The following is a 121,896-nucleotide window of genomic DNA, read 5'->3' on the forward strand; positions in this document are numbered from 1 at the left end:
TCGCCCTTCACGCCGGCATCGGAATCATGGCTTCACTTGTGCCTCTACCGCCGTTTGTGCCAGCCTCTGAATCATGGGACTCCTACCTCGCTCGGTTCGACTGCTACCTCCAAGCCAACGAGCTGACAGCAGTATCAAAGGATCGGAAGCGGGGCCTATTCCTCAGCCTCTGTGGGCCTGAGGTGTTTGAGACGGCCCGAGCGTTGGTTGCGCCTGAAGCAGTCCAGGCAACACCATGGGACACGATCCAAGAGAAGCTCCGCAACCACTACGCACCAAAGCCGTCCAAGATTGCTGCCCGCCATGCGTTCTACCACCGGAACCAGGCAGAGGGGGAGTCAATCAACAACTACACCACCGCCCTGCGACAGGCTGCAATGCACTGTGAGTTCCGAGACTTAGACGATGCCCTGATGGATCGAATCGTCTGCGGGGTCCGGGACATCCATCTGCAACGGCGCCTCCTAGCCAAGCCAGACCTCACGCTACAGAAAGCCATTGAGGAGGCTGTGGCCTCAGAAGCTGCTGAACGCTCCGCCCAGGAGATCCGCAAGTCCAGCAGCCCGCGTCTTGCTAGGGAGCCAGTTCCGGTGCATCATGAAGAGGCCAGCAGTGAGGAGGCATCCTCCAGTGAAGACGATGACGTGCACCAGACAAAGCGGGAGCGCAGGAAGTTCCAACAGAAGTCCAAGGGCCAACCGGAATGTGCTGGCTGCGGAGGCAACCATTCCCGTGCCAAGTGTCGATTCAGAGACGCCATCTGTAGGAAGTGTTCCAGAAGGGGCCACATCGCTAAGGTCTGCTGATCGGCTCCGTCTGACACCCCCCCTTCATCGACTCGCAAGTCCAAGTCTTCACTCCAGTCTGCCAAGGAAAGTTGTTTCGCTCTCACCAACTGCCGCTGCCCGTCTGGAACCACGATTGGCCAAACCGACTCGCCTACGCGACGCAAGCTGAACATCACGGTGCTCATTGAAGGAGCTCCATGTGACATGGAGATCGACACCGGGTCTGCCCTGTCCATCGTGTCATGGAGCACCATCAAAAGACTGGTACCCAGAGTGTCCAAAAGGCAACTCGACTCTCACCGCGTACACCTGAGAGACTACCAGGGAAACGACATTCCCGTGGTAGGCGTTGGCCGGTTCCGGATCGCCTTCAAGGATTTTTCGGGCCTGCTCCGGTTGGTGGTGGTCGAAGGTCAGCGGCCAAGCCTCCTAGGGCTAGACTGGTTTGATGCCCTCGGCCTGGAAGTCACCGGCATCAACTGCATCTCTAACGCTCTAACGCAGAGACTGAGGGTCTGGTCAAAGACTTTGCCGAGGTTTTTGACGGCACCTTGGGCCAATATACAGGTACGCCCATCTCCTTTAGCCTTGATCCACAAGTCGCCCCCATCAAGCTAAAGCCACGCCGGGTTCCCTTTGCTCTCAAGGCTAAGGTGGACGAACAACTGGACAAACTGATCGCCCAAGGAGTTTTGGAGCCGGTTGACCACGCAAAGTGGGAAACCCCCATCGTCACGCCTGTCAAGCCAGATGGGTCGGTGAGAATCTGCGCTGACTACAAGTGCACGATCAACAAGGCACTTCAGCAGCACGCTTATCCGGTTCCTGTTGTCCAACACCTGCTGCATTCCCTGGGTGAGGGTAAGGTCTTCGCTAAGCTGGACCTTGCCCAAGCCTATCAACAACTGCCAGTCGATGATGCCACTGCTGAAGCCCAGACGATCGTCACCCACCGGGGGGCATTCCGTTGCCGCCGGTTGCAGTTCGGGGTGAGTGTGGCTCCTGGCATCTTCCAAAGCCTTATGGAGCGTCTCCTGCAAGGGCTTCCGGGCGTGGTACCATATTTTGATGACGTCTTGGTGTCTGCAGACTCACACCAGCAGCTGTTCGAGCGCCTCCGTGCCGTGCTGACCAGGTTCCAGGAGGCCGGGCTCAAGGTAAAGAGGGAGAAGTGCCAGATCGCCGTTCCACAGGTAGAGTTCCTGGGCTATCTTATCGATGCCTCCGGTCTTCATCCAACCACATCCAAGATCCGCGCTATCCAGCAGGCCCCCACCCCAAAGAACAAAACGGAGTTGCAGGCATTCCTGGGGCTGCTGAACTTTTATAACATGTTCCTGCCCCACAAAGCCACAGTGGCTGAGCCTCTTCACCGACTCCTTAGCACTAAGACGCCTTGGGCCTGGGGTCATCGGGAGACGGCGGCCTTCAACGCGGTCAAGGCTCTCCTTTCTTCAGACAGTGTGCTGGTACAGTACAGTGAATCCAGGCCGCTGGTCCTTGCCTGTGACGCCTCACCTTTTGGCATCGGTGCTGTCCTTAGTCACCGTTTTCCAGATGGAAGAGAAGCACCGCTCGCCTACTTTTCCAGGACACTATCTCCGACGGAACGGAATTACAGCCAGCTCGACAAGGAGGCATTGGCACTTGTGGCTGGAGTGAAGAGGTTCCATGAATACCTCTATGGCAGGACTTTTGACCTCATCACTGACCACAAGCCACTCCAGGGCCTCCTCGCCGGTGATCGTCCAACTCCACCGGTCCTCTCACCACGCATGCTGCGATGGACTGTTTTCCTGGCTGCCTACCACTACCGGCTCATCCATCGCCCGGGGAAATCGATGGGCCATGCCGACGCCCTCAGCCGTTGCCCTCTTCCAGCATTTGTGGAAGACCCGGCTCCAGCTTCATCGCTCCTTCTGATTGAGGATCTTCCGGCAGCGCCTGTATCGGCTGCCACTGTGGCCTCCGCATCTGCCCAGGATCGCACCATCAGCCGGGTGCTCAACTGGGTGTGGAGGGGGTGGCCACAAGGGCCTTTTGCATCGGAGTTCCAGCCCTTCGCAACCAGACAACATGAACTCTCAGCTCATCGCGGCTGCCTGCTATGGGGAGACCGTGTCGTGATTCCCCAGGGACTCCGTCAGCGCGTCCTGGAGGCTCTGCACGTTGGCCACCCGGGAATTGTCAAAATGAAGGCGTTGGCTCGGTGTTACGTCTGGTGGCCTAATATGGACGATGCCATCACTGCCTGGGTGTCCGCCTGTCAAGCGTGCCAGGAGTCGAGGCCTGCACCACCGGCAGCTAAGGGACACACCTGGGAGACGCCAAAGACACCCTGGTCGAGGGTGCACATCGATCTGGCTGGCCCCTTTCACGGCCGGACCTTTATGGTAGTGCTGGACGCCTATTCCAAATGGCTGGAGGTCGCCCTGATGCCCTCCACCACTACCGAAGCTGTCATCTGGGTGCTGCGAGGCCTGTTTGCAACGCATGGGTGTCCTGATGTCCTTGTCTCTGACAACGGACCGCAGTTCACGTCAGGCACGTTTGAGCGGTATCTTTTGGGACTGGGCATCCGCCATGCCCTAACGGCACCCTTTCATCCATCCAGCAACGGGCAGGCGGAAAGAATGGTGCGCTCGACAAAAGAGGCACTGGCGCGCCTGGACCGGGGAGACTGGCATGAGCGGGTCGCCGAATACTTGTTCGTGCAACACATCACCCCTCATGCGGCCACAGGGAGGAGTCCGGCTGAGCTGCTTATGGGCCGCCGCCTCAGGTCACCGCTCGACCGGCTACACCCAGACTTTGCCGTGGCTGAACCCCCAGGCTGTGCCAACGCACCACGGTCATTTGTCCCAGGAAACCAGGTCTTTGCCCGGAACTATGTGGGGGACATCCCTTGGGTGCCAGCCACAGTAGTGGGAGTCACTGGACCTCGCTCGTACCAGGTGGCACTCGAAGACGGACGCTTGTGGTGACGGCACATAGACCAGCTTAGGCGCAGGGTTGGGGACTTGGACACTACCGAGGTGCCCCCAACTGCGCTTGCGGCTCCAGAAGAGACACGTACAGATGGCGAGGCCCCACCTACACCTCCCTCGCAAACTGCCAGCGTGGAGCCGAACCAAGCCGTTTCAGAACAGACTCAGACCACTCCACTTGCGGAGGCTCCACCCACAGCAGCGGATCCAGGGGAGTTGGTTCCAACGCCACCTAGGGTCGCACCACAGCCTCAGCGAGAACTGTGTGGCCCTCCGGACTTGGCTACCAGTCCCCGGCGGTCTGGCAGAGTTTCCAAGCGCCCAACTTATTTAAAGGACTATGTTGTTGGACAGGTATCACTGTTGGTCTAAGTATGGGAAATGTAACCGATATGCTTTTGTGCCTAATTGAACCATTACGCGTAGTGCTGTATATAAGGAAACCATTACGATTGTAACTAACGCCTTATCTCGGTGGGGAGGGGTGTTCTGTAGTGTAGTTTCACCCTGGGCCAACAGGGGGATACTGTATATAGTTTTCACTCAGGTCTGTAGATAGTTTTCACTCAGGTCCGCGGCAGTTATTTTAGGCGGGAACTCTGGGCTGTTGTGGTTACAATGTTGACAGCCGGCTGCCTATAAATACAGGCCGGCTGAGCTGTTCGCAGGCAGTTCTATTCCTGCTTACCATAATAAAGAGCTACTTGAAGAAATCGCTGTGCCGGCTGCTATGTCAACCCACGACTTAACAATCAGGGTCCTCTCTGCTGGTGTGGAGACCAACTGCCATTCGACTCCTTCCTGCCACAACTGTCTCCTTCTGAAGGACTAGCCTCCTGGGAACAAGAGGGTGCAATTTGCTATGGAAACGTTATGGGCAGAAGAAGTGGGCTTAGCTCCTCCCCTTCCTTCTAGTTTACCCTTGCAACTCTTCCTAGGGAAGCTGCTTTCCCACCCTATTCAGCTTCCAGGCCCATGTTTGTGATGAAAACACAATCCTGGAAGTTCAATAGGGAGTAAAAAGCAAGTAGCAGTTGGGGGAAACCCACTGGGCAAGGAAGGGTTAAGCACTCTCCTCCCACCCAAAGCTTCTGTGCTGCAAATTCCACCTTTCCAGACTTCAATTTGTAAAGGAAATGGAGCACCTGGACGTCACACACAATTCCATCCCTGCAGAGAAATTCATTTTCTGGCCACAGCTGTGCCATGTCTGCATTGGACTTCCATGACTGCAGGATGAGTGGAATTAGCAGTGGTCAATGCTCAAGCCCTGTTCTGAAATACTCTCAGGCTGCACGTCATTCATTTGCTGTGGTCATCTGCAATCATGGTGATTGGCTCTGTAGTGGTACAGCTTATAATTTTGGAGTCAGTTCCAGGGAACATTTGGCATTTTGAGAAAGCCCTGATAGGTAGCAGTTGCAAAATGGCTGCTGTGAGGGTGTGGCAAAACATTAAACTGCTGACACATCTGAAAGAGTAGGGAAAGAGACTGGACCACAAAAATGGCATAAGCACGGCCCCTCCACCAATGCGGAAGAACAACCCACCTTCATCAACTACTGCTGGACCTGCTCAGAGAAAACTTTGCTCCTCTCTTCTCCTCTGGATAGGAGGAAAGGCAGCTGTTTAGTCCTGGAATCCAAAGAAACGTGGGCATTTTTAATGTGGCACGTTCAAAGCAGGAGAGGCTGAGCCGGGGCAAATGGGATCAGGAAGAGCAAACAGTCTTGAACATGCTGTTGATTTTTAAGGATAATAATAATAATAAATAATAAATTTTATTTATATCCCGCCCTCCCCAGCCGAAGCCGGGCTCAGGGCGGCTAACAACAATAAAACAGTACAAAAGTACAACATAAACAACATTCTAAAATCATTCATTATAAAAATTAATTAATTCAAGCCACTAGCAACCATTGGGCCAGAGCTCTGCGAAGATTGCCGAGGGAGGGAGTCAGGCTGTGCCCTGGCCAAAGGCCTGGTGGAACAGCTCTGTCTTGCAGGCCCTGCGGAAGGATGTCAAGTCCCGCAGGGCCCTGGTCTCTTGTGACAGAGTGTTCCACCAGATCGGAGCCACAGCCGAAAAAGCCCTGGCTCTAGTTGAGGCCAGCCTAACTTCTCTGTGGCCTGGGACCTTCAAGAGGTTTTTATTTGAAGACCGTAGGTTTCTCTGTGGGGCATACCAGGAGAGGCGGTCCCGTAGGTACGAGGGTCCTAGGCCATAAAGGGCTTTAAAGGAGGTACTTACTGGATTTTTTTCCCAGGGATGTCATAAGAAGGTATTGGTGGTGCCCACAGCTGCAACCCTTCCTCTAAGCTGCTCCTCATATTTTGCTAGACTGCTTCCCTCCTGACTTTCTGCACCTTTGCTGTGCCTTGACCTGCTCCATCCTGCCTTGGCCTCTTACTTATGATCTCCACTTTGGACCTCCGGTCTTCCCTTTGGCACAGGCTTGCCAGCATCACACCAGAACCTGCAAAATGTCCTTCAACACTGAGAGCCAAGAACGTTCACCCGAGGCATGAAGACTCTCAGCATGCATATGACAATCCCCATGGGAAGCAGGCTCAGTTATAGCCAGGAGGATCGTGGGAGGTTGTTTTAAAATATTTACTGAAAAGAACAGAAGAAGAGACTGGCTGGATGAGACCAAAGGCCCACGTAGTCCTGGCACCATGTTCTCCACATCTGCTGGCCTCCTCCAGTTAAAGAGTTCCTTTAACCATTGAACTTTCATTCACCTTAGGAGCTTCCTCCCCTCCTGCATGGTGGCCATGTGTCCCACTTTACAGAGGACAGTCCTCTATTTGAAGACACTCTCTTTTTCAAAGGGCTGCCCAGCCCAAGTCTGGTTTAAGGATAAAGAGTCATCAGAAGGAAGAGCAGGAAGGACCTTGAAGATGCCCATCAACAGTGAGCAGATGGACAGCACACTGAGCAGCCACACAGCTCACCTGGCCGCAGCCTTCTCTACAGTAATAGACTCACAGAACTGTAGAGACAGAAGGGACCCAAAGAGTCATATTGTCCAGCCCCTTGCAGAACATTCTTTCTAAAAGTAAATCTGTGCACACAGGAAGCTGTTGTTGTACCATGTTGCACCACTGGTCCATCGAATTCAGCATTGTCTAAAACGGGATGGAGAACCTCAGGCTGGGGGTGCGGGAACAGCAAATGTGATCATCCAGTCCTCTCTGTGGGACTCTCCCTATCCCACACTACCTCCCCAGTGACACCCCCTCTCCCCAGACCACAGCCCTGCTTTGCACCCTCCACAACTGCTTTTGCCTGCCTGGAATGTGTCCTTGAACTATGATAATGCCTCTTGCTTGCCTGGATAGAAGATGGATATATATTTGTTTCTGCGTGTAACCTCTGATTTTTTCCATGGCTGGCATATTCCCACTGTATTATTGACTCCGACCTTTCATACACCCATTAATTGCAGTGGGCCCTAAGTGGCAAAGATAAAAATCAATTAAAACTATAAAATGAGAATACAGTTCAAATGCCTGCTGGAATACTAATACAGTCATACCTCGGGTTACAGATGGTTCAGGCTGTGCGTTTTCGGGTTGCACACTGCGCCGAACCCGGAAGTACCGGAATGGGTTACCTCCGGGTTTTGGTGCTCACACATGCACAGAAACACTAAATTGCACTTTGTGCATGCACAGAAATGCCAAATCACGACCCGCACGTGCGCAAGACGTGGCGCTGCTGGTTGCGAACGTGCCTCCTGCACGGATCACATTCACAACCCGAGCATCCACTGTGCTAATACTAATACTAATACTAATACTAATACTAATACTAATAGTCTTCAATGGGAACTGGAAGTTCAACAGGTAGAAGGCCTTTTTGTCCTTACCTGGAATGGAGTTTCATAATAGTGGGCTCACAATACTGAACACATGGTTTCTGGTGGCAGGAATACGCAGCTATCCCATATGGGGATAGAACCTGTGACACTGGCATTATCAGCACCAGGCTCTAACCAATTGAGCTATCCAGTCTGAAGTACCTTAGAAAGGGCCTTGGAAATTAATACAAGAACCTTGAACCTGACCTGCTAGTCTACGGGCAACCAGTTCAGGCTTTTGAGTACTGGAGTTTTGTGCTGGCACTTGTTTGTCCCCATCAACAACTTAGCCATGGTGTTTTGTAGTAGCTGGAGCCACTAATCAGGCCCAAAGGTGGCCCCACATCCAGCACATTGCGAGAATCAAGTCCGAAGCTTACCAGTTGCATGAATCAGCATGGCCAGACCATCCCTGTCCAAGAATGCCTCTAGCTGGTGGACCAGCTGTTAAGACACAGGTAGCTCCTGAAGCTCCAGCAACAAAGATGGATCCAGGAGACCCAAACCTGTTATTTTAGAGGGAATGCAACGCATCCAAAGCAGGCAACAGGCCAGTCTCCCAGACACAGGAGCCACCAACCAACAATGCCACCATTTCCCCATGGGTCAAGCTTGGTCTACAACCCTTATCCATGAAGCAATGTGGTCCTCAGGCTGAGAAAGTTCCCCCATGCCTGGTCTACACTGACAGGCAGAAGCTCTCCAGAATTTCAGACAAGAGATATTCCCATCCCTACCTGGACATGCTAGAGATTGAACTTGAGACCTTCTGAATGCAAAGCAGCTGCTCTCCCACTGAACTCTGGCCCTCCCATCTGTTCTCTTTTTGAGGATGCGTAAGTGATCACTCTCTGTTCCTGGCCTACTATCTGCCTGCTACATCTGTGCTGCTGGAGCTTCTGCCCAAGAGAGCTGAGTTCCCTCTATTTCTCTCAAGTTCCAAAGCATATCTCTCAGATTTGGATGGTTAAAAAAGAAGGAACAGGATGTATTGAAGCACTCGCTGTACCTCAGCAGTCCTGGGGATAACCCTTAGCCAGCTCAAAGTAAACGACTGCAAGCGTAAAAGCTATCCTTTGCTTTATTGAATGGGATTTTTTCCCCTCCAGCATCTGTCTGCTGATCATGATTTTGAAATGCAGCTAGGGAAGAAATTCAAATGGCATAGGCAGAACATGTCTCGCTTAATCATGCCTACGTTTGGGTTTGCATTGCACAATGCGCATTAGAGTTCTGCCTTCTGCTTGTTCCTGACCCCATATGCAAAGCAGATTTGCTCAGCTAGTTCACATGAGGCCAGCAAGACACTTTGGGGAGTTAGAGTGAAGCACAGGCCTTTTCCTGGGAAAGAGCTGCTGCGATGGGAAGCAAGGGAGAAGACTGATACAGAGGAGGAGGAGGAGGCTATTGTACTATTAAGAGTTTGGTAGAATATGGAGTTCTAACAAGGGTTAGAAATTACATCTCTCGGATGGGGAAGACCCCTTTTCTGCACAACTGTTAGACTAAATACTTGTTTTGTACAGCATGTTCAAAGTGATTCATAAACATGGTCTTGCAATTCTTACAAATCCTTTAGCTATTCCAGCCCACCAGCTCTGTATAGGAGCATGGAAAGTCTCTTCTCCTTCCCTGCAGCTGATCTCTATAACGGGCACAGAGGAGAATATTTTATACCAGACCAGGCTACCACTGTAGTACTGAAGTACTTCTCTGTGGCCCAGACAAATAGGGATAGGGGATAAATTTTAATTATTTCACATTTATGGGTGAAACTACCTCATTCATACTTTCCAAAACAAAGGCCTGGAAACGATGCCTTATGAGGAACGGCTAAGGGAGCTGGGCATGTTTAGCCTGGAGAAGAGGAGGTTAAGGGGTGATAGCCATGTTCAAATATATAAAAGGATGTCATATAGAGGAGGGAGAAAGGTTGTTTTCTGCTGCTCCAGAGAAGCGGACACAGAGCAATGGATCCAAACTACAAGAAAGAAGATTCCACCTAAACATTAGGAAGAACTTCCTGACAGTAAGAGCTGTTCGACAGTGGAATTTGCTGCCAAGGAGTGTGGTGGAGTCTCCTTCTTTGGAGGTCTTTAAGCAGAGGCTTGACAACCATATGTCAGGAGTGCTCTGATGGTGTTTCCTTCTTGGCAGGGGGTTGGACTCGATGGCCCTTGTGGTCTATTCCAACTCTATGATTCTATGATTCTTTGTGACCCTAATCACATCTCTGAATTTTGCAATGCACTTCTCCGGCCAAATAATACGTACAAAAATGCATCTCTCAAATAAAGTGCAGATAAAAATGTGCACATTTGTGAAAATAGCATGCAAAAATGCATTGTGAAAGGGGAAATTGCTTTTCAAAAATGTGCATATTAGGTGAAAGTGGGTATAGCAACCTATTTGTTAGAAGAAATATGCACTGAAATGCTGGTGAATTTCCATGAGGGTTTGTTTGTTTGTTTATTATTATTATTTTTGCAGAATGATTTGGAAATGTGGAGAACTGAACTTAAGCATGGAAAGATGAGGAAAAGAGAAAGACTGATAATGACAGATTTGCCCATCCCTTTTAAAACTCTGTTTCTCTCAGATCACCAAGCATGGCAAATTCTGGCTAAAATCAATGTCTATCATTTCTCAGAGTTAACCACATCAATGCTATTACCACTAATTTAACTTCCAACATCCTACCAAATATTACAGGCCTCCCTATCTGAAAAAGATTACTGTGTGCTACTCTGAGTTTGGTGTAAAGCGGGTGCTTTTATGAAGATGCACCATAGTACTATGAGCAGGGCAGGTGTTCCGTAGCAAAGGATGAGTTGCCAGCTGCCTCTGTTGCATGGAAGGATTGAGCATTTTGTGATTTTGTTTGTGCCTTAATGAGAAACTACCCGATTTGCACTTCCTGACTCAATCAGTACATGAACCAAAGCACAACTCTTCTTTGAATTTTGCAGTTCTCTGAATTTTGCAGTGCAGTTGTACAACCAAACTGTCTGTACAAAAATGCATATATTAGGGGAGAGTATGCATTAAATGCATGTGTTAGTGAAAAGATCGTACATGCATCATAAAATGCATTATATATATTTTTTTAAAAGTAATATTTATTGAACAATTAATAACTTCAAAAATTTAAACATAAAATAGAAAAACCAAAAAGAACTACAAAAATAGGAAAATACAAAGCAAAACACATAAAAGTACACAATAAAAAAGAACAGTTGACAAAATAGAAGAAAAAAAGTAAAAAACACCAAAAAGCAAAACAGAAAAAAGATTAGTATTTTCATATCCTAAACTTCATTCTCTAGTTTCTTGATCTCCTCACACCTCCCTTTTTGTATTCCAGTTCAGATATTTAGTTCAGCAAATCCTTACCCTCAATCTCTTAACCTTACTCAACATCTTAACCTATATTAAAAATACATTTTCCCTCATTATCAATCTATATTTACATATTCTTATTAATCTTTTTACCAACACCACTTATTTTCCATCCAACGCATAAAATGCATTGTAATTGGGGAGAAATTGCTTGCAAAAATGTGTACAGTATATTATTCAAGGCTGCGAATATGTAGCTTCATTGGATACATTCCAGGGGTCAGTAGCCTTTTCCAGCCGTGGGCCGGTCCACCGTCCCTCAGACCATGTGGTGGGCTGGACTATATTTTTTTTTTGGGGGGGGGGGAATGAACGAATTCCTATGCCCCACAGATAACCCAGAAATGCATTTTAAATAAAAGCGCACATTCTATTCATGTAAAAATATCAGGCAGGCCCCACAAATAACCCAGAGATGCATTTTAAATAAAAGGACACATTCTACTCATGTAAAAACACGCTGATTCCCGGGCCGTCCGCGGGCCGGACTGAGAAGGTGATTGGGCCGCATCTGACCCATGGACCTTAGGTTGCCTACCACTGATTCACCCTAAGATGCTGGTGGATTTTCATGTCAACCTTTTTAAAATCACATACAGTGGTACCTCTGGTTACAAACTTAATTCATTCTGGAGGTCCGTTCTTTCCCTGAAACTGTTCTTAACCTGAGGTACCACTTTAGCTAATGGGGCCTCCCACTGCCGCCGTGCCGCTGCCGCACGATTTCTGTTCTCATCCTGAAGCAAAGTTATTAACCCGAGATACTGCTTCCGGGTTAGTGGAGTCTGTAACCCGAAGTGTTTGTAACCCGAGGTGTTTGTATTACACCCAGCAAGCTAGCAGAGTCCAGGTCCTGATCTCTCATGCTGCAACAGATCTCTACGCTCTCAGGAATTACGGTTCACTCCCTTATCTCTTCCATCTTGGCACCCATAAAAATAGGCAAAAACTAATAGAAGAATTCGTGTTTTGAGATTAAAGGTCACGGTATCCAATTCAGACACAGCTTTTCCTCGCTCATTTTGTAAATCTGAAGGGCACTGACTGTTTCTTTTGAAAGCAGAGAGTGAGAGAGAAATACAATCCGGGCAATTATTAAAGGGGGAACAATAAGATGATGATCTATGGATGGGACATGGGCATGATGGAAGATTGGGGGAAGCAGATCTATTGCCCATATTAGTTTGCTATAAATTATGTCTGAAGGGGGATCTGTGCCAAACATCCAACGGGAAGATATCTAGTCATTACTCACAGGGTGAAAAATTAATTTTTCAGTTCAGATGCTGTAATCTAATGTTCTGCACCCTGGCAATTGCTTTCTCCCTTTCTTCTTTAAAGTCTGCCATAATGAAAATGTTTCAATAAATAATGAGGCATAAAAGAAAGTGAAATGGATTTGTGTTCCAGTCTCTCAAAAACTGCTTATTCAGAGGAGGGGAGGGGGAAATAATTTAAAAACATCACGCTTTGAAAGGAAGCATGTGCTGAACCCCCAAGTCTGTTGTGCATCTATTGAATCCAAGTAGCAGAAATCCAAGAATTCGGACTGAATGTTGATTTTAGCGATTTGTTTTTAAGAGGGAACATAGGTTTCCTGTTTGGGTCTTACAAGTTTGTCTGTGGGGGCTGCCCTGTAGGACAGGGACTTGATGTTGAAGGTTTTAAAGCAGTGTAGGCATGATATGAGCCTCTACAAAAGGATGGGCGTGAAGTGTGATTATTCTGTTGCCAGCAGGTGATGGTCAAAGTGCCTTTCCTTGGCCTCGCTGAACCAATTAAATCCCGAGAAGAAAAAGAAAACCTCATTGCAAAGCACCAGGGAGTGGGGCTGATTTGGGTCAGGACTGTGGTCTTGGAGGAGAGGGATTAACAGTTTACTCCATGCTGTTTTCCTGGTGGAAATTCACCCCCCCCCCAAGTCAATAAGGGACAAACAGCAGTATTAGAGACATCTATATTGGCAAAATGATTTGCGGGGAGGGCTAACTCCCTCTCCCCCAGGGCTGTGGTCCAGAACCCCTCATTCTCTAGCTGTTTAACTATTAAAAAGACAGGATCTACATCGTCTCATTTAGCCTGGCTTCTATTCACCACATGTATTCAGAAACCTCAGCTACAGGGAATCAAGGACTGTAATGAAGCAGGGGGAAAAAAAATCTAATATGAGAAAGGATGGGGTGCGGGGTTGATTGGTTCTGACCTTTTGCAAAATACTGATCCAATTCCTCCCAGGAGTTGTTTGCTACTAATATCTCAGAGGAGCGGTAAATAGAATTTGCCGTGAAGGCCAGAGTAAATAATGCTGGGATGCAGTTATTATTGATTCAGTATAATTTGCCACATATGCAACTGGCTCCTTGCAAAACAAATTTACAAAAGGAGCTCCCACCCAGCAGAATTTGCCTGCTGATGCTCGGCTGTTTAAACCCATGGGACGAGTGTCACAAACCTGACGAAGGTCAGGGATGGCTGAGGAATTCCATCTGTCCAAATTCCGATATCAATCAACCTGACCTCACATTCCTCAGAGGTTCGTTATCCACAAGCTTTTGCATTTCCTGAATGTTCTGATGCAATTCTCAAATTTTATTTATCTTTTGCCTGCCTATATTCATTTTTTAAATGCATACCTCCTTGCGTGTTCAAACCCAGAAACCTCCCCCCTAAATAAATTCACACTTGACAAAAATTTTGGTTTTGGTTTTTGGCAGAATTTAGGCCACAACTTTACTGATTACAGAAAGTGACTGGTTGCATAGGCTCTGGTTCGACTAGCTCCCTGCCACACAGGTAGCGCTGACCTAGGGCACCAGCATAGGTCAGCCTAGGGTGAACACCTGGATAAGCAGAAAGCTGGGAACGAGCTAACTCCACCACCCAAATGTCCCCCTGGGACTCAGGCATGGGCACCCCCTCTCAGGGGTTGACCAAACCATCCAGTCCCTGGATTCCTTTAATGGAATACCCTTCACATAGGGATGGCGAGAGCCTTCTCCCATCCCTATCACCTGAACCAGAGCCTATCCGCAGCCTTACAAGTTGTGACAATTTGCTACGCGGCAGGCGAAACCCAAATGGCAACAGCCAATCAGCCAAGTGGGGGAAATTCCTGCCGTGCTCCTGTCCCAATGACATACGACACACGACGGCATAGCAAGGTAAAGCGGAAAGCCCGAAAAGTAGGGAGAGGTGGGCAGGTGTTCCGAATGCACGCACCGAAAGAGGAAGCTCTGGGTCATGTGCATGGGCATAAATAGGTCCCTCAAACAATTTGGACTGCGTCCCATTGGCCAGATTGCACCCAGCTTCGAGGCACCTACCAATCGGGTGTTGTGGTGACCAATCGTACCCACCCACAACACAGGGTGTCGGTTTTCCAGGTCTCACCGCAATATGTGCCCCCTTTAAGGGAGGACCCGATTTCTCCCTTTATTTATTTTTTAGAAATTTATTTCCTGCTGCATTGGCTGCATGGGAACTTTTTTTGATCTGGTTGGCAGTCTGATCATGCATGTGCCATCGGGGTGAATCTCACAGGTGGCTCTCCCAGTGGTGCAGTTGCATGGCTTCTGTATGGGTAAGCAGCGACGATGTAGCAGCTAGACCTCACCTGCTTCCGCTGGCTGGAAGAGTGCTGCTGCTCTCACATCTTGCTTGCTGACTTCCTACAGGCATCTGGTTGGCGGGGCCGGCCCACCCATTAGCCTTGGTGAGGCAGTTGCCTCAGGTGGCAGGCAGGCTGGGGCAGCATAGGTGGCATCTGACATCTGAAGGCAGCCCTGTTTAGGGAAGCTTTTAATGTTTGATGTATTACAATATTTTAATATTTTGTTGGAAGCCACCCAGAGTGGCTGGGGAAGCCCAGCCAGATGGGCAGGGTATAAATAAATTATTATTATTATTATTATTATTATTATTATTATTATTATTATTATCCCAGTTCCCTGTGTAGGGGAAGGCCTCTCCATCACCACTGCTGCCTTGGAACCAGAGCTGCTTCCTGTGTGATCCCACCACTGAAGAACCTCAACAGCCATCTGTCCACCAAGACTCGCCTCCTCCTCATTCTCCATGACCCTGAAGGCTCCTGAGTGCATAGCTGTCAGCTTACAGATTTAAAATAAGGGACCAGCAGCCTCGAAAATAAGGGATCAGCAGTCAAAATAAGGGATTTTCCAAGCACAGGTATGTTCAACTTCTGAGCCCCTCCGAGCCAAAGGCAGAAAGCCCAGCCAGCAGCCAAATGAAGCCTCAAGGAAAGGAAAACCACTGTTACCTCTCCGCTGGGAAGCGCTGAGCAAAGGCAAGTCCCTAGGCAACGCAGCCAATTTGATCAGCACAAGGCATGCAAGCTCCACCCCCCAGTCGTTCTTAGACTCCTTATTGGGTGAGCAACGCAGCCAAGCAACACAGTTGGAGCCTCCCTCCTCCCTGGCCGGCAGGGAGGGACGGAAAGGAGCTGCTTCCTTTGAAACCCAGGAAATTTAAGGGACATCATCAATAAGGGACAGCAGCAGGACATGGTGCTAGGATAAGGGACTGTCCCGCCAAATAAGGGACGCTTGACAGCTATGCCTGAGTGGCGCTGGTCACCAGCACCCAGCACCTATTCCTCGCTGGACTCCTTTTCCCCCCCTCCGCCTTCAGTGCTCCGGGGCTTCCTCAAGCCACCTCCAGTTGCCTCAGGTGGCGGAACAGGAGGTGCCATTTTCTGTTTTGCCTCAGGCAGCAAAATGTCTTGGGCTGATCACTGTGAGAATGGGATGTTGGACTGGATGGCCCATTGACCTGGTTCAGTGGCCTCTACTTGTGATCTCATGAACCTACTGCAGCTGCACTGACCAGCTTTAATGGCACGGGGCTCCTGTGTGTCACACAGAGCCAGGATTTACTGGGGCCCCAGTTACGCACCTCCACTAGCCCCAGAGAGTAGCTTTCCTTAGCACAGTGCCGTGATGCATGCCTTGAACCTCAAACCTCTGCAGGGTCAGAAATTGTATTAAATATATCTCCTTTGGCTTTTAAACAAAGACTCTGGTTTACTCAGCTCCCCCGAAGAAATCAATAGATGTTTATAACTGGGTGGTGAGGATGTGTTTCAGGTTAATAATGTTTTGATGAGCCTGGAAAGACCTTGGAACATCAAACAGACAGTCTTGCCTTGGCAAATCCGTGGGTGGCCGGATCAGAGCGTTGCACCAATAAGGAGCCAGAGACTGTGCAAAATATTGTGTCCTCCTTTAGCTTTTCAAGATCCTTGGCTGAGTCAACCCTTGACCTTCACACTTAGCAATGTGATTAATCTTTACCGGGAGCTAACCACTGCTGATTTACTGGGCTTCTCATTGATTCTCCAGGACGCGTTGGGGGTCATTGGAAACTGCCATTTCTCACACGAAAATATATCGGCGATGTTACTTGTGTGGCCAGTTTTGCTTAGAGGAATGCAGGATTTCTCCTGCACATTTGATAATTGATCAGCTATAATTAGTCTAGTGGTTTTCTCCTCCTCCTCCTGCCAGATATGTGCACTGCATACATTAAAGCATGCTTAGAGAAAGAAAAATACCTTAGATTCCGGCATATAAGATGACTTTTTAACCCCGGAAAAGAGGTTAAAAAGTCGGGGGTCGTCTTATATGCCAGGTATGGGCGGTGTGGAGCAGAGTCTGTCCACTGCTGCTTTGGAAGCAGCAGCGGCCGGCGGCGGGCTCTGCTCCGTGCCACAAGAACGTCGCCCAGCACGGAGCCCGCCCACTGCTGCTTCAGAAGCAGCAACAGCGGGCAGCGGGCTCCGCTCCGCGCCGGGTGGCTTTCCTCCAAGCTTGGAAATTTTTGCTGGAAAGTAAGATGATATTTGGTTTGTACTCACACATGCACTCTTGCTTAGTCTTCTGGCTGAACAAATAAATATGAGAATACACTGAAAGCTGTTCTTCACCAAATGCAGGAGATATAGATAGTTAGATGATAGATGATAGATAGATAGATAGATAGATAGATAGATAGATAGATAGATAGATAGAGATAGATAGATGATAGATAGATAGATGATAGATAGATAGATAGATAGATAGATAGATAGATGATAGATAGATAGATAGATAGATAGATAGATAGATAGATAGATGCATTGTACTGCTACATTACATTACATTACATTACATTACATTACAGTGGTACCTCGGGTTACAGATGCTTCAGGTTACATACGCTTCAGGTTACAGACTCTGCTAACCCAGAACTATTACCTTGAGTTAAGAACTTTGCTTCAGGATGAGAACAGAAATCGTGCTCTGGCGGCACGGCAGCAGCGGGCGGCCCCATTAGCTAAAGTGGTGCTTCAGGTTAAGAACAGTTTCAGGTTAAGAACAGACCTCCAGAAAGAATTAAGTACTTAACCCAAGGTAAAGGTAAAGGGACCATTAGGTCCAGTTGTGACTGACTCTGGGGTTGCGGCACTCATCTCGCTTTACTGGCCGAGGGAGCCGGCGTACAGCTTCCGGGTCATTTGGCCAGCATGACTAAGCCGCTTCTGGTGAACCAGAGCAGCGCACGGAAATGCTGTTTACCTTCCCACTGGAGTGGTACCTATTTATCTACTTGCACTTTGATGTGCTTTCGAACTGCTAGGTGGGCAGGAGCAGGGACCGAGCAACGGGAGCTCACCCCGTCACGGGGATTTGAGCCGCCAACCTTCTGATCGGCAAGTCCTAGGCTCTGTGGTTTAACCCACAGCGCCACCCGCGCACATTACATTATATATTTCATCTGGCCAATCTACTCGCCCTCCCCAATATCTGAAGAAACCTAAATGCTTGTGAAAAGCAAAACTTCTGTTCAAAGGAGGTGAAGCAAGGAAGATGGGTTAAGTTTTAAAGAGGTGAGCCATGGGTCCTGACCCCCAAGGAAACCTTGAACTACAGCTGGCGTTCAATGCATAGATGGGAAGTGATGGGAAATTCTCTTCCAGGAGCAGTGATGCGGGAAAAGAGCCGGCAGTGAGATTTAGCAAGGTCAGTTCAAGGTAGAACCAGCCATTGTAAAACGCATTCCTTCACCTCCCCCCAGCGCTATCTTCTGGAGTCGGTGGGGGTGGGGATCGGTGGGAGAGATTAAACCTTTTCTCTTCCATGGAATGACAACCCCATGATGAATATCTCCCAGAGGGGATTCCATTTTTTAATCAAAATTATTTATAGGATTAACCCCAAGCCAACCCTTGCACGCCAGATTTATTGAGAACCAGTGCGGCCGTTTAGTGTGGGCTGCAAGGAGATGGAGCTTGACAGCACCAGTGGTATTTTGCAAAGAGAAAGTGTAGTTTTTCAGAGCTTGAGCTTGAATTCCCATCTTAGCTCTGTCGTAGACCAAGCAGCTCGCTTAGGCTAGCTGCCATATCGTCTCAGGCCTAATTCATTAGTATCAACTGTTTTTGTTTTAGATGTGTTTTCTTGGCTTTGTTTCATTCGATGGATGTTGGTTGTATGTTTTGTTGCTTTGTTTTTAAATTACATAACCTGCTGAGGGGCTGCTGCGCAGGAAATAATAATAATAATAATAATAATAATAATAATAATAATAATAATATTTATACCCCGCTCTCCCCAGCCAGAGCCTGGCTCAGGGCAGCTAACAACAGTAAAATTACAGTAAAAACATAATATGGGGGGAAACCAATTTAAAATACAGGTTAAAATGCAATTTAAAATGCAGCCTCATTTTAAAAGCAGCCCATAGATCAAGGTCATAAGGGGAGGGAAACATAAGGGTCAGACTGAGTCCAAACCAAAGGCCAGGCAGAACAGCTCTGTCTTGCAGGCCCTGCGGAAACATGTCAAGTCCCTCAAGGCCCTGGTCTCTTGTGACAGAGCGTTCCACCAAGTCGGGGCAGTACTGAAAAGGCCCTGGCCCTAGTTGTGACCAATCTAACCACCTTGCGAGCTGGGACCTCCAAAATGTTGTCATTTGTGGACCTTAAGGTCCTCCGCGGGGCATACCAGGAGAGGCGGTACTGTAGATACGTAGGATGACAAATTGAACAAATAAACAGACAACAAATAAATAAATATAATAATAACATAGCGCTTCCATAGGCACTTCCAGTCCACTTACTCATTGAGTATTCATCCTGGTTTGTTTGCAGGGAAGTTAGATGGTGTTACATTGAAGGAAGTATTATCCCACACTTTCCAGGGCATTCTCGCTGTTCACTTTCCTTATTAACACTCTGGATAGCTCAGTTGGTTAGAGCGTGGTGCTGATAATGCCAAGGTTATGGGTTCGATCCCTTTTTGGGACAGCTGCATATTCCTGCATTGCAGGGGCTGGAATAGATAGTCCTCAGGGTCCCTTCTAACTCTACAATTCTAGGATCTACAATTCTAGGATCGTGAAAAGCCCAATCTGTTGGGGAAAGCGGTTTTTTTGCGCAGGACCTCCCAATGAATTGCAACGGAGCAACCTGAATTTGCAGGCATGGGATTGAATCCTGTGGGGATGTTCAGGGAGACAGAACAAATCCATGGAATAATAGAATCATAGAGTTGTAGAGTTGGAAGATTGTGTTGTAGAGTTGTAGAGTTGTAGATTCTGCTCTGGTCAGACCTCACCTGGAGTACTGTGTCCAGTTCTGGGCACCACAATTCAAGAAGGACACTGACAAACTGGAACGTGTCCAGAGGAGGGCAACCAAAATGGTCAAAGGCCTGGAAACGATGCCTTATGAGGAACGGCTAAGGGAGCTGGGCATGTTTAGCCTGGAGAAGAGGAGGTTAAGGGGTGATATGATAGCCATGTTCAAATATATAAAAGGATGTCACATAGAGGAGGGAGAAAGGTTGTTTTCTGCTGCTCCAGAGAAGCGGACATGGAGCAATGGAGCCAAACTACAAGAAAGAAGATTCCACCTAAACATTAGGAAGAACTTCCTGACAGTAATAGCTGTTCCGACAGTGGAATTTGCTGCCAAGGAGTGTGGTGGAGTCTCCTACTTTGGAGGTCTTTAAGCAGAGGCTTGACAACCATATGTCAGGAGTGCTCTGATGGTGTTTCCTGCTTGGCAGGGGGTTGGACTCGATGGCCCTTGTGGTCTCTTCCGATTCTATGATTCTATGATTCTATGATTCTATGATTCTATGATTCTATGATTCTATGATTCTATGATTCTATGATTCTATGATTCTATGATTCTATGATTCTATGGAAGGGAATCCGAAAGACCAATTGGATGGATTCATGGAGGATAAGCCTATCAGTAGCTGCTAGCCGCGGGATGCGGGTGGCACTGTGGGTTAAACCACTGAGCCTAGGGCTTGCTGATCAGAAGGTCGGTGGTTCGAATCTCCATGACGGGGTGAGCTCCTGTTGCTCGGTCCCTGCTCCTGCTAACCTAGCAGTTCAAAAGCATGTCAAAGTGCAAGTAGATAAATAGGTACTGCTCCGGCGGGAAGGTAAACGGTGTTTGCGTGCGCTGATCCAGTCGGCTGTTCTTATGTTTGTGCATTTCTATGACTGAGCAATATCAGTGTTGGAGACAACCCATTCTTTGGATGATGTGAAGCTGTCGGATGGGCCTTTCCACTTCCTCAAGCCAAATCTAACTCCCTATGTATATAATCCCTTTCTTAAAAGAAGCAGAATAAATAAATAAACCATTGTTAATCTCCCTATGGCCTGAATTAATATGTGTTTTCTCTGAAGGATGCCAAATGCCAACATCTGCCATCAGCGGCACTCTTGATAGCCCTGTTGGGGGCTACAGTTGCATCCACTACCTGTTCCCTAGGTAACCAGCTGAGGAAGCACTGAACCTGACTTCATTGAGGTGGAGGGAGTTAAAAGCCTGCCTGCCTGCCTGCCTTCTAGCCCCAGCCTATTAGAGACCCTGACTATCCATAGAACACACTTTGCAAAATCTCACATATTAGTGCAAACAATACAATGTGCATAATGAGAAGACCTTCAGATGTTATTTCTCACGTCTCTGGAACGAGCAGAAAAAAAACCCAACCTATGTTACTCGTGAAGGGAATCATTCTTCTCCCTCACCTCCAGAACATTTCACTTAGCTAGAGACGGCGTGAAAGTCAGCTGTGATCTGTACATATCAAACAGGAGCACTCCTCAACTGAGTCTTATTAAAATGTTTCTTCCCCCGTTGCAGAAGTGTGGCAAAGGGGGCAGAGGTCTGGCCAGGTCTGGCCTGCCTGCATTCATTCTACAATTGGCCCCAGAAATTCTCCTTCGCGTCAGGATTCAAAAGGAGTTTCCGCATCGGCCCCCAAGCTCAAAGGTGGCATCCGGATAGCTGAGCTCACTGCCAGGCTCATTATGCACATTTTGGGGGTGTTACTAAATTGAATTAAAAGAGCAGCTGTGATTTTGGCTGATGGGCACAATATAGGAGCCCATGGCCACTGCCACCTGTGCAATGGTGTTTTGGTCTACAGGGCTCGTGGAATTATGTCCCAATGTTCAGGGCTAATGGGAGCACTGAGAATTTTGTGTTAATTTTTAGATATCTATTTCATTTATATCCCGCCTTTCCTCCAAGGATCTCAAGGTGGTGTACATAGATCTCCTCCCCACCCCCCAATTTTATCCTCTCAACAACCCTGTGAGGTAGGTTAGGCTGAGAGAAAGTGACTAGATGCCAGGGACTGGGCAGAGGAGGAATGGTGGAGACCGCTTCCCCAGCCTGACCCTTCCAGAGAAGAAGAAGACAGTTCAGAATTACAGCAGGGGGTTGAGGGAGGTCATAGCTCAGAGGCAGATGAGGGGGAAAGTTGGGAAATAATGGGAGAGGAGGAGGAGGTAGAGATGGAGCAGCTGGCTGACAGGTTATCACTAGAAAGCATTCCAGACCCTCCATCTCCCAGAACCCGGCGAGCCTTAAAAGTAGGAGAGCAAAGGGCTCAGAGACAGATGGCCCTAAACGACAACTGTAGGGGTGGTGATGCTGTTGATGAATGAAGAAGTGGAAGAGAAGGGGGTGGAGATTTGCTCGGGACAACACCATTATTCCAAGAAGCTGCATTCCCAAGCCTCTCTCTGTAAATATTGAATAAAAACAGATACAGTGGTGCCCCGCAAGACGAAATTAATTCGTTCCGCAAGTTTTGTCGTCTAGCGAATTTTTTGTCTTGCGAATCACGAAATCCCATAGGAATGCATTGAAAATCAATTAATGCGTTCCTATGGTCAAAAAAAGTCCAAACAAAGCCAAATTTGGTACAACAACAGTTTATTAACTGCTCTTTAAAGTCACACATACTGTAAAGAGCAGTTCAAAAATTGAAGGGAAAATAAATTAACTTTATAAACAAAACATGTCTTTGTTTTTAGACAAAGGAAACAAAGTCGCGATACGTTTTCGTCTTGCGAAGCAAGCCCATAGGGAAATTCGTCTTGCGAGGCAAATCGAAAACGGAAAAACCTTTCGTCTAGCGAGTTTTTTGTCTTGCGAGGCATTCGTCTTGCAAGGTACCACTGTAGTAAGGACTTTATCTGTTCCTGGCAACCTGGGGGTTGGTTCCTCTGTTGCCTGACACTAGCCCAAGGTCCACCCAGTGAGCTTCAGGGCCGAAGGGAGAATCAGTGGCGTAGCGTGGGGGGTGCCAGGGGTGCCAGCCGCACCGGGCGCAACTTCTGGGGGGGGCGCGCTCGCTGCCTCCGGAATCGCCAAAGAGCCTCGGGCGCAGGCTGTAGCTGGCAGCGGCTCTCAGCGCTCGCCGCGGTCCCCGCCGTCAGGGCCACGGAGGGCGCGCCAGGCAGCCCCTCCTCACCGACAGGCAGCGTTCGCCTGCGGGGCTCGGCCAGCGCGCTGGGCTGGCCGCGTGGAGTCGCCAAGGAGCCGCCGCCGCCTGCCATGCCGCCCTGGCTGCTTCAACCGCGTCCGACAGCCGGCTCGAGGCTGGGTCTCCCGACGGGGCGCTGCGGGCGGAGGCTCCGGCACCAAGCGCCACGCCGCCCAGACTCGGGTCGCTGTCTGGATGCGCGCAGCCCGCCAAACGCGCCATTGGCGGCGCTCTAGTGCCTGCGCGCCAAGACCGCCCACCCGCCCCGACGGGGCCCCCCCACCCGCGCCGGAGGCCGGCCTCCTCCCAGTCGCGAGGCTTTCCTGCGCTTCTCCTCTGGCAGGATCCGGATTACTGTCTGGGGTATGGGCTGCCTCCTGGGGCGAAGCTGGATTCCCCCTAAGGGCAAAGGACCTTTTGCTTGAGGGAGGGGGGAGGGAGGGGAGCCCTGGATCGCCCTCTGTTTCTGTCTTGCAAGAAACAAGGAAACAGGAGGATGCATTGTATCCGCTGTTGCTACATTTTGCAGCGCGCTTCTTCCCCTCTTTCTGCTCTCGGTTTCTTGCGCTCTCCTGGCGGATCGCGCGCTCCAGACACGGGGCTGCTGCTTCCTGACTTCGGATTGGCTGCCTCTCACCTTGGACGATGCCCATTGGTCAGCGATGGTTCTTTGAGAAATCCTGATGTTTCATTGAGGGGTTTCGGGACTCCATTGAAGGGTTTACAAGCCTCTTCGCTGCAGATCACTAGGAGGGGAGTTTATAGGTGGAGGGGCCCACTCTGGCTCGTCGTCCTGCGTGGGTGAATGGGATTTGGGGTGTTTGGATGGCCTCTTAGTCCCGGCTCTACCAACAGCTCGAGGGGTGAAAGCAGTGGCGTAGCGTGGGGGGTGCAGGGGGGGCCGGCCACACCGGGCGCAACATCTGGGGGTTAGGGTTAGGGGCGCAAATCCACTGGTTAGGGGGCGCAAATTACTTACCTTGCCCCGGGTGCTGACAACCCACGCTACGCCACTGGGGAGAATTGAGCCCTGGTCTCCCAGCTCCTAGTCCAACACTCTAACCACTACACCATGGTGGCTTTCAGTACTATGTGCATTGCTGTCTAGTCTTATTAGATAGTTAGAGCATGGTGCTGATAAGGCCAAAATTGTGGGTTCAGTCCCTGAATGGAAACTCAAAACGAAGTGGCTGTACAGTGTAGGAGTTGTTCCTTCCACAAATTTGCCCATGTCCTGCTGCTAGGAGGTCATGCAACAACATCAGGGCCCTCTTCCTGATGGGTTGTAGTCCAAAACATAGGGAGGGCACCAGGTTGGGGAAGGCTGTGTCAGAACTTCTTATATTGGTAGTGCCGTCTATCTTGGTGCACCTTCACCTTCGACCCAGTAGTACTGCTCTCACTTTCTTGCACCATCTGGATATGAAAAGCCCTGAAACACATTCCTTGCCTTGCAGACATCTTTGACCTTGGTGCACCTTGGCTTCTGCAGAAGTCGCATGGAAACTCACAAGCTACATCCTTTGATCTTGCTTCACAAGAGCATCCTAAACTGCTTACCTAGCAGAAGAAAGAGAAACAGGGGAGAAGGGGCTGCATGGTCTCCTTGCAGTGTGTCACAGAGGAGAAGCCAATAGACTTCACCCAACTGCCACCACCCTGCCCATGCACAATAAGTTGGTGTATTCTTTCGGGTGCATCCATTCCTTGAAACTTTTCCATCCATCTGTATAGGGAAGTTTTTAATGTTTGATGTCTTAAAGCTAAAGGTAAAGGGACCCCTGACCATTAGGTCCAGTCGTGACCGACTCTGGGGCTGTGGCGCTCATCTCACTTTATTGGCCGAGGGAGCCGGCTTCCAGCTTCCAGGTCATGTAGCCATGACTAAGCCGCTTGTGGCAAACCAGAGCAACACACAGAAACGCCGTTTACCTTCCCACCGGAGCGGTACCTATTTATCTACTTGCACTGGTGTGCTTTTGAACTGCTAGGTTGGCAGGAGCATGGACTGAGCAACAGGAGCTCACCCCATAGCGGGGATTTGAACCGCCGACCTTCTGATCGGCAAGTCCTAGGCTCTGTGGTTTAACCCACAGCGCCACCCGCGTCCCTGGTTTGATGTCTTACTGTGTTTTAAATTTGTTGGAAGCCGCCCAGAGTGGCTAGAGTAACCAAGTCAGATGGGCAATATCATCATCCTCATCCTCATCCTCATCCTCATCATCCCAGCTGGTTATCTGAGCATGCAACTAAGACCTTGAACCTGGGCTTACTTATTTCCTCCTCCCCCTCCCCAACTGATGTTCCATTTGTTTTCTCATGTCTTCTTTAGATTGTAAGCCTAAAGGCAGGAGCTGTCTTTTTCTCTCTTTTTTCCAAGTGATTGTTTTTTGTTTTTTTTTAAGCTGCTCGGGGAGCCTTCTTTTGGCTGGGATAAAACCAAAACCCCAGACACCTTTAAATAAATAAATGTGAAGCCAAAAAGAAAACCATGAAGAATTTAACAGGCCCTTAAGCGTGTGGCAGGGCATTCACACATCGTTCTGGGTTTTCTCTCTTTCCGTAGTCACTCCATATTTATTCCACAAAGCGAAGGCGTTCATTCATTTATTTAATTCTAATCCATAGGCTCTCGCCCCTAGAGGCTTGAGGTAATTAAAAATGCAATCCTAAAAACATAACGGAGATGGGCATGGCAGATAAAAACACGTTATTCAATAAAATCACTTCGACGTGGCAAATTAAAAGCTGGCCGTGTTATTTGTTTAAAAGAAGTTTTCACAAGCAGACAGAAGGCTCTACCTGACCCTCAGGCCGTGCAAACCTCATTGATCATGCTTCTCCACAATACTGATGCAGACACCGGGCCTGTCTGCATTTCTGCTTGTCCTGCAGTTTCCCCCTGGGAAAACCCTCTGAATCAGAGCAAATGTCGATCGGGTTTTCTCCAGAGTGACGTTGGCTCTGATGCAGCAGTAAACAGTGGGTTTCGGGGTGGGGAGCGGTGGAACAATCATGTTTCCAGTATGGATGCGGCACAGAGAATGACCATCCTTCATGATCCAGATGAAAGTGAATGTCTGTTATTGAAGAAGGCAGACAACTCGGGTATCATCGACTCCAGCCATCTATATCTTAAAAGGTAATCCCTACTCATTTGGGTTCTGCCAGGTTGGCAACCAGTGCAGGCATTGCATTGCAGGATAGGTGCAAAATGGCCCCATGGGGGAGCAACCAGCACCAACATTCTTCCTGCTGCGTTCTGGGCCAGCTGGAGTTTCAAATTCTCTTCCAGAGGGAGTTCCACAAAGAGTCCATCGCAAGAATCCAGACAGCCAATGGGGTGTAGTGGTTAGAGTGTCAGACTCAGTGCTGGAAGACTAGGGTTCAAATTCCCACTCGGCCATGAAGGTCATTTGTTGACCTCAGGCCAGTCATTGCTTCTCAGCCAAACCTACTCCACAGAGTTGTTGTGGGGGCGGGGAGAGAAATGTATGCACCACTTTGAGCTCCTCGGAGAAACCAGGGAGAAATATGCAATAACTAAATAATGGGGACGCGGGTGGTGCTGTGGGTTAAACCACAGAGCCTAGGGCTTGCCAATCAGAAGATCGGTGGTTCGAATCCCCATGACGGGGTGAGCTCCTGTTGCTCGGTCCTTGCTCCTGCCAATCTAGCAGTTCGAAAGCACATCAAAGTGCAAGTAGATAAATAGGTACCACTCCGGTGGGAAGGTAAATGAATTGAGTCTACTTTGGATAACGACGATTTGGAATTTTCAGTATTTATTTATTTTATTTAAATTTTATTAACATATAAAACACATACATATACATTTACACAACACACATACACAACACAACACACTACCTTATTTTCATAACATAAAACATGCCTACATTACTCTATATAATACCTACCTATACTGTACATATCAACATACCTACACACCTACCCCACACGGACACCCACCAAGTGACTTGACTTCTAGCCACAAACTACTTTTTCCCAACTAGCTTAAACACATTTCATTATTTATTTAATCTCTTCTTCTGTCTTGACTTTACTCTCCTTTCTCTCTAATCATTTTCTGGATTCACGCAATATCTGTCAGAAATTCTACTTTTTCCACGTAAATTTTGATGTATTCTTTAAAGATAGCCCACTCCTTATTCACTTTTTGTACCATATCTCCTCTTTGGGCCAAAACAAACAAGATGAACTTTAACAGAAAGAAATGTAAAGTATTGCACTTGGGTAAAAAAAATGAGAGGCACAAATACAAGATGGGTGACACCTGGCTTGAGAGCAGTACATGTGAAAAGGATCTAGGAGTCTTGGTTGACCACAAACTTGACATGAGCCAACAGTGTGATGCGGCAGCTAAAAAAGCCAATGCAATTCTGGGCTGCGTCAATAGGAGTATAGCATCTAGATCAAGGGAAGTAATAGTGCCACTGTATTCTGCTCTGGTCAGACCTCACCTGGAGTACTGTGTCCAGTTCTGGGCACCACAGTTCAAGAAGGACACTGACAAACTGGAACGTGTCCAGAGGAGGGCAACCAAAATGGTCAAAGGCCTGGAAACGATGCCTTATGAGGAACGGCTAAGGGAGCTGGGCATGTTTAGCCTGGAGAAGAGGAGGTTAAGGGGTGATATGATAGCCATGTTCAAATATATAAAAGGATGTCATATAGAGGAGGGAAAAGGTTGTTTTCTGCTGCTCCAGAGAAGCGGACACGGAGCAATGGATCCAAACGACAAGAAAGAGGATTCCACCTAAACATTAGGAAGAACTTCCTGACAGTAAGAGCTGTTTGACAGTGGAATTTGCTGCCAAGGAGTGTGGTGGAGTCTCCTCCTTTGGAGGTCTTTAAGCAGAGGCTTGACAACCATATGTCAGGAGTGCTCTGATGGTGTTTCCTGCTTGGCAGGGGGTTGGACTCGATGGCCCTTGTGGTCTCTTCCAACTCTATGATTCTATGATTCTATGATTCTATGATTCTATGATTCTATGATTCTATGATTCTTATCCTCCCTGTTAGTTTGGCAATATGGAAGTATTCCATCATTTTAGATAACCAGTCTGTTTTAGTTGGGACACTGCTGCTTTCCAATTTTGGGCAATCAGTAACCTTGTCGCGGTAGCTGCATACATAAATATTGGAATTTTCAGTATTTAATCAAGCCTGCTCTGTTATTTATTAAAGGAATATTGGCATTTCAGCTTTGAGCGATGTTTGTCGAGCAGCTTATTTTGGATAAGTTGCGAATATTTGCTGGTTATGGCTCTGTGTTGGGCAACGAGTGAGCTCTGGCAGTCACTGTTGATGAGGCCTTGGTCTTTTATAAGGCAGGATCAGGAAGCTGTTCACAGGGTTGTGCCAAAATCAAGCATTTTCTTCCTCTGAGCAAAAGGCCCCCATTTTACTGCCCAATTATCAGGGTGCTTTAGGATTTCTTGAGAATTCTAGTGTGTGTGCAGGGTTTTGAGCTCATTTTATCCTTGCAAGGTGGTTGTCAGTGGTGTGTATTGTCTTTCTTTTTATACATTAATCCTCCAGTGTCCTGCAGCCTCCCTGGCTGCCTATGCTTCCTGGTTTCATTCACATCTTCCCCTGGGCTTCAGCTGAAAAGCAAGCACCCAGGAAGGCTGCAAAGCACAGGGCACTTTGCAGAACAAAGGAAAGGACGTTCAGAAACACAACTCTGCCACCTCAAAGGTGAGGCAAGTGCGTCAAAAGGCCCTGTACCCCCACCCTGAGAATTTCACCTACATTTTCTGCCCCCTTTGATAATTTTGAAGGCATTTCCCCCCTTAATAATTCATGGATAATGGTGCCCCCCAAAAAGTGGAAGTCATGTTTGGCTCAGCACTAGTTGCTAATGAAGATGCTGAGCTATTCCAATGGGACTTTAAAGCATGCAAACCCTACACAATTGTTGTTGTTGTTGATGTTGTTTAGTTGTTTAGTCATGTCCGACTCTTCATGACCCCATAGACCAGAGCATGCCAGGCACTCCTGTCTTCCACTGCCTCCCACACTATGGTCAAACTCATGCTGCTAGCTTCGAGAACACTGTCCCACCATCTCGTTCTCTGTCGTCCCCTTCTCCTTGTGCCCTCCATCTTTCCCAACATCAAGGTCTTTTCCAGGGAGTCTTCTCTTCTCATGAGGTGGCCAAAGTATTGGAGCCTCAGCTTCAGGATCTGGCCTCTCAGTGAGCACTCAGGGCTGATTTCCTTCAGAATGGAGAGGTTTGATCTTCTTGCAGTCCATGGGACTCTCAAGAGTCTCCTCCAGCACCATAATTCAAAAGCATCAATTCTTCGGCGATCAGCCTTCTTTATGGTCCAGCTCTCACTTCCATACATGTCAAAATCTCTGTCCCCCTGCTCTGCTTTCTCTCAAGGTGTAAGGGATTCTTAAGCTATCCCAAGGCCTGCTCTGGGTCTGCATCTACACAGCTATTAAAAAACACTCGGAAAATGCTGCGGGGGAAAACCGTTTTAAAGCTCACAATGGAAAATGTAATAGAGTTCCGATTTCAGCTCTACAACACCATTGAGTGTCATGGTGTTATAACACATTTATAATGTATTTTTACTAATGTATTTTTTAAAAAATAATGATAGGTCCAAGATTAAATTGCAGGGTGTGGGGAGGAATGGAAAAGAAAGGAAAGGAAAAGTGTCGTGTATATAAAAGACCACTCCGCTGTGTTTACTTTTATATCTTGCACGGTGCTGTGACCAAGACCTGACAAAGAGCTGCCTCTACCATTTTGTTAAGTAAATAGAAGTGTCCCTTTGTCATGCATTCTCAGTACCCAACCCCATTTCATTGTTGGCAATCACTTAGCCTGGATTTCAGGCAATCGTTTTAGAGGAATCTGGAGATAATATAGCAGAGGTCCATGGGGAATACTCTAACACATTTAACTTAAGAGCACAAGAGGATGGGGGTCTGCAGCAGGAAAGGGGGAGGGGAGCTCTGGTGTTGGCATAGTTCTTTGAAACCAAACCTATGCAGCTGTTTTAACCTGTCTGTCTGTCTGTCTGTCTGTCTGTTTGTTTATTTATTTTATAAATGTTTTATTGATTTTCACAAAATTATAAACAAAGCAAACAAACATGGATCATAACCTTATTAAAACTACACTTATTAACATTGTTAAGTGACTTCCTCGCTTCCCCTTGGTTGAATATCCATGCACTTCCCTTTAACGGTTTTCCAAATCAAAGTTCTTACGAAATTTAACCAAAACATTAACATCCTTATATCTTTTAATTTTAAAATTAAACATATTGATTCATCACTTAACTTATATGAAATCCTTAGCCAATTAAATATCTGCTAGCTATTTCCTATTAATTTACATATTAAAATGGTGTAGGCATAGTTCTTTGAAACCAAACCTATGCAGCTGTTTTCACCTGTCTGTTGTTGTTTTTTTAAAAAATAAGCTTCCCATCTCTGCTTGTGGAGAACTAGAATCTTTCAGTGGCTTGAAATCTCAAGAGTTCAATCTGAATCAGGAAATACAGCACTCAACAATTCACCAGCATTTTACTGTCAGTTTATCTTAGTATACACAATTTTTCCCACTCTACACATTTTTTTTGCAAAGCATTTTCCCCTAATAGAATGCATTTTTTTGTAAATTATTTCCACCAATGTATGCATTTATAGGCATATGTTCATACAGATTACTTGGCTGGAGAACTTCATGGCAAAATTCAGACAATTGCAAATTTTGGTGGCCTGCTGCTGTTTTGGTTCGTCACGTAATGTTCTGGAAAGCGTAAATTCGGCAAGTTTGTGTTTGCACACTGGATGATAATGTACATTCCAGTGCTCGATGCAGGCATCTTTTGGGGGATGCTGTAAACATGACATCATTCCTGCGTCATACACTTATTTGTCAGTCTAGAGCACATTCTGCTGGAACTGTTACAATCTGCTTTGTGCTGAGCAGCTGCTTCTCAAACGCTTGTTACCTCCATGTGCACACACAGAGAGCTTTCTCAGCTCACCTCCTATTGGGGCAGAGCTACTGACATTACAGTGCTCTTCCACTCCTCTGCATCATATTTAACTTGCCTACAGATGAAAGAGGCAAAACATGAAGCAGTACTGTAACTCTTAACACCAATATACCGTATGCCCTCTGTATATCAGCAGACCAGCACTCTCATTTCCAGCTGAAGACTGAGAGAGAGAGAGAGAGAGAGAGAGAGAGAGGGAGAGGGAAAAAGAGGATTTTTTTAAGTCTGTGGAAATGCTAATGGAGCAAGGGGGAGGGGGAAAATAGGGAACATCAATAGAATTGTAGAGTTCAAAGGGACCCGGAGGGTCATCTATTCCAACCCCCTTCAATGCAGGAATCTCAGTTAAAGCATCCATGATAGGTGGCCATCCAAACTCTGCTTAAAAACCTCCAATAATTGAGAGTTCCACTGTCTAACAGCTCTTACTGTCAGAAAGTTCTTCCTGATGTTTAGTTGGAATCTCCTTTCTTGTAACTTGAAGCCATGGTCCTGCTCCCCCCCCCCCACATACCCCGAGCAAGAGAAAACAAGCTTGTTCCCTGTAACAGCCCTTCAAATATTTGAAGATGGCTATCATATCTCCTCTCAGTCTCTTCTTTTCCAGGCTACACATACCCAGCTCCCTCAACTTTTCCTCATAAGGCTTGGTTTCCAGACCCAGCAAACTTTTTCAGCAGGGGGCTGGTCCACTGTCCCTCAGACCTTGTGGTGGGCTGGACTATATATATATATATTTGGGGGGATGAACAAATTCCTATGCCCCACAAATAACCCACAGATGCATTTTAAATAAAAGGGACACATTCTACTCATGTAAAAACATGCTGATCCCGGACTGTCCTTGGGCCAGATTTAGAAGGCAGTTGGGCCAGATCCGGCCCCTGGGCCTTAGTTTGCCTACCCATGCCCTTGATCATCTTGGTCACCCTCCTCTGCACATGTTCCAGCTTGCCAACATCCTTCTTATATTGTGGAGCCCAGAATTGGACACAGCATTCCAGGTGGGGTCTGACCAAGTCAGAACAGAATGGGACTATTACTTCTCTTGACCTGGACACTGGACTTCTGTTGATGCAGCCCAGAATAGCACTGTTGGACACTTGTTTGAAACGTGTGTGCAGGTGACATGGTCAGTAGCTGCCACTTTAGATGAGGTTATCGTACAAAGGTGGACACAGCTGTAAACCACTATGTACGAAAGCACACAGTGGGGGTATGTTTCCAAAGTCTATGTCTGCACACAGCCTTAGAAGAGGCGTTAGTAATCCCTCCTTGACCACAAACTTGACATGAGCCAACAGTGTGACGCGGCAGCTAAAAAAGCCAATGCAATTCTGGGCTGCATCAATAGGAGTATAGCATCTAGATCAAGGGAAGTAATAGTGCCACTGTATTCTGCTCTGGTCAGACCTCACCTGGAGTACTGTGTCCAGTTCTGGGCACCACAATTCAAGAAGGACACTGACAAACTGGAACGTGTCCAGAGGAGGGCAACCAAAATGGTCAAAGGCCTGGAAACGATGCCTTATGAGGAACGGCTAAGGGAGCTGAGCATGTTTAGCCTGGAGAAGAGGAGGTTAAGGGGTGATATGATAGCCATGTTCAAATATATAAAAGGATGTCACATAGAGGAGGGAGAAAGGTTGTTTTCTGCTGCTCCAGAGAAGCGGACACGGAGCAATGGATCCAAACTACAAGAAAGAAGATTCCACCTAAACATTAGGAAGAACTTCCTGACAGTAAGAGCTGTTCGACAGTGGAATTTGCTGCCAAGGAATGTGGTGGAGTCTCCTACTTTGGAGGTCTTTAAGCAGAGGCTTGACAACCATATGTCAGGAGTGCTCTGATGGTGTTTCCTGCTTGGCAGGGGGTTGGACTCGATGGCCCTTGTGGTCTCTTCCAACTCTATGATTCTATGATTCTATGATTCTCCTTCTCTTATAGGAGGGAATGCATCTTAAAGGCCTAAGAAGAGCTTTGCAGGATCAGACCCAAGGCTCATCTAGTTCAGCATCCCATTCTCACAGCAGCCAATGAGGCGTCTGTGCGAAATCCTCAAGCAGGACCAGAGTACGACAGCAACTCTCCACACTTGTGACTCCCAGCACCTGGAATTCAGGTGCACACCACCTTCAGTATTGGAGATAGTATGCAGCCATCATCAAAGAGGGATATTGTATCCTGCAAGCACAGCAGCTACAGCAGCCAATCAGGTGCTTGCAGGAAACCTACCAGTATGCCCTAAACGGCCTCGGTCCAGTATACCTGAAGGAGCGTCTCCACCCCCATCGTTCAGCCCGGACACTGAGGTCCAGCACCAAGGGCCTTCTGGCTGTTCCCTCGCTACAAGATGCCAAGTTACAGGGAACCAGGCAGAGGGCCTTGTCGGTAGTGGCGCCCTCCCTGTGGAATGCCCTCCCACCAGATGTCAGAGAGAACAACAACTACCAAACTTTTAGAAAACATCTGAAGGCAGCCCTGTTTAGGGAAGCTTTTAATGTTTGATGTATCATAGTGTTGTAAATAGTATTTTAATATTCTTTTGGAAGCCGCCCAGAGTGGCTGGGGAAACCCAGCCAGATGGGCGGGGTATAAATAATAAATTATTATTATTATTATTATTATTATTATTATTATTCACTATGTTTCCAACCCAGCAATTGGGATCCATACAGGTTCCATGCAGCCGCCAGTGACTAAGGCTGTGTACACAATGCCAGCTTAAAAGGCAGCTAGGCCATTTATCCAGCTGTGTACACACTCCTGTTTACTCTGCATCCAGTCTGATCCCACCACTGGTTTGGAAAGCAGTGTACACACGGTGTGAGCCACAATCTATCTATCTTTCACCTAGACTGTTTTTTTGTTTGTTATCTAGAGCGTTTTGATGAGTCTCATCCCGACCCCGCCAAGCCAGGTTCGATCCGAATTGAGAAACAGAACGACCCGGCTGAGCTTTAAAAGCTGGTAACGAGTGCACCGCCTCCATTCATAAACGCATCAAAGCGGACTGTTTCATCCGGAACGGCAGGTTAGAATGGAAATGTGGCTAACGCCGTGCGGACACACGGGTCCCCAACCCGGCAGCAGGAGCGCACTGGATGCGGAGTAAACGGACGTGTGCGCGCGCCAACAGCCAGCGACAAGCGGATCACCCACAAAAGTTGTCTTAAAACGGTGTCTGCTTCGACCAGGAACTCAAATCCTATGCTTCCCCCCCGCCCCATGGGATTGCTATAAACAAATATTCAGAGTTAAAAGATGAATCCGGGAAGGCTGCAATCCTGTACACGCTTACCGGGGAGTAAGTCCCATCGGAGTCAACACTCGGGATTTACTTCTGAGTAAACGTGCATAGGATCGCATCTCATCCAGTGCAAAACAATCAAAACCTGAGACTGCAAAATTTCTCTCTTTTTTAAAAATCGGTGGAACGGCGCAGGAAGTATAGTGGTACCTCGGGTTAAGAACTTAATTCGTTCCGGAGGTCCGTTCTTAACCTGAATATTCTTAACCAGCTAATGGGGCCTCCTGCCACCACCGCCGCCGTGTGATATCTGTTCTCATCCTGAAGCAAAGTTCTTAACCCGAAGTACTATTTCTGGGTTAGTGGAGTCTGTAACCTGAAGCGTATGTAACCCGAGGTACCACTGTAGCTTTAAAGAAGATGCGGGGAGCGTGAAATTATGTATGTGAGGTGTAAATCTGGACAGGAATAATATATATCTTTCCATCCCCAGTTCTGGGAGCGCCCCGCTCCCCGCCCAGTTCTTTAACACAATCCCTGGTCTTCTCTCCTGGGTTATTGCGCGTGGCTTGTGGTGGGAATCGTGGGATCTCCTCCTTCCTTCCCTCCCATCCCTCCCCTCCCCAGCCTCTTCAGAAGAGGATGGGGGTCGGTCCCGCCTGGTGAAGCCCACAACGGTCCGGAGAGGGGAGAGATGCCACTGGCTCCCCCCCCCCCCCGCCTTCGCCGCCCAATCTGAGCGCAGAGAAGTCAAAAGGGAGAGGCAATCTCGATGTGGCGAGAGAGAGAAGCGCATCAGTCGGCTGCCTAAAACTCAGCCCAGCCCATCAGAGGCAGGACAGCGAAGGCAGCAAAGCAGCCTTGAGTAGATCGAGGATCCCGCGGAAGGGACCAACAGTTGCCGACCGACCTCGCCGAGCTCGGGGGCTGCTGCTGCGCAGCGCAGAGCCGAGAATCCGGGCGGAGAGGGACCACCCGGAGGATCAAGAGGGCTAGCAGTTTTTTTGTTTGCCGGGAGGGGTTCTGTTTATGTTGGGAGAGGGCGTACTGTGAAGCAGGCGGGGGATCCGGACCCAGACACCGGTTCTTGCTCAGGGCAGAGCAGTCGGGCGAGCGAGCGGGGGAGCCATGGATCAGGACCAGGCGAGGATGGCGAGGGGGCCGAAGTTGACGCGAAAGGAATGGGTGCGTTGACCAGAAGCGGAGCGAGGGGGATGGCTTTGCGTCGGCGAGGGCTCTCCAGAATGGGATTTCTCGCGTTTCAAGAGCATCTCCTCTTACTGCTCTGCGCAAACTTCTTCCCTGGTAAGTTTCACGCTTTTTTGTGTGTGCCGGTTTTTCTCTCTCCCACACCCCGGCCAGAAGCCCCGTGCGCCTGTCGCTCTGCAGCAAGAGAAATTCTCCTAAAATTCTCCCTTCCGTCTCCTCCTCCCTGCTTTCTTTTAAACGCCTTGGGATAACTGCTCGAAGAGTATTGTTTGCCTCTTGCTGGAGGCATATAAATGTGCTTTTGGGGGGCGTGTATTCAGTGCTATCCCTACTCAGAGTAGACCCATTGAAATTAATGGGCTTCGGTTGGTTAATTCTCATGGGTCTACTCTGAGTAGATACAACCCTTAATTATTATTATTTGCAAGGGTTGATCAGGGCTAGTCAGCAGTATGGAAAGATTGCACTTTGCACATGCTTGGTGGCTCTCATGTTGCAATAAATCCTTTCCCGTTCGTTTTAAAAACAAAACTCAGGGTAGTTTCTCCCAACAGCAGCGGCAGCAGCACCAGCCGTCTGAGGGAGGCTATGTGGCGAAACTGGCCCAAAGTCAGCAGATCAGCCTTGTGGCAGAGCCGAGATTAGAACCCAGCCCCCTCAAACACAGTGACTCTCGGAATGTAGCTTGTCTCATCTGGATGTCTTCCTTCCCATGGAGAAGCCCACAAGCAAACACACAAACCTTTCCCCATTGTATCCGTACAACAACCCTGTGAGGTAGATTAGGCTGGGACGCAGCAACAGGGGTCAAGGTCATCCTGTGAGTTTCAGCCAGAAAGAAAGCTCCATAAGAACCAGGTAAGGTGGGGCAGCAGGAGACCCTTATGAATGCTGGGCAGGGAGACCAACAGGGGAGGGAGCAGGGAGCAATCCAGGACCAGCCACAGATAAAGACAATTAATGTTAGTTTGGCCTCCCTGCAGAGTTGTACAAGGTCAGGAACACAGGAAGTTGCCTTATACTGTGTGAGACCATTAGTCCATCCATCCAGTCCAGTCCAGACTTTGATGCTGTTCTGTAGCTCTCCAAGGTTTCAGGCAAGGAATAGTGCCTTGCCCTACCAGGAGATGTTGGGGATTGAATCTGGGAGCTTCTGCATAAAGAAGGCAGGACAGCTCAGTCGGCAGAAGCATGAGACTCTTAATGGCAGGGTTGTGGGTTTGACTCCCACATTGGGCAAAAAGATTCCTGCATTGCAGGAGATCAGACTAGATGACTGCTGTGGTCCCTTTCCAACTCTAAAACCCCATAATTCTCACACTGAGACTGAGGAGGACCCTGGCAGCCAGTGTCACCCTCTCGACCGGTTGTAAGGAAAAAAGCAGGCAGGCTGAAGTTGTGGCATGGAGAGATTCATTCCCCCTTATGGATAAGCCTCTACTGTCTGATCTCAGCTCAAGAGGTTTGGCCATCAACCCAATATAGGGCGGAATGGCACCATCTCTCCAGGATGGAGGCAGAGAGGAGCGTCTCCCATCACATCCTACCTGCTCCCTTCAACTGCAGGTGTCAGGGACTGAACATAGGACCTTCAGTGTACAGAGGACACCTGCACCTTTCCCTGGACTTAAACCCCCACCAGCCCAGCAATGGTGGGATTTGTAGTCCAAAAAACTGGGGGAGTATCAGGCTAGGCAAGGCTGGCGTAGACAAGCCCTTTGCCTGCTACACCTCACCAGCACTCCCTTGAGGTTTACACCACACGTTGAAACAGAGATCTAGGATGCTTGGGCTTCAGTCAAGCTCTAGGTGAAGAGAGACACAGGCAAAGGAAGATTTGGAAGCATTTGATATTGTCTTTTTTCAGGTCCCTCTGAATTTGCAGGGGGGTAGACGAGAACTAACTTGCCCCTCTGTCTGGGGAGCATTACAGATTGTTCAGCCTTTTTAACCGCCACTGCTTTGGAATGTGTTTGTTTATTTATTTACTGGGTACCTGATGAATGGCTAGAGAATGGGCTCCCTGGAGCATGTGCAGAGTGCATTGGCTTGCTGCTAAACAACCACAGCCAGCCACTGTGACTTTGGGAGTAGGTATTGGGGTTTAGATGTCGGAGAGGATGTAATGAAGGCAGGACCCTGCCTGTGTGAGCAGGGTCCTCAAACCCCACCTTAGCGTATAAACTGAGAAGTTTTAACCTCAGCAAGAAACTTACTAGGAACAATAAACAACAACAAATGCCTCTATCAGCCTCAACCTTCCCTCCAGTCTGCAATATGTTTGTGGTGAGGATACAGTCCTACTTTTGCACGACCGTTGAAAAGATTGTTTGCACCATAATAGCAATCTCAATACATTCAGAAAAGCACTAGAAGGAGTAGCAAGTTCGTTAGCCACCTTGGGGTTGGGGAGGTATCCCCAAAAGGCAGGTTGCAATACGTTAAATAAACAAAATAAAAGAAAAAACGTACCACCTAGCATCTAAATAGTAAACACGTTGCTTGCTAAATGCATCATTTGATTTACACTCCAAGTTGCAAAGTCTGGTTTTTGTGAAAAGTCATTCCCTTTTTTAATTGCCTGGTTTCTGTCCCCCCCCCCTTCCCTTCCTGCTCTCAGCACCTGTTTTCTCTCCCTCTCTCCTTCTAGGGTATCTTATTATCCCCCAGATATAGCCTTCCCATTCCACTTCAAAAAGAAAGAAAGAAAATATAATATAATCCAGGACAGGCTAAAGCATGAAAAGCTTTGCTGAGCACTAGTGGAAACGGTGGCTGTGCAATCCGCTGCCTGCTTACTCTGGAGCAGTTTTATTGGCATTAAGGAGTTCACTTTCCCCATGTAAATGGAAGTGGTTTAGTGGCTCTCTGTGCCAAACATCTTGGCTTTCCCCCTCCACTGCATCCTTGCCTTGGGAAGGTGGCTGCAAAGATTGCAAAAGCCTTTTTTCTTGGCAGTTTCTGAGCCAAGCTGGACTCTATTCATTTGTTTGCTTGCTTCCAAAAACAAACCAAGATGCACTTCGGAGAGTTCCCTTTATGGTTCTGTAGCAGCCTTAAACTTTTCAAGCCAGTGAGGGCCCCGGCCATAACTTAAATCTCACCCTAGAGAGATGATTATCTGATTCAGATATAAATGCTTGGGGAGAAGAACTGGGGGAGGGTGGCCAAATCAAATGAATTATTGGAAACCTTGTTCCTGCCCCCTATCCTAATTTGGTTAATTTTCCTATGAATATTTATCATTTATGAGGCATGTTTACATTTGCAAAATGCTCGCTTGCGTGTATTTGTCCCCACCAAAGCAAACAAAGAAAAACAACCTTGTGAGGTAAGCTAGCAAGACTATTTTATGAATGGGGAACTGAAAATGGGAGAAAAGGGATTTCCTATGGTCATGAAGAAAATCCGTGTCAAACCTGGAGCTTTTTTACAGCCCACTCTTAAACATGCTTGTTGTTGTTGTTTAGTTGTTTAGTCGTTTCTGACTCTTTGTGACCCCATGGACCAGAGCACGCCAGGCACTCCTGTCTTCCACCGCCTCCCGCAGCTCGGTCAAACTCATGCTGGTAGCTTCGAGAACACTGTCCAACCATCTCATCCTCCGTCGTCCCCTTCTCCTTGTGCCCTCCATCTTTCCCAACATCAGGGTCTTTTCCAGGGAGTCTTCTCTTCTCATGAGGTGGCCAAAGTCTTGGAGCCTCAGCTTCAGGATCTGTCCTTCCAGTGAGCACTCAGGGCTGATTTCCTTCAGAATGGATAGGTTTGATCTTCTTGCACAACATCTACTTTTCCACCTGATAGGCTAAGGGAAGCTTTCCTGGATACGTAGCAAAATGGACACACTGGAACAAAAGGCAACCCACACAGCCTGCTGGTCTCTGTCCCTGCCTTTCCTCCGCTTCTCTTCCCACTATTTCTTAGCTGTTTGTAGCAGCCAGAACAATAAAAATAGCAAATGTTCCAGAGAGTTCAATGGGGATTGCTTCCTAGTAATTCTTTTCAAGATCAGGAAATCCGGCACATACAGTACCTGGATCACAACTTACCACTTCCTTGAAAGACTTTAGTAGTCAAGGATGTTAAGATTCACAACTGGCTTTCAGCTAAAATTTATCCCATTTGTTAAAAAATAGTTATAACTCACCCTGCATCGAGACAGATACCAGGAAAGGGTAAAAGGTAAAGGGACCCCTGACAATTAGGTCCAGTCCTGACAACTTTGGGGTTGTGGCGCTCATCTCGCTTTACTGGCCGAGGGAGCCGGCGTACAGCTTCCGGGTCATGTGGCTAGCATGACTAAGCCACTTCTGACGAACCAGAGCAGTGCACAGAAACACCGTTTACCTTCCTGCCCAAGTGGTACCTATTTATCTACTTGCACTTTGACGTGCTTTCAAACTGCTAGGTTGGCAGGAGCAGGGACCGAGCAACGGGAGCTCACGGGGATTCAAACTGCTGACATTCTGATCGGCAAGTCCTAGGCTCTGTGGTTTAACCCACAGCACCACCCGCGTCCCTCCAGGAAAGGGTACAGAACATAAAACATGAACCAACCACTGTATGTGTGTATTCGTAGAAGGGAGGTGAATCTAGACATGTTTGTCTTCAGTACTTATAACTCAACAGGTGAAAGCATGGTGCTGATGATGCCAAGGTTGCAGGTTCGATCCCCGTATGGGACAGCTGCATACTCCTGCATTGGACTAGATGATCCTCTGATTCTGTGACTACTCACAAGTTGTGTGAACTAGTCACCAGTTCTCAAGCTCACTTTTGGCATGTGTGGCATCTATTAGTCCCTGGATCTGTCCAGAGTGCTGTAGGTGGCTGTTTGCCTCCCAGTGTTGGCCATGTGATGGCACCTGGCAGTGAAGATGATTTTGTTTCTGGTGTTGGATCGTAGCCCTTTCTGATTGCTGGCTCAGATGTGGGATCCCACCTTTGAAGCTTCCGTACAGGGAAACATTCCCTGCCTGTGGAAAGCAAGCAGGTCAGGAAGAAGGGTTTCAGCATAGCTCCTCCACCATGCCGACTTCCTAGCTTTCCTCATGCAGGAAATGCTTTTGTAGTGGCAGAGCATTCCAACATTCCTCCACTCTGGAGCTCGAGGTGGTACAGTCCTTCACTGGAAGAGCTGTACCACGTACTATTTGTGAACGCTTGAACTGTCGTTTACTGTATAACCAGAAACACTCGGATAAACATGTCGTCTTTGGGGAGGTATCTGACTGGGGGTTCATCCACTCCACCCCATATCCAGCCCTAGAGCAATTTGGAGGTGGAACTAATATTAAACATAACGAGTAGAGGGGAGGAGGGAGGAGGCACTGCTGCACCTCCTTCCCCCCTCCAGACCAAGAACAGGAGGGTTCAGTTCTGTGGGGTGCTGATCATTCGTAACTGCATTCCCTGCAGGGAGGCCCCTCATGAAGGAGCAGCAGCCTGCTACCCACATGATGGAACCCTCTGCTTACCAGCTGGTGGGTGGAGCAGTCCCTTTTTGTGTGGTGCTGATCCTTTGTTAGCACTTCCCCTGCAGGAGAGGTGCCTTGAGAAGAAGCACCACCCAGCACTCCACAAAGTAAAGGTAAAGGGACCCCTGACCCTTAGGTCCAGTCGTGGCTGACTCTGGGGTTGCGGCGCTCATCTCGCTTTATTGGCCGAGGGAGCCAGCGTACAGCTTCTGGGTCATGTGGCCAGCATGACTAAGCCACTTCTGGCGAACCAGAGCAGCGCACGGAAAAGCCGTTTACCTTCCCACTGGAGTGGTACCTATTTATCTACTTGCACTTTGATGTGCTTTCAAACTGCTAGGTTGGCAGGAGCAGGGACCGAGCAACAGGAGCTCACCCCGTCGTGAGGATTCGAACCGCCGACCTTCTGATTGGCAAGTGCTAGGCTCTGTGGTTTAACCCACAGTGCCACCCACGTCCCTATACCCCACAAGGTAGAATCCTCCAATTATCAGCTGCTATGGGGAGGATGCTATCCCATGTGGTGCTGCTTCTGGGGGCAGGGCATTGGGAGGACAGGTCAGGCCAGAAAGTCCACACCCCACATCCAAGCCTGAAAGACCGCACCCTGCACCCAAAGTCTTCCACCTCCCCACTCCAATGTTTTCCCAATAAGACATACCTGGTGTGGTAGGTCCATTCTACTCTCAGCCCTTCCACCATTTTCCTCTTGCCTGTCTCGTCTCCCACCCCCCGACAGACCCATATCACTCTGGGTCATGAGACCCAACCTGTAGTAACCTGGGGCTGTCATAATAATAATAATAATAATAATAATAATAATAATAATAATAATAATAATTTATTATTTGTACCCCGCCCATCTGGCTGGGTTTCCCTAGCCACTCTGGGAGGCTTCCAACAAAGATTAAAAGTACATTAAAATGTCACACATTAAAAACTTCGCTAAACAGAGCTGCCTTCAGATGTCTTCTAAATGTTGGGTAGTTGTTTATTTCTTTGACATCTGGTGGGAGGGCGTTCCACAGGGCGGGCGCCACTACCGAAAAGGCCCTCTGCCTGGTTCCCTGCAGCTTTGCTTCTCTCAATGAGGGAACCGCCAGAAGGCCCTCAGCGCTGGACCTCTATCTGACTCGAATGATGCCCAGATCCCCAAAATCGACCCAATTCAGGCCTTGGCATAATTTGGTGCACAGCCCTCTGGTGGCCTCCAATGAAGGGCAGGTTCACACATGCAAGTCAATACCTGGTGATACAGTCAATGAGTGGTGAGAATATATGATCAAGCATTGGTTTGCCTGTGCGAATGAACTCTCCTAGAGACATCCTCAGATAAATAACTTCTGCGTAGGGATGGATGGATCAGCCTTTTCCCAATCTACATCAATTTCACACGCATTCATGTGGTGATTTTTAAAAAGAAACACACACAAATTCATATTCATGTGGTATTTCTGATTACATTTTCCTCACAAAATATGCATTTCTAAATGTATTTGCTCTCAAACCTTGCATTTTATTATAAAACATGCATTTTAAAAAGCATTTTGCAGTATTCTATTGAGCTGAGAAATGCAGGGCAAAATCCAGAGATGTGAAATTCGAAGGATCCACATGTGCTGCGGATCAGGTCCATTGGTATTGACATTTGTGAAGAAGGCATTCCCCAACACATCCCTAACTCTGTACCACATCCATTCATCCCATGGCATCTGCAGCATCAAGATGTTTGAGTGAATGGAGCTGCCACAATACAGAGAGAATTCCCATGGGGTGCTTTTTCAGTGGAGCCCGTTCACACATTCAGCCAGTGGCGTAGCGTGGGCTGTCAGCACCCGGGGCAAGGCAGGTAATTTGCGCCCCCTAACCCGTGGATTTGCGCCCCCTTACCCATGGATTTGCGCCCCCTAACCCAAACCCCCAAATGTTGCGCCCAGTGCGGCCGGCCCCCCCTGCACCCCCCACGCTACGCCACTGCATTCAGCTACACCCATGAGCCAGCCAAGAGCTCATGGCAGAGTTGAGTTTCACAGCCCTGCATAAAAGACCAGCAGACAGTAGCAGACAAAAAGGTTGGGCAGCTGCTATTCTCACCTTGCCCCTCCCAGGGTTGTTGTCAGCCTAATAAGGTCTGTATATCGCACTGAGCTCCAGGGCAGAAGAGCAAGCACAAAGCAGTTTAGAGAAACCTATGCTTTCCCTTATTCATTTTATAACTTTAGGTACACATGTTTGTTTTGTTTTGTTTTGTTTTGTTTTGTTTTGTTTTGTTTTGTTTTGTGTGCCCCCCCCCATTTTAAATACTTTATTGGAATTCATAGGTAACATACAAAATATACCAAGATGAAAACAATTGTGTATATAAAGGTGAAGGGACCCCTAACCGTGAGGTCCAGTCGCGGACGACTCTGGGGTTGCGGTGCTCATCTTGCTTTACAGGCTGAGGGAGCCGGTGTACAACTTCTGGGTCATGTGGCCAGCATGACTAAGCCGCTTCTGGCGAACCAGAGCAGTGAATGGAAATGCCACTTACCTTCCCGCCAGAGCAGTACCTATTTATCTACTTGCACTTTGACGTGCTTTCGAACTGCTAGGTTGTCAGGCGCATGGACCGAGCAACGGGAGCTCACCCCGTCGCGGGAATTCAAACCGCCGACCTTCTGATCGGCAAGCCCTAGGCTCTGTGGTTTAACCCACAGCGCCACCCGCATCCCTATAATCTTACATATGTTTACATAAATTAAATTTAAATTAAGTTTATGCAATCTCTTTTTTCCTATCTTTTCACTAACATAGAATAGACTTCCTATCCTTTCCCGATGCATAGAACCTTTCTGGTGATGAATGTACTTATCATTATTACCTTACTCTTTCTGTATTTTCTAATACTTTCTTACAACAATTCGTGCCCTTTTGCTTGTTTTTTAACAGTTCATTTAGACATGGGTCCTTCAGATGCTGCTGTAGATATTGTACCACTGTTATTATTCTGTAAATATCTCTTATACTTATCCCGTTTTTGAATAAATGATTTAGTTACACGTGCACACACATCTTTTGCTCTCTCCGCAGCATTCAGCCACGTCGAAACCCGAGCCCACGCAGAGGAGCGCCTCCTGAAGAAACTCTTCTCTGGGTACAACAAGTGGTCCCGGCCGGTGGCCAATATTTCGGACGTGGTCATTGTGCGCTTTGGACTGTCCATTGCACAGCTTATAGATGTCGTAAGTACAAGTGGCTGTGTGTGCATGCACAATCTGGAAGCTGCTTCGGCAGTTAAGTGAGGTATTAATTAACTAATGGATTAATAATGTGCGGGTGGAGGGGGACGTGGAAGAAACGATCGCTTGGGGTCTCCCAGATGTGAATTTGCATTTGGACATTTATGCTCTGCCCTTCCAAATTTCCATGCGGCCAGTGGCGTAGCGTGGGGCGACTGGGGGGTCATGGCCCTGGGTGCAAAATTCTGAGGGGGTGCAATCAGGTGCCCCCCAGCGCCAGCTTTCACAGGGATCCATGTCCCACCCTGGCAAAGGTGGCAGAGCAGCCTGGGCATGCATGGAGGGAGGTGGGCAAGGGGCGACCCCAGCACCGCCCAGGCTGGCACTCCTCTACCTGGGTGCTGGAGGGATTCACCTGCCAAGGGCCACATTGGCTGGCTGAGCTACCCCCTGTGTGGGCAGGCAGGTGGTTCACAGGGCCCTGCTTGGTTCAGGTTGCTCCTGTGGCAACTTGCTAGCCCCGGGCATCAGCAACCCACGCTATGCCACTGCTATCGGCTCCCTGCAAATCCAGAGCATTCAAACGCAGAGTGTTAAAAAGTGAATCAGTGTGGTACAGTGGTTTGATTCGGGAGACTCGGATGCAAATCCTCCCTCATCCATGAAACTCTCTGAGTAAGTGGCTGATGATTGATGCGAGGAGAAAATTGAGTAGGTGCGGGGACATGTTGAGGACCTTGTTATCCATAACAAATGGACAGGACATACTTTGTCCTTTTTAAAGTACTGAGAAAACCTCCAGCCCCAACAGCTGCAACGCAGCAGTTTCCCACAAATTCCCTTCCTATTGTAGTAGCCTGGAGAATATGTAACTAGGCACAGCTGGTCTTCTTTTAACACAGGCTATTATCTCCTCTGCTAGTCCTTAACACATTTTCTATGTAAGGAATTAGTTTTGATTTATTATCGAGGCCTGAAATGACAGAGTCTGTGTCTGAATCCAACGTGGACGACAGATGTCGGAGTCTGAATCCCACCCCCAGTCGTGGCCTTATTGGGTGCCAATCAACCAATCTCACTATGCAACTGGGACAGTAGCTCAGTAGCAGAACATCTATTTATCCGTAATATTTCTTACCCACTTTTCACCACAAGTTTCTGGGGGGTTGGGGTTACAACATTATAATCAAATAGTTCTAAAAGCAAGTTTAAAAGTTGTGATTATGGGGGCAGGGGGAAGCCTAGTAAAACCATTGCAACCAAAACAGAACAGCATGGATTCGACCAATCTGATTTGCATGCAGAAGATTCTGGGTTCTTTCTGTGTCATCTCCAATTAGCAGATGATCTCATGAGCCCCATGGAGATGTCATGGGTGGGTATGGGATTTATGTTGGAGGGGGGCAGGACTGAGCTACCTAAAATGCGATTGGTCAGTTTGTGGAAGCTATGCCTATTGCTCAGCCGGATTGCCAGAATGCGACACAACATCATCCAAGTGACCTCAGTGAGCATTTCGATTTCAAACATTCTGATTATTTCGACTTTTAGTTGAGTAATTTGTTTATTTACTTGATTCAGGCAGAGCAGTTGCCCCCTGCCCCTCTAACTTCGCCCAGTCAGATCCCGAGGAGCAGTAGGAGGAGATCAGGGAGAAGGTCCTAGCAGGATGATAGAGGTGAAATCAGGAAATGTGTGAGCTGGAGGAGGGGGCCAGTGTTTCAGGGAGTCAGGAGGTGGATCCCAGGGAGGGTCCAAGTAGGTTGACAGAGGACAGGGGTTGCCTCTGTGTTATTGGACATCTCCTAAATTGGAGCCACCAATGTTTTCTCCTGCCAGGAAGGTGCCTCCTCCTTCTGTGGAGGTGCTGATAGTAAGCCAGATTTTGAACCAGCGCTGACTCCATCATTTCCATCTCCATCTCCATCTCCATCTCCATCTCCATCTCCATCTCCATCTCCATCTCCATCTCCATCTCCATCTCCATCTCCATCTCCAAAAACATGGAGACAGCAGAATGGAGGCGAACAAGGCCCAACAAACTTGCAGGAGTTCTAGCTTGCTTTCCCAGTCCTCGGATGCTTGTCATTGGCTGTGCTTTGTCTTATTCCCACCCTACTCTTCAGAAGGAAGCAATAGGGTGTGTGTCACTCGTCAGAGCAAGATCTCAGCTCAGACTTAGCCCCATAATTCACCTGCAGTGCCTTCAGCCCTTGCCTTGTCCAGGTGCTGCTCTGATGGATGCATCAAAGACTCTGGCAAAAACTGAAACTAGAACTCGAGTTCTTCATCTGGCAACAGGGGACAAGACAGGGGATGGGAATGACCTTTCCCTGCCTGGGATCCCAAAGAGCTGTTGATAGTCAGAGTAGAAAAATTATGGGATGGAAGGCACTGGTGGCAGCTCTGGCTTCGTCTACCATTGGGCTCCCTGCTTTCTGCCCCAGCAGTCTCAATAGGCACCACCACCATGGGCTAGAACATGGGTAGGCAAACTAAGGCCCGGGGGCCCCGGATCCGGCCCAATTGCCTTCTAAATCCAGCCTGTGGATGGTCTGGGAATCAGCATGTTTTTACATGAGTAGAATGTGTGCTTTTATTTAAAATGCATCTCTGGGTTATTTGTGGGGCATAGGAATTTGTTCATTTCCCCTCCGAAATATAGTCCGGCCCCCCACAAGGTCTGAGGGACAGTGGACCGCCCCCCTGCTGAAAAAGTTTGCTGGCCCCTGGGCTAGAAGGACAAATAGTTTGACCCGCAATAAGGTAGCTTCCTATGAACAATGATCATAGGCTTGCTGTCAACTGGTTGCAAAGGCTACGATGGGCTGTATTCCTCCTCTCCCCCGAAAAGAGTGCAGTTGAAATTATGAATGATCCAATACATTGCTTTGAGCAAACTTAGCTTTAATAAGATTTGCATAATGGATTTGATTTGAGCTATTTACTGATAGACCCCGACCAAAGCAGGCTTCCTCATGAGAGTTGCTGAGTACAGTGGTGCCTCGCAAGATGAAAATAATCCGTTCCGCGAGTCTCTTCGTCTAGCGGTTTTTTCGTCTTGCGAAGCAACCCTATTAGCGGCTTAGCAGCTTAGCGCTATTAGCGGTTTAGCGGATTAGCGGCTATTAAAGGTTTAGCGGCTAAGCAGCTAAAAGGCTATTAGCGGCCTAGCGGCTTAGAAAAAGGGGGGGGGGAGCGAAAAAAAATCGGAACACTTGCAAGACGTTTTTGTCTTGCGAAGCAAGCCCATAGGGAAATTCGTCTTGCGAAGCAGCTCAAAAACGGAAAACCCTTTCGTCTAGCGGGTTTTTCATAGAATCATAGAGTTGGAAGAGACCACAAGGGCCATCGAGTCCAACCCCCTGCCAAGCAGGAAACACCATCAGAGCACTCCTGACATATGGTTGTCAAGCCTCTGCTTAAAGACCTCCAAAGAAGGAGACTCCACCACACTCCTTGGCAGCAAATCCCACTGTCGAACAGCTCTTACTGTCAGGAAGTTCTTCCTAATGTTTAGGTGGAATCTTCTTTCTTGTTTTCCGTCTTCTTTCTTGTTTTCCGTCTTCTTTCTTGTTTTCCGTCTTCTTTCTTGTTTTCCGTCTTCTTTCTTGTTTTCCGTCTTCTTTCTTGTTTTCCGTCTTGCGAGGCATTTGTCTTGTGGGGCACCACTGTATAGGGAAGCAGGCCAAGGCGATGGCAGAGATGATTTGGTATCGCAGGAGCTGAGCTTTATTGACATTGCCTTTCTGATGGCACACAAGGGGAGATGCCTTGAGACAGTTAATGAGCTCATCGGAGAGGATTGTTCATTTGCTCTTTGCACCAAACTGCTCTGTCATATATTATGTATAGGATGTTGAGTAACTTGGGAGTTAATTGGAAATGGACTCAAAGGTGGGGTGGGTGGTGGAGGGGAAGTGACCTTGCTGTTCTCTTAAAAGCCAGAGGCAACCAGTGTCTGTAAGCTATGATCATTAGCAAATGCACAGCTAAACACCCTCAAGGATGCTGCTTTAAATGGGCTTGTATGTGAGACATCCCACACTGCTTTTTAGAACTGCACAGCAAACATCACTTCTAGTTTGGTATGGGAACTGTATTTGAGATGCATAACTCGGGGCTGGAGATGGGGTGGAACATGATGTGGCTGAATGCTCTTCCATACAAAATACCCCAAACCCCTCTGCCTAGAAACTTGACATCTTAGGGAGAAAGTTTGGCTTAATCCATACTACTGTATGGAAAGACCTTTAATAGACAGTGGTACCTTGGTTCTCAAACACCTTGGTACTCAAACAACTTGGAACACAAACACTGCAAACCCGGAAGTAAGTGTTCCGGTTTGCGAACTTTTTTAAGAAGCTGAATGTGCTCCATTTTGAGTGTTATGCTTCCGATCTGAGTGTTACACACTTCCATTTTGAGTGTTACGCTGAGGTCTGTCTGTTTTTGCTATTTTTTTGTGTTGTTGTTGCGGCTATCTTTTTTGTGACTGTGTGGAACCCAGTTCAGTTACTGATTGATTGATTGTGTGACTGCAGTACAGTGGTACCTCGGGTTAAGAACTTAATTCATTCTGGAGGTCCCTTCTTAACCCGAAACTGTTCTTAACCTGAGACACCACTTTAGCTGATGGGACCTCCCACTACCGCCCCGCCGCTGCCGCACAATTTTTGTTCTCATCCTGAAGCAAAGTTCTTAACCCGAGGTACTATTTCTGGGTTAGCAGAGTCTGTAACCTGAAGCGTCTGTAACCCGAGGTACCACTGTACATTGTTTATTGCTTTCATTTTATGGATCAATGGCCTCGTTAGATAGCAAAATTCATGTTAAATTGCTGTTTTAGGGGTTGTTTTTAAAAGTCTGGACCAGATTAATCCGTTTTGCATTACTCTGTATGGGAAAATGCATCTTGGTTTTGGAATGCTTTGGTTTTGGAACGGACTTCTGGAATGGATTAAGTTTGAGAGCCAAGGTACCACCGTATAGGTGCATTCCATCACAAGAGCCTTTACTTCCAATGTGTGGTCTAGCTTAGATCGGAGGACTAGTCTGTAGCCCTGAAAGCTGGAATACCCCCCCCCCCACTTAACCTCAGTGACTGATGGTTGCAGAAGGCTGGCTGGCATTTTAGGTTATGTTGCCTTACACCCAGATATTCCCAGGCAAAGGCGGGAATGATAAAGGCAAATTTATGTACCTTCGCGTCGATTTGTCCTATGATTATAATGACCTTTATATATGTGCAAGGGATGATTCATCGCTCGACGGGCAGACTTTTCAGATAATAGCTTCGGAACAACCTTTTTAAAGGAAGCTCACCGTGCCAACAGCCACGATTGCAGCCATGCAAAAGCTTTCCTTCCCCCTGCTGAAGCACGGCTGCTCTGTAGTAGCTCAACCCCACGCTGCGTAATTGTAGGGTGTGTCTTCTTACACGAGCTCGTTCCTTGGGAACTATACAGGAAGGAGGAGAGATGGGCGTTTCACCTCTATGCTGAAGAGTGGATTAGATAGTCCTCCTAAATATATCCTCATCAGACTTGGGGAGCAATCCAACACATAAGACACACTAGCCCAGCATTTGTGTATGCAGTGACCGGGCCATTTTCATGTTTGCAGCTCTGCCACACATGCTACAAGTGTGCAGCTCAACTACTTAGGTATACAAATTGTACCTTCGTTGAATGAAACATGTGAACACCATGGTGATCTGCCACAAAGCCACTTCCAACATCAGGAGGAAGTGGTGTTGCGGGCTTCACGCCCCCAACACGTGCGTGGAGGCTGGCTTCCAGCCCGCGCGATCAGGGGAATCCTTGGACCGCGTCATCCCCTGAGCCAGCCAATCAGCTGGCTCGGGGTGTGTGGCTTACCTCATTTAAGGCAAGCGCGGCCCTGGGATCTCCCTCTTTTTGCCTACGCAGCTGCTGTTGTTTCCCACCCGCCCGCCCTTTAAGGTTCCCCTTCGTTAAGGGGCCTGGTAGGAATTTTTTCCACTTGGCAAATTGGCACTGGCCATTTGGTGTTTCGCCTACCTCGTAGCAAATCGTCACAACTCATTTGGTCTTGGCGGTTAGGCATTGGTAGGGGTATTGTTATGCAGATGTGTTGTGGGGGGAGCGCCATCACCTCCCCCAAATATTGAAGGGTAGCCTGGTAAAGGATTCTGGGGGGCGTGGCCTCGTCCGAAGCCTATGGAGGTCAGAGCCTGAAGCACGCCCACGAGCGGTGACCCTAGGGGAGTACCTAGTTGATGTGCATCAGCAGGGCTTCCCCCGCTGGTGTTAACCCTTCCCAGTCTTCATGCAAACAGGCTGAAGGCGGATAGTCAGATAGGACCAATGCCTCTTACCTGTAACCAATAAAGTTCTGGCCAATTTTAGCCAATTTCTACTGGGGGAGGCGGGAACTCGCCATGCAATGCTATCATGTTGCATATTTGCCCTGGATCTCTAGTGGTGGCAGTGACTGAGAATGGGATAAGGAAATACCTGATGCAGCGATGTCACTAGTGAGAGTGTTGGGATTTACATATTTGGCAGTTGTTTCTGCTGATGGTGAGCCTGAATGTACTGAAATGCTGTCCAAACTAAGAACCACTTCCAAAGCAAACTAACAGCGGCAGGTAACTGCAGGCTACCTGAAAACAAATTTCATATAAATCTTCTGTTTATATTTATGACCTGGTTCCTGCTAGTGAAAAACTCCAATTGGAAGATATTTTATGTGAAAAGCTCAACTCAGTGCGGTGCACCAGGCATTAGACATGGCTAAGCAAACAAAGTAGTTGATTCAAAATAAGCAGTTGACATGCTTACTGGTTTTATTGAGAGCCAGTGTGATATAATGGTTAGAGTACTGGAATTCTTCTTCTTCTTTCTTCTTTGGTGATCACTCGTAGCCGAGTAAGATTGTCTTCCATGAGTATGGTCTTGACAGTGTGTCTGTAAATGACTGTGGAGGCCAATTATAGAATCATAGAATCATAGAGTTGGAAGAGACCACAAGGGCCATCGAGTCCAACCCCCTGCCAAGCAGGAAACACCATCAGAGCACTCCTGACATATGGTTGTCAAGCCTCTGCTTAAAGACCTCCAAAGAAGGAGACTCCACCACACTCCTGGGCAGCAAATTCCACTGTCGAACAGCTCTTACTGTCAGGAAGTTCTTCCTAATGTTTAGGTGGAATCTTCTTTCTTGTAGTTTGGATCCATTGCTCCGTGTCCGCTTCTCTGGAGCAGCAGAAAACAACCTTTCTCCCTCCTCTATGTGACATCCTTTTATATATTTGAACATGGCTATCATATCACCCCTTAACCTCCTCTTCTCCAGGCTAAACATGCCCAGCTCCCTTAGCCGTTCCTCATAAGGCATCGTTTCCAGGCCTTTGACCATGTTGGTTGCCCTCCTCTGGACACGTTCCAGTTTGTCAGTGTCCTTCTTGAACTGTGGTGCCCAGAACTGGACACAGTACTCCAGGTGAGGTCTGACCAGAGCAGAATACAGTGGCACTACACTGCAAATATATATTAGACATGCAAAGTGCTATCTTATCACCTGGAAAGTAGACTGAGCAGCAACCTTAGTCACCTGCTCACAGTCTTCCCTGCTATGGTGAGATGTGCTGTCTTTTGATGCAAATTGTACCAACCATTTCAAAATATTCTTTTAAACATGCTTTTGTTTTATTTTTTATTTCCATCCCTTTGCTGTTTTTCAGCCTGGGCTCCTTTGTGAGAAAGGGCAGGAAAGACATTTAATAAACTGTCATCATCTTACAGCCGAGTCTGAGTTTTGAGGGAAATGCCCATCTCCCATTTCCTCATGTCTGGGAAATCACAGTGGAAAGTCCAGACCCATCTGCGGTTTCCAGAGTTTAAGCTGCTGCTGAATAATTCAGCGGGTTGCATGGTGGTGGTACATTAACCAAGATAGACTTTCCTAAATTATGGAGAAGGGCCTCGATCGATACATATGCTTTGAAGTGCTGTCCCAGCTTAACCTCCCAAGAAGGGGGGGGGGGGGAATGCAAATGCAAATATATATTAGACATGCAAAGTGCATATGCGGGAGGGTTCTGCAAACTGGCTGAACCAGAGAATGATCTTGGGTGGAGATTGTGGAGGGCTGTGATCACACCTCCTTCTCCTCTCCCTGGGGATGGGGCAGAAATTCAGTTCAATTCTGCAAGTTGTTAAGAGACCCCTATTCGCCTCACAGAGCTAATTCCCAGAGTTTCCTGGGAAGCTGATTTAACTGTTAAACCACTCTGGAAATTATAGCTCTGTGGGTGGAACAGGGCTCTCCTAACAACTCTCAACCCCCTTAACAAACTACACTTGTCAAAACTCATTGGAGGAAGCCATGACTGTTTAAATATTATAGTGGAACGTGGCCTTAATTTTTGTTGTTGTTTTTCGCATAATCCTCATTGCAGCTGGGTTGGGGGACTGAGGCTGACAGACAAGAATCCTGTGCAGGTGGTCAATCAAATTTCAATGCTTGGCAGATCAGAATCCTACAAGCTAAGCCCACTTAGAAGCCCCGTTCACAAGGTTCAGCCTACATAAGTTCAGACTCCTACACAAAGACCCCTACATGACAGAACCTGCAGGAGGGGAATGGGGTAAACAAGCAAGATCGAGATTTCTCTGCTATGGGTTCCAGTCAGCTGCCTGCAGAGGGCTGGTAACTTGCATAAGGCAGAGGCAGGATTTGAACCAGGGTCTTCCAGCAGTCTCTAAGGCTCCTATTGTTCTCCTGAGATATCTTAGTTGGTAGAGCAGGAGACTCTTAATCTCAGGGTGGTGGGCTTGAGCCCCACATCAGGTGAAAGATTCCTGGTCTGCAGAAGGTTGGACTAGATGAGACTTGTGGTCCCTTCCAAGTCTACAATTCTATGATTCTATATACAATAATAATAATAAATTATTTATACCCCACCCATCTGGCTGGGTTTCCCCAGCCACTCTGGGCGGCTTCCAACTGAATATTAAAAACAATACAGTGTCAGACATTAAAAACTTCCCTAAACAGGGCCGCCTTCCGTTGTCTTTGATAAGTAAAATAGTTTGTTTATTGCCTTGACATCTGCTGGGATGGCGTTCCACAGGGCAGGTGCCACTACCAAGAAGGCCCTCTGCCTGGTTCCCTGTAACCTCACTTCTCGCAGTGAGGGAACCGCCGGAAGGCCCTCGGCGCTGGACCTCAGTGTCCGGGCTGGATGACAGGGGTGGAGACGCTCTTTCAGGTATACAGGACCGAGGCCATTTAGGGCTTTAAAGGTCAGTACCAACACTTTGAATTGTGCTCGGAAACGTACTGGGAGCCATTGATTCACCACACACATCTACACACCTACTTGGCTGTAGGTCCCATTGAACTGAGTGGGTGGAAACATGGAGGGTTATATTGCAAGCCACTGTTCTACAGCAGCTCTTAACACTGTGCTGAATTTCACAGGAAATTGAATGCACTGTGTTTCAGTCCTCCAGTACCAGCAAGTTCTAGCTAGAAAGGTTGTTCTTTTCTCTCATCTCTCCCCCCACCCTCGTCTTGCCGTGTGTTTCACATGCTAACCATGTAGAAATGTAATTTGTGAGCCATTGACATTCCAAAGAGCTCTCCGGCTCACAATAAGAAATCACTCTGGATGAACTAATTTAATTGTTTTAGTAAATTGCCTTGGACATACAGCAAATGCTGGGCTTGAAAAAAAAATAATGAATCAATAAACTGCAGAAGTGGCAATGTCTGTGATCAGAGATAATGGCCCTGATTCAGCTAAAGTTCAACGCGACTACACCCCTTAGAAAGCAAGTTAGGCCTTATCTGCATTGCCAATTTTGAAGCAGTGTCATAACCCTTGAAATAGCCATGGCTTCCCACAAAGTATCCTGGGAAGTGTCGTTTGTTAAGGGGTAACCTCTATTCTGCCCACAGAGCTACAATTTTCAGAATGGTTGAATAGTCAACACTGCTTTCCAGGGAACACTGGAAACCATAGCTCTGTGAGAAGAATAGGTTTCCTACAAACCAAGGAAACAGGCAACCCCTTGAAATGTAGGTGGGTTCCCATGAGGAAGTGTGAGAACAGTAAGAACCTTTACATAACCGGATAACAGGGGCAATGTTGTTGTTGTTTAGTCGTTTAGTTATGTCCGACTCTTCGTGACCCCATGGACCAGAGCATACCAGGCACTCCTGTCTTCCACTGCCTCCCGCAGTTTGGTTAAACTCATGCTGGTAGCTTCGAGAACACTGTCCAACCATCTCGTCCTCTGTCATCCCCTTCTCCTTGTGCCCTCAATCTTTCCCAACATCAGGGTCTTTTCCAGGGAGTTTTCTCTTCTCATGAGGTGGCCAAAGTATTGGAGCCTCAGCTTCACAATCTGAACAGGGGCAAAGCAACTGCTGTTTATATACATTTCTGAAGGCCTGGGCCATTCCCACTCCCAACGTGATTGGCTGTCTAAACTTCCAAGCTGTGAATCATGACTTAGAGTTCAAGGGCCAATGGCAAAGGCCCAAATGTTCTGTGATTGGATATCATGTATCAAATCAGAACACAGAAGCTCAGAATCCTTAGTCCAGACTCAAGCTCAGGCAAACACAGACCACTGAATACATAACGCCCCTCACACCAAAAGCAACAGTCCCTTAAGCAACAGAAAAGCCAAAAGAAACACCTTCATTTTTTAAAAAAAGAGGGAGAAAGGGATCTTAATGGACACCATGGGGGGTGTCTCATAGCATCCTGTTGCCCATGACACTACACTAGGGACCCCAGATGGAGAGTTATTCCAGGGAATTCTGAGGAAGACAAAATCTTGGCCACTAGCCCACAGAAAGTACCGATAGATTTTTGCCCCTACCTTCAAAATTCTATATTTTATTTATTTTTTATTCAAAATTAAAACAAAACATATTTTCCAGAAACATCCTTATTTCCCCTCCATTTTTCCTCCCTCCCCCCCACAGAACCCACCCACCCCCACCCCACAACTTCCCTCAGTTCCAGTCTTTGATTTCTCTAAAAATGCTGTTTTGTGCATGTTATACAGTTGTATAGTTCCTCAAACTATTTAGCTGATTATTATCAATAAAAAGTTTGTGAATGTTTATTCAAAACCAGCCAAGGAGTCCAGTTCGCTTTGTTGCGTCTTCAAATACTTTGTAAAGGGTTCCCATTCATCTTTAAAGTCACAGTTATCCTTGTCCCATAGCTTATATGTCAGTTTTGCCAGTTCTGCATAGTCCATCAATTTTTCTTGCCATGATTCTTTAGTTGGGGTTTCTTCAGTCTTCCATCCTTGTGCTATTAAAACTCTCGCAGCCATTGTCGCATACATGAAGATGTTTTTCAGCTTTTTTGGAAAATCTTTCCCTACAATCCCTAATAAAAATGCTTCAGGTTTTTTAACAAATGTTAAATGGAACATTTTCTTCAATTTGTTGTATATCATTTGCCCCTGCCCTCAAAATTCACCACACTTCAAAGTTGCAGAAGAGTAGAGCAAGTTTCACGTTCCTCTTTTGCTTTGAACTCACCCAAAATTAGTCTAAAAGTTCTTCACCGATTGCTATAAACTTGCCAGATGGTGCCTTTTGCAGCAGGGTTAACAATCCCCATTTTCAGCGCCCCAGGTACACCAGGTAGTGTGGTTGCTGACTTTGAGCCAGACATCCTGGAGAGTGAAGTCAAATGGGCCTTAGAAAGCACTGCTAATAACAAGGCCAGTGGAAGTGATGGTATTCCAGCTGAACTATTTAAAATTTTAAAAGATGGTGCTACACTCAATATGCCAGCAAGTTTGGAAAACTCAGCAGTGACCAGAGGATTGGAGAAGATCAGTCTACATCCCAATCCCAAAGAAGGGCAGTGCCAAAGAATGCTCCAACTACTGCACAATTGCACTCATTTCACACGCTAGCAAGGTTATGCTTAAAATTCTACAAGGCAGGCTTAAGCAGTATGTGGACCGAGAACTCCCAGAAGTGCAAGCTGGATTTCGAAGAGGCAGAGGAACCAGAGACCAAATTGCAAACATGCGCTGGATTATGGAGAAAGCTGGAGAGTTCCAGAAAGACATCTACTTCTGCTTCATTGACTATGCAAAAGCCTTTGACTGTGTCGACCACAGCAACCTATGGCAAGTTCTTAAAGAAATGGGAGTGCCTGATCACCTCATCTGTCTCCTGAGAAAGCTCTATGTGGGACTAGATGCTACAGTTAGAACTGGATATGGAACAACTGATTGGTTCAAAATTGGGAAAGGCGTACGACAAGGCTGTATATTGTCTCCCTGTTTATTTAACTTATATGCAGAATTCATCATGCAAAAGGCTGGACTGGATGAATTCCAAAATGGAATTAAGATTGCCGGAAGAAACATCAACAATCTCAGATATGCAGATGACACAACCTTGATGGCAGAAAGTGAGGAGGAATTAAAGAACCTTTTAATGAGGCTGAAAGAGGAGAGTGCAAAATATGGTCTGAAGCTCAACATCAAAAAAATTAAGATCATGGCCACTGGTCCCATCACCTCCTGGCAAATAGAAGGGGAAGAAATGGAGGCAGTGAGAGATTTTACTTTCTTGGTCTCCGTGATCACTGCAGATGGTGACAGCAGTCACGAAATTAAAAGATGCCTACTTCTTGGGAGAAAAGCAATGACAAACCTAGACAGCATCTTTAAAAGCAGAGATATCACCTTACTGACAAAGTAAGTTAAAGTTAAAGCTATGGTTTTCCCAGTAGTGATGTATGGAAGTGAGAGCTGGACCGTAAAGAAGGCTGATTGCCAAAGAATTGATGCTTTTGAGAGTCCCATGGACTGCAAGAAGATCAAACCTATCCATTCTGAATGAAATCAGCCCTGAGTGCTCACTGGAAGGACAGATCTTGAAGCGGAGGCTCCTATACTTTGGCCTCCTCATGAGAAGAGTCCCTGGAAAAGACCCTGGTGTTGGGAAATATGGAGGACACAAGGAGAAGGAGAAGACAGAGGATGAGATGGTTGGACAGTGTTCTCGAAGCTACCACCATGAGTTTAACCAAACTGCGGGAGGCAGTGGAAGACAGGCGTGCCTGGCGTGCTCTGGTCCATGGGGTCACAAAGAGTTGGACACATCTAAACGACTAAACAAGAACAACATGGAGCCGTACTAGTCAAAGACATTCGTTGCTCTGTTCACAGATCTCTTTTGCAACCCATCGTTCGGCTCTGGCTTAGAGGCATTTTGGGCTGTTTGAAACAGTGCTGGGATTAGCCCTCATTCTAAATCCTTGTTCGATCCAAGCATATTAGAACACCTCTGGCTGTGTTTGGATGTTAGGGATCACAGCAGTGGTTGTTTGACACAGCGGTAGCCAGCAAAGGACAGAGGGGTGCCCTTAGCTGAGAAAGTGCCAGCCTTTAGCAGTCTGAATTAATTCGGTTCTCAAGTTAATGGGGGAGCAGCCTAGTTTTGAACGAGTTGTTTGTACATGACCTCCTTTGCAGGTTGGCTGGAAAAAGAGGAGAGAAAATATAAAACCTTTGTTACTCATGCAGGCCTTTAAATGAGATTACCCCAAGGTAGATTTGTTGTGCAGCTCTTTCTGCCGGGATCAGAAGGGCACCGGGGGCTGACACTCCCCACATCAACACTGGGAGAGGGGAATAAATTAAGTCCACTCTCAGTTAAAGGCATACCTGCATAATTTGCACTTTCTGGTTTTTTTTATTAAATATTTATTAAGAATTTTCCATTTTAAAAAGCCAAAAAGAAAAAAAGAAAAAGAAAAAATTAAAAACATGTACAGTTTGCAATCCTTATTTTCTATAACATATTTCCCTGACTTCCCCACACCTCCCCTTCTTATATTTCAATTCAAATTATAAATTCAACAAGTTCTTATCCCCAGTTTTTAACCTTTTTATACTTAAGTCATTTTAAGAAACCAATTTTACCTTATAAACCTCAAAATTTATACCTCAATACTCATTCTTAAATCCTTATTTCTAAAGTCGACCCCGATTCCCTTCCACGAATTCCCCACTTTTCATACTGATAACAAAACAGAATAAAAGAAAAAGACAAATTATAATTATACACCCTTTGGATCCCCAAACCCCACCCCATCCCCTTTCCCGGTTTCAATCCCCAACAAATGTCCATCAGTCTTAATCTGCTGTCAGCCTGGAGATCATAATTTGCACTTTCTGAAACAGTGTTCAAACTGAAACATTGCAAAGTTTCAAAATTCGCATTTCTCAGAATTCTCAAGACAAGCAATTTTGTGTAAGAATGCTTATGCCAATGAAAACAATATACAAAAATACATTACGATAAGCAAAACTGCATACAAGAATGTGTCTGTTAGGAGAAATTTGCACTAAAAAGGATGCTAAATTCTCATGGAGACTTGTTTGGTTTTGAACAACTTGGAAGCTGACGTGGAAATATGGAGAAGTGAATTCAAGAGTGGGAGAATGAGAAAGTACTAGAAGCTGAAATTGACAGGTTTCCCTACCCCCTCGAAGCAAATACTGCAAGCCCCATATGCTTCTCCAGCTTGGACAAAATGTGAGCCATAAGAAAAAGAGAATCATTTCCAACCATACCCGTTTCTCCTGGGCAATCACTTTCCCCCGCCTTTGAATTACACTTTCCCAGTGGGTGGCTTAAGCACCTGTCTGGCAAGTGGTGGAAACCGGAAACAAAGGGAAGGAAGAGAGATTGAAAGAGGTGGATGACAGACCCTCCAAGTGTCCTTATTTTTCAGGGACAGTCCCAGATTTACAGAAGCCACCCCTGTTTCTGATTTGATCCACAAATGCCCTCCTTTTCCTTAAAAGGTAAGGGGACCCCTGACCATTAGGTCTAATCGTGAACAACTCTGGGGTTGCGGTGCTCATCTCACTTTATTGGTCGAGGGAGCCGGCATACAGCTTCCGAGTCATGTGGCCAGCATGACTAAGCCGCTTCTGGCAAACCAGAGCAGCACACGAAAACGCCATTTACCTTCCCGCCAGAGCAGTACCTATTTATCTACTTGTACTTGGCATGCTTTTGAACTGCTAGGTTGGCAGGAGCAGGGACCGAGCAACAGGAGGTCACCCCATCGCGGGGATTCAAACCGCCGATCTTCTGATTGGCAAGCCCAAGGCTCTGTGATTTTCCTTAGGATGTCCCTATTTTCATTGGAGAATAGTTGGAGGGTATGGAGTTATCTAACCTCTGAGCTATCTGAAGGCAGTCCTGTATAGGGAAGTTATTTAAAAAATGTTTATTGTTTTATAATGTTGACCACAGCAACACAGCAGCCCAGGACCCACGTACCTACAGGACCGCCTCTCCTGGTATGCCCCGCGGAGGACCTTATGGTTCACAAATGACAACATTTTGGTGGTCCAAAGTCGCAAGGTGGTTAAATTGGTCTCAACTAAGGCCAGGGCCTTTTCAGTACTGGCCCCGACTTGTTGGAACGCTCTGTCCCAAGAGACTAGGACCCTGCGGGACTTGACATCTTTCTGCAGGACCTGCAAGACAGAGCTGTTCCGCCTAGCCTTTGGTTTGGACTCAGTCTGACCCTTATGTTTTTCCCTCCCCTTACGGTTTTGATCTATGGGCTACTTTTAAAATGAGGTTGCATTTTAAATTACATTTTAACCTGTATTTTAAATTGCCACCCCCCCATTATGTTTGTACTGTAATTTTACTGGTGTTAGCTGCCCTGAGCCCGGCTCTGGCCGGGGAGGGCAGGGTAAAAATAAAATTTATTTATTACTATCATTATATATGTTGGAAGCCACCCAGAGTGGCTGGGGCAACCCAGTCAGATGGACAGGGTATAAATAATAAAATTATTATTATTATTATTATCATTATTATTGAATAAGACATCCCAATTTTCATTGGAGCAATGTTGGAGGGTATGGGTTGAGCACAGCAGACTCATTCTGAAGTGACTGGAGAACAGAGAGAGAGAGAAAGAGAAAGAGAGAGAGAGAGAGAACGAGAGGAAAATATGGAGACTGTGTGTGTACCCCCTTGCCCTTCAATGTCTGTGATGAGAAGTAGTAGATAGGTAGCCGTGTTGGTCTGCCATAGTCAAAATAAAAAAATTCCTTCCAGTAGCACCTTAAACCAGTGTTTCCCAACCGGTGTTCCGCGGCACACGAGTGTGCCGTGAGACATCGGCTGGTGTGCCGCGAGATGCCTGGAGGGAGGCGGGCGAGTCGGGCGGCGAGAGGCGGGGCGGCGGCGGCGAGGAGAGGCCGCGCCTCCTGCTGCTGCCTGGCGCTCCTCCTCGCAGCCGGCAGCGCTGCCTGGGCGCCTCCGCGCGACTCTGCCTCGCTGGGTTTGGTCTCCCAGCAGAGACGGGTCACACGCGCCCCTCCCTCCCTCCCTCAGCCTGCGCGGAGGGAGAGCCAGAGAGAGGCATCGCTCCTGCGCTCCGAGGCGGATTGAGCGCAGCTGAGAGGAGCTGCCGAGGGAAAAAACTTTCACTTTTGTGCGTCCCTCCCGGCGTGACGCTGCGCGCTGACGTCACGGGGCGGGGCTTTAATGGTGGTGTGCCGCGAGATTTTTTTTCAGTAAACAGGTGTGCCGTTGCCCAAAAACGTTTGGGAAACACTGCCTTAAACAGACTCAGAAACTGGAAAGAGAAGCTGCTGAATTACAACTCATTACCAAACTTAAAACAATGGAAAAACCTGGGCTGAACAAAGACATTGGATTCTTATCTCACTATACATGACTATACCATTTCTCACCTTCTCACCCCTTGCCTTTTCCTGTAAGACCTATTACAGTCGTTAAGAGTCGTCAACAGGCTCATCTCAGCTATCTGCCTATCTCCCATTCCCACCACCCTTCTGAGTAATACCCCTCCCCACCTTCTCACTATATAGAAGGATCTGGCAACTTCTGTTTCAGTGTATCTGAAGAAGTGTGCATGCACACGAAAGCTCATACCAAGAACTAACTTAGTTGGTCTTTAAGGTGCTACTGGAAGGAATTTTTTTATTTGTGATGAGAAGCAAGCATATAAAAAAAAGAGGTAGGGGTGATAATGGTTTCTCCCCAAGCGTTCAGCACATGCTTTTATCCAAGATTTGTCTGAGAGTCTGGAAGTGAAAATATTACTACTTAGAACCATTTCACACCATAGGTTTCCTCTGAGAGGGAAGTGTGATTCTGGCTAAACAAATAAGCAGCAGACATTATGTTTGTCTGTGGACGGCTGGCTTATGATCCTGGCTTCGGTCTGGCTGCGTCCAGCAGGCATATAATAAAGGCTCACAGCCATGAAGAGATGGGGGAGGAATCTGATTTAGTTCACGTTCGAAGGCAAACCTACCTAATTTGCAGTTTCTGAAACAATACGAGAAGTGAAACACAGCTGTCCTTTGAAAATTGGAAATTCCCTGACTTCTGCAGCGTAGTTCTCCAGTGAAGTAATGGGTACAAATAGACATGTACTGAGGCAGACCAAAATAATAGAATCATAGGATTGTAGAGTCTAAACTAAAGCATCCATGACAAACGCATTATAGTAGGGGAAACTGCTTTGCAAAAAAAATATGTGTGCCTTAGGCAAAACTGAATGTAAACCTGTGCGTTATCAGGAGAATTTTGCACTGAAATGCAGGTGAATTTCCACGACAAACTTTTATTTATTTATTTATTTATTTATTTAAAATCACACACTGGTGTGGAAATGATTTAAGAACTGAACCTCAGATGGGAAAAACAGAAACTGAAATGGACAAGAGTTGACCATCTGTATAGGTTTTATTAAGAAGGATGCTGTGGTATCTGGGTCTTAAAGAAGAAGAATCAGTGACCTCAGGAGATGCCCCTCATTTCAGGGAAGTTTTGACTTGGGGAGAGAAGAATGGAAAAAGCTGCCGTTAAGCACACAGGGTCTAAGAACAGTTACAGATAGGTAGCCGTGTTGGTCTGCCATAGTCAAAATAAAAAAATTCCTTCCAGTAGACCTTAAAGACCAACTAAGTTAGTTCTTGGTATGAGCTTTCGTGTGCCTGCACACTTCTTCAGATACACTGAAACAGAAGTTGCCAGATCCTTCTATATAGTGAGAAGGTGGGGAGGGGTATTACTCAGAAGGGTGGTGGGAATGGGAGATTGGCAGATAGCTGAGATGAGCCTGTTGACGACTCTTAACGACTGCAATAGGTCTTACAGGAAAAGGCAAGGGGTGAGAAGGTGAAAAATGGCTTAGTCATGTATAATGTGATAAGGGTCTAAGAAGCAAGTGTTAGAAGCAGGGATGGCATGTCGCCTTTTGCCGCCTGAGGCAAAATGGGAAGGTGCCAGACCCGCAAAGCCTCACTTATCAGGGTCATGCAGCTGTGGCGGCTTCCAGAGGCATCTCACCAGAAGCCAACCCCACAGCTGCGGCTGCCACACAACCCTGGCAGTGGTGGTACCTCAGAGGTACCGCCCCACAGGATTCTCCTGCCCGAGTTGAGCTGCTTCATTCCCCCTCATGGGCAGCCTGGTCCTGGTCAGAAGGAAAAGGGTAGAGAAAGAAAATTGATTTAGAACGTGCAACTGAAGACGAAAGGGGGAGACGGCGTCACTATTCTTAGTCGTGGGGCTGCTTCACAGACATTTGTGCGTTCAGCGAATGGGTTGTCATGAGTATAACCACACTGAGAGGGCTTTCTCACATCCTCAGGAAAGGTATTGCTTTTCAGAGCAGGGGGTGCACCCATCAGTCATCCCATGTCAAGCAATGAAGTGGTTCTGTGCATGTGGTAGGGGTGACGTTAGATGTCCTCTGCAAAAGCATGGCTGGAGATGTCAGGTTAAGGGACAGCCATGGTGCAGTCTGGAGTCCACAACTTGCCAGTTCGTAGATCTCAGCTGCCGGGGCATATTTAGAATTGTTGATATCTTTTTTTTTATTATAAATATTTTATTAAGTTTTCACAATAAAAAAGCATTCAAGAAAATATGCAAAAACAAAGAAAATACAAAATCACAAAAAACAATACAATACAAAAATACAAACATTGAACACATCAAAAGAAAAAAAAGAGATAAAAACACATATAATAACAAAAAACAAAAATTCCCTCTTTCTTAATTTCTCATCTTCAATTAACTTATTTTCCCGACTTCCTCACGTCTCCCGTTCTTGTATCCCTTTTTAGAAATTAATTCAGCAAATTCATATCCAATTAATTTATCTGTTATTAATCCAATCTTACATTTTACTTTGTTGCTAAAGCCCCTGCGATTCATTTCAATGTCCTCAACATTCAAAAATTTTACAATATTTCTGCAAATAAATTTTAAATTTCTTCCAATCTTCCTCCACCGACTCCTCTCCCTGGTTAGAATTGTTGATATCATCGCATTGTGGGACTACAATGTTTTCATAGTATAAATCTGTCAAGATTAAAAATAAAATAAAATAGTGGAAGGCAGGGTGAATGAATACAGGCAGACCCTCCAAGTGTCCCTAGTTTCCAGGGACAGTCCTGCGTTTACAAAAGCTGTCCCGGTTTCTGATTTGATCCCAGAATGTCCCGCTCTTCCTTAGGACGTCCCTCTTTCATCGGAGAAATGTTTGGGGTGTCTGGTACAGTAAAGGGACCCCTGACCATTAGGTCCAGTCGTGACCGACTCTGGGGTTGCAGCGCTCATCTTGCTTTATTGGCCGAGGGAGCCGGCATACAGCTTCCGGGTCATGTGGCCAGCATGACTAAGCTGTTTCTGGCGAACCAGAGCAGCGCACGGAAATGCCATTTACCTTTCCGCCAGAGCAGTACCTATTTATCTACTTGCACTTTGTGCTTTCAGACTGCTAGGCTGGGAGGAGCAGGGACTGAGCAACGGAAGCTCACCCTGTCACGGGGATTCGAACTGCTGACCTTCTGATTGGCAAGCCCGAGGCTCTGTGGTTTAACCCACAGCGCCGCCCGTGTCCCTGGGGTGTGTGGTAGAATGTCCCTATTTTCATTGTAAAAATGTTGGATGGCATGGAGTTATGTTGGGGCAGCACAGTCAGATGGGTGGAGTATAAATAAAATATTATCATTATCATTATTGAATAGGATACCCCTATTTTCATCAGAGAAATGTTGGAGGGTATTACAGGTGGAGTGGAAACTTCAACAATAGCATGCTGTTTGTCTGGGGAATAGCATGCTGTTTGTCTAGGTGGGCTTCTAACATCAGCTATGATGTTAAAATAGCATGCCCCTATTTTCCTCTATGGCAGGGGTCAGTAACCTAAGGCCCATGGGGCACAAGCGGCCCATTAGGGTCATTTAACCGGCCCATGGACCCCTGCCGCCTGCTCAGAGACCCCTGTCACCTGCTCAGTCAGCTGCTGTGCGCCGCACTAAACCAGCAGAGTGGGGACCGCCTTCTGCCACTCTGGCCGGCTTTCCATTGGCTGCAGGAAGCTGCACATTGGCTGCAGGAAGCTGCGCACGCCTCCTCCGCGCCGGAAGGAGACCAGAATTAGTGTTTGCACATGTGTGTGTGCTTCTGCAGGACCATGAACCAGCCCAAGCCACAAAAACTTTGCCAAGCCCTGCTCTATGGCATGTTAAAGGGTATGTGTCGTTTGTTACAATGGTTCAGTCTAAAAAGCCTCAGTGGATCCTGGAGATTTAACCTCCAGTGTCAACTCCCATTGGGCTCTTGTGTCACCTGACAATGCCAGCCATGCTTATCGGATAACAAGGCTACAATACTGGAAGGTATCCATGGCTTTCAGTTTGGCAGATGTCCCTGGTTGTTCGGGGATCAATCACCAGAGTCCAGCTGTCATCATCTCCTATTTGAGAGCCCCCTCCAGTGCCATGGATCTAAATTTACGATTGTCCCATAAAAACTTTCATTCAGCAGCCACAATAATATAGCCTGAGTACTAACTGCTGACCCCCAGGACTGGCTTCTTTGGACCTGTCAGCCCAATTTTCTCTCTTATTAATTCTAGACAAGGCTAGAGAGATAATTGTGTGCTCACCAACAGAGTTATACCTCAAGGGGTATCATCAGATATACATTGGACATGGTGCTTAGCCCACAGTTTGAACTGGAGTTGAAATGAACTCACTGCCGACATCTCCTCTGCAAACCTTTGGGTGTGGAACGTTCTCAAGCTGTTCTTTCAATGGTCAAATGTTCTCCAAAGTTTGGACATCTATATTGGACCTCCCTAATGCAATTTAATTATTAATCTGATACATTGCAGGATTTGATGGTTGCCAAGCCATAGTTAGTGGGTGGCAATATGGAGTGGTAGATTAGACCACTGTAAATATATTACAGCAGGTTTGATATAACATTTATGTAAGTATATAATTGGAAATTAGAAGAAATGAGAGGGAAAACAAGGGATTCGGAAAAATGAAATAAGATACAAGAAATCAGGGGGAGAAAATTGGAATCCAGGGGAGGGGTGGGCGGAAGCCTATATTGTATTTTTGGAAAAGTATTCAATTTTAAAATATTGTGATTATAAAATTTGAAAATAAAATATTTAAAAAATATGGAGTTATAGGTTATGGTGATTTTCAAACTTTCTGTTTTGTTTATTTACAATAAGTATTTGGCACTATATCTATATCTAAAGCCTGCCAACATCAAACAAAATCAAGACGTGCTAATGTACACAGATTTCAAATGCTGAGTTACGTTTTTCACATCCAGATGCAAATTTCGGTTTTGCTTTAAAAAATGGATAATGCAGAATGGCATCAGGAAATAGAAATGTTGCATTTTAAACATTTGTGAATGTTCATTTCAGATCCAGTACCCTGCTCCTCCCTCCCCCCCAACCTCCCCCCCCCCCAGCAGTCAGTGGAAATTGCTTGCAAAAATACCTACTAGGAGAAATGCCACTGAATTTTCATGAGGTCTTTTTGTTTGTTTGTTTGTTTGTTTGTTTGTTTAAAAAATCAAACTGCTGAGGAAATGCAGCAAATGAAACTGAAAACTGGAAAAATGAGAAACTGAGAGAACATGAAATTTTGACAGATCGATCTATCTCCACGCTCTGCTTTATCTAAACATTTCAATATGTGCATATCCTTTGGTTTATTTGACTCTATACTTTACACTGCGATGCGGGTGGCGCTGTGGGTTAAACCACAGAGCCTAGGACTTACTGATCAGAAGGTTGGCAGTTCGAATCCCCGCGATGGGGTGAGCTCCCGTTGCTCGGTCCCTGCTCCTGCCAACCTAGCAGTTCGAAAGCACGTCAAAGTGCAAGTAGATAAATAGGTACCACTCCGGCGGGAAGGTAAACGGTGTTTCTGTGCACTGCTCTGGTTTGCCAGAAGCGGCTTAGTCATGCTGGCCACATGACCCGCAAGCTGTACGCCGGCTCCCTCAGCCAATAAAGCTGTAACCTCAGATGAGCACCGCAACCCCAGAGTCGGCCACGACTGGACCTAATGGTCAGGGGTCCCTTTACCTTTACCTTTATACTTTACACTCTTTACACCTATCCCTTCCAATCCTTTGAGAGACTCTGTTTAAACAAACAAACAAACAAAAAAGGAGCTGCCAATTTTTGTCCTCCAAATCCCTTTTTAAAATCCTCAGATGAATAACTTTGGTCTGCCCCCGCCCAAACCTCATCTCCTAATCATACCTGCAACTGTCCCTTCCCAGCTGATTTTTTTTTAAAAAAACAAATCAAGGCTGATTTTGTATAGCTGATCTGGCCCCCTCCCAAAGTATCTTCCCCACTTAAAACAAATGGAAGGAAATGGGGAGGAGAGCATTGTCAGGAGACCAGCGAAATGCCAAGAGTAAAGAATTAATCTGCCTCTTTATAGGGAGTTAATGGACCATTTGGATACAGGATAAAGATCACACTATTCCAATACCAATCAAGATAAATTTATTGGGGTGAAACTAAAAGCACAGTATATTGGCTTAGCACCTTATGCAGCTATCCTGCCGGAGGGAAATAACAGGAAATGTTATTTCTTTGTTTTGAACGTGTACTTAAATGAATAAAGGAGGTGGGGACCTGAACAGAAAGATAGAAACCTGCTTTACACGGAGCCAGACAATTGGTCCATCTATCTCAGTGCAGTGGTACCTTGGTTCTCAAACTTTATCCGTTCCAAAACCAAAGTGTTCCAAAACAAGGCGTGCTTTCTTATAGAAAGTAATGCAAAATGGATTAATCCGTTCCAGACTTTCAAAAACAACCCCTAAAACAGCAATTTAACATGAATTTTACTATCTAGCGAGCCCACTGATCCTTAAAATAAAAGCAATAAACAATGTACTGCACTCATACAATCAATCCACCAGTAGATGAACTGGGTTCCACACAGTCACAAAAACAAAACAAAAAGAGCCGCGAAAACTAAAACGCAAAATAAATAGCAAAAACAGACAGACCTCAGTGTAACACTCAAAATGGAAAAGTGTGGAACTCAAAATGGAAGCATAACACTCAAAATGGAGCACATTCAGCTTCCAAAAAAAGTTTGCAAACTGGAACACTTGCTTCCAGGTTTGCAGTGTTTGGGTTCCAAGTTGTTTGAGTACCAAGGTACCACTGTACAGTATTGTCTCTTCTTCTTCTTCTTCTTCTTCTTCTTCTTCTTCTTCTTCTTCTTCTTCTTCCTTGATCACTCGTAGCTGAGTAAGATTGTCCTCCATAAACACAGTTTTAATAATGAGTCCGTAAATGACTGTGGAGGCCAATTCTGGATCCACATGTCCTTCCAACAGTGGGGACAGAGGTTTCCAGGCAGGAGTTGATCACGGTGTGGATTTGCCAAGTATGCCTTCCTCTTAGTGTATTTCTCCCTTTCGTCCTGAGTTTGAGCGTCTTCAAAGCCCATGACACCTTTGGTAAAGACTGTTCTCCAACTGGAGCGCTCACAGGCCAGTGTTTCCCAGTTGTCAGTGTTTATACTACATTTTTTTAATTTGCCTTGAGAGAGTCTTTAAATCTCTTTTGTTGACCACCAGCATTACACTTTCCACTTTTAAGCTCGGAATAGAGTAGTTGCTTTGGAATACATTCATCAGGCATTCGCACAACATGACCAGTCCAACAAGGTTGATGTTGACTTACTTACCTCCTGGTTTGAAGTGTTTGGGTTCCAAGTTGTTTGAGTACCAAGGTACCATGGTTTGTCTACACTGATTGGCAGTGACTTCCTAGGCAGCGGTTCTCAACCTGTGGGTCCCCAGATGTTGTTGGACTACAACTCCCATCATCCCTGAGCTCTGACCTTGCTAGCTAGGGATGATGGGAGTTGTAGTTCAACAACATCTGGGGACCCACAGGTTGAGAAAGCCTGCTCTAGGGTTTCAGGCAGGGTTACCTTCTACATGCAAAGCAGGAGCCTAACCACTGAGCTACAGACCCTTCCCTCTGAATACATGCGGAGGGGGGGGATTCAAGCAGGGCTGGTGTCAGAAGTCAGCAACACTCGGCACTTGCCCAGGCCCACACCCCAGAAGGGACCACACTGCTGACCCCAAGTCACTGAGCCCCCCTCCTTGTAGCCACTGCCCTGTTGATGCTCCCTGTGAGCAGCAGTGACAAGAGAGGAGAGACGGGAACAGCCATCTTGTGCCCTCTCAACGGGGAGATTTGCAGGCTAGGGGCAGAGGGAGGGAGGCAGCACACAGTTAAACAATGGAACTCATTCCCACAAGAGATGGCGATAGCCACCAATTGTAGAGTTGGAAGGGACCTGAAGGATCATCTATTGCAACCCCATGCAATGCAGGAACGCAGGAAGGGAGAGCTATTGATGGATACTAAGCACAATGACTATGCTCTGGCACCGCACTTGGAGGTCGCAATGATTCTGAATACGAATTGCTGGAAACCACAGGAGAGGAGAGAGCTTTTGTGCTCAGGTCCTGTTTGCTCAGCCTCATGACCAATAAATGGGTGAATAATAATAATAATAATAATAATAATAATAATAATAATAATAATAATTTATTTATACCCCGCCCATCTGGCTGGGCTTCCCCAGCCACTCTGGGCAGTTTCCAACAAAATATTAAAATACCGTAACGCATCAAACATTAAAAGTGTCCCTAAACAGGGCTGCCTTCAGATGTCTTCTAAAAGTCTGGTAGCTGTTTTCTCTTTGACATCTAATGGGAGGGTGTTCCACAGGATGGGCACCACTACCGAGAAGGCCCTCTGCCTGGTTCCCTGTAACTTGGCTTCTTGCAGTGAGGGAACCGCCAGAAGGCTCCTGGCGCTGGACCTCAGTGTCCGGGTAGAACGATGAGGGTGGAGATGCTTCTTCAGATATACTGGACCTAGGCCATTTAAGGCTTTAAAGGTCAGCACCAACACTTTGAATTGTGCTCAGAAATGTACTGGATGGATGCCAGACTAAAGTGCTGCCCTCGTGGAGCCTTCAGTGGCTAATAGAATCATAGCCCCCATAGTGCAAGCTGTTAGAGAAACTGCATGAGATCAGGCCACTGGCGGAGGAAGGGGGCTGCGGTGGGTGTGGCATGCCCAGGTGCCATCCCTGAGGGGAGGTGACATCACCACCCCGCCCCCTGGGATGCTCGCCACTCGCCGTGGACGGCTAGCCCTGCCCCCGGGTGCACAGCCTCTGGATCAGGCTGCTAGGCTTGCTTGCTGAGCAGCAGAGAAGCAGATGCATTCTGTTTTACATGAAGCTAAGACGTTTGGAAACATCTCATTCTTTTCGGTAAAGGTAAAGGGACCCCTGACCATTAGGTTCAGTCGCGGACGACTCTGGGGTTGCAACGCTCATCTCAATTTATTGGCCGAGGGAGCGGGCATACAACTTCCGGGTCATGTGGCCAGCATGACTAAGCCGCTTCTGGTGAACCAGAGCAGCGCACGGAAACGCCGTTTACCTTCCCGTCAGAGCGGTACCTATTTATCTACTTGCATTTTGACGTGCTTTTGAACTGCTAGGTTGGCAGGAGCAGGGACCGAGCAATGGGAGCTCACCGTGTCACAGGGATTCGAACTGCCGACCTTCTGATTGGCAGGTCCTAGGCTCTGTGGTTTACACCACAGCCCCACCCTTCTCATTCTTTTAGCTGATGCTTAAAGACATTTATTACTGTGATTACTGGCGACTTGCAGAAAAAAGTGGACGGCAGCAATGAAAGCTGCTATTTCAGAAGCTGTTTGTGGACAGTGGCTGTTCTTCCTGAAACTCAGACTTCTCCTCTCTTTCTCCCCCTCTCCAGGATGAAAAAAACCAAATGATGACCACGAACGTGTGGGTGAAACAAGTGAGTCAACCAAGATGTTTTATCCCATATTTCTCAGTCCCCCCCCCCAAATGTCTCACTTTTTGTCTGTTGAGAAAATAGAGGGTGTAATCCAGTGGGGTGTTTTCAAGGGCAAATATGAATGCAGTTGCACAGCTCCATTTCAGTAGTGCTCAGGGCCTCAGCACTGGAATGCATTCAGATATTTGTCTTCAACTGGCCAACGGATGTTTTTCTTCAATGAAAAAAACAATGTGGAATTAAGAGGGGAAACGAGGCAACCCAAAATGGAAGGGAATGTCGCACCATTGATGAAAGAGCAAAGATTTCATTTTTAGCTACCAGCTGACATATTTCAGGTGCAAAGTCTATACAAGGGCGACAATGCAATGCAGCTCTCCCATGCAAGCATTGCGTACAAAAATGCATATACTAGGGTGCATAAAAATGTGCATATTAGTGAAAATATATGCACTCAGTGCATTCAGTCTATGGCACCTTCCTTGCTGAACTTCAGGCACATAGCAATTACTTTCTTATTTCAGTAGGCTTATTATTATTATTTATTATTATTTTATTTATACCCAGCCCATCTGGCTGTTTCCCCAGTCACTCTGGGTGGCTTACAGCATATCTAAAAATATAATTAAAAACATCAAATGTTAAAAACATGCCAGTACAGGGCTGCCTTCAGATATCTTTTAAAAGTTGCATGATTCTTTATCTCCTTGACATCTGAAGGAAGGGCATTCCACAGGGAGGGCGCCTTTACCAAGAAGGCCCTCTGCCTGGTTCCCTGTAACTTTGCTTCTCGCAATGAGGGAACCAGCAGAAGACCCTCAGAGGTGGACCTCAGTGTCCGAGCAGAACGATGGGGATGAGGATGCTCCTGCAGGTATACTGAGAGAAGGCTGCTTATTGTTTTATGCTTGGCCTGGTTTATTTTTCATGCACTTTCCTTAGAAATGCTCATGATTAGGCAGTATATAAATGCCTTAAATGAATGACATAACATACGAAATACATTAGGGGAAATTGCTTTTTGCAAAAAATAAAAATTAAAAAAAAATGAAATAGGCAAAAATGCATACAAATGTTAGAATTTCTGCCCGGAAATGCTGATGAGTTTTCAGGAGGACCTTTCTAAAAAGAAATTGCAAACTGATCTGGAAATGTGGAGAACTAAACATAAGATTGGAGAAATGAGAAACCAAGCAAAAAGAGAATTTGGCATGCTCACACAAGCCCTAGTTAACACCCACCCTGACTCTAAAAAGGGGCCTTGTTGACCTGGAAATCTTGCACCCCCTTCCTCCCAGCCCCTTCCTCCTGCTGTTTGCCCCATATTTGATGGCCACTGTACAGCATGCCAGAGCAGTAAGGTAAAAGTAAAGGACCCCTGGATGGTTAAGTCCAGTCAAAGGTTTCTATGGGGTTGCAGCTCTCAGGCACAAAGGGGCACCGTGACGGAAACCAGAGTTCACGGAAATGCCATTTACCTTCCCGCCACAGTGGTGCCTATTTATCTACTTGCACTGGCGTGCTTTCGAACTGCTAGGTTGGCAGGAGCTGGGACGGAGCAACGGGAGCTCACCCCATCGCGGGGATTCGAACCGCTGACCTTCCGATTGGCAAGCCCAAGAGGCTCAATGGTTTAGATCACAGAGGCTGGCACTGTTTGTTCAAGGCAGGTTTCATTTGAAGTCTCTCAGAGCCCTGCCTTTCACACAGAATGGGGTTCGTCTCCCTGGGAAATGGGGCTGGAACAGAGCTGGCTACAGCTGGGATCCTGTTACACAAATTAGCATGCAGTGTTTCATACCCACGCTTAATACTGCAAATTGCAGGACGGTAATTCATTTTCTCAAGATGCTAATTAGTTTCATTTTCACTTTTTAGTCCAGTTAACTATGCTGATTTTATATATATATATATATATATATATATATAAACACTTTTGTTTGGGTTTGCAGGAGTGGCACGATTATAAGCTACGCTGGGATCCCGAGGACTACGAAAACGTGACTTCTATACGAATTCCCTCTGAGCTCATTTGGAGGCCGGACATTGTTCTCTACAACAAGTAAGGTGCCATTCTGCACAAATTTGCTTTGGAAAAGTGGCTTTAAAAGCTTTCCAGAAACCCAAAGTCTCATCAGAAGCATTTTGGGGTGTTTTTTTTGACGAGAGAAGGGTTGATCAATGAGTTTCTGTTAAAAGCAGCTCATCTGTGAGGCCATCTTCCCTTGGAAGGGCCTGTTGGATATAGAATCATAGAATCATAGAATCATAGAGTTGGAAGAGACCACAAGGGCCATCGAGTCCAACCCCCTGCCAAGCAGGAAACACCATCAGAGCACTCCTGACATATGATTGTCAAGCCTCTGCTTAAAGACCTCCAAAGTAGGAGACTCCACCACACTCCTTGGCAGCAAATTCCACTGCCGAACAGCTCTTACTGTCAGGAAGTTCTTCCTAATGTTTAGGTGGAATCTTCTTTCTTGTAGTTTGGATCCATTGCTCCGTGTCCGCTTCTCCGGAGCAGCAGAAAACAACCTTTCTCCCTCCTCTATGTGACATCCTTTTATATATTTGAACATGGCTATCATATCACCCCTTAACCTCCTCTTCTCCAGGCTAAACATGCCCAGCTCCCTTAGCCGTTCCTCATAAGGCATCGTTTCCAGGCCTTTGACCATTTTGGTTGCCCTCCTCTGGACACGTTCCAGTTTGTCAGTGTCCTTCTTGAATTGTGGTGCCCAGAACTGGACACAGTACTCCAGGTGAGGTCTGACCAGAGCAGAAGTCTGGTTGGGCTCTCAGTCAGAGGTGCTGGCTTGGGAACAGTGGGGAATGTTCAGCACTGGGGCCTGCCTGTGACATCATGTGTATGATGCGCAACATTGGAAGGAGGCCAAGATTCGAGTCCAGTGCACCGAGCCTGTCGGTGGACCGGGAAAGCCTCTTGTCTGTAAACACTAGCTAAACTATAAGTCCCATTGTAGGGAGCTACAGTGTTGTTTAAATCTGAGGAATTGGAGGTGGTGATATGGGTGGGGTGGGGAGTAATAGATTTAGATGTGGTGGCGACTGCATAGGCCGCCCCCTTTCCGTCAGAGTTGCCGTGAGATGTAAGGTTTAACAAACTAAAAAAAAGCTGCATTCCCCCACTTTTTGTTCATAGATCACCTGCCTCTTAAAAGTACAAAAACCACTATAACCAATGCATAAATATTAAATCCCAAATATCTGTTCAAAAACAGCCACTTTGTAATTAAAGCATGCCAAAATGAGAACAAATCATTCCTTTTTAAGTCGGCCATCTCTTGCTAAAGATTTACTTCTGATAGCCTCTGCAGGGTCTATGTAATTAATAATCCATGAGTACATGAGAATACCTTATGCTAAATGAAACAGCAGCATTTTAATATTATATGATTTGTTTCCTGGATCAGAGCCAAGGAAAGGGAAGTATTTGTTTCTGTAATCTTCGCACGTATTGAACTATTGCCTTTCAATGTCATGGAGCTTCAGTCTAAACAGGAATTGGGACAAGAGGATTTGTTTCGGATTTAGCATTACGATTCCGGTCAGTGTGGAACCAGTAGCTCAGTATAGCAGAACAAATGTGTGTTTGGATACTATGAATCTGGGCCAAAACATTGCAGGGAAAATGCATAGCAGACTTGAGCTTAATGTAACTAACCTTGTAGTCCTATGCATCAGGGGTTGGGAGCTTGAGGTCAAATCTGGGTCTCTCTATCTGACCACTGGGATGCTCCTCGGGCCACACCCCCTACTTAGCCACACCCTTATTGGCCGTCCTTCATGCCCTCCTTGAGAGATTTTGGCTGGCTGGAAAGCATCCTCCAACAATCATCATGCATGGAGGACAGAGGGTGTCGTTCGCATGTCGAAACTAGACTTTGGTACAAACGTAAAATGTAGATTGTTTTGCTCTGCAAAAAAGGAGCAAATTCCCTGGCTGCCTCAGATCCAGGTTTGGGGCAAGTACTCTTGGGTGAGAGAACATAGAGTGTAAGTCCTTTAAAAGATCCCCTTCTAAGTTCCTTTCAGGGGACACGGGTGGCGCTGTGGGTTAAACCACAGAGCCTAGGACTTGCTTATCAGAAAGTCGGCAGTTCGAATCCCCACGACAGGGTGAGCTCCCGTTGCTCGGTCCCTGCTCCTGCCAACCTAGCAGTTCGAAAGCATGTCAAAGTATAAGTAGATAAATAGGTACCACTCTGGCGGGAAGGTAAACGGTGTTTCCATGTGCTGCTCTGGTTTGCCGGAAGTGGCTTAGTCATGCTGGCCACATGACCTGGAAGCTGTACGCTGGCTCCCTCAGCCAATAAAGCCAGATGAGTGCCACAACCCCAGAGTCGGCCACGACTGGACCTAATGGTCAGGGGTCCCTTTACCTTTCAAAGTTCCCCTCTACCCTTAGCATAGAAAGAATTCACACATTTGTTAAGTTTAAATAGTTTACTTACAAATTCTTCAAAGGTCACGTGCATGTGCTTTTCTATTAAGAAAACACGGGGAGTAAAACTTAGGTTCCAGAGTGGTAGATGTTTCTAAAATATTTGTATAGAAACACAAAGATGGCTTGCTTAAGCCACATGGTCTTGGCTTGGAGCAACCAGCCCAGACTTCCTTCCTGGTAGGGTTCACATGCTGGAATGGAAAGATCAAAGGCGTGATAACCCTTTTTCCCAAGTGAGGAGGAGTGACCTAGATAAGCCTGGCAGGAGAGCTTTCTCTATGGTCTTAATCCCTTCATGCCTTAATTAGATTTAAGGATGTTGGTTATACAAGGCTGGTTGCCCCACAGTCAGTTTGGAAAATATATTTAAAAATTCACTATAGGGAACCAGTGAATGCCTATCACTTTATGGGAGATATAGGCATAATCCACAAAGAATTTCAAAAGGGAACACAGAAGCACATTATACCTAAATGAATCTTGAGGAAGGGAAAATATAAGGAGGAGTTCATGTGGCGCAGTGGGGGGAGGATTACGATGAAATGATTACATGGGGAAATAAAGTTTAAAGTCATCTATTAAAGCATCAGTTAAAGTAGCTATTACATGCAATGATTAAAGCATGCAAGATTAAAATTGACTGCAATTTAACCATAGCTAAACCTCCCATTGGTCCACCTAAACTCCACTAACCTTATAGTTAAAGGCTTACTCCATTACCAGCAGTATAGTATTTTGACCTCAAAAAGTAAGGAAACATGACTTGTAGGTTTCTATTCCAAACAGGAGAGAGGTTCAGGTGAATTCAGGTGAAGGTTAGTAGAAATGAACTTGCTGGTGGGTTCTCCCCACCCCCTTTCCTCATAACTAAATTTTTGGTTCTGTATTGGGAAATGACAGGTCATGGGGCAGAAAGTTCATCATACCTCTGGTCTTGACTGTCCTGAAGTACCACGTCTTTGTCTTGGGCTGGCTGTCATGTTCCTAGGATCTCACTAGGGCTCCCTCAGACCAAGAGACCCTAAAAGTATCCAACTTCATATCTTCTTCACATTGTGGTCCATTGGGGCATGAGGTAACCTGGGCCTAGTCGTCATGGAGACAGCATATCCATCTCCCCTCCTCCTGCTGTTTCAGATTCCAGTGGTCCAGGCTGAGAAAAATCTCTGCCTTCCTTTGCAACAGGAAGCAGACTGTTCCTGAGCCACCGTTGTCAACCCAACAATAGTTTCCATCCCATAGTTTTGTGGGGTCTGCTGTCAGTCCCCTGGAACCCCCTCCAAAATAAAGGCAGAGCTAAAGTGTTTTGCTCCTGTGTGCTTTCACACAGAAACGTCCGCAGTGCTTTCAGGTTTGTTATGTACATTTGTTTTGTAGTTTTATTTTAAATGGTTAGCTACCTTGTCTACACTCTCTGTGAAAAGGCAACAGATCAGTGCAACTATAAAATCTGCCCTCCTTTCTGACTGCTGTTCATGGGATGATGCGTGGAAAACCATTCCAAAACCTTGTGTTTGAGCTGGTCTCATAATATCCACAGCTTAGCTGGAAAGGAAGGTGTTCTCTTTGTTTGCACATTTGATATTTCAGCCTTCCTTCTTAAATGGATATTTTTGTACATGGTTTGATGTGGGCTGCCTGCTCTAAGATCCAGGGTGAAGCATGCCAGAAATGTTAAGGGCAAGCTATGGGAGGCCTGTGAACAGTTTCCTGACTTTTAAAACTGAAATGCATTTGTGGGGAATAAGTAGAGATGGGGGGGGGGGTGCTGAAAATGTGTGTGGAGCAGCAGTAAGGGTGCTTAACTCTTTCTCTGCAGACTGTTTTTTAATTACTGCTGTGCCCAAACCTCTAATTTCTCAAACGTTTCCTTTCTCCTTCGAAAGAGGCTTCCATTCTTCTGCCTCTTTCTGAAGGCATGTTAGAATTTCAATGGCTGTGTTGTTTTGAGCTCACCTTATCATTGCAAGGTGACGGTTGTGGTTGGTATTTGTGTGTTTTCTTTCCGTTCAACTCCTCCCCAGTTCTTTGCAGTCTCCCCAGCTGATTGAGATTCCTGATCTGGCAAATGCCCCACAGAAAGAATCACCCCACAATATCTTCACCCCTGGGTTTTAATTGAAGCACTAGAAGCTAAAGAGTCTCGCTAGTGCAGGCATAGGCAAACTCAGCCCTCCAGATGTCTTGAGACTACAGTTCCCATCATCCCTGACCACTGGTCCTGTTAGCTAAGGATGATGGGAGTTGTAGTCCCAAAACATCTGGAGGGCCAAGTTTGCCTATGCCTGCACTAGTGAGTGCCTGAGATTGGTGTGGCTGCTGATTTTGTTTTTAAGGAAAGCCGTCCCTTTTGCCTTAAAATCAATCCTCCTACACAGGGTGGTTTTTTAAAACAACAACAACAACTAAACAGCAGCATCTACTTTAAAAACAACAACAACCAACAGCTGTTGGACACACAATAGGCAGCCCTCAGACCTTCCCATGCTTACAGGAAAGCCCAGCTGAGGGTGTCACAGGGTTTTCAAGAAGCGTGGGCACCCAGGAAGGCTGCAGAGTGTGGACTACTGAAGGGATTATTTGTAGAATGAAACAAAGGACACACCAAACAACCTACTGGCCACATTGAAACCACCCTGAGACGTGCAGGTGTAGGGCAGTATGATTAATAATAATAATAATAATAATAATAATAATAATAATAATAATAGAAGAAAGTAAAGTAAGAACCGATGGAGGCTGATCTATAAGGCAAACAAGGTACTGTGCCACCCACCTTAGTCTGCCCTTAGCTGACCCCCACCTGCCTGGCATCCTATTTGCAACCAATCAGGGAGTTGCTCAACCTGCTATAGACTCTGGCTCCACTTTCTACTTGTCTCCCTGCCTTCCATACTCTCCTTCCCAATGGGCACCAGCCACTACTGGTAAGCACTACAAAAGCCTTACATCTCACTCATGAGAACCACCTTCTTCTTCTTCTTCTTCTTCTTCTTCTTCTTCTTCTTCTTCTTCTTCTTCCCTTTCAAATGCAATCTCTTTGCCCATAGATTGCTTAAGTCTGGTCGGCCGGCGGACGGAGTTGGGGGAAATGGAAGAAACAAATTCAAAACAGTTTTATCTTATCACAACCATACTCCCTCCCCCAACTTCTTTTCCACCTGTGCAGAAAGATACAGGATTCCTATGTATTTCCTCTTGTGAGGAAAAGGGTGGTTCAAGGAGGTCAGCTTTGGGTGGACAACTGCCCCACAGGGAACCCTTTCCGCTGCGGCTGGTCTGATGAAATTTGCTTCCGCAATATCTCAGAAGTTTGGTAAAACCACAACCTGTCAGGAGCAGGAGTCAGGTGTAGGTCAGACAGAAAACCATAAAGCACCTAATTATTATTATTATTATTATTATTATTATTATTATTATTATTATTATTATTATTATTATTATTACCCCGCTCATCTGGCTTGGATTCCCCAGCCACTCTGAGTGGCTTCCAACAGAATATTAAAAACAATACAGCGTCAGACATTATAAACCTCCCTAAACAGGGCCGCCTTCAGTTGTCTTTTAAAAGTAAAATAGTTGTTTATTGCCTTGACATCTGCTGGGAGGGCGTTCCACAGGGCAGGTGCCACTACCGAGAGGGCCCTCTGCCTGGTTCCCTGTAACCTCATTTCTCGCAGCGAGGGAACTGCTTCCTAGTATGAAGGTCCTTGCCTTCCCACAGTTCTCTAAAGCTCTACGCCAGTTCCTTTCCCATCAGCCTAAGGTTCCTTCGTCTTGCCTCTCATTGCTCTGCCCTCTTCATTTCTCTGCATGTTCTTGGAGGACGGGGGATAGGGGTGGTGCTGGTCTCAAGAGGGTGAGGAGACTCCCTAGATTCTTCAGCAGCCTGCCTCATCTCTGTCTCCTGACCCCACTCGCCCTCTCTTGCCTCTGATTCTAGACTGCTGTCTGTCATAGCCTCTTCCTGCTCACTAAACCCTGTTGCCTCTTCAGCTTCCAACACCTCCTCCTCCCAGTCTGCTCCCTCTTCTCCCTCTGGCCACTCATCATTGTCCCACCACCAATCCCCTGGCTCTGAGCCTTCTTCCCCGGGGGTTCCCTCAGGGATTCCCCAGCTGGTGCCTCCCACCACTCCTCTTCACCCAGTCACAACAGCAACAACAGGATCTTCCGGGTCACATCTAGTTTGGCCGTAACTATAAAGAAAACATAACAACACAACTTGAAGCCTTTCGTGTTTCTTTCGCTGGGGAGAAATCAAGACGAGGGGAAGTGAAACTGAGATTTGAGATTTGTATCTTCCAGGGACGCATCCCCATAGTTGTTCCGTTATCCTCTCATCTTGGCTCATTATTGTCAAAAGCTTCTACCGTCGTTCTCTAGAGGACCAAATTAAATCAGTAACTGGCGAGGCTTGTTCCAGGGAGTATATATACTTGTCAAGATTCATGAAGAATCTAAAGCCAAATTAATATCCTAAGGGGGAATTAGTATGCGGTAGGATTTCTCTTCGGCAAGCTCTGTTAGATTAGTTCGAAGGCTCAGTGTATAGCAGCACACACAGACCCTGCCCTAGACCTTGGCAAAGCCCTGTGCCAATGGAGGGCTATGCCAATGAGGCTTCCGTCATTGCATCTTTATTATTTATTTCTTTATAACCTGCCTTCATTGATTCTGCTTCATTGACCATGCAAAAGCCTTTGACTGTGTCGACCACAGCAAACTATGGCAAGTTCTTAAAGAAATGGGAGTGCCTGATCACCCTCATCTGTCTCCTGAGAAATCTCTATGTGGGACAAGAAGCTACAGTTAGAACTGGATATGGAACAACTGACTGCTTCAAAATTGGGAAAGGAGTACGACAAGGCTGTATATTGTCTCCCTGCTTATTTAACTTATATGCAGAATTCATCATGCGAAAGGCTGGGCTGGATGAATCCCTAGCCGGAATTAAGATTGCCGGAAGAAATATCAACAACCTCAGATATGCAGATGGCACAACCTTGATGGCAGAAAGTGAGGAGGAATTAAAGAACCTTTTAATGAGGATGAAAGAGGAGAGCGCAAAATATGGTCTGAAGCCCAACATCAAAAAAACGAAGATCATGGCCACTGGTCCCATCACCTCCTGGCAAATAGAAGGGGAAGAAATGGAGGCAGTGAGGCATTTTACTTTCTTGGGCTCAATGATCACTGCAGATGGTGACAGCAGCCACGAAATTAAAAGACGCCTGCTTCTTGGAAGAAAAGCAATGACAAACCTAGATAGCATCTTAAAAGCAGAGACATCACCTTGCCGACAAAGGTCCGTATAGTTAAAGTTATGGTTTTCCCAGTAGTGATGTATGGAACTGAGAGCTGGACCAAGGCTGATCGCCGAAGAATTGATGCTTTTGAATTATGGTGCTGGAGGGGACTCTTGAGAGTCCCATGAACTGCAAGAAGATCAAACCTCTCCATTCTTAAGGAAATCAGTCCTGAGTGCTCACTGGAAGGACAGATTGTGAAGCTGATGCTCCAATACCTCATGAGAAGAGAAGACTCCCTGGAAAATACCCTGATGTTGGGAAAGATGGAGGGCACAAGGAGAAGGGGACAACAGAGGACGAGATGGTTGGACGGTGTTCTCGAAGCTACCAGCATGAGTTTGACCAAACTGCGGGAGGCAGTGGAAGACAGGAGTGCCTGGTGTGCTCTGGTCCATGGGGTCACAAAGAATCGGACACGACTAAACAACTAAACAACAACAACCTGCCTTTCTCTCAGAACCAGAACTCAAGGCAGCTGAGAGAAATTAAAAAGAGATGGAAACACACATGGCTGAAACCATATCAAACGTCATGGTCAAAAAGTAATTGAACTATGTAAAAGAAAACCCATATCAATTAAAATGCAAATGGCGAATTGGGGTGGGGGTGGGGTGGGGACAAATAGTACAACACACCATTAAGAGCCTTTCCTTCAAAGCTGTCAATTCCCAAAAGTCTGCTGGAATAAAGCAGTCTTCAGCTTTATTCCAGAAGGAGAACAAGGTCTTTCCGAAGGTTTTCCCAAACTTGGGTCTCCAGTTGTTTTTGGACTACAATGCCCATCACTGGTCCTACTAGCTATGGAAAGATGGGAGTTGTAGTCCAATAACAGCCGGAGACCCTGTACAGCAGGAGTTGGCAAAGTTTTTGTGGCTTGGGCCGGTTCATGGTCCCGCAGACACCGTGGTGGGCTGGAGTGCGCACCCATGCATGCACCAGCGCTAAAGTGTTGCTGCTCACCTTTAAAGCCCTAAATGGCCTCAGTCCAGTATACCTGAAGGAGCGTCTCGACCCCCATCATTCTGCCCGGACACTGAGGTCCAGCACCAAGGGCCTTCTGGCATTTCCCTCGCTACGAGAAGCCAAGTTACAGGGAACCAGGCAGAGGGCCTTCTCAGTAGTGGCACCCGCCCTGTGGAACGCCCTCCCACCAGATGTCAAAGAGAAAAATAACTACCAGACTTTTAGAAGACATCTGAAGGCAGCCCTGTTTAGGGAAGTTTTTAATGTATGGTGTTTTATTGTATTTTTAATATTTTGTTGGGAACGGCCAAGAGTGACTGGAGAAACCCAGCCAGATGGCGGGGTCTAAATAATAAATTATTATTATTATTATTATTATTATTATTATTATTATTATTATTATTATTTCCAGTACTCCTTCCAGTGCAGAGGAGGCATGCACAGCTTCCCATTGGTTGCAGGAGCTTCCTGCAGCCAATGGGAAGCCGGTCAGCATCACGGAAGGCGGTCCCTGCTCAGCTCCATGTCTGTTTAGAGCGGTGCAGAGGAGCCGAGTGAGCGTTAAGTGCCTGTCAAATGTTCCATTTTCCTCTCTCCCTTCCTTCTCTTTCTCTTGCCCGTTGCAGGCTTCTTGTGGGCACCTGGTTGGTCATTGGATGAGATGGGCTACTGGCATGGTCCAGCAGGGCTGTTTTTTATGATAGCAGCACAATGCATATTCACTGAACACTGTCAGAAGCTCATTCTGGGAAAAGGAATACACCTTTGGTCAGTTCGACCAATAATAATAATAATAATAATAATAATAATAATAATAATAATAATAATTTATTTATACCCCGTCCATCCGGCTGAGTCTCCCCAGCCACTCTTGGTGGCTCCCAATCAAATGTTAAAAACAGTACAGCATTAAATATTAAAAACTTCCCTAAACAGGGCTGCCTTCAGATGTCTTCTAAAGATAGGATAACTGCTTATTTCTTTCACATTTGAAGGGAGGGTGTTCCACAGGGTGGGTGCCACTACCAAGAAGGCCCTGTGTCTGGTTTCCTGTAACCTCACTTCTCGCAATGAGGGAACTGCCAAAAGGCCCTCGGTGCTGGATCTCAGTGTCCGAGCTGGACGATGGGGGTGGAGACACTCCTTCAGATATACAGGACCAAGGCCGTTTAAGTAGTTTGTAGTTTGGATTTGATATCCCGCCTTTCACTCCCCTTCAGGAGTCTCAAAGCGGTTAACATTCTCCTTTCCCTTCCTCCCCCACAACAAACACTCTGTGAGGTGAGTGGGGCTGAGAGACTTCAAAGAAGTGTGACTGGGCCAAGGTCACCCAGCAGCTGCATGTGGAGGAGCAGAGACGCAAACCCGGTTCCCCAGATTACGAGACTACCGCTCTTAACCACTACACCACACTGGCTCCCAATTTAGGGCTTTAAAGGTCAGCACCAACACTTTGAATTGTGCTCGGAAATGTACTGGGAGCCAATGAAGATCTCTCAGGACCAGTGTTATGTGGTTCCGGCGGCCACTCCCAATCACCAGTCTAGCTGCCGCATTCTGCATTAATTGCAGTTTCCAGGTCACCTTCAAAGGTAGCCCCATGTAGAGTGCACTGCAGTAGAGCATGCACCACTCTGGCAAGACAGTCTGCGGGCAGGGAGGGTCTCAGCCTGCGTACCAGGTGGAGCTGGTAGACCCTGGACACAGAATTGACCTGCGCCTCCATGGACAGCAGTGAGTCCAGAATGACTCCCAGGCTGCGCACCTGGTCCTTCAGGGGCACAGTTACCCCATTCAGGACCAGGGAGTCCCCCACAGCCGCCCGCCCCCTGCCCCCCCAAAACAGTACTTCTGTTTTGTCAGGATTCAACCTCAATCCTATGGCCTCTCTTCCACCTGCTGGCCCTGCCCTGTGCCAACACACTGATCTCAATTACGAAAAAGGGCCACCTTTGCCCTGTGCTCTCTTTGCCCCTTCCCTCTATTCTCCCGCCAACTCTTTCTCCACCTAGAACACCCTCTGCTCCAGCCGAAATTGCTCATTGCTGTCAACAGGGAGGGAGCGTTTTTTTGTTTTATGAAACAGCAGCCAAACCATTCCTTACAGACAACTGCAGAGTCAGCAGGCGAAAGTCATTGTGTTTTGGTTTATTAAGACAATTCCATTTGTAGGAATGGCTGGGGGACTTGGCAGGCATTTATACTGAGGTATTTACTGCAGATTAACAATGCACTGCCAAGAAATCTCAGTGAAGCAGGACGCAGAGGAGGAACCGGTCCAAGGCAGGATCCACTTGGTGAAGAGCCATAGCTGAGTGGAAGATATCCCTGCACGCAGAAGGTCTTGAGTTCAGGCTCTGGCACCTTTAATTGGGTGGCTCCTTACACATAATCATTATCATAGAAAAGAGGGCACTGATCTGCATAACATTTGCACAGGCTTGTATAAATACACACTTAGAAACAAATGGTGCTATTTCTAGAGCCAACAGAAACCTTTTGCAGGCTACCAGACCTGGAGTGTCATAGACTCTATCTCCCTAGAGTGGTGAGCTGGACAGCTGACTGGTTGGCTAGAAATCCCTCCTTTTGTTCTGCTACCTTTGTGGCTTCTGCAAGGCTTGAGGTCTTGCAGGGAGCTTGCCTGAAGGATCACCATGTAAACATGCAGGACTGAGGTAATAAACGCAACCCCATTACCTTTGTAGTGTGCTGGACTAAGACCTGGGAGTTGTTTTTTTTTAAAAAAATATTTATTGGCTTTTCACAAATTTTAACAAACACACAAAATACACAATACACAAATACACGCACAAAGACAAACACGCATAATTTCAAAACCTTTTTTCCTTAAAACTTACTTCTCCGACTTTCCCATACCTCCCCTTTCTGCTTCCCAATTCACAAATTATTTCAGCAAATCCTCCCCCTTAATTTTATCTACTTTTTCCTCATTCTTTTCTTTTACATAAAATGTTGCTTCCATAATCCCCTATTCTCTATAACCACAACATTTTAGCAGTCATTAATTTTGCAATATTTCTTAAGATAGATTTTAAATTTAAGACCTGGAAGTTGTTGTTGTTTAGTCGTTTAGTCGTGTCCGACTCTTCGTGACCCCCTGGACCAGAGCATGCCAGGCACTCCTGTCTTCCACTGCCTCCTGCAGTTTGGTCAAACTCATGCTGGTAGCTTCGAGAACACTATCCAACCATCTCGTCCTTTGTCGTCCCCTTCTCCTTGTGCCCTCCATCTTTCCCAACATCAAGGTCTTTTCCAGGGAGTCTTCTCTTCTCATGAGGTGGCCAAAGTCTTGGAGCCTCAGCTTCACGATCTGTCCTTCCAGTGAGCACTCCGGGCTGATTTCCTTCAGAATGGAGAGGTTTGATCTTCTTGCAGTCCATGGGACTCTCAAGAGTCTCCTCCAGCACCATAATTCAAAAGCATCAATTCTTTGACGATCAGCCTTCTTTATGGTCCAGCTTTCACTTCCATACATCACTAATAACCTGGGAGATCAAGGTTCAAATCCCCACTCAGCCACAAAGCTCCCTGGGTGACGTTGGACCAGTCCCCATCTCTCAAGCAATCCTCCCTCGCAGGGTTATTATGAAGGTGAAATGGGGAGATGGAGAACCACCTACACCACCTTGAGCTCCTTGGGACACACACTGAATAATAATTCAAGCCAATGCACTGAGCTTAATAGATTACTGGACAGACCAGTGGGATCAGGGTTCAAATTTGTTTGCTGCAGTGCAGTCCTGTAGAAGTCTGCTCAGAAAAGCAAGCCCAGCTGATTTTAATGGGAGTGGCTCCCAGGTGAGTGAATCAAGGATTGCAGATCACAAGTCTATTTCTTTGACTGTCATCTGACAATATAGTTTCATGGTACAATCCATGGGGAAGTTCTCCTGTTAAAATACCTTGCAGGGTCCACACGAGGGCAGAAATATCAGTTCGCTAATGTGCTCTTCCTGCATGCATACAAACCGAAGCAGAACTAGGTTAGTCAAATACAGCTTTCCCCCATCATCTAGCCCCTGGCTAAACATTAAAGAGGCACAACTGTTAACATTCGAATTGCAATATCCTCTAATTAAAGAAACCCTTTGTTCAGCAAATATTGAGTACGGAGGAAATTAGAGCTACACATTAATGAGTTTAGTGGGGGGAAGCATTCCCAACTTAACGCCGAGGAACAGATTTGAGGCCACTCTCGAGGGGACCCGAAAACTCCAAGGCTGAGATAATACAACAATGCAAAGAGTTTGCTCATGCAATAGCTATAGATGCAGCAAGAGCACTTTCCCCTCTCAAGGGTGCCATACAGCCTGTCACTCTCATGAGGAGCAGAAGCACCCATGAGCATAAAGGACGGCAACATGGGATGCTCTGGTGGGACATGGCAATGTATAGATCAAAAAGCCACAGTTCTATAACATCACAGATAATGCAATGTAATGAGAACATTAGAAAGCAGGGCATAAGGACCAGGAAAGATGTTGGCATCTGTCTGTCCCAAAGACAATGGAGTGCACAGACCCTTCAAGTGTCCCTATTTTCCAGGAACAGTCCTGGATTTACAGGAGCCAACCCAGTTTCTGATTTGATCCTGGAATTTCCCGCTTTTCCTTATGGTGTCCCTATTTTCATCAGAGAAATGCTGGAGGGTATGGAGTTACGTGACCCTTGAGCCAAGGAGATAATTAACTCTACAACCTTTAGAAGACATCTGTATACCCCTGTATAGCAGGGATCGGCAACCTAAGGCTGTCCTATTTTTTAAGTGCTATACAGTGGTACCTCGGGTTACAAATGCTTCAGGTTACAGACTCCGCTAACCTAGAAGTAGTACCTCGGGTTAAGAACTTTGCTTCAGGATGAGAACAGAAATTGCTGAGTGGTAGTGTAGCAGCAGCAGGAGGCCCCATTAGCTCAGGTTAAGAACAGTTTCAGGTTAAGAACGGACCTCCAGAACAAATTAAGTTCTTAACCCAAGGTACCACTGTACTTAATTGCACACACACAAGGATATCAAGAGAAATCCACACTGAAGCGCTGAGAGATTGCACACTGGCATGGAAATGTGGAGAATTGAACTTAAGAATGGAAAAAGGGGAACCCGGGAGAAACTGAAAATGATGGATTCACCCATCTGTACTGAGGCAGGATTTGATTCTGGGTCTTCCTAGTCCAACCACAGGCCCACACTTGCTCTTTTCTTCCTTCATCTTACAGTGTGACTGGTTGCCTGTCAAACATCTCATTTTCCCCTCTCCCCCTTCCTTCTCTTTCGCTTGTGCATTCTGTCTTGCTGGTACAAACCATGGAGGTGCGGAGGGTTGTTTTCCATTCCTGGTGGAAATCCAGAAGCGCATTGGAGATCGCTTTTGACAACACCACCTCTAATGCTGGCTTCTGTGTACTGGTCTGATATTAATAGCAGAAAAAGACAGCTGGGGAGCATGCAAGGGAGGCAATGACCTGCTTTAGGAATTCCTTTATCCTCCTGTGGTGAGACACTAGGAAGCAATTATGTAAAGTTCTCCGGAACAGTCGTTTTTCATTTGGATCATGAAAAGTGAAAGCTCCCTTCATCCCTCTGTTTCCCCTCTCCCACTCCTGCTCACATTGTGCTCTTCACAGTTCCATGCTTTCCCCACACGTAAAAAAATTTAAATTAGATTAAAGCAAGGAAATCCACAAACCTTGTAATAATGGCTTCCAATATTAGAAAATTGGAGCAACGCGGTTTGCCGCAGCTGCCACTTCCTTCCATTCATTTGCTCCCTCCACCTCCATCCCCTCTCTGAACCTCTGACATGGAAAATATGATCACAGAATCATAAAGCTGGGGTGACCTCAAAGGTCATCGAGTCCAACCCCGTGTTGATGTGGCAGGGATGTTTCGAGTGGCTAATTCTGTCTCATTTCAGTCTCGCAGGCAAATGATAGGTCTGTTTCATCCTATTGTATGTCATTACATTCTGTGCGCCATCCCATTGCATGTCATTTCATTGTTCACATTGTGTGTGTGCTTTTTATATAAGCCACACACTTCTTACATAAAGGCACCCTTTGCTTATGCGAAATACCCATTTTTTTGGTGCATGCTTTTTGCGCATGGAAAATGCACACCAAATCTTGAGAAAGATGTAATCCATCTGGGAGTTGCATTCAGTTCTACAAGTGAATTTGGGAGCACTCCAGCAGCATAGCTGTCAAAGTTTCCCTTTTTTAAAGAGAAATTCCCTTATTCCGAGTAGGATTCCTCGCAAGAAAAGGGTAAAAGTTGACAACTATGTGCAGCAGGTCTTTTGCAAAAAGCAGGCTGACTGTATCCCTCACCCCTGCTGCAAATGCAGGAAATCTAGCAGTACAATGTTCTTGATGTTTTAATTCCTTCTCTCCTTATTTTTGTATGCTGCGGGTTGAACCTGGTGTCTCCTGCAAATTCCTTTATGAGATACCTGGTCCACCCTTCTCAGACGAGTGTGTGGATGGGGAATTAGATAACCACCAAACTTTGTACTTCTTAGAATCATAGAACTGTAGAACTGGAAGGTACCATGAGAGTCGTTTAGTCCAATCCCCTGAAATACAGGAATCTTTTGCCCAACATGAATATTTATACCACACTTTAAGAGCAGAGGAAAACACCCTAGGAAGAGATGGGAGGAACTCAATAAATTTAAAGCTGTAGCAAACTGAGCATCTGAACTGAATAAAGGGATTAGATTCAGGTAGGGATGTTAATGTTGTTTGATGACTGGATTTCCTGCTGATAAACTGCTGCCCGGAAACCAATGTCCACACTGTGGAAGGACGTGTGGATCCAGAATTGGCCTCCACAGTCACTTACGGACTCATTGTTAAAACCATGTTTATGGTTTCGGCTACAAGTGATCGCCAAAGAAGAAGGAGAAGGGATGTTAATGTTATTTGATGACTGGCTTTCCTGCTCAAACCCACAGTGGAACAGGTAGGAAGGTAGCAGAACAGAACTGAAAGTGTGGAAAGAACTCCCCCCCCCCCCCCGCAGAAAAGAGAGGTTCTGCCTTCAACTTGAAATAAATTATTAAATCTGCTCCACATAGAAGCCACGCGTCTTTCCAGCCATCATCTCCCCAGACAGAACTCATCAAGGGGAAACCATGTTACATTTGTGAAAAGTACAGATTCCCGCCTCCCCGGCCTCCCTTCCAACTCTGCCAGGTTGCTTCAATGCACAGATGTAATGCGACAGCCACAACACGAGGATTAGATTGCTTTTACGTGGGGTGGGGTGGTTTCTCGGTACAGAGAAAATGAGGAGAGGTAGGAGTGGTGCACTCACACGAGAGGTGCAGCAGGAGAAGATGACGAGAACAGAAGGCTTCTGAGAAATTGAGATGGGCCCTGATCCATGCTCGTTCTATTAGATAGTCTCCTTTCCTTCACTGTAGGTGAGTGGTCAATTCTGATGACCAGATTAGAGGATACATTTGCTACGGGCTGGCACCCGGAGGGTTAGCCCTTCCTGTAGGTAGAGTCATCATCATCATCATGTTGTTGGCATTTGTCTGTCTCAGGAGCCAGCAGAGGGGTGCACCTTTGGGGGTGAGGTCAAGCTGTTGGAAGGTTGCAGTGCCTGCTGTGGCTGCAGAGACTGATACAGATGAGACATGTTTTTGTTAGATTTCTCTGTGTTACCACTGTGCAGTGCTTTGAGTCACAAGACCCTGTTTACATTCCAGACATTCCAGGCTGTTGGAAGTCTCATGAAAGGCGGGAGACGGATGTGATGTTTACTGGTTTCCTGTTCCTTTGTTTTTCAGTTGCTCTCTGCTTTCACAGAGAGAGAATGTATATTTCTTTTCTGTCTGCATAGTTAGAAATAAAACACTCTTTGCAATGTAGCTGTCTGTCTGCAGATTGACATGGCTGATAATGGGTGAATGTTAATGTTGTGAATGCTGCGGGTTGCGAACGTGCATCCCGCATGGATTACGTTCGCAACCTGAGCGTCCACTGTAGACAAATTCATGGACAATCATGAAGCAGTCATGAAGGCTATGTTCTGCCTCCAGTGTCACAGGCAGTATGCTGCTGCGTACCACTTGCTGGCCATCACAAATGGGGAGAGTGCTGTAGACCTCAGGTTCGGCTTTCAAGCTTCCCAAGGACATCTGGTTGGCCACTATGGAGACAAGATACTGGGCGAGATGATGATTTGGCCTGGTCCAGCAGGGATGTTCTCACGGTTCTACAGTGGTACCTTGGGTTACAGACGCTTTAGGTTACAGACTCCGCTAACCCAGAAATAGTACGGGTTAAGAACTTTGCTTCAGGATGAGAACAGAAATCGCGCGGCGGCAGCGGGAGGCCCCGTTAGCTAAAGTGGTGCTTCAGGTTAAGAACAGTTTCAGGTTAAGAACAGACCTCCAGAACGAATTAAGTTCTTAACCCAAGGTACCACTGTATGCTTTTTCTAGGTGGGGGGGGGGGATTGTATCAGGGATGCATCACATTATTTCTATGGGTATCTGAAGGCAGAACGGAGAACATGGCAGAAATGGAGGATCAGATTTCTCCAAATGTAGCGTGCAATGGTTTTGTGCTAAGTTATATGCACAAAGGGGACGCAGGTGGCACTGTGGGTTAAACCACAGAGCCCAGGACTTGCCTATCAGAAGGTTGGTGCTTCGAATTCCCGCGATGGGGTGAGCTCCCATTGCTCAGTCCCTGCTCCTACCAACCTAGCAGTTCGAAAGTGTGTCAAAGTGCAAGTAGATAAATAGGTACCGCTCCGGCGGGAAGGTAAACGGCGTTTCTGTGTGCTGCTCTGGTTTCGCCAGAAGTGGCTTAGTCATGCTGGCCACATGACCCGGAAGCTGTACGCCGGCTCCCTTGGCCAATAAAGCGAGATGAGCACCACAACCCCAGAGTTGGCCATGACTGGACCTATTGGTCAGGGGTCCCTTTACCTTTACCTTACATGCACAAAAGTTCAAAGAGTTAGATGAAAATAGGCACACGGTCAACTAAGAAGGGAATGGTGGTTGGGACTTTGCAGCTGGGCTTGGGTTTGGCTGTTATAATTATGAACAGGACGTGGTATTTTTTCCAGACGAGAGACCAGACAGACATTTCAAGCAGACTGAATAATTAACTTGCACAGCATGCAGACATAATGTGTGACACTACGAGGTCATTAAGATTCCATCGCAATCTTTCGATCAATAGGACATCATTTGACATGCACAAATTTTGCTCCCCAACCCAGCAATTCCTGTGGGGACCCTGATGGTAGTACAGCATGGTGGCAGCTGAGAGGATGGACTCTGAATCAGTAAATCCCCATTTACATCTCACCCTTTCCATTAAACCCCAAGCTGGCATTAGGACAGACACTATTGCTGCGTCTCTGACCTCTCCCTTGTATAATGTGCTGGTCATCATATTGACTTTCCTTACTGGGCAGTTGGGGGAATTGTTGAGATAATGTATGTTTGGTAGTGTATGTATGTTTTGAAAACTGTGAAATGCTTTATGCAATTATTATTATTATTATTAGTAGTAGTAGTAGTATGTAGTAATCATTACTACTGCTACTATTTGCTCTTTATGTCTGGTTCACACAACCAGTCATCATAAGATGTATTTTGGGCAGAGGGTGATAATAATAATAATAATAATAATAATAATAATAATAATAATAATAATAATAATAATAATTTATTATTTATACCCCGCCCATCTGGCTGGGCTTCCCCAGCCACTCTGGGCTGCTTCCAAAAAAATATTAAAATACTGTAATACATCAAACATTAAAAGCTTCCCTAAACAGGGCTGCCTTCAGATGTCTTCTAAAAGTCTGGTAGTTGTTGTTCTCTTTGACATCTGGTGGGAGGGCGTTCCACAGGGAGGGCGCCACTACCGAGAAGGCCCTCTGCCTTGTTCCCTATAACTTGGCTTCTCGCAGTGAGGGAACCACCAGAAGGCCCTCGGCGCTGGACCTCAGTGTCCAGGCAGAATGATGCGGGTGGAGACGCTCCTTCAGGTATACTGGACCGAGGCCGTTAAGGGCTTTAAAGGTCAGCAGCAACACTTTGAATTGTGCTCGGAAACGTACTGGGAGCCAATGTAGGTCTTTCAAGATGTAGCTTTGTGAACACACCAAGCCACCCTACATCATGCAGTTGCTATTTAACAGATTCTGGAAATCTATATTTTAACAAAATGTTATCCAGGATTGTGTGCCTGAGGATCTAACAAGTTTACAGTTGCGATGTGTCCTCTTTTTCCAGGACATGTCCTCTTTCTCAGGGGTAATTTTTTGTCCGGGTGGATTTTTAAAATTTGCCAAAATGTCTCTGGTTATAATTTCCGGATGACACATAGATATAACTGGTGGCTGAAGACTCTCTCTCTTCTCCTGCCCCTCTCATCAATATATCACAGCTTCTATAGCCTACATACAATAGGGGTATTTAAAATGAGAGTCGTCATAGCATCCTCCTTTTTGCTCTTCAAAATATGGCAACCCTAGAGGTTAGCATTGCAGAAGACGCTTACCTCTTCTGTAGCTCCCTTTGCACTAAGTCCACCTAAATAAGTCTTAGCTGAATGGAAGTGTTTTTCCAGGGTTTCAGGCAGGAATCTCTTTCTATCCTACCTGGAAATGTCAGGGATTGCACATGAGACCTTTTGCATGCGAAGCAAGTGCTCTGCTTCTGAGCTAACACAAATACATGAGAAGGCCTTCTACTGATTATCCTTTTCTTTCCTGTGTTTTATTCTCCTTTCCTAACACAGTGCGGATGGGGATTTCGCAGTCACCCACCTCACCAAAGCCCACCTGTTCTACGACGGGCGGATCAAATGGATGCCTCCAGCCATCTACAAGAGCTCCTGCAGCATCGACGTCACCTTCTTCCCCTTCGACCAGCAAAACTGCACCATGAAGTTTGGCTCGTGGACTTATGACAAGGCCAAGATAGATCTGGAGAGCATGCACCGCCATGTAGACCAGTTGGACTACTGGGAGAGTGGAGAATGGGTGATCATCAATGCTGTGGGCAATTATAATATCAAGAAGTATGAGTGCTGCTCGGAGATCTACCCTGACATCACCTATTCCTTCATCATCAGACGCCTTCCTCTCTTCTACACCATCAACTTGATCATCCCCTGCCTTCTGATCTCGTGCTTGACTGTCTTAGTCTTCTATTTGCCTTCGGAATGTGGGGAGAAGATCACTCTTTGCATCTCAGTCCTCCTGTCTTTAACTGTCTTTCTCCTCCTTATCACCGAGATCATCCCCTCCACCTCACTGGTCATTCCGTTGATCGGAGAGTACTTGCTCTTCACTATGATCTTTGTCACCTTGTCCATCATCATCACCGTCTTTGTGCTCAACGTCCACCACCGTTCCCCTCGCACTCACACCATGCCGGACTGGGTGAGGAAGGTTTTCCTTGATGTCGTCCCACGCCTTCTCTTCATGAAGCGTCCTTCAACAGTGAAGGGCAACTGCAAGAAGCTCATCGAGTCCATGCACAAGATAGCCAACTCTCAACGCTTTTGGTCCGAGATGGAAGTGGAACCCAACTTCACTACCTCGTCATCCAACAGCCCTCAGAGCAACGAGCAATCTCCCACGTCCTCTTTTTGTGCCCATCTCGATGACCAAGCAAAACCACCTCCGGTGTGTAAGTCACCATCTGGGCAGTATTCCATGTTGCACCCAGAGCCGATTCGGGCCAGTTGTACATCCCTCCAACCTCCCTGCCACCCTCTGGGAGACTCTCAGTCCAGCTCAATCTCCAAAGGCAGGTCGCTCAGTGTCCAGCAGATGTACAGCAGCCCAGTGAAAGCAGAAGAAGGGACCATACGTTGCCGGTCGAGGAGCATCCAATATTGCTACTTGCAAGAGGAGTCATCCCAGACCAATGGTCAATCCAGCGGATCCCCAGCCTCCCAGCGCTGCCATCTCAACGAGGAGCAGCCCAAAGCCAAACCCACTCACTGTAAATGCAAATGTAAAAAACCCGAGTCAGCCAGCACCTCAGGGCAAGGGAGCAAGACTCTTGGCCCAAAAGACCAGCAGCTTTTGCTGATGTCGCCGGCCTTGAAGTTGGCCGTGGAGGGGGTCCATTATATTGCAGACCACTTGAGAGCAGAAGATGCAGATTTTTCAGTAAGTAAAAGAATAGCAGTAACTTGTTTGCATCAGCACCTTTTCGCTGCAAAGTTATACGACTCGGGATCCAATTTATTAGTACCACTAGTGTGCAGCTGAATGTTTTCCACCCTCATTAATCATAATAATGTTAGATTATGTGTGTCCCCACTCCTGCAACATTCATTCAATTATTATTTTTGTAGCTGTTCACAACCAAACTTTCCTCAATTATTTTCCTCTTTTGCTGCCTCTTCAACATCATTTCCCCACTCTATTTTGTTTCCTTCTCAAGTGATCCTAGCCAATCAGGGATTAGGTACTGTAGAAGATGGAATCATAGCAGCACGTAGCTGATCACTGTTCGATATGTATGATGGCGCTACAAGTAAACAAAACATATTCGGGGGAGCTTGTCCTGGTGGATTGTAGCCTTTCAGGGATTACTCTATGTATTGAACAGTTTATTTTGCAGTGGTCCCAGGAAAATCATTGAAGGGCTCCTTTCCGCTTCTGACAAAGCTTTTTGTGGAATCTCACCCCTTCATTTCAGCACAGAGCTAATTCTTACCATTAACATCCGAGGCTTTGCACCACATAAGTCCTTTACAAGTACATTCGTATGATAACATGGGCCCATTCATTCATACTGTACACTTCCAACTGCACCCTTGGTCTTAAGTGGATAGCTTAAAAATTGCAATCAGTTCTTATTTCCTGCTTGAACTTATGAGTAGTGGGAGAGGGGAAGCAAGGATTAAGGGGGAAAGTTTAATATCCAAGGTGCTTAAATCTATTAGGTCCTTCATCAGGGTGTTTCATATACAGAAGTTCAACCTTCTCTAATACTATCTCATTTCCCTTTCTACTTGAAAGTGCTTAAAAGCATGTGGGCAATGTCTGGTAGACTCCAAAAGCTCAGGGTTTGATGGGAGAGATCTGAGCCAATTGTGATCCAATTTTTTGCCCCCTCAGAATTCCAGTGGTTGTGGAAGAATGGGGAGGGATGTCCAAGCGTTTAGGTGGGGGAATATAAAAGTTTTGTTTTTTAATGAGGTCATTGGGGTTTCCTCTTCTTTTCCTTCCACTTAAAAACAACATCAAGTTGCTACTGCAATTGAAGTCTGGCAACTGGGCTGATGTTCCCATGAAAATATGGGCTGGAATGCCCCATGGGAACTCATCACTTCACAATATTGCAAGTAAGAAAAATGCTTTTTGAGGGGGAAGCTACCTGAAATGGTTTCAAGTTTCGCAGAGGCTCCCTGAAAATTGCAGAAATTCTCTCCCTGAATACTTTCATGTGGGACGAAGGTCCCATGAATGCTCACGTGGGGAGATTTTGGTTCAGTTCTATTCTGAATAGGATGTCCAATAAGGTCTGCATCCTTCGAAAGGAAAAATCAAAATTTGCTTATTCCTGGTGGGCATCAGTCACGAATGGTTCACTAACCCGTTGGCTGGTTTTTATAGTTTGGGTAATTCATGAGTTTTATTATCGGTCCTGTGGGTCCTCTTTTTATAAGGTCCCTGAAAAGGCTGGTGAGATGGAATAACAGAAATATCTCAAAGGAATGTCTTCAAACTCACCTCTTCATACCCAACCTCCATAATAAGTTACATTTTCACTTTGGTAGCTCAGCTGAGGCTCTAACCAATTGGATTTTTTCAACTTGGCAATGCAGTGTGCTGTTCACTGAGTGCTGGGTGTGGAGTACCACTGAGCTCAAACAGAGAGCCCCTTAGATTAGATACAGAGCCCTACTCCGTCTGCACCAGCAGGAATGTTGGTGAAATGGAGAGATCCGCAAGCATTTTGGGGCAGGCAAGAGACACTGTAGGTGGGGTATTAATAGTAAAATTATCCTTATGGAATGGGCCGTCCCTATTTTCATTGGAGAAATGTTGGAGGGTATGCTACAAGCCAAGGCCTGCAGAATTCTCTCATTCTGGGACACTTGCCACTGACAAAACAACTGGGGTGCCCCCCCCCCGAGGGACCATCTTCTTCCTCGTACAGCTTTGGCCCCACATCTGTCCTGCCCAGCCTAGCTCAGCCCAGCCTATCTGTATCCTGCTCAGCCCTGAGTCGTATGACCCCTAGCTCTGACTTCTTGGTCCCTGTCAGGCATACGAACTCCACTCTTGCCTGCCTCTTCTGCTTCATGTCATTTACAGCCTTTCCAGCTGCTGGGGCCTGACCCTGAAGAGTCTCCAGCACTGAGCCACTGGTGCTGGGTCTTGCCTCTGTGCTTCTTTATGCCTATGTTTAGCACACTGCAGTTAGTCGTGATCGCTTCAGTAGCTGTCGTGAGTTTTTTGTTTTGTTTTAAGAAGGCCAGGAGGAAAACGGACTGTGATGCCAGAACGACAACACTCCTTGAAAGCAAATCAGATTGTGGTGGGAGCAAACCTCAGTTCTCAGATGCCCACCTGGCTGCACTATGACTGGAAATGGCCACTTGCAGCAGCTTTCAATGGCCATTGGTGGCGCCCAACTCTTTCGTAGGACTGAGCACCAAAATATGGCTGAGCGTAATAAGCCATCCCTAAAGCTATTATCCCTAAAGCTATTATCTGGGAACAGAAAGCCTGCACCTTGCAAGAAACAGATAAAACCAAAAAAAAAGGCAAAAGAGAGAACTAAAAAGGCTGAGTTTGACTGCATTTCCCTTCATAGATAAGCCACCAACAAGACAGGGGATTATTATCACCCCTGTCTACTATTTACAAAAGTGTCTCTGGCAACTGAGTTTGGAAGGAACACCACACAGCAAAGTCCAGTTCTTAGGAGAAAGTTAAGTGGCTGCGCTAAGTTATTTTGTGGTGGAAACTAAGCTTCAGTTTTCCAGTAAGAAGAGTGGAGCACACTTCAAGGTCTCCAAGAATCTCATCATACCATTGATGACATCAACAGGGGCATGTTGAGATCTAGAGACATGTGAACAGTAGAGCCAGAGGGATCTGGAACAATACCTTGGTGTCTGTCACGAATTCTCCATGACACTTTAGCAGAAATGCTCAGAGGTTCTTCAGTGCAGTACAGTATATTTATTGTGAGATATATATATATATACATACAATACAGGCTATAAATACACGAGCAGTTCATACAGTCAAACAGAGTACCTGGCTGCACCTTAAGGCAAATAGGAAGACCTTTCTATCTCTCCCTCTCTGACCACACTCCTCTACACCACCCCCTTACTGCTGGACAGGTTTCCCTTTTAAACCGATGACAGCCAATCAACTGACAGCACATTACTGCTGAGTCTTTCTGACCCAGCACTTGCATAGAAAGTATTGCAGGCTGATTGCATCAGCCAGTTGCATCAGCTAGCAAACTCAAGCCTGCAGACTTACTATCTCACACAGCATTCTGTGAATCCCAACAGTGTCCTCAGAGTCCTTGTTTGCCTGTCCATTGCTAGAAAGTACTATATCAGAATGGGGTGATCACTTGGCTTTTCCAGGAGGCCTTCAGATTTTCCAGGAGACACATTCCTCTAATTCCCTCCTCCCCCGTCCTTAAGTACATCAGACCAGGCTTTGGATTATAAGGCGGGGAAGGTTAACGAGATACATAGACTCTACCCCACGTCTAGCCAAATCCAATTTTAGCCAAATCCATGCCCCACATAGTTTTTTGTGTTTTTTTTAAGAGTACCGGAGGGGTCAGAACAGTGACCTACTTTGGGAATTTTATTCAAAATATTATTTGTTGTATCTATTTAACCAATGTTATATACTGCCTAAAGGTAAAGGTAAAGGGACCCCTGACCATTAGGTCCAGTCGTGGCCGACTCTGAGGTTGCGGCGCTCATCTCGCTTTATTGGCCAAGGGAGCCAGTGTACAGCTTCCGGGTCATGTGGCCAGTATGACTATGAGCAGGAAATGCCGTGTACCTTCCCGCCAGAACGGTACCTATTTATCTACTTCCACTTTGACATGCTTTCAAACTGCTAGGTTGGCAGGAGCAGGGACAGAGCAACGGGAGCTCACCCTGCCACAGGGATTCGAACCACCAACCTTCTGATCGGCAAGTCCTACTCACCAGCAAACCTCTAAGAAGCTAACAAAAATATTATTTTTAAAATACCAGTAACAGCAAACATGAAACAAGTTGGAGATTCTTTAAAGAAATGCTGGAATTAAATAAAGTAATGGGCTGCTTCACACCTCCTCCCACTGCCACCTCTGTGATAACCACTGTCAGTCATAACATCTGCTCTACAGGCTAATACTGGTACACGTTTCTTCTCCATAATCCATCTTCACTCTTCATAGCAAGATAACCCTCCTCCTCTAACAAAAAACCAAAACAGAGTTATAAGCAGAGCATGACATTTCCGTTTGGGCTTCAGCGCCTTTCTCTACCACCCTGCTCCCATCACCTCGCCCAGACTCGCTTACCATTGATGGTTGAGATACTGTGCTGAGCTTGATTGTTTCTCTGCTTGATTGGGATGATCCAAATTGGGAATGTCAATGTCGTATTCCCACCCGATGTCAACAAGAAGAAATGGAGGGCTGTATTCAGCTACCCTGTTCTGCTAGCGGAAGCCAATGGGAGGACCCCTTGCTAGTACAATGGGGCTTTCTCCCCGTACGCCTCCCACACCTCTATTTTGGAGGGTTGGGACCACCCCTGGGAGAGTGTGCAAGGCGGAAGAGAGGGGAGATCGCTCCATCGGGAAAGCAGAAACACTAGCACTGATTGTGCAATCTCCTTAATACTACATTCACTGCCACCAAAAATCTAGCTAGCAGCTAATGACTGACACTGCCCAATTCTCCTTGATAGAAGTTCATCAAGGAGAGGTGAAGCCCTATGCTGCTTGGGTTTGTAATATATATATGCTGAGGTCTGCCATTGTTGAGGGTTGTGGGCTGGTAATCCTGCTGATGTGTTTGCACTGTGCCTACCTTGTTTCTGCCTAACCCCTTCCCCTCTCCAGCCCAAAGGATATCAAGTGAGTGGCACAGCCCTACCAAAGCCATCCTTTGCAGTGAGGCGGTACCTGGAGTGGGACATTTCCAGGCTTAATCAGAAACAGCTGACTTTGGCTGGCAGAAGAAGGCGGTTGCTGGTTGATTTCCCCCATGCTTGCATGTACAGTAGCTGTCAGAGGACAGGTTGTCTTTAGGGCAGGGCCAGAGGGGGAAGCAGGTGGAGTAAAGATGCGACTCTAACCTTTGTACGCTAGGCTATGTTGTAACTGCAGAAAAGTTGGAGGGTTCTATACATACAGACCTCTCTCCATCCTCTACCCAGGCAAAGAAGAGGCCTTATCACAGTGCAAGGATACATCTGGCAAAAGCACTCAAGGTGAGTGTGGAGCAGAGTCAGTGTGGGAAGAGTACCTGGACCTGAGATTCCCCCAACCCTGATCTCCCTGCTAGGGAAAATGCTTTGTCTGGAGACAATCAACTGGCTCAATCTCCAGTTGAAAGGGTTTCAGAGAGACTGGGGGAAGAACTTCTGCCAGAGATCGAGGAGAGCTTCTACCACTCAGAACAGAGCTTGGGTAGAGGAGGCAACCTTTGGCCCCAGAGATGCATGGGGACCCTGGCCTAATTTCCAAAGCCTCCTGGAAGTCCAGATCGATGGCATGAATGACCTTCCCCTTCCCAAACAGCCTGCCAGGCAGGGAGGAATACAGAAAGAGAGGGAGAGAGAAGGCTGTGTGGAATTTGTGTTTTGGGGAAAACACATTCAGAAGTGCACATTTTAAGAGAAAATGCATTTTCAAATGCATAGTCAAATGCATATTTTTGTGCCAATTAAAAAAAGAAATCACAGATCAATGCAGAAACAGGGCAGCACAGATTTTTATTTTATTTTTTGCAGAAGTGATATGGACTGAAATTGGACTTAGTTGTATACCTGTCAGTAATCAAACTTCCCTCGTGAATGATCGGACCATGAAGTATATATATAGCCAGTTATTTTTATATTCTTATATTTATATCCTACTTTTCTCCATGAAAATCAAGGAGTCATATATATGTTTCCCAAGTGGTCACCCATCCTGGAACTGACCAAACCCAAAGCCTCACATCCTCTTCAAACCACACTCTGGGACAATTTCCAGCACTGTGGTGAGGAGCTGCTTGGAACTGCACTGAAGGCTGCAAAGATTGCAGTAAATGAAATTGGGAGAAAGCTATGCCTTGTGGACTTTGAATGATGTGGCCCTGTGAGCTGCGGTTCATTGCTGCCACAAATAGCAAAGGGCCAAACTTTTAAAGGCTACGAGAGTTCAATCCTGTGCACATTGTGCAGCCAGTCGCAAAGCAGGAGTTCTTCCTCCTTTCCTTTCTTGTGTCTCGGTTTTCTTGAAGCAACTTGCAAGTAAACCCCACTCCGAGACAATAAAAGTGTGCTATATAGCATTTGGCAAGACTGGGAAGAGAAATGGTTAAAACCTTGCACTTTTTCGTCCTTTAAAATAGTGGGGTCACAGAGATTCGACAGAGTTGCACATCCATGCATGTTCACTAGCATATGAAAGCAGAGTCCATCATCTAAACCAGGCCAAAATAGATTGCAGGTTAGCAATTGCAAGTCCCTGGGCCACTAAAAGATGCTTATTAGCTCCATTTCCTTTGCCAGTCAAGAAAGCAGCAGCAACAGGTTTGGCAAAAGTGACTTCTGTGGCATCTTGACCTTAAGATAGAGGGTAAAAAGGTAAAGGTAAAGGGACCCCTGACCATTAGGTCCAGTCGTGGCCGACTCTGGGGTTGCGGCGCTCATCTTGCTTTATTGGCTGAGGGAGCCGGCATACAGCTTCCGGGTCATGTGGCCAGCATGACTAAGCCACTTTTAGTGAACCAGAGCAGCGCACGGAAATGCCGTTTGCCTTCCCACTGGAGTGGTACCTATTTATCTACTTGCACTTTGACATGCTTTCGAACTGCTAGGTTGGAAGGAGCAGGGACCAAGCAACAGGCGCTCACCCCGTTGCGAGAATTCAAACCACCGACCTTCTGATCGGCAAGTCCTAGGCTCTGTGGTTTAACCCACAGCACCACCCGCATCCCTAAGACAGAGGGTAGCACCTCTCAAAGTAGCCCTCTGGGAAATCTACTTACTGACCAGACATCTGAATAATAATTTCGTTTAAGCTAAGGCTGGCCACACACCAGACAGGGGGCCTGATCTGGTCTCCCCTGTTGATCCCCCCCCCTGGTCCCCCAAGGCCCCACTGATTTTGGCAGCTGTAGAAAAAAAAAGTAGACATGGCACTGAGGTATCCTTGATCAGCCCTGTAACCTGATGGAGATGCAATGTTCCCCTTCCCCCATCATCCGATGAGTGGGAGTGAGGATTGGGGTCTGTGTGGCTTGCACAACCCTGTGAGGTGTGTGTGCCTGCAAGCATGTGGGGTGTGGCCCCCCACCACTTTTGCCAACCCTCACCACAGGGATAAGACCCCTGGGGGGTTGGCCAAGGGTGAATGCCACCCTCAGACGAAAAACCTTTGCTCCCCTTCATCTAAGGAAATCCTGAACTGCCCAGTTGCCACCTGCCCAGTCAGATTTGATCTGAACACAATAATAGCCTCCTACCCAAGAAACAGAAAACCCATCAACTGCTGTTCTTGCTTTGCAGTCATCATGATAATAGAACTAGTCCCATTCATTGGAAGTCACACAATAGAATTTGTTCTGTGTTGCTTCCCCCCTGATTACTCATAAAAGAAGCAATCTTTTATTTTTCTTCTTTTCCGGTTTTATTTTTTTAGTTTTGCTTGCTGGGGGAAATCTTGCCACGCATTTCTCATAAATATCTTTCATAACGTTATTGAAGAAATCATTATGCTGTTATTGTTTCCCTGATCCCACACTTTCTTCTTTTTTCGCTGCCTTTAATTGGCAACATAAGGTTGGGTGATGAAAAATGCAATATTTCAGGTGCTTGTTTTTCTAGCCTGTCGATGCCTCTCCCTCATGTGACGCGTTGTGGCGCTTGGTGTTGCAAAGGACAGGCCCATTGCACGATTAATACAACAGAATTAACAACAACAACAAACAAACAACCCAGTGTGTGAGTGGGGACTCGAATTGGAGGGAAATAACTTACCACCGGCGGCCTTGAGTTTCCATCAACTTTATCTGGGGAAAGAGAGAGAATCCATAATATTAGAATGCTTGTTTTGTTCTTGGGTTGCTTCTGAAAAGGGAAAATTGCCTCTCTAGCTTCCAACGCCACAGGGACTAAAGTAATTTCCCCAGAAAAGTGTCTTGGACTCTGTCGGGTAAGCCTGCGCTGGCTTGTATAAATGTTTTGCATCAGAATTAACTCAATGCTTTCCCTACCTCTCAAAAAAATCAACCCTTTGCACCAATGCAACTCAAATTTCACCCCAAGAAAACTACATTCTGACATTTGTATGGATTGTGCAAATTAGGAAGCACATAAGAAGCCAGTTTATACTTTTCAGTGTTTTCTGCTCTGATTTGCGTTGCAATCAGGTGTGAGGATGTGGTGGCGCTGTGGTCTAAACCACCGAGCCTCTTGGGCTTGCCGATTGGAAGGTTGGCGGTTCGAATCCCCGCGACTGGGTGAGCTCCCATTGCTCTGTCCCAGCTCCTGCCAACCTAGCAGTTCGAAAGCATGCCAGTGCAAGTAGATAAATAGGTACCGCTGTGGCGGAAAGGAAAACGGCATTTCCCTGTGCTTTGGTTTCCATCACGGTGTTCTGTTCCACCAGTAGTGGTTTAGTCATACTGGCCACATGAGCCGGAAAGCTGTCTGTGGACAAACACTGGCTCCCTCGGCCTGAAAGCAAGATAAGTGCCACATCCCACAGTCGCCTTTGATTAAACTTAACCATCCAGGCTTCCTTTACCTATACCATTACCTGCAGACAGGTGTCTTTCTCCACTTTACCTAGAGATGCCATGAACTGAACCTAGAACCTATAGCATGTGCTCCGCTGCTGAGCTGCATCCCTTCTTCTGCAAATAAAGCAAGAATCTAGTCATCATGGTTCTGTATTGAAAGCTGGTTTAAATAGGAACACAGGAGGCGGCCTTCAGTTCAGTGAGACCACTTGTCCATCTAACTCAGGATTGTTGACACCTGACTGGAAGCAGTTCATCAGCATTTTAGGGAGTGGACACTCCCAGTCCTGCCTGGAGAGGCCGGGGGTTGAATCAGGAACATGTAGCATGCAAATCATGTTGAATATATTTGACAATTTTTTGCAGAATATATTTTCCGTGGGTTTGTATTGCTTCACACTGCTGTGGTATTTTATGAGAAGGCAGTATAAACTGCTCTTCTTCTTGTTGTTGTTTAGTCATGTCTGACTCTTTGTGACCCCCTGGACCACAGCACGCCAGGCACTCCTGTCTTCCACTGCCTCCCACAGTTCGGTCAAACTCATGCTGGTAGCTTCAAGAACACTGTCCAGCCATCTCATCTTCTGTCGTCCCCTTCTCCTTGTGCCCTCAGTCTTTCCCAACATCAGGGTCTTTTCCAGGAAGTTTTCTCTTCTCATGATGTGGTTCAAAGTATTGGAGCCTCAGCTTCAGGATCTGTCCTTCCAGTGAGCACTCAGGGCTGATGGATGGGTTTCAGAATGGATAGGTTTGATCTTCTTGCAGTCCATGAGTGTAATAATAATAGGGGTTGCTCGTGCATAAGTTGCCGCCACTCCTGGCTAGGTTGCCTAGTTAAACCTTTTCTGTCTGGACAGCCCTTCACTTCGTGGCTGTTTCAGTCGCTAGCAAAATCCGTCAGTGGGCGTTTCTTAAACCTTTTCCAGCATAAAAGCTGTTTGACGCCAAGTCTCCTCCTACTCTCCCTGCGCGGAAGTCTTCTGCGCAGGGAGGGTGTGGGTAGCGGAGGACCCGTGCTCTCCCCGCTGGTGTCCAGCGAAGAGTCCTGGAGCCCTCTCGCCGATTCCCCCGTCTGCCCCCCTTTATCCCTGGTGTTACGCTGATTTCCTTCCCCAGCTGATGAGCTGCCTCTCTCCCTGCTGGGCCCTTCTCCAGCATCATTTGAGAGCCTTCCCTCCGCCTCTGGCTCCGATGTCAGTTCCCTGACAATGAGACTCACAAGAGTCTCCTCCAGCCTCATAACTGCTCTTAGGAATAAATAAACCATGTAACCATCCACCGAGACATGCTTGGCTGATGAAACTTACCACTTAATTTCACTTACAGATAGGTAGCTGTGTTGGTCTGCCATAGTCAAAATAAAAAAATTCCTTCCAGTAGCACCTTAAAGACCAACTAAGTTAGTTCTTGGTATGAGCTTTCGTGTGCATGCACGTGTGTATCTGAAGAAGTGTGCATGCACACGAAAGCTCATACCAAGAACTAACTTAGTTGGTCTTTAAGGTGCTACTGGAAGGAATTTTTTTTAACTTAATTTCACGTTCATTTTGTCTTGGGGCATGGGTGTGTGTTGGGGAACCTGTGGCCCATCAACCCCAGTTGGCATGTCCAGTGATTTAGAACGATGTGGGTTCTAGTCTAGCAACATAGGCAGGATCACAAGTTCCCTACCTGATCTTAAGGACAAGCAACTTTCTCTCTCTCTCTCTCTTTAAAAAAAAAAGGAAAACTAAGATTCTCGGGATGCTGAACTTTGTGTTTGCTCACTGGGACCAAAGAGGAGACATAGCCTGTCTAATATCTGAGTGGCAGACATTAAGCCTGAGTTCCCAACTCCCTTGGAAATGTTGGGGGTTTAGTCTTGTCCTGCATAATAAATGGAAGCAATCCATCATTTGGAGAGGAAATGAAATGTTCTTGTCTGAACTGGAAATAGGACAGTTGGCTTATTCATCCTGTGCACCTTTGCAGCCATTATGCTTGAGCACCAGAATTAACTGGCTGCAGAATGGCTTTTCTCCCCCATTACAGGAAATGATGTCGTCCTTATAAAAACAGCTTGATGGCATCTGACTCTTTAAAGGCAAGGTTATTGGGCTTTTACAAAAGAGGAAGAATGCCTCCATACAAAAGGCTATTGGGACAGAAAGGCAGCATCCAGTATTATGTGGAAACGTTTATATAATTTAGCAGAGTTTAAATGATCCCCTGTTTGAGTTTATGCAGCGACAAGTGGGTTGCTAACTCGTTTGGGTCCTATCAATAATTATACCTTCCTGGTTGATATCCCTTTCTGTCCCTCTTAAAGAAAACACACATGAATCTGAATCATATTAAATAAACTACTTTACTATCAGATTCATTCAGGTTTAGAGTTGTTCCTGAAGGCAGGCTTAGGTTACATAACAGATAAACTATATACTAGATAGTAGTGAGTCATGAGAAGACTGCATCCGAGTAGTTACCAGTTAACACTCCTTGCAGCACCGACCAACCAGTGTGGAGCCAGTGTGGTGCAGTGGTTAAGAGCGGTGGACTCATAATCTGGTGAACCAGGTTCACTTCCCCGCTCCTCCACATGCAGCTGCTGGGTGACCTTGGGCCAGTCACACTTCTCTGAAGTCTCTCAGCCTCACTCACCTCACAGAGTGTTTGTTTTGGGAGAGGAAGAGAAAGGAGATTGTTAACCGCTTTGAGACTCCTTAGAGTAGTGATAAAGCGGAATATCAAATCCAAACTCCTCCTCCTCCTCCTCCTCCTCCTCTTCTTCTTCTACAACCAACCAACCAACCAACTGACAAAACTGTCTGCCACATAGAGGCAGTTAGTCCTCTCTCGGGATGTTGGACTTGACTGACAGCTTTATATCCCACATACTAGTTGTACTCAGAACAGACCCATTAATGACTGGCTTAGTTCCATTCATTTTTATAGGTTTACTTTGAGTAGGACTTAGTCGGCTGCAACCCAAAGTTTCCTAGATGCCCTTGATGCTTGTCTGCAGTCAAAACCAGAAAACAATGTCAGAGCCAAGATAAATGCTACTGTCCACCTCTCTGTTTTAATTGCTGGCATGTGTGAAAACTGATCATCCTTTTGGCCCTAACAACTAATGGGGGTCACCTAACAGCTTTTAAGCTCCCAAAATTATTTGGGGGAGGCCATGACTGTTTAAAGTGGTGTCATAGTGCTCTGAATGTGTGGGGTGAACATGGATCCTGGACTCCCTTTGATTTTTAACATTTTTTCTTTAATCTAGAAAGTATCCCCTTTCCCCTTAGAAAATGAGCTATTTGCCCAACAGGAGGAAGTATGCAGGTGTTAAGTGAGCATCCAAGCCAATTCCTGCCCCTCCCAGCTGCATTTAGCTTCCATTTAAAAATGGGAAATACAGCCATGTATCTCCCATCATCTCATCTCATCTAACTCTCAATCCCCATGAATTCGGTGGGATTTACTTTCACATAAATATGCATAGGAAGGATTGGTCTGAAAGGGGGGAATTTAACAAGCCATCACTTATCAGGATGTGCCTGTCTTTAAGTTCCTGATCAGTATTCCGCAGAAGCCTCACTGCCACAAGGGGGATGTGGTTGTATTAAAAGTAAGTGGTTCTTCTAATTAAGTGCTTGAGGTTTTTTGTTGGTGATGATGATGTTGGTGGGTGTTTTGTTTTTGTTTTTAAAAAGAAAAAACAAAGCCAGAAGACAGGAAGCAATAGGGTGTTCCAAAAATGGCCTTGTGCAATTGAGATTTGCTAGGGACTAGTGACTTGGGTTTGTTTGGGTCTGTTCCTGCATACCCTCCAACATTCCTCAGATGAAAATAGGGATATTTCTCGCTCCCCCCTGCAACTGACCCTCCTTGAACCCCTCCCCATTTTTTGTCCCCATCCCCAGAGCGTTTCCTATCAGAAAAGAGTGTCACCACCACTTCACCAATGGGACACAGCACACACACCCTCCGCTGTCCTGGGAAAACCCCTTAATCCGGATTTAGTCCAACCACATGTGGGGAACATCTTCCCTAGCTGAAGGGCTTGAGAGAAATCCAGACAGAGAAAGAGCAGGGTGGGAACGTCAGCAGTTCAGTAACGAAGCAGGAAAGGACCTCTGAGTTTCACTCCAAAAAAAATCTCATTTATTCAGCCCACTGCATTTGGATTGCAACATTTGTCAGTGTTTATTTTCTGTTTGCTCTGCTGAATCACTTTGCAATAGAGCACATAGAAAATACAGAGTTGCTTTGCCCCTGACAAAGACTGTAATCAAAACGCATTGGGCTGAATAAATTGGCACTCTGATTGGTGTCTCTTAAAGGTCCTCTGGTCTCTCATTCAAAATGGCCTCTATCCAACATCCCAAAGCTCGCGTTTGACCTGGATACTTGTATAGCCTTACCAGGTGAGGGAAGGCCAGTGGGTTACTTGAGTGGATGGAAATCGCTGTCCCAGGAGTCTTTTGTCTCACTGGAGGAGAGTCCAGGCCCAAAGGTTCTTGGTTCTAGTCCTGGTGACTCTCAACTAGAGATGGGTGAGAAAAGTGATTCAGTTCACATTTAAAGGTGAACATGTGTAAGTCACGCTTTCCGAAACAATGCACAAAGTGAAAATCAGCCACACTTTGAAAACAGCACTTTTCTGAATTTTGCAATTCTCCAGCCAAGTGTACAAATAAAAATCACGTGATTGGGTAAAATGTGTAAATAGATGCATATATTGGCGAAAACTACATAGTAAAATATATCATATTAGAAAACTTTGCCTTGCAAAAATGGGTTTGTTAGGTAACATCACATACAAAAATGTGTAGATTAGGTGAATTTTGCACTAAAATGCTGATGAATTAAAAAAAAGCAAGCTGATATAGAAATGTGGAGAATTAAACTTGAGACTGGAAAAATGAGAAAGTGAAACTGGCAAGTCCATTCGTCCTCACTCCCATCATTATGCTTCTAATAGTATCGAGAGTTTTCTTTGGAGGAAATTGCTTGCGAATAAAGTAAATGTTTTCCCTCTGCTCAGTATGCCAACTAACATGGGGTCCCCTAAGATGTAGAAGACAGGTCCCCTGTTAGCATGGCCCACCAAGACTATTCATCTGCCATTTTGTTGGGGAGTCTTCCTGAATGCTGGATTTTGTGCAAAGCTGCTTATACAACTACAGGAAGGGGAGAAATGGACAGCAATTTGAAAAAAAATGTATAGAACAGCATGCTATGTAGGACCCCATGAGGGAGGTATTTTCGTTCTAGTGTTTGTTGGTAAACTGGTTTCCAAAACATGGCTGAGATACACTGGCTGCAAATTGGGTACTGAGCTATGTTCAAAGTGCTGGAACTGGTATGCAAAGCCCTATACCAGTGATGGCCAAACTTGGCCATCCAGCTGTTTTGGGACTATACTTCCCATCATCCCTGACCACTGGTCCTGTTAGCTAGGGATGATGGGAGTTGTAGTCCCTAAACAGCTGGAGGGCCAAGTTTGGCCATCACTGCCCCATACAGTCTGGGACCAAGATTATCTCACCCTTTAAATACCCAACTGATCACTGCTCTCTGCCAGAAAGGGCATCCTGCAGGTATCATCTTATCAGGAGGTGCATTCCAAACTCACAGGCCTTTAATATGGTGCCACCTACCCTTTGAAACTCCTTCCCTTCTAAGCAGAGACTTTTATCCCGGTCAGTTCCCCGCTCCTCCAAGTCTCATTACAATGAATAAAGGGCCGAGTTCCAGACCTCCAAATCAAGTTAAATTGTAAGCTGTTCTTTTGAAATACAAGTAGCTCTTTTTCTCCTCTGTGAACTGATTTCTCCATCCTAAAAAGTACTGGGGGGGGGTTTAATTGCCCCCCAGAGAACATGTCTAGTAGGCTTGATATTAATTTAATTTGACTCTTGGGGAAACATGCAGACATTGATGAAGTTAAATAAGCATGGATGTAAGAAGCTGAAACCAAATTCTGCCAAAATTTTAGTCAGCTCTCGTTAGAGTCATAGACATGCCAAGTCCACACTTCAGTTTTATCAATCGATGGCCCACAGCGATATCTTCCTGATGTTTATTCGGAATCTCCTTTCTTGTAACTTGCAGCCATTGGTTTGAGTCCTACCCTCCAGAGCAGGAGAAAACAAGCTTGTTCCCTCTTCCATGTGACAGCCCTTGAGATATTTGAAGATGGGTATCAGATCCTCATTGGCTTGATCCAACAGGCTCTTCTTATGTTCTGACCTTGAAGTGGACTCTCAAACAAACTAGGACCCACTTAAGATCTCTTAGTATTAGTGATGGAGCCTTTGAATGGAATGGCTTACATGGTCTTACTGAAATTCATTGTTTTGAAGTAGGGTGGCCCTTTGTCCTGCTTTATAGATGGCAGTCCCTTATCAGAAGGGCTATCCAGCTCAAGCAGAGAGGGTTGGAAGAGCTGTGAAGTTGCCCATCCATAGTTAGAACCTGGGCAGGAGACTGGCACAAATCTCACCTGCTCACAGTCTTCCTCACTACGGTGAGAGCTGTTGCATTTCGCTTGAATTATACACTTCTAAACTTGTGTAAGGGACGCGGGTGGCACTGTGGGTTAAACCACAGAGCTAGGACTTGCTGATCGGAAGGTTGGCAGTTCAAATCCCCGTGACGGGGTGAGCTCCCGTTGCACGGTCCCAGCTCCTGCCAACCTAGCAGTTCGAAAGCACCTCAAAGTGCAAGTAGATAAATAGGGACCGCTCTCCGACGGGAAGGTAAACAACATTTCCGTGTGCTGCGCTGGTTCGCCAGAAGCAGCTTAGTCATGCTGGCCACATGACCCAGAAGCTGTCTGCGGACAAGCGCCGGCTCCTGGCCTCTTGAGCGAGATGAGCGCGCAACCCCAGAGTCAGTCACGACTGGACCTGATGGTCAGGGGTACCTTTACCTTTACCTAAACTTGTGTACAGTGGTACCTTGGTTCTCAAATGCCTTGGTACTCAGAACAACTTGGAACCCAAACACTGCAAACCTGGAAGTAAGTGTTCTGGTTTGCAAACTTTTTTCAGAAGCTGAACGTCCTCCATTTTGAGTGTTATGCTTCCAATTTGAGTGCCATACTTCCATTTTGAGTGTTACACTGAGGTCTGTCTGTTTTGCTATTTTTTCGCATTGGTTTTGTGGCTTTCTTTGTTTTGTTTTTGTGACTGTGTGGAACCCAGTTCAGCTACTGATTGATTGATTGTGTACATTGTTTATTGCTTTCAGTTTATGGATCGATGGTCTCGTTAGATAGTAAATTTCATGTTAAAGTGCTGTTTTAGGGGTTGTTTTTGAAAGTCTGGAATGGATTAATCCATTTTGCATTACTTTCTATGGGAAACCGCATCTTGGTTTTGGAACGCTTTGGTTTTGGAACGGACTTCTGGAAGGGATTTTGAGAACCATGGTTTCTACTGTATTGGAAAATGGGGTTTATGCTCATCTGTGTCCTTTGTGAAAGGGGCAGTTCTTAAGCTGCTGCCCTATTTTTGCACTTGTAACTTGACAGCCTATCATAAGAAACCAGAGCACGTTTTTTTGGTAACGATTTGCAAGCAGAGCAAAGAGGGGAATTTGCCAGATAACTTAAGCGCCATAAATAATTCCAAGAGCTGATAGCAGAATCACAACATGCTTCACTCGGACGTTAGCACCATCTTGATGTGACATGATTTTTCCTGGCATTTTGAGATTTGAAGAAGCAGCAACACCACCACCGTGGCATGGTAATAATTAATGTAGGAAGTGAGGGTGACGGATGATTTTACACAGCCGCTTTTGTGGTAACTGTCAAGCTGGACAGAATGACAGATCAGAAGACTGGTTATGTGGATAGCAGGGGCTAAGGCTTGGGAGGGGGCTTCTTGAAGGGTGAGAGGAGGACAAATAGCTTGTGCTCTCTTCCCAGGGTGACGTAGTAGTTTAATTCAGGTAGCTGTTTCAAGAAATTTTGAACCCTCTTTCCAGCTTAGAATTTGGGCATCCTTTACTGTCTCATGGATGGCACTGTGGGTTAAACCACAGAGCCTAGGGCTTGCTGATCAGAAGGTCAGCGGTTCGAATCCCTGCGACGGGGTGAGCTCCCGTTGCTCGGTCCCTGCTCCTGTCAACCTAGCAGTTCAAAAGCATGTCAAGTGCAAGAAGATCAATAGGAGCATAGCATCTAGATCAAGGGAAGTAATAGTGCCACTGTATTCTGCTCTGGTCAGACCTCACCTGGAGTACTGTGTCCAGTTCTGGGCACCACAATTCAAGAAGGACACTGACAAACTGGAACGTGTCCAGAGGAGGGCAACCAAAATGGTCAAAGGCCTGGAAACGATGCCTTATGAGGAACGGCTAAGGGAGCTGGGCATGTTTAGCCTGGAGAAGAGGAGGTTAAGGGGTGATATGATAGCCATGTTCAAATATATAAAAGGATGTCACACAGAGGAGGGAGAAAGGTTGTTTTCTGCTGCTCCAGAGAAGCGGACACGGAGCAATGGATCCAAACTACAAGAAATAAGATTCCACCTAAACATTAGGAAGAACTTCCTGACAGTAAGAGCTGTTTGACAGTGGAATTTGCTGCCAAGGAGTGTGGTGGAGTCTCCTACTTTGGAGGTCTTTAAGCAGAGGCTTGACAACCATATGTCAGGAGTGCTCTGATGGTGTTTCCTGCTTGGCAGGGGGTTGGACTCGATGGCCCTTGTGGTCTCTTCCAACTCTAGGATTCTATGATTCTATTCTATTCTAAGATAAATATGTACTACTCCAGTGGGAAGGTAAACGGCGTTTCCGTGCGCTGCTCTGGTTCATCAGAAGAGGCTTAGTCATGCTGGCCACATGGCTGTACGCTGACTCCCTTGTCCAATAAAGCGAGATGAGCGCTGCAACCCCAGAGTCAGCAACAACTGGACCTAATGGTCAGGGGTCCCTTTACCTTTACTGTCTCACTTGGGAACATAGGAAACTGCCTTATCCCAGGCTTGGCTGGTTCATCAAGCTCTGGCTAGCAGTGGCTCTCCAGGGATTCAGACTTGGGTCTCTCTCAGCCTTACCTGAAGGTGCAAGGAATTGAAGCTAGGACATTCTGCATGCCAGACAGATGTTCTACCACTGAGCTGTAGCCGTTCTGGGTTTCAAAGGCGTACTCTAAAGAGGTGAAGAAAATACAAATAAACCACAATGCTTCTAAACTTTAAAAATAAACTAAGAAGAAGACTGATATAAAGAGAGTCCTGACCAATCAAACCAGTGATCTATTTAGTCCAATGTCCTGTTCCCTACAGTGGCCAGCAGCAGATACTCAATTTGACGTGCCCACAATCAGGTCATGAAGTCAATAACCCTCTCCCAGTTATTCTTCAGCAGCTGCTAGTCAGTGCTATACTGCCCCTGAATATGGAGGTTGCATGTAGCTATCATCAATTGTAGCCATGGATGCCCTCACTTTCCTTGGATAGGCAATTGACAGAATCGACTGGTTATCAAAGTTTTAAAAAGCAGCATCAGAAAACTGTTGTTAAAATGTGGCACCCTCAAAGGCATGCTGGGGGGAAATAGGTTTTAATTGCTCACTGGAAAAAGGAACTGAGATGAAGCCAGGTGGACTGCTCTTGAGACGGCATTTTATCACATTGAAGCTGCCACAGAGAAGGCCCTGTCCTTTGTGTCCTTCTGATAGTACAGAGAACCAGAGCAGTTGACCTCAGCCCTCATCCAAGTTCATATGATGGCTCCATCCCATGAGCCTAGCCAGGACTCCACAAAGCCTGGAGCAATTACAGGTTTGTCCATTCCAAGTCTTGTTCTGTACCAACAGGACAGAGGTCACAGCCAAAGGCAATTTATCAATAGATATATTGATTGATTTTATTTGTAGAGTTGGAAGGAAGGAGCCACTAGGATCATCTAGCTCAAACCACTGCAATGCAGGAATCTTTTGCCCAATTTACGACCCTGAAATTAAGAGTCTCATGCTCTGCCAACTGAGCTATCCCAGGTGATGTGTGTGTGTATCACTAGTCACAAAAATTACCAGAGCCATTTACAACTATTTCACATATAATCATACCATAAAAACCACATAAAATGTTAAAATCTGCAGAGAGTTTCCTCAAAGCCTTAGCTGCAAAGAAAATCTATTTTGATAGTATCATAGTTCAGTGACATTATGGAGAATGTATGGGAATATTCCCAGTATTTGTTGTTAATGCTAAAAGGCAACGAGTGCTTCCCTCCGCCCTTGTATGTGGTAGGATTCCATTATTGGAGCAATGTTGTAACCGCAGTTGAGAACATTGTCGGATATAAGATCCCATTAAGCCCCCGCTTCTTCTGCTTGGTGTGCGTAAAAATAGAACACAGGCATTTCAGCCCGTAACTTGCTGATCTCTTCCCAAATTCCATTAGAAAGATTTAGGAAACAAAGGCAGCTCCCAATATTGAACGATGATAGGCAGAATCTATGGCTTATTGTGCTAATAGCAACCATCTGCTTTCTTTTGAATCACCAAAGAGAAATGGTCATTAAGAAGCACTGGCCATAGTTTCACATTACTTCAGGCACAACCTAAACTGTACGCTTTTTATTTTAATCTTTTTTTAAAAAATGCAATAAGTAAACAGTATTTTTGAAAATAATGATGATGAACAACTGAGGTTCCACCCTGGGCCAAACATCTGAGCAATTTTGAGTAAGGAAGGCTTGGAAGAAGTGGCAATTCTCCAGGGGGTGCCAAACATCTTCAGTCAAAGCGCCAAATGCTAGATGGGAAGAGACTTCTGGTCAATAGAACTGAATGATTGACAGCGATGTTGCAAACTCTTTGCATTTCCTTAAGTGTATAGAAGGACAGCTGGGAAATATGTAACTGACAGGATGTCCCTAGGTAGAACTATTCTTTCTTTTTAAAAAATGCTTTGACTTTTTCATGGCTGGAATATCTCTATATCTATCATCTCTCTCTCTCTCTCTCTCTGTCAGTAGCGCTTGAGACAGGGTTGTGGGTTCAAGACTCCTACACTGCAGAGGGTTGGACTAAATGACCCTCATGGTTCTTTCCAAGTCTATAATCCTATGATTCAGTTATATATTAAAGGTAAAGGGACCCCTGACCATTAGGTCCAGTCGTGGCTGACTCTGGGGTTGTGGCGCTTATCTTGCTTTATTGGCCAAGGGAGCCGGCGTACAGCTTCCGAGTCATGTGGCCAGCATGACTAAGCCACTTCTGGAGAAACAGCAGCACATGGAAACACCGTTTACCTTCCTGCCGGAGTGGTACCTATTGATCTACCTGTACTTTGATGCGCTTTCGAACTGCTAGGTTGGCAGGAGTAGGGACCGAGCAACGAGAGATCACCCCGTCGCGGGGATTCGAACTGCCGACCTTCTGATCGGCAAGTCCTAGGCTCTGTGGTTTAACCCACAGCACCACCCGTGTCCCTCCAGTTATATATTACATATGTTCTATACCAGCTCAACTTTTTCCACTCTGACTGACAGAAGGTTCACTAATGTTGGTGACTGGCATGTCAATGTTTGCGAATAACCTTTGAGGTATCTCAGGAGCAGAGCAGCTGCTTGGCATGCAGAAGGTCTCAGGTTCTACCTAGCATCTCTAGGTAGGCCTGGGAAAGACTCTTTGAAGGCCTGGAGATGAGTGTAGAGACCAGCGTTGTCACGGTCAGGTCTACAGGCGATCGACGTCCTGGCTAAGGACATCGGGACCGGGGGCAAGATGGCGGGGTGGGAGCAGGAACTAGAGTCCAGAAGCCAGGGGTCCAATGGTCAGGGAGCAGGGAGTTACGAAGTCAAGGGTCTGAGGGGCAGGGAGTCAAGGAGCTGAGGTCCGAGGATCAGGAAGCAAGGAGTCAAACGCAGCAAGGCAGGAAACGTGTTGCTGTGGCAAAGAGCCGAAGGGAAATGCTGACCTTATATCCCTTCCCGGCTCTTGCCACCAGGTGCACCAATCAGCCTCACCTGTGTGGCCACGCCTTGCCTCTCCAGAACAAACTTAGGAAGGCCCCAGTCCTGCGAAGCCCTACTGGTCACAGGGCCTGGCTCCTGCACACACTCCTGACAAGCATTTTCCCAAGTTGTGGGTGATGATCCACCAGTGGCTCACAAAGCCCTGTGCCAGGTGGGTTGCAGGCCTTATAAGTAAGCTCCAAATAATTATTGCTTTAAATCTTTAAGTGGTATGATGAATACCTCTTACAACTTCATTGTTTCGTTAGCGTATTATAATGCTGCGGCGATACTTGCAACCAATCTCAGAAAGGCTCAAGTCTTATATTTCAACACTTGGGAGCTGCTGTTTGCCGGCTGGCAGCAGATCCAGCGATCATTCAACAAAAGGTGGTCATACAGGGAGTTGTTTTGAGTGACACTTATGGCTTGTCTCTGATTCATAGGAGACAAGATGTCATAGCCACCCAGAACAACTCCCTGTGGTGAACCATCATCAGATCTACCATTAGGGTTATAATTAGGCTCTTCAGCAACATCTGCTATGAAGACGAAATACAGAAGCAGGCGAAGTATCAGTAATGATCTGGGACGACGTCTGACAACTTTCAAACCCTGCATTGTCATTCCAACCGATATTATTATTATTATTATTATTATTATTATTATTATTATTATTATTATTATTATTATATTTATACCCTGCCCATCTGGTTGGGTTTCCCCAGCCACTCTGGGCAACTTACAGACAAAAGGCAAGCTCACACATCCCACTCATACTTGCAGAAATGGACTGTATTTGATACTTTTTTTGTCCGATGGTTTTCATTGGGTTGTTTTTTTATTGATAACCATCCCTGGATTCTTTTGAATGAACTGTGGTTTCAAAACACATTCAGTCAATAGGATGTCCTATAAGGCAAGGCTCCCCATGACCAAAACCAACCAACTTTGGGTTTGCCTACCCACATTGCCAACTCTGGTGGCAGCTCTGCCTTAGATGACCTCACCATCACAGACACAGAAAAATCTATGTGCCTCTTGGCCAACCAGTAATTGGCAAACACCTACAGTCTTTCTTCCTGCTTTCTGAATGTACAGTAAGTGTCCTTCCTTCTCCCCTCTCTCATTCCAGGTGAAGGAGGACTGGAAGTACGTGGCAATGGTCATTGACAGAATTTTCCTCTGGATGTTCATCATTGTTTGCTTGCTGGGGACTGTGGGCCTATTCCTACCTCCTTGGCTGGCAGGAATGATCTAGGATCCAAACAACTCTGGAAAGGAATCCATCGCATCCCATTCAACCGATTCCAATCCACCTGGAAGGGGCAAAGCTGAACGCTGGAGAAGGCTGCTACGAACGATTTGCTGTAATGTCTGCGCATGAACCATTCCTGGGGAGCTCCAGTGATGCCTTCCAAGGTTGCATCACTTGCCTAAGCCATCTTCATCTTCTATATCTCTTTGGGGGCGGGCGGGAGGGGTGGGGCTGGTCAATTAAAGTTTATCCATAGCATGACGGCATCTGTTGTCATATATACTCCTGAGAACACAGCTGTGTTCCTTTAAAGCAAGTGCAAATAGAGGCACTTAACATAGTGGACTCAGTCCCTCCTGGCAAGTCAATGGAGAAGTTTAGCACTGGCTGGGTAATGAGCTGAAGCTCTTCAGAACCAAACAAGGCCGAGTGAAGGGTCTTGTTGAGGAGTGTTTGAATAACTGGCAAGGAGCGGTGGAGGTGAAGAGGATAGGTTTTTGTCGGAGGCACGCCTTGGTGGAAATGAAAAATATGAATTCAAGTTCTCCTGATCTTCAGAGTTCAGTTTCGTAATGAAACTGAGCAAGCTGGAGGAAAGACATACCACATCTGGCCACCACTGGACTGTACATCTTGGCTGGTCCACATGATCAGAAGAGACACCTGGTACAGCTTTTGATGGGCCAAACCACATTAGGCTGCAGGTGGGGGGGAATCCCATCTTTGCACACTTATTAAACTACCATGCCTAGAAGAAGGGTTGGCTCGAACTCTTCTTCCTGCCTTTTTAGTTTTTGTATTTGCAGGGAGCTTTGTTTGCACTGCAGGAAAGTTCGGATCCTCCTCTGGCAGTCTGAAAAGGCATAGACAAGCGAAAGCTGCAGTGTGCTGCTCTTGAGATCGGAAGCATCAGCTTTGCGGCTCTGAAGCAAAGGAAAGATAAAGTCAATGGGAGAGGAAGCTGAAGCTCAGAGACCCACAAAGCTACAGGGTCCCCGTTTCTGGCAGTGTCAGCTGGAGTTATACAAGTTCACAGAGCGCTTTCCTCTGTCGTGCCAAGAATGGGGAAGCCCCTTCTTCCATACACAGCATGGGCTGCTCTGTGGGAGAGCAGCTAAAGTAGTTAGAAGCAGCATCCCATAACTTTGCTTGTAAAAGCATTTGCTGTGTTGCTTCCATAGAAAGACTTGGGGGATCCAAAATGGTACTGACAATACCTTTGAGCAGGAGCAGGCACTGGAATTGCTAAGATCCCCTCTTGGTAGCCAGCAAGGAATCCTGTTTGACAAGAAACCATTGTACTCTGCCAACATAGTGGAGCAAAGGCACCAGGTGCCACAGATTGCATCTAATCTGTTCCTCCCTGTTCCTTCCATTTGTTTCCAAAGTGTCAGGTGTAATTTGCATAATACATTTCATCAGTACAAATCACATTTCCTAGGTGCACAATGTGGATTTCCACCCTCCGCCCCCAGTGCAGAATAAATGCAATCAGGAATTGAAATGGAAACCTATCTATTAAGAGTCCTTCGCTATGAAGATTAGGGCTGGGTGATACCTGGGTTTCAACATCACGATATATCACCAGACAAACATTGTGATATAATGATACACAGTATCACAATATCTGAAATAAGGATGGAGCTATGCAGAGGCATTGTCTGGCATCACAATTTTACCCACATTATGATTTTGCATAACACACACCCCATGATTCGTGATATATTGCCAGGTCAAAAACTATGGAACCAATATCACGACATGCTCTTCAAACCGGTTTTGGGTGATAGATTGAGATATCACCCAGCCCTAATGAAGATGCAGCTTAAACTCTTGGGTCAAGCCATATTTGATGGGTGGGTCTGGGGGAAGGGCACATGCATCCATATTATCCATTGTTCACCACTGTTGGCACATGAGTAGGGTTATAGTGATGGAAAAGGGGGGTGGATTTCCACTGCTAACATGTGTGACTTGATCTTCTGTGACGGAGCATCATGTGGATCCTACACTTCCTGCCCAAACGAAGCTCAGTTTAACACTTAAAACTTTTCAGATGACAAAAGCAAAGACGGAGAAGAGAATCCTCGAAAGGGAGATAAGAATGTGAGGATGACTCCTCCAGACTTTTCCCTGTGATTCTGGGCCAAATCTTTCTCGATTAAGAGAAGCAATTGTTGAAGCTTCATGAACAGACTTGAAATAAAGGATTTCTGAGTAACTGTAGCCTTGTGTCATTCTTTGAGTTGTCTTACTTGAACTGGTAGCCCCAACAAGGCTTCTATCAAAGCACTGGACTTTCAGGAACTGGTGGGGAGAGCATGGCTCAGAAGCAGAGCTTTGAACGCAGAAGGTACTGAGCATCTCTAGAGAGGGCTGTGAAGACCTTCTGCCTGAAATCTTGGAGAGCCACTGCCAGTCAGTGTCAACAATATTTAGTTAGGTAGACCAATGTCCTGCCTCAGTATAAGGAATCATAGAATCATATAATTGTAGAGTTGGAAGAGTCATCTAGTCCAACTCCCTGCAATGCAGGAATCTCAGCTAAAGCATCCATAGCAGATGGCCATCCAACCTCTGCTCCTGCTCTTCCCCAAAATTGGGAGATTTGGAGGAAAAGAAGGTGACAGAAGGTAGATTTTGAGAAGGGGTGTTTGACATAGATGGGATAAAATGGAATGATAAATTACATGCAATATACTTCTCCCTCACACCTTAGGAAGAAATCATCTGCCTTGTAAAACTCTTTTTTAGAATTGCTTTAGGAGAAATTACTTGTAAACCTGATCATCACCATTTGCCCTTTAAATTTACTACTTAAAAAAAGGAGCATTTCAATTTATCAGTTTTCAGAAGAGGCCTTAGTTTTCAGCTTGGGAAATGGCTCATTCTTTCTGTTCCCTTCCACAATTCCATATTATGTTGCCTTCTGACTGACAGAGAGAATGATCAAAACATTTTCTGGGCTGAAACAAATGGAAATTGCATCCTGGACACAGAAGTTCTTCTGCCATTTGGATCTCATGATGTTCAGCTCCATGTGCTCACCTTGATTACCCAGGACAAACTGGTCCTAGCCTGAGGGTTGTCAGGCACAGGAATGGGGCCCCAGATGGAGACTTCATCCAGGGGCTGGGCCAGGCCAGGCCTGTTGCATCTCGAGGCCCCAAGACCCACCCCCAAAATAAATACACACGGACACTTATATTAGTTTAAGTTTTGGGGCAAATTTTGGCCAGAACTTTATTGAAATACAATCATGTGAGCGGTACAGTGGTACCCCGCAAGACGAATGCCTCGCAAGACGGAAAACCCGCAAGACGAAAGGGTTTTCTGTTTTGGAGGCGCTTCGCAAGACGAATTTCCCTATGGGCTTGCTTCGCAAGACGAAAGCCCATAGGGAAATCTCCGGGGACCTGTTTTAAATTGCTGGCGGTCGGGAGCAAAGACCTGGACCTCTTCTGAAGGCCGGCGGGTGGCAAAAGTCTTTGCTCCCCCCCGCCTGCCTTCCCGGGACAGCGGAGACTTCTCCGCTGCCCCGGGCGATCTTAAAATGCTGGCGGGCGGGAGCGAAGCGTTCGCTGCCGACCCCCAGCATTTTAAAATCTCCCCGTGTCCCGGGGAGATTTTAAAATGCTGGGGGTCGGGAGCCCCAGCATTTTAAAATCTCCCTGGGACAGCGGAGGCTTCGCTCCCGCCTGCCAGCATTTTAAAATCGCCCCGGGACAGCAGGGGCTTTTAAAATGCTGGCGGTCAGCAGCAAAGCCCTCCTGTCCCCGGAGCTTGCGGGGCGGGAGGTGGGAAGAAGGGCTTTTCTTCCCAGCGCCAGCCTTCAGAACAGCCTTCTGAAGGCTGGGGGTGGGAAGAAAAGCCCTTGTCCCCCCCCAGCCTTCAGAAGAGGTCGGGGGGCAGACTGTCCCCGGACCTGGTCTGAAGGCGGTTTCCCTAGGAACGCATTAATTGATTTTCAATGCATTCCTATGGGAAACCGTGCTTCGCAAGACGAAAAACTCGCAAGAAGAAAAAACTTGCGGAACGAATTAATTTTGTCTTGCGAGGCACCACTGTATTGGCTTAGGCATTGACTCCCCACTATAACTGACTCCACCTCTCAGGGTGATCGTCCAGTGGGGTAAACCAAACAAGGGAGCAAGGTCAATGAGGACCAACCTAAGCTCACCCTGGGGTTCCTGTGGTCCTGGCATGGCCCTAGCCCCTCAAGTGGACTTCGGACGAGATCCAGGACTCCCAGATTCCTTTAATGGAATACCCAGTTCCTGCTCCTCCCCCCCATTTTAACCCTATCAGGTGAACTCTTGGGTCCCGAGCGCAACCAGGACCCTCTGTTATGAGGATCCCATTTGGAAGATACACAGCAGAGCATGTCTCAAAACCAGAACTTCCAGTTCTCAGTGCCAAGACTCTGCTGCCTCATCAAACCTGGTGGGTGAGCCGATACAGATCAGGAGCGCCCTCTAGGTTGCAGTTTTAGCCAGAATACCATCAACTGCCCCAACAGTTTGAGCTTGTGTCAGCCAAGATATGCCAGGCCACATAAAACCCTCACATCCACATCAGCTACTCATTCTGGGTAACAGAAATTAACCAGCACATTTCTCCTAACACGTTTATATGCAATTTTGCCCGGTACACATATCTTTGCAAGTAAATAAATGTGCAGGGGTTTGCAATGCAATGTCCCAGCCAAATCAAGCAGTCGGAACATTGTGTGCCCAGCCTTTGTCTGATAAAATGGTAATAGTACAGACCAGCTGATCAGCTTAGGGGACATGGATTTAATCCTGTGCTCCCGTTCCCTAGTGCACATCTAGTTGGTACAACTGGCAGTTGGAGGCCCAGGTGCCATGAATGGTTGCTTCCCCTGCCCCGCCATAACCCAAGATGAAATGACCACACTTAACAGTATTCTTTGGTTCAAGCGAGACCACAGCTTTATTGATTACAGATATAAGTGGCTTTGGCTTTGGCATTGGGTATAAGCGGTATTGACCAGCCAATTTGTGGTCCGATTCTCTAAGGGGTTGAACCCATGTTAAGATTGTCCTTTGACACACATTAAATAGAAACGACCCCACACAGATCACCTTGAGGGGTGCTATGGGCGTAGCCCCTGCAGGATCCCTTTAACAGGATATTCAAACCTCCCCCCAACCAAGACTAAGGCTTTTACCCAATGCCTTTTGTGAAGATTGTGTGACGATTACTATGAGGTAGGTGAAACCCCCAGGTTGGTCAATTGACCTGAAGGACAAATGCCTCCTCAGCCCCCCAGATGGTGGCCAATCATAATCCATAGCTAGGCCAGATACACAACCTACCTCTGTGATGGGTAGGAATTAGCCCAAGGGGGTGGGAGACCCAGCAAAAACCTGAAGTGCCGGGTAAGGGACTGAGCATGCCCAACCCTTGGGCCAGCTGTCACTAGCCAGTTTAGCAGCCAGACCAAATCCAAATGCTCCCCAGGTGGTGGGAGAGGCTGTTGCATCTCCTGGCAGCTGAGGACCCAGCAGGGAGGCAGAAATTGTGGGGCTGTTCAGGGAGGCAGGAGAGGATTTATTGTTTAATAATATCCTTCCCAACTTGCGTTAGGAAGTTCTATAATTTAGCAGAGTAACATTCCCTTTTTAAACTTACACAGCGGAGAACTTGTTGCCAGGCTTGCTTTAGCCTCTAAAATAAGTTTCCTGGTGATTCCCCTTTATTCCCCCCTAAAAAAGAATAGACATGACAAAGTCTTGTATAAAATGTATAAAATAGTTTACTCACACATTCTGTTCACAGATGGATCCCAGAAGGCAGACTTCAGTTACAAAATATAAACACTTGGAATCTATCCCATAAGGGGATAGTTTCTTTGTCCTCTCTTGGCTGGAGGCCAAGTGAACATCTCAGGCTAAGCAGCTGATGCTTCTACGACGAAAGCAAGATGGAGGAGAAAGCGATGTGGTGGCCAGCCCTGTGCTTTTGTTACCTGCACAGGTAAGGTCACGCCCAACTCTGGTCACATGTAGAGGAAGTTTGTCCCAGCCCAGGAGGAAACAGGAAGTTCCTACTGGCTGGTCCAGACATCCCCTTTTTACATCCCCTCTAGGAATGTTGTATTTGACTGCTCTGTGTTCCACATCCTACAGAAATGGCAATGGAGTCTCTCCATGCCTCAATGCTGCACTGCCAGTTAAATGGTAAGCGGACTTATTTGACAAGGTTCTGCATGTCCAGTTTTGGTTTGATGCCTTCTTGCAAAGGGGAAAATCTGAGTGGGTGAAAATATACGGTTGATCTGGTGTTTTATGGTTGACAGATGTGCTGTGCAAATTTGCCCAAAAGTTTACTTCTGTGTCAAGATTTTGTTCTAGCCAAGATGACCAACTTTGCTTGGCACTTATTAATTTTATTCCGCCCTCCCCCGGGTAATCTTTTGCAACTTTTTTGTTTCAAGCTGCATCTGAAGGTTGGACAGACATCTATACATGGCTTCAAGTCTCAGACCTACACCCAATTGTTCTTCCATTAGATGATAAGATTGGAGTCATTAGCGACTAATTAAAACAGACCCTTTAACCTGGGTGTCTCTTTGGATG

The 121,896-nt window shown here is 46.6% G+C and overlaps 1 protein-coding gene across 3 annotated transcripts; it reads left to right on the forward strand.

The window, feature by feature from the left end:
• The first annotated feature begins 34,712 nt into the window (after window positions 1-34,712).
• On the forward strand, window positions 34,713-117,518 carry CHRNA4 (cholinergic receptor nicotinic alpha 4 subunit). 3 transcript variants are annotated; one of them, XM_083507434.1, is made up of 7 exons: window positions 34,714-35,447; window positions 43,901-44,052; window positions 70,273-70,317; window positions 72,270-72,379; window positions 91,861-93,244; window positions 98,503-98,556; window positions 115,172-115,499. In XM_083507434.1, the coding sequence occupies exons 1-7, from the start codon at window positions 35,324-35,326 to the stop codon at window positions 115,295-115,297; spliced, it is 1,995 nt and encodes a 664-aa protein (XP_083363560.1). In that variant the 5' UTR covers window positions 34,714-35,323; the 3' UTR covers window positions 115,298-115,499. The 3 variants fall into 3 exon arrangements, with proteins under 3 accessions (XP_083363561.1, XP_083363560.1, XP_083363562.1); XM_083507435.1 differs by lacking the exon at window positions 98,503-98,556 and having other exon boundaries at window positions 34,713-35,447; window positions 115,172-117,518; XM_083507436.1 differs by lacking the exons at window positions 34,714-35,447; window positions 43,901-44,052; window positions 70,273-70,317; window positions 72,270-72,379 and adding an exon at window positions 89,238-89,341.
• Window positions 117,519-121,896: the final 4,378 nt, after the last annotated feature.

The sequence above is a fragment of the Podarcis liolepis genome (assembly GCF_965112155.1).
Source record: "Podarcis liolepis genome assembly, chromosome: 6".
In the NCBI taxonomy this organism is placed as follows: domain Eukaryota; kingdom Metazoa; phylum Chordata; class Lepidosauria; order Squamata; family Lacertidae; genus Podarcis; species Podarcis liolepis.

Coding starts and splice junctions, on each gene's coding strand:
- CHRNA4 (XM_083507434.1), top strand. CDS start 35,324: ATGGGTGCGTTGACCAGAAGCGGAGCGAGGGGGATGGCTTTGCGTCGG. Junction 35,448..43,900: donor CTGCGCAAACTTCTTCCCTG/GTAAGTTTCACG, acceptor CTCTCTCCGCAG/CATTCAGCCACGTCGAAACC. Junction 44,053..70,272: donor TTGCACAGCTTATAGATGTC/GTAAGTACAAGT, acceptor CCCCCTCTCCAG/GATGAAAAAAACCAAATGAT.